This window comes from Anopheles arabiensis, chromosome 2 (assembly GCF_016920715.1).
Source record: "Anopheles arabiensis isolate DONGOLA chromosome 2, AaraD3, whole genome shotgun sequence".
NCBI lineage: Eukaryota > Metazoa > Arthropoda > Insecta > Diptera > Culicidae > Anopheles > Anopheles arabiensis.
In genome coordinates, this window is record NC_053517.1 from 49,855,163 (window position 1) to 49,972,467 (window position 117,305).

The 117,305-nt window shown below is 43.0% G+C and overlaps 6 protein-coding genes, 1 long non-coding RNA gene and 1 pseudogene across 16 annotated transcripts; 4 read left to right on the forward strand and 4 right to left on the reverse strand.

Annotated features, from left to right (window-relative positions):
- Positions 1-2,304: 2,304 nt before the first annotated feature.
- Positions 2,305-20,837, forward strand: LOC120898756 (ankyrin repeat domain-containing protein 50-like). Its single transcript, XM_040305038.1, is given in 10 exon segments — positions 2,305-3,307; positions 10,112-11,723; positions 11,725-14,974; positions 15,086-16,439; positions 16,521-16,604; positions 16,607-16,825; positions 16,902-17,209; positions 17,297-17,489; positions 17,573-17,885; positions 17,971-20,837. Coding segments are annotated over 9 exon segments (6,762 nt in total). The 5' UTR covers positions 2,305-3,307; positions 10,112-10,872; the 3' UTR covers positions 18,161-20,837.
- A 301-nt stretch (positions 20,838-21,138) lies between these two features.
- LOC120898757 lies at positions 21,139-25,695 on the reverse strand. The gene is made up of 4 exons (XM_040305039.1): positions 25,160-25,695; positions 21,842-25,083; positions 21,524-21,751; positions 21,139-21,445 (listed from the first exon to the last, which is right to left on the reverse strand). Exons 1-4 carry the CDS (start codon positions 25,431-25,433, stop codon positions 21,365-21,367), a joined length of 3,825 nt encoding a protein of 1,274 aa, XP_040160973.1. The 5' UTR covers positions 25,434-25,695; the 3' UTR covers positions 21,139-21,364.
- A 472-nt stretch (positions 25,696-26,167) lies between these two features.
- On the reverse strand, positions 26,168-39,969 carry LOC120896043 (fibroblast growth factor receptor-like 1). 3 transcript variants are annotated; one of them, XM_040299858.1, is made up of 5 exons: positions 39,784-39,969; positions 27,604-27,813; positions 27,373-27,482; positions 27,060-27,291; positions 26,168-26,959 (listed from the first exon to the last, which is right to left on the reverse strand). In XM_040299858.1, exons 2-5 carry the CDS (start codon positions 27,725-27,727, stop codon positions 26,295-26,297), a joined length of 1,131 nt encoding a protein of 376 aa, XP_040155792.1. In that variant the 5' UTR covers positions 27,728-27,813; positions 39,784-39,969; the 3' UTR covers positions 26,168-26,294. The 3 variants fall into 3 exon arrangements, with proteins under 3 accessions (XP_040155792.1, XP_040155791.1, XP_040155790.1); XM_040299857.1 differs by having other exon boundaries at positions 39,073-39,969; XM_040299856.1 differs by having other exon boundaries at positions 39,064-39,969.
- A 7,243-nt stretch (positions 39,970-47,212) lies between these two features.
- LOC120897229 (protein chibby homolog 1) lies at positions 47,213-47,835 on the reverse strand. 3 transcript variants are annotated; one of them, XM_040301924.1, is made up of 2 exons: positions 47,692-47,835; positions 47,213-47,626 (listed from the first exon to the last, which is right to left on the reverse strand). In XM_040301924.1, the coding sequence occupies exon 2, from the start codon at positions 47,584-47,586 to the stop codon at positions 47,230-47,232; it is 357 nt and encodes a 118-aa protein (XP_040157858.1). In that variant the 5' UTR covers positions 47,587-47,626; positions 47,692-47,835; the 3' UTR covers positions 47,213-47,229. The 3 variants fall into 3 exon arrangements, with proteins under 3 accessions (XP_040157858.1, XP_040157857.1, XP_040157856.1); XM_040301923.1 differs by having other exon boundaries at positions 47,213-47,615; positions 47,679-47,835; XM_040301922.1 differs by having other exon boundaries at positions 47,679-47,835.
- Positions 47,836-47,914: 79 nt separating this feature from the next.
- Positions 47,915-52,311, forward strand: LOC120897228 (sodium channel and clathrin linker 1-like). 2 transcript variants are annotated; one of them, XM_040301919.1, is made up of 5 exons: positions 47,915-48,356; positions 48,540-48,810; positions 49,144-49,679; positions 50,005-50,069; positions 51,241-52,311. In XM_040301919.1, the coding sequence occupies exons 1-5, from the start codon at positions 48,096-48,098 to the stop codon at positions 51,536-51,538; spliced, it is 1,431 nt and encodes a 476-aa protein (XP_040157853.1). In that variant the 5' UTR covers positions 47,915-48,095; the 3' UTR covers positions 51,539-52,311. The 2 variants fall into 2 exon arrangements, with proteins under 2 accessions (XP_040157853.1, XP_040157854.1); XM_040301920.1 differs by lacking the exon at positions 51,241-52,311 and adding an exon at positions 50,250-50,676 and having other exon boundaries at positions 47,918-48,356.
- A 12,149-nt stretch (positions 52,312-64,460) lies between these two features.
- LOC120895195 (5-hydroxytryptamine receptor 1-like) lies at positions 64,461-112,612 on the forward strand. Of its 5 annotated transcripts, none has more exons than XR_005738296.1 (3): positions 64,461-64,628; positions 65,587-65,868; positions 86,273-86,355. XR_005738296.1 is itself a non-coding variant. In XM_040298311.1 (3 exons), exon 3 carries the CDS (start codon positions 110,003-110,005, stop codon positions 111,332-111,334), a length of 1,332 nt encoding a protein of 443 aa, XP_040154245.1. In that variant the 5' UTR covers positions 64,461-64,628; positions 65,587-65,868; positions 108,760-110,002; the 3' UTR covers positions 111,335-112,612. The 5 variants fall into 5 exon arrangements, 3 of the variants coding, with proteins under 3 accessions (XP_040154245.1, XP_040154246.1, XP_040154248.1); XR_005738295.1 differs by lacking the exon at positions 86,273-86,355 and adding an exon at positions 82,994-83,058; XM_040298311.1 differs by lacking the exon at positions 86,273-86,355 and adding an exon at positions 108,760-112,612.
- LOC120895194 lies at positions 104,581-106,749 on the forward strand (annotated as a pseudogene).
- A 2,254-nt stretch (positions 112,613-114,866) lies between the features above and the next one.
- On the reverse strand, positions 114,867-115,894 carry LOC120895724. Its single transcript, XR_005738374.1, has 3 exons — positions 115,824-115,894; positions 115,452-115,751; positions 114,867-114,941 (listed from the first exon to the last, which is right to left on the reverse strand). It is a non-coding gene; the product is annotated as an uncharacterized LOC120895724 (long non-coding RNA).
- Positions 115,895-117,305: the final 1,411 nt, after the last annotated feature.

Below are 117,305 nucleotides of genomic sequence, written 5' to 3' on the forward strand. Positions count from 1 at the left end.
TTGACGAGTCACCCAACAGTCCCGGGACACGGCCATTACAACTTAATCCATGTCACAGAACGCACCAGAGATGAAAAGAAAATGGAGATGCGAGCTCCACCCGCCACACCCGTGGAAAACTGGACAATACTAATGCAATCAATCCCAATCACTGCCACCGTAAATTATTACCTTACCTATCAAAATTATGAATGACCAACTTTTCGATAGGAGTCTTTTTGGCGGCACACACTATCGTTGAACCGAAGCGCGAGAATAGCAGACGACGAAAACCAACGGAGATGCCTTCACTACGCAAGAAAATGCGAACGAAAGCAAGAAAAGAGCGGACTGCAAGAATGAATTGACCGGCGTTACACCAACACTGTGACGGAAACGTACGCTCGCGCACTCACACATCCGAGGGAAGCGGTTTGGAAACGCGCCGAAATCCACGGCTTTTGTATTGAATTGCACACTGGGCGGTCGTAGATGCCGTCTTTTTGACAGTTGCAGCCAAAATTTGTCGTGTATTTTTACAGGGTTGGCTTCTCTCTGTAGCAATGCTCACCGAATCCGCGTTCTGCATTTGCATTTGTTACCGTGCAACAAGGCATATATAGACAATTTCACGTGAATCTTATTCGTAATCGTTATCGTAACAATATTTAGCCCCATATATTTAGGACCGTATGCATGTTGATTTTGGCTATTTGTTCACGCTTCACGGCGTGTAATTGTCTCTATTGGTGCTATTAGATTTGCGGCCCGTGTCTGTGCTCCATCGGAAGCGATTTTATCGGAAGGCCTGTCAAAATTTTATATTAGATGTGTGGTGTTTTGTAGGAACAATCTCAACTTAATTTTTCATAATCGTTATATTATTAAAATCATCCAAATAATCGCAATATGATACGAAAAGGCGTTTGACAGCACGTGCGATAAAATCGCATGCGATGAAGCACAGACACGGGCCTGATAGATTGAATTGAATTTCGAATTCTTGTCTGTGGTGTAATACCACGCAAACCATCTATGCAGAAACGCGTATAAATATTCAGCTATATAAATGAAATGTCATTCGAACGCGCTACCTCGGAAACGCAGAGATGCTCGTGCTGAATATCTGTCAGGAACTGTTAAGGCCTTATTAGACGGAGGAAAATACTGTCATTGGATAGATTTTGGAATCTATCCTTCAAACAGGGTTGGACAGAAAGATGCCAGTCAGAAATTCGGATTTTGGCATGCTCAATTCCGATTTGCTCGAGGGTAGATTTTTACTGTCAATGTCGGTAGAGCGTATTTAATTTCATGTTAATGTTGAAGAAAAACAACAAAAATGGGAAACAACGAATGATTCTTTCGGATAAAGCCAAAAAAATCAATAAATTAAATAATAAAATATAAATATAAATATACAGGCGGTCCCCGAGATACACGGTTAATGGGGACCTAAAATGGCCACAAAATACCGCGTATCTCGAATTTCCGCGTAAGTCGAATCTCGTGATTTCCAGCAAAAATATCACTAATTTTCGTGTAATTTTGGAAGTAGGTGGCGGTTTTAGTCACTTCATGAATTATTTGATATGATTCTCGCTGAATTTAACAGTTTTAAACGCTTTGAAATGGTTTTAAACATTCTATCAAAAGGAAAATTATTTGGCATTTGACAATTGATGAGTCAAATTAGTACAATTTGCTCAAAGATCTGTCAAATTTAGAAAACCGCGTAGAAAACTTATCTCCGAATCCGCGTATAAGAGGTACCGTGTATCTCGGGGACCGCCAGTAAATATAATACAATAGAACGTCGATTATCCGGGCACGGATTAATCGGCGGGCGGCTTAACCGTGCGCATGAATTTGACAGTTGGTGTAAGTTGGTGAACATTTTCTGAGATAGTTGGGTTTTCAAACATTTTTGTGCAGCTCTGTAGTGTCTGGTGTTTTTCAACTTTATTTTTGATTGAAGATAATTAATAAACCTATTTTATTGATTTAAATAATATTATACTAACGATTTATTGATTGATTAAGATGAATTAATAATAAAACTAGTGAATTTGATATTTTTATATGCGTTTGACATTTGTTGGACCATTATCCGTAGAAATCGATTAACCGGCGTCCGCCCGGTCCCGAGGTGCCCGGATAATCGACGTTCTACTGTATTTCCTTTTGCTGCTTCGCAAATGTCAAACACTGTTCATCACACGGCTGCGACATTTTAGATCACTTTCGCCAGAAAAGGTGCACGAGAGAGAGCGAGTAAACATAGTTTTGTTTGCCTCGCTAGCACGCACACCACCGGAGAGCGTTAGCGCGTGCGCTGTCGTGCGCACGTATGGTTGTGTGCGTAAAAACGAGGCGTTCGTTTTCTGCCGAGGAAGATTTGTTTTCTTCCAGCATTTGGCGTTTGGGATCACGAGAAAAAAAGAGTGAAGCAAAAGCAAAATGTGTCACCGCGGCAGCAGTAGCCAGGCCGGACTGGTGCCGTAATTAAACGCGCAGGGAGCGAAAGCAAAATCGGGGGGCCATTTCGGGTGTCGGTCTCCCGGAAAGGTTAACTCTTTCTGTTTTAGTTTCGGCGCCTGGCACATATGGTGCGTTTCGGTAGTGCAGCAGGGCGCGTTCAGTAGAGGAGGGCCAATCTCTCGGTGCGAGTGTTCTCGGGCAGCGGCGACAGTGCTTTGGGACACAGAATGGTTAGCGTTTGTGGGGTTTTTGATATCTTGGCAAATTAAAACGCACGGCGGTGCAGATGCGTCTAGACCGCACGGGGGATAGTGTTCTTTGCCGTTCGTTTGTGCTAATGCTTGACGTACTGGAAAGTGAAAAGTGTGAAACGTGTTTTGAAGCAATCTATTTCATCGATTTTTCTCACCCTGCTTGGTCGGTGCTGCACGGGGAGAGCTTTCAGCGTGTGTCATACGAATGCGAATCAAAGCAAGGCAGAAATGGAAGAGCCCTGCTCTGTAGAAGCGATCAGCGCTCGTTTGTGTGATTAATTGGGCATAGCTCAAAATAACATTGACCACGAAGGAAAGAAAGAAGTGCGCGAATGAATTGAACGAAGCAGTATCGTCCATCGAGTCTCGAATCCCCAGTTACGGAACCCAAAGTGTGCACAACCGATAACTTCATCCGATTGGCCGTGAAGCGGAACATAAAAGCAAAAGAGTAAAAGGGGAGACCCACAATAGAAGGACACACACATACACACACGCACGCTTCCAGAAAGAAAGAAAGAAAGGAAAAGCAGTAAGCGAGAGACTAAAACAGAAAACCAACCAACTCTACCACCCAACTGTACTTTTTCGGGGTAAGTCGATATGTGCGAATGCAAATTTAGTAACACCTTTTTTTTTTTTAAAAGTGGTGCAGTGTATGCACCAGCCTGTTAGGAGGATAGGGGGGGTGGCGGCGGTACGAGGCGTTGATCAAGAGGGACGTGAACAACCCCTACTCCCCAGTGACAGGCGAAGCTGGCTGGCCCTGCCCGGCCCAGTCCGACCCGCATCATCAATGCGTGTGCACTTGGCGAGCAAAGCAGGCGCTTCATATGCAAGGAGAACGGTTCTTCCTGCCCTTAACCACTTGCGCACTGGGGTGGTTGGTGGTGGTGTGCATTATTACTTTTTTTCCTTCTCTCCTCTTGCGTTTGCGTTTCCTTCCGCGAGGGGTGGGTTATGCATGGCGGCGTGCATCTTTGCCACAAAAGGAGAGGGTTTCTTTTTGGTGTTTGAGGTATGGTGAAACCATGCCCGTAGTGGTGCCGACTTTTTCGTTTATTATGGATACGGCAAACGAATGGGACCGTGTCACGACCGGACGTACTCTCCCTTCTTCGGATTGTGCAGATTGTAATACGAACGAGATAAAGCAATCGATTGAAATGTATGCCGGAATGAGTCGCCAGTGTTTGCTTTAGATACCGAAGAAGATTGTGTATTAGTAGAAAAGAAAAAAATGATACACACTTACAACAAAACGTCGTGGCTAAGGTTAACGCACTAGTAGGCGCTATTGTCAATGCAAGATAAACGCTCCGACCACAATCTTTCATTGGTCAACTGTCCATCTTACGGTCTCATCATCGTGCAAGCGCATACACGCAAAGCATCTGTATGAAGCTGTTTCCATGGTGATAGGTCCAATGGTCCTTGCGGTCGTGATGGGTATGAGATACGGTGGAACCGATCAATTGAAAAGAGTTAATCGAATGAAAAAGGCACTGGAAGATGTACACCAATTCAAAACAGAGTTTTAAACAAACATTTTCCAATATATTTTATTTTCTTAATATGTTTCACATCGAACACGTGTACAGGAAGTGTGGAAGATGCCTCATGCCCGCTGAAATCCAGACACACGAGTATATTTGTGTGGTTGATATAATCAAGTGTGTGTTTCTGAATCCGGCGGAAGTTTAACACCCCCTTCCCCTTCCCAGTGGAAACACAATGCGCCAGCATGAGGATGACGTTGTGATGGTGGTGGGTGGTTATGTATGTGACGCACCACAAAGGCTGACAGCTGCGAAGATGGCTCGATCCCCGGCGTGTTGTCAGGATATGGTCGGAAAATCTCCACGCGAGAGAATTTTCCATTGCCGCCGCGTGTTCTGCCCAGACTCTCACCGCACTCTCTCTCTCTCACCACCACCATTTTCCCTATTTTCTTTGCTCCTTTTTTCACTCTTGCTTTCAGTGGAGGAAAGAGCGCTGCTGCAAACTGTTCTGGAGGGCAGGCGTCACCGGAAGAACGCGGCAGGATATACACTTGTCCGCCGAAGTAATCTCCTTCAAACGAAACAATTGTCCTCTCTCGCAGGATTTTCCCTGTGCATTCTCTCTCTTTCTCTTGCTCTCTCGTGCAACATCCAAAGTGTGTGAGTGTGTGTGTGTTAATGCTTTGTTTGTTCTCGCAAACATCCTTTGCGAAATTTGGAAAACCCGTGGGCGAACCATGCCTTTCCGGAGAGGTCGAACGAATCTCGAGTAGCCTGGCTGGCAGAGGCAGTATCAGGGAGCACGTCACCCAGAACGGATATGCTGCTAAAAAACGATCCGCACAAAAGGTGAGCAGAAGAGGAAGGAAGAGGTGCTGAGGAACGGCGGTGCAATCGGTGCGGGCAAAGGTTGAAGTTCATCATCCGCCGGACGCTGGATAGCTGGAAGTTCGTACCTTAATTTCATTACGTGTTCGGCAAAGGGCATGAGATCCTGTGGTTTTTTGAGTGGAGATTTTTATTTTGTGGTGATGTTGCGCCTTCCCGCGAGTTCATCGATTTTTCCTACGGTGGGGATTTCGCGAGATAATGGTGGTATTCTTCCGGCGATGTGATACAGTGCTCGACAACGATAATGTGTGTGTGTGCGTGGGCAAGTGGGCAATTCCTTGAAAAGACAAAACCTTGGCGTCACACCTATTTAACCCTGGTGGCTAGGTGTGAAGTTTGTGAAGGGTACGCTTGTGTGTAGGCCCACTTAAATGCCGAAGAGGATTGACTGAAGTAGAAGAAGAAGAAGGGCAGACAGGATGTTGCAAAAAACGATGCACCATTAAGGGATAGTGAGTAGGTTGGCGAAGGCTGGCTGGTAAAGTTTTTGGTCGCAGTTTTTTGGGTGTTCCTCGTTCGACGGAACACCGAACACACACCCCGTTCGCCACATACAGCTTGGTTGCGGCATCCCCAGTAGGCCGGTGTGGTTCATCGGCTAGAATCGATTTTGTGCCGGAGCTTCGAATAGAGCACAGTCTGCTCTCGCTGTACTGGCAGCTGATGTCATCGTCGTGCGTGGACTACTTGGATGCGGGGACACTCAAGGCTCGGTCGGCCATGTACGAAACGGGGAAGAAATGTGCCGCAATAAGTATTCTGTGGATTGCAGTGTGCTCATACGTCACGTCAGTCACTGGACCCAGTGCACTGGGTTTAGAGCCTATAGCAAGGGTAGCATAATAAAGATGGTGTCGCGCTGTGTATAGCTAGAACCTTTGTCGAAAGTGGAAAACAATCGTAGTGCCGTGTGTGTGTGTGTGTGGGTTGCCTGCCTCGCACAGTGACCACGTTGTATCGTACATTCCGTTGGAGGGCGCGATGGGCGGTCCCCGTCCCTTTTTTCTGCCTGTGGCCCAGCAAAACGTGGTGCAAAGTGCTACTAATTGAACTGGTTCTGCTTGCGCTGCTGGTGATGGATGGTTGGTGCTGGTTGGCTCCCGATGCGTACAACGTAACCGTAAATCGACTCCTAAAGCGTCCGATATAATAATGAAAAGCCCATCCATCCGGTTTGCAGCATAAGGAGAGAGAGAGAGAGTCATGAGAGGTGCCCTTTAGCGGACTCCCGGTATATCCAAACGTGACGTGGTGTTACGAAACTGCGCTGGAAAAAGGTGGAGCTGTTTATAAACACCTCTACCCTGAAGCCATGAACCTGGTAGAACGGTGAAATGGGTTTGCTCGTGCTTCACAAATTTACAGGGCAAGGGCAACAATTTTAACATTGTGCTATGTTCCGCACCAATGGATAATTGTTTTCCCCGTGCTGATGATATGTCTTTTGATGTTTTAATTATTTAGTTCGGGTGTGGACACATGCTGTACGCGGTGTTTTTTCTTCCTCTTCCTCGTTCTAATCTCTCTACAGAGCGCGGGGCCGTGTGTTGTGTTTTTGTCGCGTTTCGCTGTATGCAGCGTCGCGAAAAACGGGGCGTAGTACCAGCCCTATCAATTTTTCACATTCTCTGGATCGTGGACTGCGCCATACAGCCGAGTTCAAAAAAAGAAAAATATTCTGTTCAAAGCGAAACACGAGCTGATTATAATTGATTGCTTCTAATAAAAAAAACTCATCAGATTATGCTCCGAAAAACGTCCAAATGAGATCATGTGAAAAAAAAGTAACATGTAGCTCCATGGAATGCGAAAATAGCACTTTGTGACATCACCAATTTGAGTTGCTGGTGCTTTGCTCATGCTAAGTAAAAGATAACGCGAAATTTGGGACTTAAGAACTATAGCAAGTGTATCCCACCGCCAACTGCCTTTTAATCTTCATGATGCAAAACTCTGTTTCCTTTCAGCTTGGATGGAATGTCCGTCTTCGGTGGGCGCCGCGAGCTACACGTTCGCATCAATATAGCAATGAGCTTCTGTGTATCGATGAAAATTGGGTCAAATTAGCGGGACACAGGAAGTGTGTGTGTGTGTGTGTATCGAATAACTAGCACCATGCGAGATGAGTGATGCATAAAGGCGGAATTTTCTATCAGTTCTGTTTCATCATTTGGCGCCTAGCAGCATCGTTTTTCTTTCCCGCGCACAGCTCTCAGCGTAAGGTTAAATGCTTGCTCCCTGCATGGGGCGGCATGCTAAATAGACGGAGCGAAAAATAAAAAAAATAAATAAATATGCTTGTTGTTTGTTACGGCAACACGCAGTCGGTGCGAGTGCAGGAAGGCAGCAAACAAGAGGTTTTGATCTCTGGGTTCGTCGCGTGGTGGTTGCTATATAGGTGCTACCGGACGGCATGTTTTGGTTAAACCTCTAGAGTTTGTTATGAGACACACACACATACGGTGGGACAGCGAGGTTGAATCGAAACCGGTGGGTGATTATTAATTTGTTCTAATAGATGTTTTACTAAACATTACAGTTACCCTGCATAGAGCGAAACGAGCGAAACATAAACAACGGGGATGAAACGCACACACTCTGTTTTGGCGCACGCGAATGCTAAACAATCCCGCTGGATAGCGATTGCGTGCTTGAGAGCCAGAAATTGGTTGTGGAGAGGGTAGAAAGGCAAACGATGAACGTAACGATGTGACAGCTGGACAGACGACATTTGTTGGAGATTTGACGGCACTGCAAGCATGGCACACTTTGGTAAATGCTAGGCGAAAGTGAAGAAAAAAAGGTTCCTCCGTGTTGTTTAAACCTTTGGTGGGATTAAGAATGCCCACTGGGCCGTAGTGAGCGATGGTGGTGGATCTTTGCCATATGTTTCTATGTGTTGTACATGTTTATTCTTTTTCTTCTTGTTGTGCTCCACGGGAACTCTGGCGACCCAACCGTGCGTAGTGGTAGGGACTGGAGATGTGTTTTCCTAAGCCATGCAAACCATCTTCACTATGCTCTAGCAATCGGGGTGGAAAGTGCGGGAAGATATGTTTGGGGGGCTACATCTAAATTTACTTTCCAGCTGACGGGCGACATCGTCGGCGATCCCCGCGTCCAACGGGAGAGAACGCCAAGAACAACCACTCATCGGCGGTTTTTGTGTTTGCTCTTGGTTATGGCCCTGCACTGGCCAGCATCAGCCGCAAAACACCCGGATGGGGTACGGTTTTCAACGCGCACGTTAATAATATTTCGTTTTTCTAGACCACTCTTCTCTCATTGTGCCCCCCCCCCCTTTCATTGCCTACCCGTGTTCTGATGGTTTCGTAATGAGTTGATTATTGCTGGCAATAGGGGGCCCAGTCGAACCACACGCGGTTCTAAAGAGACTCACCACAAAACAGACAGCACGAGGGAGTTCGGTGAAGGGGGGAGGGGGGACTCTAGGGCCTGTTACAACATTTAGGTTAGTGGCGTTTAAATTCTTCCTCCAACCGATGGGAGGGGGGAGTGGTATCGATAGGGAGTCGATGCTAAAATGACTCAAATAAACAAGAATAAATTGTTGATACGATGTTGCGCCTTGTTCGTGAGTTAGCTCACTTTGTATCACAGATCGTCTTGTAGGCATGTGTAATGAGATTGTCAAACTATTTTGTTTTATACGGTACTATCGATCGCTACTTTATTTAAATTAAGTTAGATAATGCTGCTCTCGTACTTTTTAGTATAAAACCATTTTAATCATGCTTTTGATTAGATAAGGCAAAGAAGACTATTCCTTTGCAAAAAGGGTGGCCCTAGCAGATGAGATTACAAATGATTTTTTTTTACTAATCCTCTACTATAAACCTTAACATGCTCGTGTGGTTATTATGATTCAACGTCAATGCTATTGACGACAGTTTGCTTCTCTACGCAAATTTTACAACGCCAGTCACAGCAACGCTCTTCCTTTTGCCAGCTACTAAACCCACACAGCACGTTCTAAGCAGCAGTATGTCGTCATGTCCAAAATCGGTCCAATTGAACGAGGGAATCGGCATCATCCTAATCGGCAAATGTGCGGAGAGGATGATCTCACCGTGGTCGTCACTTTGGCCCAAAATCCCTTCGGAGTTCGGCGAAAGTGATGAGGACTGTGTGGTCCTTCCTGCTCTCGTTTGCCTCGTAAAATCGACAATCGATGTACGTTGTCCAGTAGTGCGAAGGGTTTATGATGCAGAGTGCTACTTTCCCCTGCTAAAGTTAGTACTACATGCCTAGCCGCCATTACCAGTTATTTGTGAAGATTGCCCATGTTTTAAAATAATACAATATATTGGTCTCTACTTAAAATTGGTTGATCGATAGTGGGGTCAGAGTGGGAGATTGCGGCGTCTTGCGTGTTGCTACCCTGTTTTTCTTATTCCCCCCAACCAGGCTAAAACCAGTAACGAGCGTGTTAGTATCGATTGCGGTCTAGTGATGTGATTACGAGCGGAATAGAAGGCGTTCTATTTTCCTCTGGCTGCCGCCTGGCTGATGGCGTAATGTTGTTATTGATGCGTGTGGAGCTTTCCGCAATTTCCGACGTTAAATATGATTGCATTCGATTTGGGGTCGATGTCAGAAAGGGGATCAGGAGTGGCACGAGCTATGCGATTGGGAGTGCTCTCGTCTGTCTTGTCTGCTGTCTGCAATAGGGTTTCTCGGCATTTGCCCATCCCTGCGTTAGCGTCGGAGCCGTACAGAACATAAATTTTCGACATGATGGTGCACTGTGGCCAGTTGCTTGTATGTGGATGATGATGATGATACTGGGCTCAGGGACCGTTTCCTACGCACGCTTTCCCGCCATCCGATTAGTCGATGAACGCCCCCTCCTCTAGCGTGTCTAGCGTGTCCTCCTTAAAACTGTCTGAAACTGCTGCAAAAACCATATTAGAACCGCTACTAATTTCGTTGGTGACTGTTTCTGTATTTGTTGTGTGTGTGTGCCTCTCTCTCTATTTTTAGACTGTCCCCTCATCATTAAGACGCGCTGGGAGCGCAGCAGTACGCATTCGGAACGCATCGTGCAAACCGTGTCAACGGATCGGAACCATCGTCGAGCGCGGCCGCGTCAGGCTAGTGCGGTGTGTCTCGTCCAACGGATAATCGCCGTCGTCGCGGTTCGTCGTGTCAAACGCGCCAACATTGCTGCAATAATTGGGATACTAGAGCCGTGTTTGCGTAACAAGGAGGGAGGAGCAGCAATCGGGGTCCGATCACGCTTTGACACCAGTCAGCGTAGTGCTACGGGGCGCAGGCTGCAATCACCCAGCAAAAGGTGAACGATTGGTGGATGATGCTTGTGTATTTTTATAAGATTGACGAATGCAACACTAGCCATCCGTTGGCCGTTGAGGCGCGCACGTGAAAGCAATACAATGAAACAATGCACCGAGAATGCACTCGCTTGTACGCGACAATTTCCGACACAACAAACCGATCGCGAGCCTAATTAATTACGCACGAAACTGAAGACTGAGAAGGAGGGTAGTAGGCAAAAGGAGTGGCGCGCAGTGAAGTTGCAAAGACGACGACACCATTGATCGCGTGCTACTACGTCACTTCATTACAACCCCATAGCAACCACCGACCGGAGCAATTGAGAGAGATCCGGTTTGAGTGATCAAAAAGATGCTACAGCTTGCATAATATTCGGAAGGAAATTCTTCACCATAAAGGCCCGGAGACGGTGAACGGTCAGGAACAGGGGAAAAGAATGAATTCTGATGATATTTACGAAAAAAATCATTGTCACACCGATGAGGCATTGCGGAACGGAAACGGAACGTCAACTCAACAGATTGTCGTCTGTGATGATGGAGGGAGGAGGAGGAGGAGTAGCAGGAGGTCGGAATCGACCCACTGCCGAGGGTGACGAACACGGCGAAGGCAAGGTGCAAAATAATCTCGCCCTCAACAGCAAGGACATGTTGTATGCGACGCCGTTGAAAAAATCCGAACGACCGGTAAAGGTGCTAAACAATGCACCAGCGATGCAGAATGGGAATGGTGGTGGCGGTGGTGGCCGGCAGAACACGACCACGGCCAACACTGGCACCTTCAGCGGCGAAGCGGAGCGCGACACGAAGATCATCAATGCCGAGCTGGAGGATCGACGGATACGGGACTTTCTGAAGGATACGTCCCAAATGCACAAGAAAATCGAGCTTCACAAAACGTACCAAAGTTCGAACTTTTCCTACCTCGCGCGAAAGGAACACTTTGCCGATCTGGTGCAGCGCAACGTGAACAGCAGCAATGGGGCGGCGGCTGACCATCACTACCCAGAGCCGGCTGGTGATGGTGGGGATGCTACCGGGGACGAACCCGACTCGTCGGCGGCACTAGCGGTGGCGGCCGCTGGTGGGTACAAGACGCTGGCCGGCGAGGAAGAGGACAAAAACTTAGATCTCGACATCAATGAATCGCTGAACGAGTTGGAGGCGCGCTGCAATGAAAAGCTCGAGATGCTGGCCAAGCTAAACCGCACACGGTCGAGCACTGCGACCGAGCAACGATCCCAGGAGGACAACGAACAGCAGGCCGATCTGCTGGGTGCGCAGTTGATGGTGGGCGGCGGTCGTTCCCAAACCGTCGGCACCACCGCTTTCCGCACTTACCACGGAACGGGGATCGAAGGCCGGTGGTGGCAGCAACAACAACCGATCCGAATGCATGCTAATTAGCGCTCATCTGAACCGCGAGTGGGTGCTGAAGAAGATTGCCATGTGTTTGGAGCAACGGATCTCGAAGAAACCGGTGCCTCCGGTACCAACGGTCGGGGCAGGAGTTACCCAGTCCACGGAAGGGGCACCCACACCTTCCGCTTCGTCTGTACCTCCAGCCGGACCGGGAGGATATTTTGCCCGGAGCGGCCAAGCGGCGGCAGCTAGTGGAGTGCCACCGACGGATGGAGGGGGGCACCATCGGGGTGGAGAGAATGGGCTACCTTCGCTCGGTTACCTTGTGCTGGGCTCAAACGGATCGGGTAAAACGTCGATTTGTAACGACATCATCGAGGGAACGTCGGGCACGAAAGGAATGCTCAACAGGCGGCTGCTGGCATGCTACTTTGTCAACTCACAGAATCCCGAGTGCCACAGCTTGAGTATGTTCATTCGGAGCGTGATTTTGCAAATTTTAAGCCATTCAAGCTACGTGAACAGCACAGGCAGCTGTGGCGTTGGTCCACCGGAGCTAATCAACCTGTCGGAAGTATCCGTGGAAGCGAACGAACTGCAGCCGGTTAATACTAGCAACGATTGTCTGCCGGAAGCGGATCAGCAACAGCTTAAAGCGGAGCCGGTGCTACCCCAACCGGCAGGTGAAAGCCACGGCTCTAATCAACCTGCGACAACGGACGCGACGGACGGTTCGAACGAAGGCGTCGATAAGGAGTTGGAGGATGCGATTAGAACGGAAATGAAAATTAACGAGCGAGTGGCCGAATTCTGCTCCAATCGCAAGAAAGTATCGCGCCAGCAATCGGAACCGGTAGAAAGCTTAAGCCGTGACCGGGAACAACCGAACTATCCGTACAAAACGCATCCGCCTGCAGTGGCGAAAGCGGGGTCTGGCAATGCAGGAGCGGAAGAGTCGAACGACGATGAAAAGCTGGACAAAGCGACGATGAGTCCGGGCAGGCCGGCGAAGGTGTCCAAGATTCCAATCGCTATTGGCAGTACGATTCGGAGTCCAAAAAAGATGTCACCAACGAAGGAAGACGGCAGTGGTAGGCAGGAACAGCTGGAGCACCATTCGGGTACGAAACTGACCCCGGAGGAGGAGGAGCAGGATGACACTATCCTCGAGGGTGGTGGAGAAGCGATTGCCGAAGGCGATATGAGTGATATTAAGCTGGTGGAGGATGAAGAAGAGGACGCGGTTGTAAAATCGGACGAAAGCGAGAAAGCGAAACAGTCAGAACCGATGGTTACGCCAGAACAACCGGCGGCGCAGAACGATTCGGAGGAGAAGAAGCAGCACACGATGCGTACTACGAAGCCGATGGAGACGAGCATACCGCCTCCGCTGCCAAAGTCGAAAAACTGTCGCCAGGTAATAGCGGACGGGTACTACGAGATGCTGCTCAGCAATCCGGACATTTTCGAATCGCTCACGGTAGATAGCATCGAGAAGAATCCGGACGATTGCTTCAAGAAGGCGATACTGTTTCCACTGCTGGAGCTGTGTCCGCCGAAAAACGCGCTGCTGCTGCTGATTGACTCGATCGACGAGAACTACATCCAGGACGGCAATCTCATATCGACGCTGAAGGGCAAGCAGGTGACGAAGAGCCGGAACATAGCGGAACTGCTCTCGAACCACATCCACCTAATGCCGAAATGGCTGTTCATGGTGTGTACGGCTAAAAAGCAGAACAAAAACATCACCAAACTGTTCACCGGGTTCAAGAAGCTAACGCTGGACGATCTGCGCAAGTCGCACGTGGTGAAGGACGTGCAGCAGTACATAATCAACCGGCTGAACACGGACTTCCGGGGCATCAATCTTACCAAAGACATCATCGAGAGCCTCAACCAGCTGTACATCAAGTCGAACGGGTGTCTGCTGTATCTATACAAAGTGCTGAACGGGATAAGGGAAAACTTTTTCACCTTCCGCGAGATAAAGCTGATACCGTGCACGCTGAACGGTTTGTACCTGTACATATGCCAGAAGTCCTTCAACAAGAAGCAGTACAGCAAGATCCGCCCGATCCTGAACGTGCTGCTCGTGTGCAACAGCTACGTGGACAAGTACTTCATCTACAACTGTCTCCGCACGCACAACTACACGCTGGAGATGGAGGACTTTGAGCGGCGGCTCGAGCTGATGCGCAACATCGTGGAGTACAGCCCGCTCAACCCGTGTGCCGTGCGGATCTTCCACAACTCGTTCTGCGACTGGCTGATCGATGTGAAGTTTAGCACGAAAAAGTTTCTGTGCGATCTGAACGAGGGGCACGTGATGGTGTCGATGTACTACACGGTCGTGGCGGACGAGATCTGTCCGAACAAGCTGCGGCTGTATTTGTACCATCTGATCAAGACGGGCGAGTATCTGACGAGCAAAAATGTGGATCTCGATCTGCTGCTGATCCTGCTCGAGACGAAATCGAACCTGAGCGACTGCTTCTACACCAACCTGCTCAACTGCTGCGCGATGTGCGAGGACGAGTGCCGGAACGACATCAATCTATCCGCACGCACCAAGTACATGCTGGATCGTTTCCTCAACGGTCAGCTGGGCGATGACTTTATGATCTTTTTGAACGATTTCTTCAAGCCCAACCTGCCGACGGACTGTAAGGTGCTGAAGCTGCTGATCGAGACGGGCATCAACAATGCAGACACCGCGCTGTCGTGCGAGTCATCCGCGATCAATTCGCCCGTGCTGTCGGATCGCTCGCAGAACATCGATTCGGAGCTGGCGGAACTGTTGATCTCGAGTGAGAAGAGCTGCCAGCAGGAGCTGCAAAAGTCCATCAATCTGGAGCTGCTGGACTGTACCGGTGCTGTCGGTGGTGGTGGTGGTGGTGGCATGTTGGACGGCGCACTGCTAGCCAGGGACGGTGGGGCGGGTCGTGTTTCGGCAGAACTTGCGCGCCATCGATACAGTGCAGGACCATCCATTACCAGTGGCGGTGTCGGTGGTGGTGATGGTGGCAGTAGTGCACTGGGCGATTCAAAATCGGACATCCAGAACGATCGCGTCGGTAGCGGTGTGCAGTGCGACATGTTTGAGGGCGAGATGCACAAGGGCAAAGCGCTGATTCACATTCTGGCGAACGAAGGAAACCATACGCTGCTGGAACGAGCGTTGAATGTAGGTTAAAAGCGAGAAAATGTCAGGCGGTGGCAAACATGGGCTTGTGAGTGTGTACGTGTGTTAATATTTGTTTTGCTTTTCTTCTTTATCTTCTCCCCTGGACTGCAGGCCTGCAAAGATCCAATCGATCTGGAAATTGAAGATCTCAACGGACAGACGGCACTCAACATAGCGGCAAGGAACGGTCATCAGGAGATTGTAAAGCTGCTGCTTACCTACAAACAACCGCTGCGCGACGGCACCGGTCGGTATCGAATGATTGACGTGAACCATGCGGACCGTGACGGCTGGACACCGTTACGGTCCGCTTCCTGGGGTGGTCACACCGAGGTGGTGAAGCTGCTCATCGAAACGGGTGTGTGTGCAATTGATCGGGCGGACAAGGAAGGCCGTACGGCGCTGCGGGCGGCGGCCTGGAGCGGCAACGAGGACATCGTTAAGATACTGATAGAAGCCGGCGCAAACGTGAACTCGATCGATAAGCAGGGACGTACGTCACTGATCGCTGCTTCGTACATGGGCCACTATGACATCGTGGAGATACTGCTGGAGAACGGGGCGGACGTGAATCACACGGATCTGGACGGCAGGAATGCGCTGTGTGTGGCTGCACTGTGTGGCAGCTCGGGGTACAGTCGGGTAATCTCGACGCTGCTAGAGTACGGCGCGAATACGGACCAGACGGACAACGAAGGCATGTCACCGCTGTTGGTGAGCTCGTTCGAAGGCAATGCCGAGATCTGTGAGCTGCTGCTGGAGAACGGAGCCGATCCGGACATGGCCGACAACATGGGCAGGACACCGCTGTGGGCTGCGTGTACCTCGGGCCACGCGAATGTGGTCAAGCTGCTGCTGTTCTGGGGCTGCGGCATTGATTGTATGGATTCGGAGGGCCGTACGGTGCTGAGCGTAGCGGCGGCGCAGGGCAATCTGGAGACGGTGCGACAGCTGCTGGATCGAGGCTTGGACGAGACGCATCGTGACAATGCAGGCTGGACGCCGTTGCACTATGCGGCCTTCGAAGGGTACGCCGATATCTGCGTGCAACTGCTCGAATCAGGCGCCAAGATCGATGAGTGTGACAATGAGGGCAAGGCGGCGCTTCATCTCGCTGCCCAGGAAGGCCACAATGCCGTGATGGAGGCAATCCTGAACATTCATCGACCGTGCATCGACCAGCGCGCGCACGATGGCAAGACGGCGTTCCGTTTAGCGTGCTTGGAGGAACACTTTGAGTGTATTCAAACGCTGCTGAAGTTTGGTTGTGATATCAACTCGAAGGATGCCGATTCGCGTACCACACTGTACATTCTGGCACTGGAGAACAAGCTGAAGGCGGTCAAGTTCTTGCTGGAATATTCGAACGCGGACGTAAACATTCCGGATAGCGAGGGACGAACGGCACTGCACGTGTCCGCTTGGCAAGGTCACGCCGAGATGGTGAAGCTGCTGATAACACTCGGTAAGGATGGCTGGGGGGGGGGGATTTGACGATCTGATGTGGGACTACTTCATACAAATATTTGCGCTTCTTTCGCCGTAGGTAACGCTGATGTTAATGCGATGGATTTGGAATCTAGAACACCGTTGCATTCCTGTGCGTGGCAAGGCAATCACGAAGTGATGCAGCTTTGCTGTACTACGGTGCCGTTCCGGATCATGCCTGCAAACAGGGCGCAACGGCGCTGGGCATTTCTGCACAGGAAGGACACGAAAAGTGCGTCAGCTACTTGCTGAAGTACGGTGCCAATCCGTACAAGTCGGATCACTGCGGACGAACGCCGATCAAGCTGGCGGCTAAGTCGAACCGTAACAATGTGCTACGCATTCTCGAAAACTTCACCAAAAGTAAGTTTGATAGGGTTTTACCTAAACATAGAATCTTATACCCGGAAATTTGTTTGCTTGTATCTGTTTTTGTCAGATGATTTGGATTGTGGCAAGATGATGCATCCCCATCTGAACTTGAAATCGCCGGATGAATTACCTCCGTGCAGTTCCATACACAATCCTTCGCCGTCGTCGGGCTATCCGAACAATCCGAACCTGCTGATGCCGGCCGGTGGCGGTGGTGGTCCGGCGATGCTCAACGTATCGTCGACCAATTCCAACACCACCAGCTCTACGACACAGAACAACAATTTCTACGAAAACACGATGCACTCGGACACGAGCAGTCTGCAGAAGCGTAAAAGTGTCATCTCTAGTCAATCCACCGGTAGCAGTAATGAGGTTAGTAACTAACTGTCCTTGATTGTCATTAGCAACCGCCTACGGCAGCTTGATTCACATCGTGTTTTGCTTGTGTGTCACTTCCAGCAAGCGCCGATGTCGTTTACGCAGCAACTTCAGAAACATTCGCGCCATCACAACTCGAAATCGCATCACATCGTACAGCAACAGCACCAACCGCACCATCAGCAGCAAACGTCTTCATCCTCGGTGGCGAAGTTTTCGAACAAAAAACATTCCCAGGTACTGCCGAATGTCGAGGAGTACCAAGCAAATATAGGTAAGTGACGAAGAATGGATATTTTTTTACCATTTTGCGAGCCGGTGTGTGATGGATCTTTTGCCACATTCTCTTCCCGATAGCGTCTAACATTCGCATCAATCCGAACGATGCCGATCTGTTCGATCTGGGATGTATGTCGCCACTGTACGCGACGCCACCGCATTCGCCGAGCAGTGAAATTAGCTCGCCGGGACAAAATCAGCCACCGTCCTCGCTGGCCCTGCTCGGCAAGCAGTTTGAAGAGATGAACATCAGCCTTTCGAACAACAGTACGATTATGAACCCGCACGATAACCACTTTGCCCGAGATACGCACATGCGTATCATTCTCGGCAACAATCAGAAGGAGAGCGGTCAACTACAGGGAGCGAGCGGTGGTGCTGGAGGTGGAGGGTAGGTATCGGCACCCATGCCAAGACGCGCGTGTATTGGACGCAATTTAGTGAAATATGTTTTTTTTTTTTTATATTTTTTGCAGCAAATCATCCAAACGCAGCGGAATTGCAACCAATCCGGCGATGCGTTTGATACGCAATCGTATAGATTCCGCGGCACAGCTTATTCGCCGCACAAACAACATGCTATCGAGTAGTGGAAATAACCAAGGTTCATCCAGTATTGGGGTGAAATCGGGCACGTTCCAGTGGCGCAAAGAGAGCCAGATGTAATTGGCTGAACTGGCGCAAGTCAAACAGGGATGTAAAATTGACCTACCTACCTAACAGCGTGTGCTGGGGAAGTGTGCAACAGGTGGGCAGCAGTGGGTAGCAGCTACATTCAGATCGGACCCCTCGAAAACGTGGTAAAAACAAAGCAATGTGTGTTATAGCATGTGGTCCACACGTGGCGGTGGAATGGAAACGGTGTTGTTGCGCGGCGTTGGAATGTTTATACATATGATACTCTTTCTTCCTACTCCCCCCCCCCCCCCCCCTGGCACGTAGTATTTAAGAGTGCGCACCGAAAGTTCAGTGAAATTTTTAATTATTATAACGATTCAGACGACCGATCATGCATCTGTGGCTAAGGATCGTGGCATGAGCGAGATGAACTGTATCCAATGTGTGGTGGAGTGTGTGACTGGCGGCAGCCTAAGTAGTAGATTGGATCAGTATGTGATGATAGTGTGGCATTTATTATTAAACAAAGAGTGTGTTCTGCATTTACGTACACCCGTAGCAATGGAGAGCACGCGACACTTAATGTAAGAGTTTATCACCGGTTGTAGTAGAGCGGCGAACGCGGGGCGGGAACATAGCAAGTAGCATAGGGAAGCAATGAACAACCCGCATCAAAGATTTCGTACTGTGTCGGTCTGACTTGACCGAACTATTTACTAAACATCACACGTAGATGTTAGTCCAGTTGCTCAGCGGGGAATATATTAAAAGTAATATCATAAATCATAAATTATGAACCGGGCGAAAACGTACACACATACACACAAACAAACACACATTGAGCATCGTTTGAAAACTTTACGACACTGTGTCTTATCGCTTCTCGGGATGATGGGAATATGGACAGAACTTTTCCTGGTTTTCTAAGTTAGTTTCTCGCTTCGCAGAGTGCGATATTCTTGTACCAGTATTTTGACTTTTCTTACATGAGATCTATTTTTATACCAATTTAATAAGCCATGGCAAACAGTAATGGGTGGTGTGCGTATTGCGTTTTGGACTGATTACATTTGGGTAGTAGTTAAAAAGTATGTACAATGTACGCTCGTTTTAAGTAGCATACTATTTTCATACCAATTTTTGTGTCGCGCTTATCGGTTTAGCTTAGCCCCAAGCCATAGTAGGAAATTATTTAGTACCAGCCGCCATGACAATCTATTTTTGTACCTTTTATACACCTATTGTCCAATTTAGTGGGTTGTGTTTTGCCATTTCCAGCTTTTTCGTTTAACTTTAACTGAACGCGTCAGGGAAGCTAACAATACAATGGCCTTTGTAAAGTGCGATAGGATGGAATTATTTAAATGTTTCTCTTATTGGTTGGCATTATTTGAAATCACAAATTAAATTAGCACTTTAGCTGGGAAAGGAAATCGGTAGAATGACATATTTTCGTGACACTCACACAACAAACATATTACTTACTAGGGTTGTTGAGCAACTGCATGATATAAGAAGAGATATAAAAAAAACAAAAACAAACTTGTGAAACAAAGAAATATATGAAATCTGGATGAAATGAAATGGAAAATGCCGATCAATGCAAGATTCCTTCGTCGTTCAATATTTTACACGTCGCAAAAGGAACCTCTTAGTTTTGGCGTTGTCGCGCATGAGGCAGACCCGTTTTGTGTGGAAAGATCACTACTCACAAATCAATTAACCTGAAATTCAACCAGTTGATAAACAGCACTCACCTCTAACTTAGACTGTAAGAAAAGAAAAGAAGCATTAACAAGAGATACGCGTTTATTTTGGGTACCGTGACGTGTAGCACAACCATACTTCCTACCATATATTATCCTTCCCCATCGCCAGCCCATTTGCAGCAAAATGTTTAAGAAACAATCGGCAATGAGTCGGTTGAATCGATTCATTTAAGCATTTTTGTACAATATGCTGTCTCAACAAAACCACTTGGAAAATGGCCATAATTCTAGACAGAAAGCATTGTAAACGGGAGAACAATAGGAGGAGAATGCTACTTGTTTTGTTGAGGAAATGAAATGTTTGTGTTCAATATTATTTTATGTGTGTGTGTGTGTGTGTGTGTGTTCGTGTGTCATCAGCTTAGGCATAGTCCTGGAGGAACATGCGTAAACTTATGGATTCTAGTCGATTTTTAATTTGTAATCTAATGTAAACTGAGTTGCATCTCCGCCCGTTCGACATATTCATAATTAACCTCTTTTCCCTCTAATGACTCTGAAAAATTGCGTTCGATGATGATGGCCCCCTCTCCTCGTTGCCACTCAAGGATGCAAGGATACGTTAGTTTACGGGCTTTCTGATGGCGGCGTGAACGAATTGATCCCACGGAACAATGAAAATGTGTGATTTTGTTTCTCTTTTGTAACAGTTTAACTCATCTCTCAACAGTTCGGATAGAATTGATAGTATTTCCGTTTCGTTTATTAGTTCATATCTGTAGCATGTATTATTATTTATTGGTTTCGATGTGTCTCCGTTGCAGATAGTGAAATCAGTTACGAAAAAGACAATTACAAGCACGAAAAACTTCCCCCGAAAGCAACACTAGATATAGGAGTGAAGAAAATCCCGTGAGAAAAATTCCTTTTCATTTCAATATGATTGACAGTGACCAGCCTCTAACACAGAGAGAACGTAGTGCAAAAGAAATAAAGAAACAAAATTAAAGTAGAAATATTGCGTAAGGCATGTTTTGGGATGATGAATCCGAACCGCCTGTTCCGAACCGGTAGCCCAGCTGTTCGCGGTAAGTAGCAGTGTTTGTATGTCTCGCTAATATTGTTCACTTTGCATTGATGTTTTACACTCCAAAAGAATATTAAAAAAAGAATTTCATTGTTGATTTCAAAACGTGAATGAATATAGTTCGTGTCATGGAAAAGATGCGTAAAACTAGAACAAACTATAGAAATCGTTTAAATTGATGGTACGACCAAACCATATTCTTCGAGGACATACAAGACAAGTAAATGACGTTAACTTGTGAATAGAATTAAATAAGGATTTATAAATATAACTTCCTTCCACGAATTAATGCAAACTAAAGTACGAAAAACAAAACTAAAATTGAAACATAATCGCTTAGCAAAATAGAAGTGGCAAACAAAACATTTTCTTCTTTACGGTGTGCGCGTGAGGCCGTTTCCAGCAGCTTGTGTCGTCGTTGAGTTGTTTTCGGCTCCGATACGATTAGATCGATCGCTACTCAACAATCAGCTCGTACCGTTCGACCTCTTCGCACATGCTGTTAAAGTTGTTGACAAACTCTTTGAAATCCTTTGTCTGTTGAAAAAAAACATACAGATTTAGTATGTTGCCATAGGTCTCTTTTTTCGTTTTTTTACTAATTAAATATATTACCTGTTCTACTGGGACTGGTTTTCGTTTAGCTTTGCGCTGTTTTTTGTTCTTCTTTCGTTTCGCTACGTCCGCTTCCGAATCTGAGCTGAGCTCTTGGGCATCATCCGAGCCGGCCGGGTCTTCCTCCTCTTCCTCATCGTCGTCATCATCGAGCCCCAGATTGGCTAGATAGATGTTTTTCTTCTTCTTTCGAAGTTTTGGTACCCGCGCATATGTTTTTTGATGAGCCTTGAGGAAGTAGATAAAAAGAAAAGGAACAATAATGAAGCCAAATGTATGTACCACACCCACTGCTGACCAGCGTTTGTTCACACTTACCGAATTGTTTAGCCATGCCGGTCGGTCCGGTGTGTCGAAAAGCACCACATCGGGATCCACGTTTCGCTCCACGTTCTCGCAGTTCGGTTCGATCACTGATACATCCGGCGCATCGATGAGAAACGGCTTCGTAGCTGCTGATGGTCCTGCCGCCTGTTCCGTTGATGTAACACCACCACCAGGGCGTGGTGTAGAGGCAACAAACTCGCGCAGTGTATGGGGCCGTTTCGTGGGACTGCTGAACACGCGTAGGTTTTTCGTCGGAAACCGGGTAGGACCGCTGGAGCGGGTTTGCAGCTGTTTTGGCTGCCGTCGGAAAATGGGTCGCTTGGGAAGCAACTGTTTCACATTGTGCAGTCGATGGTGAAGCGTTTCATTCGAGATGTTCAGGGGCATCGGCAGCGTAACCTGGGTAACCGAGTTTTCCACCACCTCATCGTCCTCCTCGTTGAATCCGAAGTAATCCCGCGTACCGTTTTCCGCATGCGGAACACGCTCGTCGTTTTCGTTGCTGTGGGCGTCATTGTCCGGGTTGACGGAAGCATTATCCGTCGTTTCGTCGAATATCTCTACCACACTGCCGACGGACGGAACAAGGGATTTGGTTTGCGGGACATCGTTAGAGTGTCGTTGATTCGATTGTGTCTCAGTGAATGCAACGGATCCATCGTTCTCCTTGTCATACTGAAGCTCGCGCCGGATGAGATTTGGGGTTGTCGCTTCCCCCTCGGCGGCGGCAGGTAGCTTCTTGGCTAGCGGAGACATTAAGGGACTATCACGCTGTGGTAGTGGCAATACATTCAACGGCATCAGCGGATTCCGATTAGCTGTAGTGCCTCGTTCGGGCAACACGATCACATCTTTGGGACATTTTGACTGTAAAACTCCGATCGAACCTTTAGCTTCGGCCAGAGCAGCTGCTACTTTCGTCACACCACTCGAGGAGGTGGAGGAGGGGAGAGATGCAGGTGGAGGACGGTTTTCGATGTCGGAATCATTCATAGCCAACTGTAGGTCCTCTATCATGGAGCGGAACTGACCGGTGCTGAGGTTGAAATTTTCCACCGTTCGTTGCTGCTCCTGGGTCAACACCGGAGACGGACACGCTGTCGGCCGCTGTTCCGTGACGCCGTTATTCATGCGCTGAATACTGCCAATGATGCGCATCGAATGGTTGAATGCTTGCATCGAACGCTCGTACCATTTTTTCAACTTCGTGCAAGCTTGCCGCATATTTTGATCCTGCTGCGGCGTGGCTCCCTTCGTCTTGCACCTTCGCATAGCTGTGATCAATTTAGCGCTCATCTCGCTCGTCGCCTTCAGCTCTTTGTACATTTGTTCGATCTCGCGAATGTCCTTATCGCTGATCGCTGATGGTTCGGGCAGATTTGCTTCTGTCGGAAATTCCGCGACAGTTTGCACCGTCGTTTCTGCGCATGGAGATTTACGGCGCTCGGTGATGAAATGCTTTGCAGGACCAACGGGAACGTTGTTGTTTTCGCTGGCAATACTTTCGTACGATGGAAGCATCTCCTTCGTCCTGTGCATGTAGCTGGTTCGGGGAACGATCATATCCTCCTGCAAGCGCCAGGGTGATGCCGGATTGCACGAGATTGATGCTACGCTGGGGCTATTGGCGGGGCCTGATTTTTGTGCGGGCGTAGACGTGAGGGGCCCTTGTGATCGGACCGGTTTTAGGCGTTGCACCGCAGGATTAAGGATTCGCGAAGCTTCTAGCGGTGGATGGTCGTCAAAATGAAGCTCCAAATTGTCTGACAGCGTATGTACTGTCGGCGGTCCCGGCGGAGGGGGAGCTACGACGGGTGGTGTTTTGGGAATTTCCATGTTAATCTTATAATCAGTCTTGGCTGGCTGCTTCACCGGTCCACCGCCTATGTTTTTGATCACCTTCGTTAGGGCTTTTTTATCGAAGCCAAAAACATTGCCTGATTTTTGCGTCTTTGCCTTAGGTTTTGTCGTTGCAGTTTTCAGGTTCTTCTTCGCCGTTTGGCCAGCTCGTTTTTTCTCCTTCTTTTGTTTCGCTTTTCGAGCGGGTTTACTCAATGTGCTAGAATCGCTCTGTTGGGAGGACGACAGAAATTCGTACACATCTTCGTTCTCCTCCTCTATCAAAAGTGGCAATGGTGGAAGTTTAGCTGGATGTGGGTTTTTAATTGCATTGGATTGTGGTTTTGCTGCAGGTGGAATTTTGGCTGAATGTGGCTTTTTAAAAGTATCTGCTTGTGGTTTTGCCGTGTTTGGTGGAGCGAGATTCGAAACATTCAGCAATTTGCTCTCCGGAGCGGGAGTTGGTGATTCTGGCACTTCAATAATTGGAGATGTGACAACAATTTGAGGTTTATCTACACTTGATTTTTGCCACTCTAAGGTTCGTCGTTTTTCCGTCACACCGTTGCCTTGCAGTTCAGTTCGGTCCGCTCTGCTGGAGGAAGAGTGTTGTGAAACTGTTGTTTCTTGCGTCGAGTCAGGCTCGGGATACTTGAGTCGTTTCAATTCTGCCTCTGACAGTACCGGCGCAATGCGTTTGATAGAAATGATTAGAGATTTAAATACATGTTTGTCTATTTTATCCAGCAGTCCTCCCATTCCAGTGCAGACACTGTCCTTAACATCCCCGGTAAGAACCTCTTTCTCATTGGTCACGGAAGATACTGCCTGAGACGAATGTTCTAAAATCGAGGGTTGAGTATCGGGAGCTCGTTTTGGTGGAGAAACACCGGATTCGTGTGAAGGTATAATGCTGCCAGGTTTCCGCTTCGATGGTAAGCGGGAAGTTACGTTACTTTTGCCATTGTCCGCAATCGTTTGAAACGATACGCGTCGTGCAGTGCGTCGTTTCTCTGGGACGGCAGTGTCTTGTAGCGCTTGTACGATGACATCATCGTTGGAGTCTGTTTGTATTTGTTTTCGCGTTTCTTTTAGATCCGGTATTTCGGCAATACTTTGTGTGTTGCGCTTATTTCTCGAGCGTTTCGTGCTGACGCTGGATTCGTCAAGATGTATGATCGAAGAATGATCGTCCGGAACGACGCTGATGGTGTGACGCTGCTTTTCGACTGAGTTGTTCGGGTTTTCATTTGTCTTCGTTCGTCGTGGTTTAGTTCGCCGAGTAACGTTGCTTATTCGTTCTGCGGCAATTTTCTGCTGCTCTTGTACTGGGTCTGTGGTGCTTTCATCTTCGTTGTTTGCTGAAATGTCGATATGGATGACACTGCTGCTATCTAAAATGGGAAAGCGTAAGTGGCAAATATGTGTTGGCAATACGGCTATGAGAGCTCATGCGGTAAACTAACTAACCTTTCTCATTTTGGGAAATTTCTTTCGACGAGACATTTTGTGCAAATATATTTTGTAAAACCACTTGGCAGTCAATTAGCTTATGCCGAAGATCGTTTGTAGTCTTACGATCATTGTTAGCAGCATTCTTTTGGATCAAATTTTTCTGCGATCGACGTGTTGTTATCGTTGCTGCTAACGTACCAGCATCAGCTGCTGACGACGACCGCCGTATTGCACAGGTCGAATTGTCACGATTAACGATGGAGCTGTTGGTGGCCACAGTTGGTGGCATTTTGAATACGAGTTAACTGAACAAAAAAACAACAACACACACACACACACGCACAACTTCTCCTACCAAGCCGAGGCTTGGGTAAGCGTTTCCTAATTTTACGGTACCACAGGCGAAAAAAAAAAACGCGTATAACACACCACGCGTAACTGTTGGAAGTTGTTTAAAGTTGTATAAATAAAATATATCAAAAATAAAGCGCAATTTCACGTTAAACTGCTATTCTTTCGGTAACTCCGCGTATGACGCCGCTGCGCTGCATTTGTGAACTGTGACGTTTTTTAATGGCACATATTTGACAGCTTACTGGTATAGACACTGGGCGAAACGTGTCGGTTTGTGGTTAAAATTTTAAACTAAAGTGACGGATGATGCGAATGTCTGCGGAGTTTATTAATTATTCTTGTTTAATTTTTTTTTATTGAAGCATTTTCAAAATATTTTTGCGCTCCTTCTATTGAGTTTATGTGATGTTAGCATCAAATACTATAATCAAACAAAGAGCTGTAAAATTGCATAAATTCAGGATATCACATGTACGGCGGATTGTATATGCTGTGGATGACACCTCCAAAGCGACATCTAGGTGTGAAAAACGGTACATTCCGGATGTCGACAAAATATTTGATTTAACGTTTATTTTACTGATTTAATTGATAACGTATTTGAACTACAAGTTTTTAAAACATTTGTTATAAGGAATTATCATTTTTTAAATGAAAACTTATTTAATCTATTTCTCCAATAATGATTTATCTATATTGTGGCCATTCACAATGATTTACTTAGTATTGCTTAGTTTAACACATTTATACGAACAGTTATAATAACTATGTACATGCGAATGGCACTGATAACTACTTATACAATGTCAACTTTCTCATAAAAGTGTTCCGTGTTCTTTAGTCTAACGACGTTTCTTCCCTGTTGTATCCGCTGCACAGCCGAGCCGCCGTGTACGTTCGGCTCATACACCAGTGAATCGTGCAGCTGCACTAGCGATTTTTCCTCCGCCTGGTGCTTGGCACGTAGCAAATTCAACACTATCCATCCGAGCAGCGGAATGAGCGCCAATGCAACCGGTATTAGAAATAGCACCATAAGCTCTACGTATGCACCGGCCGCCCCTTCCTCCACCGGTGTGCCGTTGGGATTCAGCAGATTGACGTACGCATCGGCCATGCTGACACCGACATAATTAATGCCAACGCACACGTATATCCCGATGTCGCGCTCGGACGCATTGTACAGGATCAGTTTGCTCAGATAGACGTCGTGCGACAGGAGCTTCTCACCCGCCGACGGCAGCAGCTCGTAGAAGTTCTCCAAGTAGCGGATCGATTTGTTCTGATTGAAGTTGTGCTCCCCGAGCCGTTTGTTGATACGCCGGAACCACTTAATGGTGGGCGGCACCTTGCTGTGCACGCGACACTGCAGCACAATTTGCGCCTCAGCCAGGGCCGTCGTGTTAGCGGGCAGATTGTCCAGCAGCTCCGGCGCCGGTATGGACTCATCCAGCGGCCATTCTGCGGAGGGAGAAGAGGCACGGGTTGCATTATTTGAAACAGATTCCATGACGCGTGCCGAGGCGTCAATTTGGTCCCGTTCCCTTGCCTGTCAACCTACTTGTCACGACGAGCTCGAACGTGCGGACGAGCTGAATGTCCAGCTGCGTTCGATTGTCCGTCCGGTAGGGGTGTATCGTGCAGCGGTACAGGCCGGCATCCGTCTCTGAGGCGTTCTGTATCGTCAGCGTTACTCGGCACGGTTTATTATCGCAATCGAGCGGCTGCCAGTCGAGTGCATCCAGCAGGGCCCGGTTACTGCAGGCCGTTTGCTGAAAGCCGCCACCACAAGACTGGCAGGTGAAATGAAAATCAAATAGATTATCACGACCATCGGTCGACAGCGGGGCAAAAAAGAGGAGCAAATAACGTACCTTAAAGTACCACCGCACGTCGGAGGAGTTCATGTGGTCCGCGTGCTGCTCCTTGATGCCGCACTTGAGCTGAGTATCTGCCCCGGTGGAACACTGTTGCAATTTGGGTACTACCGTAGGGGAGTGGGGGTTGCAATGCAGCCAAAAGAAGGAGAGAGAGTAAGGGAGAAAAAAAGGGAAGCTAGAGTTAACAGCACGGGAAAACAAAAACTGATTTATTGATTTTCCTACTTTCAGTATCAGACGAAGATCGGCTTTCAATGGCGAATGGCGAACAAGGCAGCATACAGGTCAGTTGAAGCACAAAAAACACTGCACTAGGATGCAGTTTGGCGTACTTGGGCATCCCACTCATGACCGCACTCGATGAAACGTTTCCATTCGCAGGTTGTACATCTTTCAGCGGACGAGGAAGTAGCTGAGTAGCTGAGGTGCGACTTACTAAACCACCCAAAGAAAGAATGTGAATGTGAGAGGGAGAAATTGTGTGTGAGATAGAAAGAAAGAGAAGGATAGATAAAGAAAGCATACAGAATTAACCAAGATCGAGCGGCGAGCAATCGTAGCAACCACGGACTTGGTTAGCACAGGGTACGGTTGCGATGTGAGCAAGTTTTAAATTCCCCAATCTGCCTTACTTGGCGTGCGATTGCTTGAGTTTGAAACGTTCTTTACATTTAACTATTCTATTCAACCTTGGTACGTTCGAGGCAAAGGTTTTCTTTTCGCAAGCATCAATGCCGGGTGAGTGCTATGTGTGTAATCAGAAAATGCAAAAAAAACATCCATCACTCAATCATCATCGTTGGTGGGTGAAAGTAAACAGACAGCAATGTTTTTGTTTGCTTCAACGCTGTACCGTTTAGCGTGTTCAACAATTTTACACCTTCATGCAGGGAAGCTAGTGCCAGGTGGTTCCATACATTTTTGAGTTTATTTACTGCATGTACAGTCTGTTACCGAATTACGCGTTTTATGCATTTCAGAGGAATCTCTCGAACATCGGCGTATGTCGAATATAACGTTTTACAGCCAACATAATTTGATAGATAGGTATTTTTGATTAAATTTTGTACTTATATACTCTATACTGTTTATATAATACAATTTATGTAGAAAAAAGGAATATTTGTGATTTCTATGCGATTTAACAAATTTCAACAAAATAGCAATTTATTTTGCAACTGACAAATATTTTAGCAAATTGTATTGATTTGATACATGAGCTGTCCAATTTAGTGCACCACGTGTCTCCTAATACGTGTATGTTGTGATCCGCATAGCATGGAAACAGACTGTTTTCAGAAACGTTGTTGTGCCAAATCATGTTTACTTAATTATACAACGATAGTGCAGCTCTAAACAAGAAGAAATGGCAAAAGACATGCATCACCAACCTACAGTATCAGCATAATATAATGCTCACTTTTTACAGTTATACATTTTCGTCGTTCTATATTTGTTTGAAAAAAGAAGAGAGGGGTTTTCAAGTCACTTTCGAATTTACACATAATTATTCATCCTCTCCAAGATGTTTTTCAACAGCTGTCAAATGACGTATTAACTGTCAAATGACGAGGAATAAAATTTCAGTTCTTATACTTGATTTTCAACACATCACATAGATCTATCAAACTCAATACAGCTTGAGACGTGTGGAAAATCACCTCCAAGATGTTTTTTCAATAGCTTTCATATGGTTTATTTGCTTCATAATGAAATTTAATTTCTTACATATGATTTTCAACAAATCACAAAGTCAAACTCAATCTAGTTCGAGACTTGTTGAAAATAATCTATCATATGCTAAATATAAAATCATATGCTCTTTCTCGATCCTATCCATCTATTAATGCGTAGGATTAAACACACATTTAGCTCAGGATGTGACTTTTTTCTGTGATGTGAGTAAAGTTTCTGATCTCGCATGCGGAAAAATGAACGCTGTTGCTTTCAGAGCATTGCAGAGATTGTAGCGAAAAAAACTTGGATTAATTTCAGATTTTCAACCAGGCATTCACGGCTATATCATTCACAGGCTGATGCATGATCTTTGCATCAGAAGTTGGTTTAATTTGCTGCAGTAATAACTGAGTGAATGGATAGTGTAAACCACCCACAGCATAACGATAATGCTGCCTATAAGCCACCGCTTTGTATCTACTTTTTTGTAATGCAATAAAGGTGGGGATGTAACTGCTTTGGCTAGGATGTGTACTCGACGCTTCCCATAATGTTACGATATTGCACATGGACAAGCCCATATCTTATTCATTTAATTTTTTAAACAAATATTCGAGTTTCATAATTAGGATAAAGAGCAAAAAAAAAAAAAAAAAACTTCATAGTCTCTGCCAGTGTCAACATAAGACAGAACGCAGAAGATCGTTAATTGTCTAGGTGTGCTGGGTCGTGTTAATTTGGCTTCATTAACATCATTAAAATGACACAAATTCATATTCTACCTTCTACTAAAAGGTCCTTGGCCACGCTTAGAGCTGATGCAAACATAGATGTGATTTACTATCGCAGCTTGCATTTGTCAAGTAGCAATTTGTATTAATGAATGTTTGCGCCAACATCAATTCAATTTAAATACAGCATTGCATCGGATTTTTAATTTTAAAAAATGAACATGTTAACATAATTGCAAGTACTCAAAAATTTATACATCTTTTTTTTAGCAACTAGTTTAAGCAACATCATAACGATTAGCATAACCTTTTAAATAAGCATAAAGAGTAATAAAATCGTTTTTTTCTTCTTTTAAATCATGATTAGCGATAGTGGAAATATCATCACAAAGCAGAAGAGATATAAACATTACAAGAGGGCCCTGCATCGGGGCCTACCCCAACGAGCTCTAGGACGTCCGCAGACCGAGTGCTGGTCGAGAAGAAGAGAACGACCAAAACCCCGGCTAAGTCGGTACTCCAAGGAAATCATTCCTTAAGATGCCTTCCCGTACCGTCGTCCCAGAGGGAACGCAGGTAGAAGGGGGCTACAGTAAGTAATCCAACCGTCTCTATAAGCACCATTATTTCTCATTCAAATAATGCGAGTAAATTCATTTGAAACGACATTTTCCGGTTGGCAGTGTTACTGGTGGGAGGGTTTTGCAAGATGGACAAGGTGAACCAAAGCACACAGCACCGTCCTGGGCCGGCTGGATAGCTGGAAACAAAAAAAAACGGAAGATATGGCGCGGAGAAGTGTTCTTGGGGCGAGTTATGTTTTGCCGCAGCATCCTTCTTTGCATCCGGACATTGCGAGACACGGAAATGGTAGAGCGAGGAAGCATAAAGACATCTCTCGCAGCACGGAACGCGGTGCGCGAGATGATGGCGCAACAAGAAGGGGTTGTTTTGCTTGCACTTGAACTAGTTGGACTCGTTCGCCCATAAATCAAACACTTGTTTGCTACCGCCGGCACCTCCGCCGTTCGGTCGGGCAATCACACCCGCCCGCTGCTTCTCCCGAAGCCGCGAAGGAAAGTCCTTCGGTAAATCATTATTTATACGCGATTCGCAAGCTTTTCGCGCGCGCACGTTTTCAGTGGGATTGTGCGCCCGTGTCTCTCCCCCCCCCTCCCCACTTCACTGCAAAACGCACCGAGGTCAGTCGCGCGGAAAAGCGTAACTTAAGGCACCATTAGCGCAAGAAGGCGCGCGAATGAAGACACCAGCAAGACAAATGATAAAACGCGAAAGCGAACTACTTTCCTGCACATTATCTTGCAGTACTTGGTACTTGGGTTGGTTTTTTCGTTCATCCCAGGTCGCTTCTACTCCGACTTTACTAATACTGTGTAGGTGAGGTTGGTTGAGCATAAATTTAAAGTACTAGAGTGGCTAGTGATGGACGCGTCTTAACGTACGCGGTAGGTTCAGGTGCAGTGAACGTTTAAGCAGGGCCTTGGGTAGGACTTACCAAGCATATTTCTTATTCCTTGCAGAACCTTTCTTTAAGTAATGTTTTTCGTATTAAAAATATGTGTTCTCTATTCAGATTGTCTAAGCTTTCCACTTGTATTGAGGAAATATATTTTGTAGACTTAGTTCTCTAAGCTGTTTGATAAAATGTGTTAAAATTCAAATTGTAATATGTGTAGGTTTCTACGGCCTACTCCGTCTCGTGGACTGTATTAAGAAAGGGGAGCAGTACTCCCGAGCAAAAGCCTTGAAAAAGGCTGGCACCCCGATGCAAACTTCCGCCTATCTAACAACGGAATTTACCAAAGAGGTCTTGCCACTCTTAATGAGAATCGAATTTCGCAAGAAGAGCAATGCTCACAAAAAACTTGGAGGAAGAACTAGTTAATTACACTGGAATTCTAACTCGATTTATTTGTGATATCTGGGGTGTTCTTATCAGGAGCCTGATAAGATGGATACAACTGGATTCTGTTTGAACTGGTTTAAATGGGATTTCTGTCTAATGGGAAAATACATGTAATGCGTGTTGCCTATGCATGGGCGTTGTTATTTCATTGCCTAACTTACGGGTGTGTTCTGCCTATCTCAAAATCCAACAATATGTAATAAGTTTTTCTTAAAAAAAGAACAATTCATTTGCGGTCCACGTCTGTTTACGGATCACAGGTTGGAGACCGAATAAAGGTAGCGTGAAAGTGAATATACTAAGATGATTATTTGGTCAAATGAATTGTAAACAGGCGGAAATATTAAGCTGTATGTATCCAATGTCAAATAATATGTTAAAACAAATCCCCGAAGGGTTAAATTTAATTTCCGGTTAAAGTATCGCGCTCTCTCTTTCTGTCTCCCTATCTTTTTACCAAAATCTGATCTGATAAACTTGACTCAAATCTGACTGGAGTTGAACATATCAGAGGGGAAAAACGCTCTTTTTCTTCATCTCTTCTTTAGAGCTTCCGTGACTTATTGATTAACTATAACAGGATAATCAGTTCTGGGGGTATGGGAGCACGATCCATTCGAGACTTGCCCAGTGTTAATAAATAGTAACGATCGATTTGACCACATAGCTCCAATGTATATCTGCCGAGGGCGCCATAGACGATTGTACCTGGGGTTTCGCTAAACCCGGAGACCAGCAAGTAGTTTCATAGCATCTGTCAATAGAAATATATAAAACGTTTGTTTTTATTTTACGTCTAATTAACTATGGATGAAAGAATGAGCCTATTGCAGTGTTAGTAGCTCATGTACAACAAAATAATTCAATCTTAAGTGATCCATATCATGTAAATTGAAACATAAAACTGCAGAAAGAATCAACAAAAAACATACATTTGGTACTGTTTATTTTATCAATTATCTATTTAATGTACCGTTTTATGTTTCCTACTTATTTAATTGGGGAACGCAGCAAACTCATTGCTTCTATTAAATATTGTTTTTTATTTTTCCTTTTGGCTTCTATGTGTCGTCACGCAAATGCACCTCTGGTTTAAGCTCCGACTTCTATTTCTTTAAATTCTATTAAATACTGCACTTATCAACCAGTTTCTTAGGCGAAATCCTCTTAAAGCTCTACGTAAGTGGAGTATAGCGTGAGAAAGGCAGCCTTTTTTGCTCTTCTTACTTAACAAACTATATATCTAACACATCTTACACTGAAACGAACATGATGTGTTCGACACAAAGGCAAAGGGTAGCAAAAGGGTGGGTGAAAGCTGCTGTACCAAATGCTTCATAAAACATACCCCGAAGAATCTTTGCCATAGATAAGAAACGAAACGGTACGACAAAATAGGGGGCAAATTTATTGCAACCTAAACTATTCATCCAAGAAATATACTTACACCGTACATTTCTTTCGAAACGCGGTGGAATATTGTTTTCTGAGATGCCCGTTGTCTGGTCGTGGCCATCTTCTTGGTCAATGTTGTACCATTCCTGCCCGGGAATCGGGGTACTGTGGACCAAGAGTTTTGCTTTCTTTGAGTTATCGTATGACTCACAAAGCACACCCATAAATCAGCAACTTCGACGTTTCAATTGACGGGAAGCAGCTGGAGCTGAAATTTCTCCCCATATACGACGTAAGCATGTAAATACTTTTCCTTCCCACGAGGTTTGGGGTCTCTTTTTCTGTGGGCGATTGTTTTCTTTTTATGTTATGCCCGTTTGCCTCTAGCATGAGTGCTGAGGAAATGCATCAAAAGAGCTGATGGAACTGGAATAGTGGAAGTTTCTTAAAGGTTAGGTGCTGTGAAATGTTTATGAAGGAACCATTTAGCAGCACCGTGGAACAAACAGTCTCGTGGAAGAAGGACTGTGGTCACTGTTGAGCATTATTTGCATTGATTCATTGCCATTCCAAGTTTAGGGAGAAAAGGGCTAAAAAGGACGATGATCGGAAGAAACTTTTCTGGTCCAAAAATCCGTTGCTAGTGTGGGTGAGTGGTTGCTCTCCACCTCCTCCGCTTTATTGTGGTTCAGTGAGTTTGAGAAGATTCGAATTAGCTAATTTAACCAAACCGATTCAATGGCATCTCCAAAAAGTGGAATACCAAAGTCGGACGGTTGAGTAAACATTGGCTTGGCGAAAAAAAGTTTCTTGGCTCAGGGACAAGGCATCTTTTAAAGTAGAGAGCAAATCCAGCAAAAAATGCCCGCAAATGATAACACTTTGAGGCACGAAATTTGAATATTTCCTCAGCCATTCATCGGTCATACGCGTGGAGCAAGGGCGCGGAAATTAGACGGATTTCTAATCTGTCGCACTGGTTCAAAGCTCATCAGCAGGGACACCGCTGATTGCCGCGTTTTGGTTTGAGCTGCTGTGTTTTCCTGCCTTAGGCGTACACTAAAAGTGCTTCTTCTCCTGAAGCCGGTTTCATCGTAAGCTGCTTATCGAGGAAGGTAGTGACGTGGTTTACCGTGGCAACATTTTTGGGGCGATACAAAGGTCGCGAGAGAGAAAGAGGTGCAACGAGAGTAACAGATTACCGACAACATCTCCAAATCGGTGTTGGTGGAAGATGGCTTCTCTTATATAGCCATCGGGAGGCAAAGTGTTGCTGCATTCTACTAGAATGATAAAGCTGAGTGATTTATTTTTAGCAGACGAATAAGCTTCTAAATGTCTTAGCTGGAAATGGTATTTTGATGTGCGGTTAAAAATAAAACTCAAACCTAATTTTTGTTGTTGATTTTTGTGTTATTCTTTGAATTAAGGCCAATGTTAATGGCAAATGGTTCCGTTGAAGGAGCAGTCCAAGCCGTAACCAATGTTTGATAATACTTGTTGGTGTAGAAATGGATGGTAAAACGATTTGATTTTCTTGAAAACATAAACGCATGCAGTAGAAGATGCACAGCCCCTTCTATGAATCAATATTGAATGTACAAAGATCACTTGTGAAAGACTTTCAAAATTGTTACTTGATGTGACAGCACTCAATTATTCGTTATTGTTTGTTTGTACATATATGATTAAAATAGACAACATATGTATTTGTACAACATGAACATGTATTTGTACATCATGAATTTGTACATCATTTTACATATAAGTGTTGTACAATTTCATTGCAAACCAAACAAACTTTCGGGATACCTTCACCAACTGTATGGAAGCTGAGTTGTGCGCAAGGATGTTGGCTATAGCCGGTCATTCGGACTATATCAACCGGTCATTCTATAGCCCGTTAATGCAGTTCAACTCAAAGAATGAAGCTGTCCACAAGTTCCACAAGGGGATGTGACAGGCCCAATTTAAGGTGGCAAAATGGCGTGATGGCGTCCACAAAGCAAAGATTTGGTAAAAGTGTTTAATTCAATACCGATTTTATACAAGTAGTTTGGCTTTATAATTATTTTTGACAGAACTGGTCAATACTTTTGCTCAAACAGGCTTTCTGGTACTTGACCAATACACAAATCACTCTTAAAATCTTCATTCAGCAGCAGAAGCGATAGAGATCAACCTTCTAAATACATACACCTTGGGATAATCCCACTTGTATATCATCTTCTTCTTCTTTGGCACAACAACCGCTGTCGGTCAAGGCCTATCTATATCACTAGTGGGCTCGGTTTTCAGTGACTTATTTATTACTATAGCAGGATAGTCAGTTTTACGTATATAGGCATGTTCCATTCGAGGTTTCAACCCATGACGGGCATGTTGTTAAGTTGTACAAGTTGACGAATGTACCACCAGACCGGCCCACTTGTATATTATACCCATGTTTATAGCTGCTCGAAAACTGCTATACAATGCAAACAGCTTATAGGCTGAAATTTCAGCCTACGATCTTAAAAGGGAAAAGGGCCCATACATAGATAACTTAAATTCCGTATTCTGTATTCCACCGGCTAGGTTTGACCAGAAACATCAATGCGGATTGGTTTGGTAACTTAAACAGTGATGAACTTAGAGTACCGGAGTGCTTGAGAAACTTAAATGAGTGCTTGATAATGTTTTCTCAGCATGAGAAAGCCTCGTGCCCTCGTGGCCTTTCACTGAACTGACAGTTTGTTTAATTGAAATTTTTAACAAACGCATTCAATTTACCAACAATTGAACATTCACACATTTTAAAGAAATATCAACAACGATTTCTACCCAAGGAGCTCTCGTTTCCCATCGAATTGACTGAAAACGTTAAAAACTTACTGCAAAATATCTCAATGTTGGAAGGAAAATAGTTTCCCATTCTGCCGCGCTGATTGTTTCCCGGAGCTAGATTGTAAGGAACGCTAAATGGAGCAATTTACTATGCAAACAAACCAAAAGTCACCCGGCAATGCGCGTTCCGTTTCATTATTTACCGTTTACATACCGGATGGTGGTGCTACGTTTTTACACATTGTAATAATGTTGGCATTACAGTCGGCATTTCAGCTACAGTCGGTAGGATCGACTCAAGAAGAAGTAATTAATAATTGATATTAAGAAACTTTCCGTGTGCACTGAATGAACGAACGAACGAACGAAGTGGTACAGTGAGGCGGGTGAAGTGCCCATCAAGTGCCCCGGCCGAGAAATGTCAGCTGCATAATGGAGGAAGTTAAATAGTTGCTAATATTTTTCTCACTTCCCTCCCGGTCGTTGCTGTAACGTGCAGAAAGTGGTTAGCTTTCCATTCCCACTGAAGAATCGGAAGTTGCATACCGATCGGATGCAGAAGAATGAAGCCCTCTAGCAAAAAAAAAAATGCATTATGCACCATAGGACACAGTACATTGGGCTCAGACTCTGTCTGGCTGTGCTGCTGCAGGGATGTGGCAACGATACAGTTTTTCTTAGCAAAGCACTACCCCGCCCGCAATCATCCCAACCAATTCCTTCCGTCCGTCCGACCAACCGGCGTGTGTGCGGCGTGATGCCTTTGCTCAAACTTTAATTTATTTAATTATGTGCATTTATTGTTCGCATTGCCTTCGCTAGCCGGAAGTAGTACCAGGCCTCGGGAGCCTGAGCCAGTTGTAACGATCAAGACAATGGAAGGTTAAGTGTTGTCAGCGGCAGAAGATATCCTTTTTGCCAATCCGGATCAGACATTCCAGTTAGATTATTTTCTTCAGTGGCGTTCCGTTTTTCGCTCCATCATTTCCACATAACGCTGTGCAGCCTTTTGCTGTGAACGACTGAATCAGAATGCAATTGGAAGCTGAAAGTTTTGTTCAAACAGCGTCTGAGCGGTGAAACAATCCTTCTGTCGCTGCTGAAAGTGTTGTTTTAGTAGATTTCATCGCAGAGAGGAAACGTTTTTCTTAGAAGGCATTTTAATATGAGATTTATGAACAAAAGGAGAAGGTGTTTGATTCAGCCGTTGAATAAAGCACTCGAAAGAAAAGGATCCGACAGGATTGGAGATTGTATTAAAGCAACAATGGTTATTGATGTGAATGTGAAATGTATAGGATATATCTTAAATATTGTTGAATTATTTATTTATTGTGTGAATTGTTAGTTGAACCGAAGATTTAGCATTCTTCCAAGAAAAGCAACGGTCAAATAGGACATGACTTGTACAGAAATTATGCATGACTTTCTTTCGACTTACTTAATAGTTTGAAGAAAATCATATTTTGTGTCAAATCATACGACCTACGCGGGTAGGCTGGCTTATAAAGGCTTTCGAAACTTATTGAGTATCGCGTAGCCAGATAGTCAGTTCCTGCTACGTGAGGACGGCTCATATGAGATTTACAATACATTTACAGGTGAGTACCACAGGACGAAAAAAGTATTTTTGTTTTTTTTTTTATCTCAATAGGGAATGTATGCTTCTATTGCAAAAACTCATTAATATTGCAGTTTTGAATTATTTGGTTTTAAATTGCTATTTCTAAATTACCAAGCAAGCCTATAATGTAGGGGAAAGCGGGGCAAAATGGAAAGCGGGGCCAATATTCAGTGAAACGTCAAAACACTGGAACAATATGGGCCACAACAACTGCGCTTAGTTAATGGTCTATGCTTTTGCGCACGTTTCGTGAAATGTATTTTTCGTTCTATTTTTTTATTTACTGGTCAGAAAAGCCCTTAAAATTCTTCCAAAATTACGTTATCAAAATTAAAACAGTTTCTAAACGTTTAAATCTACAAAATCGAATCTTTTGAAGCTGTGCCTGTTATCATCTTTGAGGCGACAAATACAACACCATAGCCTCACCAAGCGCCGTATGTCAAAAGCATCTGCTCATTTTGCCCCAAGCGTAACTGCCCATTTTGCCCCACGTGAAGAATTTTTGTATTTTTTGTTATATTAGTAAAAAACGCATTCAATCGCCTTGCTTCCTTCAAACAAATTGTAAAGAAATATCATATCTTTAAAAATATATCTTGAAAAACTTTAACGCATCCCTGTGACACTCGTTTAAGCTTATTTTCGAAGTGGCAAAAATTACATCAATATGCTGCTAAACCTTATTTTGCATTTTTCTTAGTTATTTGTTATGTAAGGGTTATGAAACATACATGGTGTTCATAGAACACTTTAATGAAAACATTTTGAGCATTGGAAAGTATCTTTGCAATCAAATAATGCTTAAATAGAGGGTGCCCATTTTGCCCCACATGCCCATTTTGCCCCGCTTTCCCCTATACATTAGCTGATGATTGGCTTAAGAGTCGGTGCGTTAATTAGTAGATGACTGTGATAGTGCAATGCACCAGTAGCTTCTTTAGAAATAACATAAAAACACGTTATTCTCGGTAAGGAAATGAGTTGCAATGGGTTCATAATTAATTATGAAATTCAGACACTGCAAATCCATCTTCAAATCAAAACAGAAAAACTGTCCCCATGTGGCGTCCCGATATCAACCCCCTCTCAGCCGGATATCGATCGACTTACGGGGCAATAAATAAAAACGCGCAATCGTAACCGTTCTACAACCGTTCGAGCACCGTTGAATCGATTTCGATTTTATTTGCCCTCCATACAAGCTGTAAGCTCCGTACAGGAGGGCTTATTGCAGGGGTTCATTAAATTTTATTGCGCCTAGCTTAGCTGAACGCGACGGGGGCTGGACAACTACAGCAAGGGCTTGAAAACAAACGTACCCTTGGTGTATCAACGGCACAAGCTGCACATTTCGCATTGGTAATCGTGCCCGCCCTTTCACACACAATCACACATCTCACACACAGACACTCTCCAGTGCTGATAAGTAAAATTGAAAAACTAGCTCGTATCAAAAAATCAACACGGCTTGTACTGATAGGGTCACCCTTCCGTACACTTACCGCGCTTACCGAAAGATACCGAGACCTCAATCGAGCCGGCAAGCACCGAGGATGGAGGAACGTTTCGCGAGTTTCACCTCCTCGCTTTGGCTGTGCTCCAGGTCCGTTGAGATAAGAGCGTTTTCGGTCGGCCGTGCGGTTCCGTGTTTGGTGCTGCTCGGTTGCAGGATCGAATGAAGATACGTTCCGTTTGCACTAATTGCTACACCGAGCAATTCGTTGCACTATGTTTCCGGTCTACATTGTCCAGTGCTTGTAAAAGGCTTCCGTACGGTTGTCGATCTTGCGTCGCTTCTGTTCCTGTTTCTGTTATCGGTGGCATTTGACGAATGTGTTTGAGCAAACTACGTTACACACTGCAGCAAAAACGTGCATTTGGTTGCTGAATTAGAATTGAGGAAATTGCTTTTTTGCTGCAGTTTGATTGTATTTTGTATGGTAACTGCTGTTTCGAATTTGCACTACACAGTGGTTGTTCGAAGCACATCATAACTTTTAACCAACACAATCAAATAAGTTGTTTACTATGACATTTTATAATCTAGTTGCACTTCATTCAACACCATCAATTCCAGTATTCCCATCCACTGCCACACTAAAACTGCTAAACTTAAAGTACCATAATGCTGTACTATAAATTCGGTGCGATACTAGCGATGTCAAGGAAGTAAACGTTCACATAACACTACACACTCCATGGGTATTGCAGTATCGACTCACCCTTTTGCAAAAGGTTCAATAAACCGATCCCCGATCGAGAGACAGAAACAGAGAGAGAGAGAGAGAGAGAGAGAGAGAGAGAGAAACAGAGACAGAGGGAGACTCGGGCTGTTGTGACGGTGGTCCGGAGCCGTCCGCACGGATCGACGGTTAAAATTAGACTGGAAAATGTGTAAACACACCGTATCGCGCACTTTATTGTTATTGACTGGAAATCACCCGTGTCACCGTGGGTGCTGGGCCCGCACACTAAACCATCCCGCTAGTAGTGGTGAGGCGTAAACTCACCCACCTGTAGGCAAAGTGTGTTCGATGTTTGAACGACCGACGTGGACGCGGAGGAAAGCAACCAAGTGGAGCGTGCGTGGTTTGGCGTGGTTTGGTTTGGTTGAGATAAATAATAAACCCACTCCATCAGGAGGGGGGTTGGGAGGGGGAGAGGGAGAAGAGGGGGGGAGGTGATAGCAGAATGATAGAAGGTGAACACACATATGAACAAACATATACACACAGTACACACGATGAGAGAAAGCGTTGTAAGGGAACGGAATGCGTCATCTTCGGGGTGGAAAACGTAAACAATGTGCGATCGCGCATACTAACATCACCAAACCGTTGGCACATGTATGAGCGCGTGTTCCTACTCAAACTCAAGGTTTTTGACCGTTGTTGTATGGTGAGGAGTGGGGTCACAATGTGCGTTTTGTTGGGATGTGGGATGCGTTTTTTTAAGTTTAGCGCGTAAATTCTTGTCGAGATTTTCAACGGCTAGGACGATGGGGTTTCATCATGTTTTACCAACGGTTAGGCGTGAAGGACGAGAGTGAGATTGTAATGTTTTGTTGTATGACGAAAACTTTAAGATAACTTGGGATATATGCATTTGCTGCATGGATAAGTTATGTTTTTGATGATTACACAACGCTAAGATTGTCATGGTTAACCATTGGCTGGTATCGTGGTACAGTCGTTAAGTCGCAGAGTAGCTAACAACGTGTCCGTCGCGGGTTAAAACTGGTAGAATTGTTGCGCCTAATAAAGCACAATGATTGCGTTCAGATAGTTCTTAATTATAACTCGTTTTATTTTATCAAGTAAATAAATAAAATGCTCAAATACAACGTTATGTTCTGTTCGGAAATCTATGCAACAATGAAGTTTTCAACATCAGAGCAAGACATCAGAGCTCATCTCGCCCGTGTGAGGTCACAGAAGATTCCAGAACACTCTAGTCAATTGAAAATATATTGAAATTATTTAAGACACACAATACGCATTTTAGAACATTATTTTATTGTTTCATTGTTAATGAGCTTATGTGTTTTACGAAACATGGCACTTTTTGAATGGGATGGTATGCAAAAACGTCCTATTGCTTTCCAATAAAAGCTTTTACACGATTCAGTTAATGTCACTCATTTTACGTTCATCTATTCACTTCCCCCAAGGCTCATAAACATTCCAAATGAACCATAAACCAAACAGTTCGTGCTTGAAGCGGTACGCATCGCCGCATACCACTGACTTTCCATCTGTGTCTGGACGCGGTTTTTTGCTGACTGAGCCACTGCTGTCACGCTGCCATGCGACTGACAATAATTCTCGCCCGAATGGCGTACAATAAAAAGATTAATACTTAAGCACAGCATCGTTATCTTTAAATGGCGCCCGAACACCGACTGGATAGTGGCAGAGCAGCAGAAGGATGCGCACGTAGAATCGGTTGGGCGAAGCTGTCTATCACTGTTTCGGTCGATAGATAAAGGAATGTGGCCCTGATTATCGGACGCTTTAAGGGGTGGGGAGTAAGCCGGCAGTTGGAACATTTGCTGCCCTCCCTGTTGACACCCTGAGTGTGTCTCTCTCTCTTTCTCTCTCTCTATCTCTCTCTCTCTCTCTCTCTCTCTCTCTCTCTCTCTCTCCCATAACCCCTGAGGGAGCGACGGCGCCAACAATCGGAATGATTATGGGGTTTGGAATGTTGACCGCAACAAAACGTTGAGTGCCCGGGAGAAACGTTGCTCCTTTGACGATCCTCACAATGATTCTGGTTACCAGTGTGTTTGGATTGGCATTGGGAGCGTTTTGTAGCGTAGCTTTCTCTTGAAGCGCCTTCAAAAACTGCATGCAAGATTTGTTGTTCAACTCTTATTAGAGTTAATGGAACGAAGAAAATGAAAGAAAGTTTTCTTGAAATACATGTTTTCCACATTTTCCACATACATGTTACTATACATATCACCCTTATACGCAATTATTCGTTGAGAAAACTATACTTGTTCAAGTTTGTAGACCATCCAATGTGTTATCAGACCATCAGACAGCCTATCTCAACATAGTCAAATGATACGGCGAAAAGGCGAATACTAATCGGCACAAATTACTTTCTCATCATCTTTATTATACTTCTTCTTCTTCTTCTTTGGCTCAACAACCGATGTCGGTCAAGGCCTGCCTGTAGCCACTTTTGGGCTTGGCTTTCAGTGACTAATTGATTCCCCACCATAGCAGGATAGTCAATCCTACGTATGGCGGCACGGTCTGTTTGGGGATTGAACCCATGACGGGCATGTTGTTAAGTCGTACGAGTTGACGACTGTACTACGAGACCGGCATCATTTTCTCAATGATGAAAGAATTACCGTTTGAACGTCATGAAACAATTTCATCGGCTGCTAAAACTCTTTATTATACTATGCACTGGAAATGGAAATGATTGAAACGTTGGGTCAGATTGAAAATCTTGGCTGGCCAGTTTCTGACCAAAAGTGTTTTCATAGTTTTTTTTTAAGATACAGGGTTTCCCACGATTTATTGGTCGGTTCCCATAATTTTTTGGGCTCGACTCACTATTTATTCATCGTATCGCATAGATATTTGGTTCATTCCTTTAATTTATTGGTATAGTCCGATTGGATATCAATACAATTGAACCAAAAAAATCTGGGAAACATACCAAAAAATATGGAAATCAACCAAAAAATTATGGGAACCAACCAATAAATCGTAGAAAACTCTGTATTTGATCACAATTTTCTCATATTTTTATTTTTGACCCATTTATCATAGAAGAAGTTAAAGGTTGAAAGGTTAAATTTTGCGCAAACACTATCCCTAAAAATAAACGTTAACTTGGTAATTGGAAATACATATTGTAATTCCTAAAACAACCATTGCAAAAATCTTACAAAAGTCAATGTAACTCTTATCGTAATATTCAAAAAAAAAATCATTCTGGATTCATTTTGGTTGCGTAATAAACCAGAATTTGAGATGAAAAGCCAAAAAGTTCAATTAATCGATAAACTTTTCGTTAGACTCTTGAAGTGCTTAATTGTGATTTTGGCCACATTTAGTCATTTCGATTTTCAGTAGTTTTTTCACCATTTTTTATGCGAAAATGGATGCAATGCGTGCAGAACATATACATCTATCTTTTATAAAACTTTTCACGTCCTATTTAAGTAAAAAACATGGAAAAATAATATATTTTCTGAAACCGCTTCAAACTGTTCTACCAAAATGCTACCACCAGCCGCCGCTAAATGAGCAAGTGCGAATGAAGAAATAATTTGAAATACTAGTGAAACCACTAAATTAAAATATAATTTTGTATTTAAATTGCATATATAATTTACATTTAAACATGAGGAATGATGCAATGATGAATGCAAAAAAAATTAGTTATTTTGAAGCTAAAACTTATTCAATTTGGTTTTTTTTTTGTTTTATAGAAGGTTTGGGCATAATGGCTACCACTGGCCTCTTTGCTTTTAAATGCTAGTACAATTATTCTTTATGCCTATTTCCACATTAATATTTTAAATGATGTCGTAAGTATTTATCGCTTTTATGAACTCAAATAACATTTTTCCTTTTCCTTGATTACCTGCTAATATATCATCAATATGGTTTTCAATTTTATACACTTCTCCTTCTTTTACAAAGACTAAACACACTGCTAGAATAAGTCTTATTGTTATGAAATTTTCAAAGTAATTGCAATTTATCAAATTATAAGCAATATCAAATTAGATCTGAAGCAAGCTACATTTGGCCTGTTGACCGGAAATTACCAACCGTATCATGTTTTGTACATCACATAATTTTTGCGTTGTATTGAACACCGTCTAATAGTTTTGAAAATATAAGCAGAATATTTGAAGTTTATATGTATTGAATTGATTTTAGACAATTTATGTGATGTACTACATATAGCCTGTAGAGTTGTGCATCAAGAACCAGAATTGTACGATTCATTCAGTTCATCCCAAAGAACGAACGACCTCCGTTCATCGATACTTTATAAATAAAAATGTACTGAATTTGTCATGAAAACGTGTTACCCGTCAAAATAAAGAAAGTATTAGTATTTCAGATCGTTCATTCCCCCTATACAAATACGAACGTGTACCGTGTGACCAGGACGTTCACGAAAAGAACTACTTATCCGTGGAAATATAGATGGTCATGGTTTGCCAAACAATTTTGAAGATGTAATAAAGTAATTCTTCTTGCGAAATGAAACTATTTACCATATTTTTATAAGCTGAAATGAAGGAATGAATCGCGATTCACGCTCAGTTCATGTAAATGAAAGAACTAGTACGTTCACGTTCAAAGAAAAGAAACGAATTTCCCAAGCCTACAACTCTACAGCCTGAATACTGAAGGGGGCGTAGCTGTAATTATATTCTTGCTTTTAAATGTTTGCTGGCGTAGCATTAGGTTTATCTAAAATTGCTTGAAACCTTTAAATAGTAACAATTGACGACGGCAAGACAGCAGATGACGTGAGATGCTTGTCAATTTTCCGGAAATTTGTTCGATTGAACAGCAAACCGAAATCGATCGATATCAGCAATTTGTGACAACTGCCAAACGATGCGATTTGCTGATAACAGATGTAGGGACGATGTAACATTAAAATAGTAGCAGCAAACGAGTTCATGATTCTCGCCCAAACCATTGATGCACTGGCTTTCCCTATCAATCTACTACCCACACATGTTAAATTTTGCACTGAAAGCATACAATGAGAAGAAGAAAGAAAAAAGCTACGCTTAAACCTGACTATCGTCTATGTAGCAACCATCCATCGCAAGCAGCAGTCTCGTTTGATACGTAATTGCTTTCCCGGTTGTAATTTACTACGACCAACAAATCGGTGCCATGGTGGAATTGGGGCTTTGCGTACATATGTACACTAAACCAGAAAATGAATTTGTTCTTGGAAATTGCAATTTATCGTAGGGAAATCGAACAAATCTTCCCAATATCCTTACGCTGTAGATGTGCGTTTTCCTATTTGTATCCTCGTTGCTGCGCTGAAGCGTTCGCCGTACCGGGCAACGGGTTTGCTTCTGTAGCGCCGCAACAGAGAGCATTAGAAATCTTTTAGCAAGCCGGCTAATCAAATCATTCCCACCGGACCTGAACACCGGTACGGCTAGAACCGGTGGTCAGCCGGAATTACATCATCGCCATCGACCGGCCATGATCGTCATCATCATCATCATCATCATCATCATGATTGGCTGAAGCACGTGGGAGTAGCGCAAGTCTTGGTCGGTGCCAAATGGAAGGAAACATATCACAATCGATTCGATACGCGTGGGATTTGTTTTGATTTATTTTCCATTTAACAGACACTTTATCGAACAAAAATATACGATAACATCCGGATAGTCAGGCTAGCTTGTGTCAGGATGTTGTCCATTTAGCGTTGGCAGAGAACTTCCATCGTAACAACGCTTTAAGGCTTTAGGTAGGATAGTTTTTACTTACCCATAGGCAACAGGGGAAATTCGCGACGGTTAGATTCGGGGGATCAGAATTTTAAATTTAAATTCTCGGACTTTTCTCGAAACTGTTGCATACAGAGAGCGAACACAATAAAAACCATAAAAGCGAGCAACGCGACCAAAAAAAGGATACGCGCGTGAAGTGACCGTATGATGTTCGAAAGTTTTGGCCCCGGTTCCCATCCGTTGGGGGCCGCAGCAGGAAGCGACGGTTTTGACCTGTGATGAACATTTTTGACTCCCTCCGAGAACGGTTGCGTCCGGTTGCAGGTATTTTGTTTTGTTTCCGGCACCGCTGTTACGCTGCCTGCGTGGCGTGGTGAACGTTTTGTGAAAATGCCGTACCTTCACATCGGAAGCACCTGCTTTCGGGGTTGTGCTGTAGGTTTGGATATCCATTTGCGAAGGTCGTTTGGGTACCATTTTGGGCACAAGGCATGGGGTTTGGTGTGGGGATTGTTTTTTTATTCGTCTAGCTACTATCGTACCGTGCACCATTCGTATGCCTGTACGTACACGCATTCGCTGGACGGTTGGACGGTTGGATGGAAATGATGGTCTCGGTGAGTTTTACTCTTTACATTTTCTTGCTCCACGTTCACGTTGTTGATCCGTTCGTTTTGGTTCGTAGTGGTAGTGAAGCAGGGACGGAGTAAAATAAGCCCGGGCAAAGATGATGAGAAAGTAATGGATACTATGTGGTGGACACATGTAGGTGTTCCATGTTATATCTCAGGTAAAAGGGGAATATTAATCCACTCATGATCAAAGAGATTATGGTTCCGGTTGGCTTTTTTGATTATATGGATCTTCTTCCAGTGCAGTCGGTAGGACGTTTCATTGCGTGGCCAAAGTTTCATCATTGAATAAATATAACGTGGAAAAAATGAGCTCTAGTGATTAATTGATGTTTGTTAAATACATAAGGTTAATTACTCGCATAATGATAACTGTTATTGTTGTTCGAATGGCTATGTAAGCGATTGCTATTGCTAAGTCATTTACCATACAATAGTGGAAAAAAGATCGCAGTGACTCAATAAAGTGATGGTACGCTCAAAATTGGCAATTTTTTTTTTTTGCAAATATCGTGTTCGAGTTCTTATGATGAATTTAAAATGTTGATACCAGTTTATTGGCAGAAATGAAAAAAAGTACCACTTTGTAGGTTATATTTTAGATTTTATAAGAAATAAAGTATATCTTAGGCTGAGCTATTTTTTAATAATAAAAAAATGCTATTTTGTATTCAAAACTCAGTTTTCTTTTTTAATAATGAAACCAAAGCGTCATTTACTTGGCCCTTTGTGGTTCTGAGACATGGTTTGTTCGAATAGATTTGAGTATAGTTTGTGATTTATACAGTGTTTGGTAAATTGTATGCTAACATCCTTGCTATGAGAGTAAATTAGATTGATGATGATTTGAATTGAAATATAATGCTTTTACTGTAGCTTCAATGCATTACACAGTATTTTGTTGCTCTCGTTGTTGTATTTTGTACAAAAAAATATATTGGCTATAGGTAACATTAACGTGAACATAAATATCAATGAATTATTTTATTTTCTAAAAAAATCAATATTGCGGACGGTTTTCCCGACAACAAAAAACACTATTGTTAATCAATTAGTCTTGATATCTATTGATTTTTAATTTCATTTAGCTCAATCACATTTTCTGTCAGCAGATCAACTAGCACGTCCAGCTTAACCTGCAGCATGTTGTTTTCCTGCTCAAGCGCTTTCATTCGCCGCTTCATGCGCAGCAAATCGTCCGTCACGTTGACGCCGGAACCGGATGCTACAGAGCCACCCGGGCCCGGCTTCAGCCCGTTCAGCCAGACACCATCAATGAAGCAGAGCTGCTTATCGACCAGATTGAGTGTGATGGTGCGAAAGTCGTCCAAATCTTCGGCCGGCGGTGGGCAGCCAATGTTGAGACGCTGGGTACGCGGTGGCGCCACTTTGGGTGCGAATTTCTTCTGAAAAATGGGCATCGCCGCTCGGTTGCTGGTGGTTTCAGGCTCTAGAAAATAGCTGACACAAAGGTTTTACCTTATTTGTAGTTGCAATGTAACATTTCACTTACCGGGATGTCAAACCTTTGCCAATCTGTTGAGCGCTTTGCTTTTGGCAGGTGTCGTTGATAGGACGGAAGCGTACTGTTCTGCCCTAGGACAAAAGGCTCGTTTTTCCACCGCGCTGTCAAATGTGTTGTTCGTTTATAGTGAGGGATTGTGTTGGTGTTTGCGACCGTCCCTTAACTACCAATGTTTTCCTGCACTTAGCAACGGCTTTACGGACACATTTCCGTTACCATGGTAACGGCGGTAGGTATACAAATTAGAAGCGATGCATGACGCCGTTTCAGCCCTACTGTGACGGGAAGTTTGTGTCTTTTTGGAGCTTTGAACATCAAACATCAATCGAAATTAGGCACAACAATATCTGTATAGAAAAGGTCGGTGTGTAAAGTTTTGAATATTTTTTGTTTGTTCCTGCTGTAATGTCGGTTGCCGCAGCAGCGCGTGAACAAAGTGATGTACTGACGCAATTGAACGAACTTTGGCGCAGCATAGAGCAGGAGATACGGACCCACCGTTACGAACAGGAACGCACCCGGACGGTACTGCAGGAGCAGCTTGAACGTGTGCAAAGCCAGGCACCCGACAAGCTCGCCGCGGAAACGGTTCCTGAGCCGGATTACAAACGTGTCAGCGATGAAGTGATCCGGAACCAGCAGAATCAAATTCAGCTGATCAAAGAGGTTCGTTTCGGTGGCTTACTGGCTTCACCCCTACCCGGCAGGAATATAAATGCATACACCAAGCTTCGGGTTTTAAAATCTCGTTTTCCATTTTTTCTTACCGTCCCCTCTCCCCTGCCCACTCCTTCTGTACCCACAATCTCTCACCTGCGGAAAATATGCAAAAAACTAAATAAACCCCAGGAAAAAGATACGTTTGAGAAGCTGTGGCAAAGCTCTCAGCGAACCATTCGCATTTTGGAGCTCGAAATTCATGAGTACCGGCGGCAATTGAAGCAGCCTAAAGGTATACTCGAAGTACGGCAACAGTACGTGGCAGCCGTGCAGCTGCTCGAACAAAACCTGACGGGCGTGCGGGCATCGCTGGATGAAAAAATAGCCGAAAACCGACACCTGCAGAACGAGGAGCGGACGGCAAAGGAGCGTATGCAGGAGCTGGAGGAAGAACTGAAAGGTAAACAGCAGCAGCAACAGCATCCGGAAAGCGTAACCAGTATGTAAATGATGTTCGACGGTAACCCGGTCGAAGGAAGGATTAGAGTTTCGATCCGGTTACCGCCTCACGCGCCTTGGAAACCACTCACCACTAAAAGAGCTCACTGTCATTCCCGGGGATTTGCAACCACCGGCACCGTTTCGTTTGTGCTAACGCTTCCGTTTCTTTCTTCCTTTCTCACGTGGTCTTCCTTTATTTTGGCTTCACTGTTTATCCCATCACTGCTGGACGCGGGGATTGAATTTTCACACCACCTTGCACGGGCGGGCATTTATCGGGTCGGAACGGTAGAGCAAAGGCGCGAGACGGAAGCACTAACGAAGGCAATCGACGAGCTGCGGACAGGCGAGTGTCAGCTGCGCACCGAGCTCGAACGTACGATGCGGGACAAGTCGGAGCTGGAGACGCTGCTCGATACGGCTGCCGCACTGGCCCGGCAGCACATGAGCCGGGAAAATCTCGCCCTTGCCAAGGTGCAGGAAGCGCTCCAGATAGCGGACAGTGCGATCGAGGAGAAGAACTGTGTGGTGCGCCGCGAACAGGATGCCCGGGAGGAGTGTGACTTTCTAGCGTCCACCATCGGGCAGGTGATGGAGGAGGCCGCTCGCAAGGTGGAGCACGAGCTCGGCGGACTGCGCAGTGGGTACGAGCGGCGGATTGGGGAGCTGGAGCGAGCTCTTGACCAGACGCGGTCCACACTGGAGACGCAGGTCCAGCGCACGAGCCAGGCCGAGACGCGGGCCCGCACGGTGGAGGAGAAGTTTCGCGCGCTGCTCAAAACCAACCAAAACCTCGACACCGATCTGCGGGCAGCGTCAAAGATGATTGTAAGAGCAACACACTTTTTTTCTTGCGCATTTTGTGCTTTCCTTTTTATAGGTGGAGCATGTGTGGCTGTGGATAGGGTAGGAGTGCGAGCGTGGCCCCCTGGAACATTTGCGGTGATATCGAGCACGATTCACTGATCAGCATGATAATACTGGGAGAGGTTGATTTTGCATCCTAATTCCACTATTTCCGATTTGGAGCAGTAAAACGCGGGGCAAAGGAAAGCAATTGGAATTTTCACGATTGTCGTTCTTTTTAGAGTGGAGTAGGTTTCCCAGCAAAAATAAAAAAAAACTATTTTCCACTTTCTTTCTCTTGGCACAGATTGAAATGGAACTCAAGATGGAAGCACTTCAGAAAACGATGGCGAAGGAAAAAGAAACCAACCGGTGAGTGCTATGTATGTATGTGTACAAACGGAGGAAAATTGCTTCCGCTTTCCATCCTACCTTTCCTCCGCTGCCGTGCCGTTTGCTCTAGCGTTTTACGGAAATTTCGTGGTTTTTGCTTTCACCTTTGGTTCGGATGCTTCATATTTTCCATTATCGTTTATTAATGAACAAATTCAGAGTGAACGGAGTGTTCTCGAAATGGAATGTGGATTTTTGCGCTACTCGAAACGATTGCAGATCGAATCGGACTAGGAATACTCGTGGTGGAAACGGATGACAGGCACGCTAGTGAAAAGAGTTCATTCTTTCTGAGTTAAGCGAAAAGCAACGGTGATTGGTTGGCTCAGGCACATGTACCTTTTAGACATCGATATTTTTTGAAATAGTATTTTTTTCTTATTTCTTACGTATTTATTTAAGTTTTTTTTTGCGAATGTAGTGATGATTAACAATAATTACAAAAAACAACAAGTGTGTCGAGTTTTTTCCTTGACCATTAACACAGACCGACCCAATTAATTACGATCTTCAAGTATGATTAACTCAGATGAGTTTAATCTACAGAATCACTACACATGGCGTAGAAGGATTGAAAATTAAAAGCAAATAAAGCTTACTTGCAAGATTCGTTTATCTCTCGCAGCGCATTGTATGGCATCCATAAAAAAAAAACCCCCTAGCCAGTAAATAGGGAACATACAAAATTATCACTGCAGATAGCACTGCATTCTCTTCACAGTCATCGAGATTGTGGCGAACGATTCCATCGTACTGCTAGAGCATGAATGACGCATCCTTTTCCACTGTGTACCTTTCCGAAGCAGCTACTTTCTATCGCAAAGTGCAGAATTATTCGGATGCATCCCTGTGGTCTGCATGGAGCTTGCATCGCACTTATCTTGTTTACTGTTTTCTTTTCCCTTTTTTTTCTGTCCACTTCCACTAAGTCTTTCCGCACCACGATCTGACTGTTCACGTCCTAGCAGCACGAGGAAGGAAGCATTTGGGGATTGGGAAACGTGCATCCTTTAAAGCGTTGCACCGCTCCGACGGTCCCTTTATCGGTCCACCGTGTAGTACCCTTGGCCCATGGATTGTAACAAATTATCCTTATCTTTGTTTTATTTCTAATTACCCGGCGTCTCCGTCCCCGTCCCGTCGTCGCCAGAGCGTGCAGTGCACGCGAGGAAGACCTGCAGCGCCTGTTGGCCAACAGCGAACAGCTGAAGGAGCGCTGGAAGCGCGAGATGCTTTCGGTAACCGACGAGCTGCGGCGAAAGATGGAAACGATGCAGCGAGAGAATTGCAAGCTGACAGCGGAAAACAATCAATTAAAGGATCAGCTATTAATGGCATCGTCACCGTCGGTGGCGATGGTGTCGGCGGTTGGCAGCGATGGATGCGCCCGCTTGTCGTTGGTCACGGTCGGTGCCGCTGAGGGCGAGTCGCCAAACGTTCAACCCTGAGAGAAAGGGGTTGTGCTCACCATGGTACTGCTGCCAGCACAAATTTCCTACCCACAGCCACAACCGACGGTACTTCGCGGCAGCACCAGAGGATGAATTCCATTAGCGAGAGATGGGACTGGCCATCGGGATCGGTGAAACTAGGGCAAACAAAAGGAAACCCTCATGGGGGTTGTAATGATGCCAAGTTTACTGGGCCACGGACTATGTGGGTCCGCAATACAATCGATCGACAAAAGAAAGCGTAATTGATCGGCTCAACGTTAAGCACTGGACGGAGTACTCACTTACGACCCCATCCGGAAGATAAGGACGGTTTCCATCAATAGCAAAACTGGGGGGAAGTTAGTGTTTGTGGCAAAACTTTTCCCGTATCTATTTCAGCGCTATTGAAACGCATCGTGGCTATCGACAACGCGCACCCTTTTACCGAATGGCTACGAATGGCCATAATTAGCCGTAATCAGCATCGTAATGAGCATTTTTCCACCCCTTCTCAAACGGTCTAAGTTCAACAACTGTATTGTGCTAGGTTTCGGGAAAACTTGCCGCTTCCGTTGGCGTCGTTTAGTTGGCTGGAAATAAGTACCAAGTCATAGATATTAAATAACGTTTTGTTTCCATCATCGAGTGGCCATTGTTGGGGTGATGCTCATTAAGGGAAGTATTGTGCGTTATTATGCGAACGAGTGAAGAGGCTGGGCACTTGACTGATTGTTTGCGTGCAGAGATTGGAAGTATTTTAATATGCATTCACTTTTTCTTACAAATAAAGGAGCTTTGATAAGATTCTTACAATATTGAACTTTTTTTTTACCTTTTATTTACAAGCCCTTTTGTGCTTTGCAACCGCCGTTGAGTAAACTGAATGCTACATTTAAATGATATATAATTATGCACATTGCATTTGAAGTTCTTATGATGCATACACAAACTCACACATCTATTACAGAATAAATCAAATCTTTCTATGTGGCAGAGTGTTTGTATTTCAATCAGCATTCCCTTTCTTTCATTTAGCATTCAGCAACGTTTTCATTTACTTCGAGCATATTTGTTCGGGGCTGGTTTAGTCATATAATTTCAGCAACTGTAATGCGCAACAGTCATTGTAGATTGTAATACTACATTGTAAATTACCATGGTAGAAACATGCTCAACAATCCAGTACAGGAACAATCCTTTAACTTACTTTGTAATGATCAAGCAAACAATCCGTATGAATTGGTTGAGTGACACATACATAATTGACTAATGCAGAAATAATGGTTGTACGATTGTAAAACATTTCATAGGTAAGATTAAGGCTAACTTACGTCTGAAACAAAGACCAGTCTCATCCCAGCTGTATTTACCATCTCTCATAATACATGTTCGATTTTTTTCAAACCACTTGGCAAGCTTTCAAAGTGATGCTACTTTAACTATTTACTTCGTCGCGATTATAACGGCACATTAAGCTTCCTCCCGAAACTTTGCTACCGTGGCATCAGAACGTAGGATTTATGAGATCGCTTAATCTTAACCGATTTCACCGCCAGTTAAGGTAGTGAATAATAATGCTAGCTGCTTCAGCAAGAAACTACTCCCTCACTTCTTCAACCCAGCTAGAGAACAACTAGAACGCTAGAGATTATGGTTACGCTTGCGGTAGTGCAACATTGCAGCTAAAGACAGTGGCGAAAACTTTCACTCCTTTCCTTTCGTCCCGTTAATGCCCCGGTTCCCGCCCGCGCACTGCCACCATCGTGCATGGAACGTGTTTGACTTTAGCGTCACATTCATCTTGACGGCGAAAATGGGCGAGATGCGTTGTGGTGCGCAACCCCTCTTGCGAGAAAGCTATACACACTCGTAGATAGATGGAGAAAGTGCACACAACAGAGAAAGGGAGATCGATGCAGGTCCTCAGAGAGTTGCTCGTATGCAGTCCACCAGGCACACTAACTACCGCAGCCCAGCGCTCGGTAGCAGGCAGTCAATTTAATTGTTTCCAAGACGTTCTGTAATGTGCGATGTGAGTGTGGTGGGCGTGAGTTTGGGAAGTGTGACACTTTGAGCGTCACCGTTAGTTTATGCGAAGGCAGCTTCTGTCTGCACGTTCGGTGCTGATGGGCTGTGGGAATAAAGGTTGAGAATAATCTTATTTGTAATCTTGCTATCTTCGTGAAGGGCGGTTTATGTGCTACGATGGCAGGTTTATCGCTCTGGTTTGCAGTTGCAGTGGTGTGTGTGTGTATGTGCTGAAATGCAATTCTTAGGGAGCATCTTTTTTGAGAGCGTAAAAGTTATGTACGAAGAATTTGGCAAAAATAGGGGAGAATTTATGCAATGGAAACTGAAAGAAAAGATATTCAATTTTAGCTCTTATAATGTTCTCTGATTAAATGAATTTTTTATACTTTAAGAAGGTTGTATTACAATGGTATACGACATATAAACAAAGCCCTAACTCAGCTCTTTAAAATACTACTTTGGTAGAATCTCTGAACCAATTGAAATGAACTTAAAGTTAGTGCATGAGGCTTTGAACAAATTTTGAGAGCCACTTTGTAAGCTTGCTTCTTCTTGGATATTTGGAAAACTTCACAACCATAAGAAGGGTCCTTATGTGAAGTGGTTCAACCAGACATGGCAGGGTTGCTTCACCGTTTTGTACCGAAACCTGTGTAACGACCGTGCTCGTGTCCGTACCGTTACGTGCCATTTTATCAATTTATATCCATGTTGGCTCATCCATGTGTGTCTGTGTGTGTGCGTGCCAGTGTGTGTATTCTCAATTTACTCTAAAGTACAATGCTGTCCACAGAGCACAATCGAATTGAAGAATGTTTAAAACGCTGTTGTAAAACAATGCTTTACGGAGCAGTAGAAATAGGAGCATCACTTGAGGAGGTGCAGGTTGGCTATCCATTTTCGGGTTGTTGTATTTTTCTCCATTTGCCCAGAAAACGGACTGTGAGTGACAGAAACGAAAGAAAGAAAAGAATGGCATACTTTGGTGCACAGCATTTTTGGACAGGGAAAAAAACTGTACGACACATTCATCGCATTCGGACAATCCTTGGCAATGGCGCACGTATTCGGTACATTCGTTTTGTTTTATTGCAAGCTTTTTTCGGAAGCAGAAACGAGTACAAAGCAGAAAACTGAACTGAATTGAACTTAACAGACACGGTTTGGGTTTGTGGCTGTTTTTACAAACGTAGAATAAAAGCATGTTTGTATGATGTTTGAAAGACAATAATTGACTACGAATATGATTCAATAAATGTGGACTAAAACTGAAGTTGTTTAGGCAATTAAGGCCAAGAGTAGTTTGGAGGATGATGGGATGCTCATTTTGGGCTCACATGTTAACCTCATACGCGAAGATAATTCATTCTTAGTTATGCATTTTCAAAGATACACGAGACATTCAAACTAAACACTGAATTATTTATTGTTACGGACACATTATACCTCTTTTTCATAGAATATAATGCAAACAATATACATTAAATTAGTCATATAGCTTGATATCCCGTTTAAATCGAGAAAAAACTTTTTAAATTGAGAAATAAAAGAAAATTTCAAACAAAAAAAAAATACAAAATTACTAGATTAAATTAAGAAATTAATCAAATTACCGCGTTATCTTTACTTAAATTTTTTACATTTTCGAACTCTGAATCTCTTTTCGAGATTTCTTTTATTGGACATTTTTGGTTGAAAATACGGATGAAATTTTATCATTATCTATTGCTCCGTTTATGAGAAAATCTTCTTTTGGCTCAACAACCTTTGCCGGTCAAGGCCTGCCACTATTTGTTTGCTTGACTTTCAGTGACTTTATTGATTCCCCCATAGCAGGATAGTCGAGTTGACGAGACTGGATTATCAGGGCATACATGAGAAAATCAGCGCATAAAAAATTAAAACTATTGTTAACACGTTGGTAACTACCTATTAGTAGTGGGACATACAATTCATTTCACGACCCGACCCGGAGTCGGGTGCGAGCCAATTGGAATCGATTCCGAACCGTGGGTGCTGCGGGTGCGCTAGGTCGGAGTCGGAATCAAATCTGACCCGCGGGTACAACGAGTTCGAACCGACCCGAACTCGCTGCTTCAACGAGTCGGAGTCGCTTATGCTTTCTTGCACCTACCAGAGTCGTTGCACCTACTGATCCTACTTGTACCTGTGGGTTCGACCCGAACGACTCCGGGTTGCTTACGGAAGACTCCGACCCGATAGGTTCGGGTCGACCCGCCCATCACTATAGGTATAGAGTTACCCATTCAATTAATGTCAATGCACTTTAATGCATCTGGTTCAGATGGATGTGAATTATCTACGAAATTGCGCTGGAGACGGTTTGAAGTAAACTATTAAGTATGCTACCGGGGCAGTATTGATCGGTACAAATATTTATTTATTGAGGTTTGACGTTTGAAGGAGTTGATGCTGTCCGTAAAATAATCAGAACAGTCCGAGCTATACAAAAGAATCGTGATCAATTGAATCATAATCAATACAGCACTTTGATGACAAATCAGTACACAACTAAGAGACACCCTTTTTGTAATGATATCTCGTAAAATTAGACGTACAGAAGTTTTTAGAGCGAGATTTAACTTCATTCCATTATACGAAGTTAAGAGCAGTAGCACTTTGGGGCACCAATTTCATGCCAATAAATTATAGATTGCATTGAGATCTATTGCAAAACATGTGCTCTATCGTTACAGATCAATCATGTCCCGCCACTGCCTGTGCGTTGTTTAGGAGGCAGGCCATTAGCTGCCAACTTCCAAGACCAAGAGTCATAAACAGAATCTGAAAACTAATTAAAACTTTAAACACCGCTCCGCCCAACACTGTGACCAGGCAGAACCGGTGGCCTAGCACGGTATGACCCAAAGTGCCCGAGCGGTAACCGGCTGGAACGGATTGCCTGGGTGTGGATAGATTATTCGGTCGAGCTGACGAAATATTTGCCCTTTTGCCCGTTTGGAGATTTTGTGGTGGTTGACTCCCCTCGAACAGCTAATCTACCATCCATCTACCATCTGTCGTACCAACTGATGCACAGAAGCAATTCGTAGGTATCGTTGCAAAATGAATTCCACCCCCAACACGGCGACACTCGCTCCCTTACACGACGCCGACGACCGACGACAGGCGACGGGTTAAGCGAGATGCTTTTGTGCAGCTGGTAGCGCTTTGCCATTCGGTGTACGAAAAACATTTCCCACAGCTCACACCACACCGTTGGGAGCAGCATTATAAAGCTTCCAAGCGAAGGCAGACCTCCTCCCAGCCCAAGGAGTAAGTTCCACAAAGTGCTACGTTGTCGTAGACAGACACACACACACACACACGGGGGACTTGCATCGATGCGTTTTGCTTCCGAGCGCAAAAAGATCGAACGCATCGGGAAGCGGTAACGGTAGTAGAATGTTGCACAAAAGCAGTGACAGTAAAAAGGGTTGGAGGAAGTTACGTGCAAGCAGGTGAGGAAGATGCTTTCTTTTTCTGCAAAGAAGGCGCCTTCCTTCGATGGAAACCAGCACCGCAGTGATATTGCGGTCGATAAATTTTGTCTAGTGCACTTTTAATGCACGCCCTCTGCGGTGGTCCTATAAATTCGATCGATTTTTATTTTTCCTCATTCATTGTCGTTTCCGTTCGCTTTGTTTGCGCGGCAGCATGGATGCTTCCTTTTCGGTATGGATGAGTTGGTCCAGGAATGCTTGTGCACGATGATCGGTGAAACCGGCCATGATGCGCTGTACCAATGATCAATGATGCTGCCCTGCCGGTGTCAGAAAGGAAATGAATTTTATTTGAGTCTTATAACAATGTTTACACCTCCTTGATTATATTTTGATGAGTGTTTTTTTTTTAAGATTAATGTTAGGCCAACACATAACGTAGGGCCATGATCGTCATGACTTTGTAATGGTTTAGGTTTAGCGAAACCCCGTTTAATTTATCATGTACGTGTCTGGAGCGTCAAAACGTAGATGCAAGGGAATAACCTTTTTAACCACTTTTTACTTACAAATAGATTAGTAGCTATCAATCATTTCAAGTAAGATCACCAAATTGGCTACTCAATTCCTGAACTGCTGTAAAAGGTTCCGAAGGCCTTGCTACCCTTTAAAACAATGATTGTAATAGTATTGAACGTCATCGGCTGGATCCACGATACTAGTTGATGGTGAAAACATTCCCACAAAACACAAAGCTCCATAATGATACATCGATGAAATGCGCTGAAACGATGAAGATCCTTCAGGGGCGTTGAGAATTTTAAGTTCCCCTGACAAAACGAAATCTTCAACATTGTACGTGAGACACGTGTGTGTGTATGTTTGTGCTTCCTCCCGGGGTGGGAGTGTAGATAAAATTGCCATCTTTACTAGGTCACACATCCTGCTCAGGCCTGGCACATCTTCTGTGCAGTACAGTGCACAAATATTCCACCCGATACGGGCGCGTGTTCCCCCGGGGAGTAGTCAACCCAGGAAGCCTGATGGGAGCGAAAGTAAAATGAATTGCACTCGAAGGTAATCTATGTTTGTTTGGTGCTTCGGGGCGGGGAAACTTCCCAATCGCCCAGTCCGTATGCGCCTTGCCGCAGGCTGGCTACAGATTGTTGAATCGCTCACTTGTTGGCTTTCCTACGCGAATCCCATGGACAGGGGAAGCTCTGCGAAACTTTCAGTGTAATGTTACACGTGCCACAGTGGGAATGGGCTTTGGGTGGTCGGAGCGGTAAACATCGGGGATGAATGGATAGAGTGATGTGTGTATGTGTGTGTGTGATCTTCGCTGCTAACACTCCGCTCCCGCTTTTTAGTCATCACCCTTCCACAGAGTTACCGTTACGTGAGGGAATCAACTAGTATCTATAAGGTTTCATCAGTCCCTTCCCTGGACTGGTTACCGGGCTATCCCTCAAAATATGGGGTAACCCAATTGCCGGGCGAAGTAAGTGATCGAAGCTTCCGGGATGCTGGGAGAAAACATTCTTCCTGTAAGTCGCAAACTTTCGAACTACGCTGTTGAATCTACAATCAGGTCGTGCTGGGTCGTACCAAAGCGATCTTTTTTCTCTTTCTCTCTCTATCACTCTCTTTAGAGTGGCTCTTTGGTTCTGTGTTAGCGGAAGGGAGGGTGGGGAGATTTGGAATGAAGGAAACTATTACTTTCTCCTCCGCCCCGCTAGTTCGTTCGGTAGGTTTGCTGTAGGCGAATGGTACGAAGACGTGCCGATCAACGTACTCTGGAGCTGGTGCTGGAAAGTTTACAGATTATGTGCATTGAATTAACAATCATTGGAAGGACGTTTTGAAATGGGAAAAGTGAAGAAGCAACTATTGGAGGAAAAAAAAAACAGGTAAATTCCAATATACTGGTAAGAAGGTAAGTTCCAATATATTATACCATCGGGCCATGTGTTGTGTAAACCTGCAACCATCGTATAGTAGTGAGACGGGAGGAACGTTTGCTCTAAACCACTTCACTATATCGGCTTGACCGTGCAGCTGGGACTACTACTGCTATGCGATCAGTCTATTCGTTCATGGAAGAAAAAAAAAACAACTTAAACTTCAGCGTAATTGATCGCTGTACAGGGTGAATGTACAGGGTCAGAGCTATCTGAGAGGAGCACCAAGTATGTGTGCCAAATTGGCTATTAGATTTTAATGATGGCCCGGTGGACGGCTAGAGTGCTGGGGTAGATATAGCTTCGAATCAAATTACTTTTAGAAACATTTTAATTGGAAAGCATCCTTTTGATAGACGCCCAGCATTACGTGCCAGGAATAGGTGCACACCCCGTGGCTTATTAGTGCAGGGTTACATATAGAATCACAATTTGTGTTTATAGGCTGTGACAGCAAAAAATTAATCATGCAATGAAAAGTGATGCAGTGTGGTTCGGTACAATGATATGATTGTAATAAATGCATTTTGGCTAACAAACTGCCCAGAAAAAGAAGCTATCGTTTACAAACCTGCACGACTTGGGGGTGAAATCATAACACGATTGTAAATTCCACTAAAAGCATTGTAACAACTGGGGCACAATGAATAATACTGGTTACATACGAGCACATGTACACTGACGCTCAGTTTTTTTTTGTGGCATCCCTGCAAAGTGCATTCGCTATCAGTGCAGTTGGCTCGCGCGGCTTGCCTCACAGCGCAACGTTTCTTTCATGAATTTTAAAACCGGTGCCCCACCGTCAGTTGCTTTTGATAAACGACGCATCGTCTTCCGGTGGCGTGCGTTTGGAAGGCTTGGCAGAAGCGAAACTACCACGAAATTGATAAACTTTTTGCAACAACGTGTTACTACTACTGGTGGTAGTTTCGTGGGAATGGTTTTTTTATTTTTCTCCTCCATTGTTTCATAGTTCTGGGAAATGAAGATCAGAAGAGGAAACGATAACGGTGGATCTTGTTTCATAGCTTGCGGTTGAAACAAGCAAAAGAGGAGGAGGGTTGGAACGGAAAATAACTGATGAAAAACTATGCCACAAGTTTGCTGCTACTTGGGCTGATACTTCTAGTTAGGGAAGCTGTTGCACCACAGTGAAGAGGTAATGATGGGAAAACGTGCGCCACACTTTGTTCGAAAATATCAAATCTTTTTACTTCTACGCTGATGAAATGAATAGTTGGTTGAGCGGTTTAAGGTGTGCCATTAGTTGTTGCAGGCATGCATTGTGCGATGGTATTCTTTTCTGATAGTAGCATTATGTTTTGCTTCGGCAGTAGAATTTTGGTCATATCTTTTAGTTTTGTTTTTTTTAATAAACCAAGATTTTAATCCGTCGCAACATGTACAAGGCGTCTCCATTTCGACTAAAGCGTGAAATATATTGTTTAATTTTTGAACTCATTGGAAAATATTTACAGTTTGTGAGGCTTATCGTTCAAAAGTAACCATTTTTTCGATAAAAAGTATCAAACTTTCATCATTTAATATATTTTGCTTTAACTTAACTGTTTGTTGTCATGCATCAATATCCAATGCACTAATATCAAAGTAAACTCTCGGTCACACAGGGTTGCCTACATTTAGGCGCTTACACTGTCGAATCGCACCGCAGAGCGCTACGCTTGTCAAACAAAGCGCTTCTGTCGTCAGTGTTATTTTTACACAAAAAATAAAAAGCGATAAAAGTATTATTTTGAATCACAAGAGTTCACTTTACAGCAGACGCTCGATCCACCTCCCGTACGAGCTTTGCTAAGCTAAAAACGGTCCCGAGCGGACCGTCGCCTTGAAGGACCTTTTGGCGCTGCGTTAAAGAGTTCGCCAACAGGGCGGTGCTGGTGCTGATAAAAAATGAAACAACACACGTCAATGGCAGCGAAAGTGATCCATCCATCAATCATAATCAACCGATGCTATCAAACGATAACAACGTTCTTCGCCTAGAGCGTTGGTTTTGTGTGCGCGGCACCGTAAAGCTTTGCTGCTGCGGTTAGGAAGACACTGCGGAGGCCAGAAGTGTACGTCATCGTCACCATGATGGTTTTCCCAGCGTCGCACACAAAACAACTCCGGAGGCCATTTCGGTTCAAACCCACACAGATGAAAAATCTGCTACCAAAATATATGCCTATAAGTATTTGCGTGGATGTGTTTGTGGCAAACGACAAAAAGGCCGTAATAAAATATGAAAGCAATCAGTTGGCGAAGCAACAGAGAGAACCGCAAGCAGGCAGCCAGCTTCACATTAGACCGCGAAGAGATTAAATGCATTATTGATGAGATTGTTCTTTTTTGCTCTTGCCTCTTTTCTTCTTGTTCATCTCATACATTATAACATATCGTTTCTTTCGTATCTTGTCTGTGCGTTTGGGTGAGTGAAAGGCGGTGCTTATGATGCGATTTTTGTTGACACACACGTCTATACATTTTGACCGTCGCGTTCGGGTTAAGCAGCATTCATCATTGCCGTCAAAATTAGATTATTCGCTAGCGCAATCCAGATCGTGCGGTATGTGTAATGAAATTGGAAGGAGATTGAAGGAAGGTTGAAACGGTTCCCAAGTGAAGAATTTGTAAACCAACCTGCTTTCGAGTTAATCATGTCATTTGTTACAAAAATGACTAAATCAAAGTAAATATAAAATAACTGCAAACACAAATCATGTGAGTCAAGGAGCTTGAGACGAAATTTTGTCGTTTAGCAAAATTACTGACGTAATTAACGTAATGCTGTTGTTGTACCGAGGTACGAGTTTACTGTGGCAATAAATCGAACCACTTTTCCGACCCATATGCATGCAGACCCAAGCCACAAACAAGGAGTGCGTATCAAGTAAATTAATTAATATTTTTGCCCTTCAAGCAACCGAAACACGCTTTTCGTGTCTACTTATCTTTTATTGTTCCAGGCCGGTTTCTGGCCCTGGACGAAATGAGTAAACTTTCCGCTGACAACATGTGAGTTTGTGAGATTTGTATGCCTGTTTGTGGTTTTACTAATTTTTTTTTTTTGCATATTTTGGTCCAATTTACGAAAGAAATATAAGTACAGTTCTTAGTAAGTTTGTTATAACGTTCCTGCCGTCAAATAAAACGATAGTAAACAGGTCTGGAGCTAGTTACACCAGGAAGTATACAGTACAATCATCAAGCTAAACATAATTCATGGAAAATAAATCACAGATTCAGGCAATGAGAAGGTGCAATGCTACGGAGGTACAAAACGATCAAATCAAAGTTCATTGGAATGGACAGAGGTTGGTTGGTGCGTACTATGTCGAAAACGTCGAGCACGACAAGGTCAGAATCATGCCCGGGGCCAACGGGAGGAAGGTAAGTGGAACAATAATTAAACCAACTTCAACCACAACCAAACACACAAATTGGCTAACATGTTTCGTGATGGACAGCAAGCAACACTCGAGCTGATGTTTATCGATCGTATTGGTTCTTCTATCTTATTTTGGGAGCGCGTAAAGTACACGGCACGAAGAGTAAATAGAATGGTGTAAGAAAAATTGGCAACAAGCGACAAATTGGCAGACCACATCGTCGGTCACAGGTAAGACGGATCGTTAAGTTCGAACACGGGCGGACAAATTGCTCTTGCAGTGAATCGATAAACAAACTAAAACTGAAAGCGGTTTACATGATTGGTGGGCGTGTGTTTGTGACTGGTGGAGAGGTGGAAATGAATACTTTAAATGTTTATTAAAATTATAATATATTTAACAATGATATCACATTGAATAGAAGGACAATCGTTTGCTGGGGAATTGGTTGAATGGTTAAGAATTTTCTTGAAGAACGAATGCGTTTTGAAGTTGATTTCGTTATTGGTTGTTTTGATAGAAAAATCACAGAGAGATAGTACATCAAACGGTGGCCTATTGAATATTGACCAATACGGTTTTCATTTTAGTTGTGGGTAACTCACCATGTAACAATTCGTATGTACCACAGCCTCAACGATGGTTTTGGTTAGGTATAAAAATAACCACTTCAACTTTCTCTTATTCCAGTGCAACAAATTATGGTCTTCCGGAGCCGGTTCAGTGTGTTCTGCAATGCGTTCTTTTAGGCAAATGGATATTTCACTTTGAAGCTGAACTACGTACCTTGGTCGAGTGTTTAGTTCCCGCCGGTCAGCTTTACACGTTCACGATGGACGATGGGTAAAGCAGCGAACGGATGCTTCGAAAAAGTATCTTGTGTTTGGGAAATAAAGACGCTATCGGATGGGATAGAATCGAACCGCATTTAACCTAGTGTGGTCGAATTAAATGCGTAGTTTACGGAAGGTAAGCGATGATCGTGGTATTGAAATAGTGGAAATAAATCGATGTACGTTTCGGAAAAGGAGCGGTGGTGAAGAAACGAGTGGACTCGGTGAACGATAGCGCTTCAGTAATGGGGCTGCCTAAGATATTTTCTCAGTTCATTCGTTTATTTTCTTTAATACCTCACCGGCAAACCTGGTAAAATCCAGTGAAAACGGTAGCGAGACTGTCTTCGGTGCGTTATTGTGTTGGTCAGCATAACCGGGCTAGATGGATGAAACGAATGTGGAACGGGGTCGGGCCCTCGAGAACATAGTACATGTTGTGGATTCTCCAAGAGGTTTAGCAAAGAGAGGTAGAAGCATCTGGTTTTTGTAAAGGGTTCGACACTGTTTCTCAGTGGCGCCGGTTCAGTGGGAAGGGAAATAATAGATCGGGGCATGTAAGAAACGCATGTATGCGTGTGTTTGCATTCCACCGCAGTAGGGAACTGGAACGTCAGGGTTAACTATAAATCAAATGAAAATATGCATGTGCTATCTTAAGGATAATGGGTTGGAGACTTGAACCGTAACGGTGGTATTGGTTTGCTTATTTATAGCCTGATATTCAACGTCCGATGCAAGATTGATAACAATTATTCAGAACATAAAATTAACCTTAGAATCGTGGGTGAATGCCCGATCGATTAAAGGAAAACAAAAACGACCTGATGTAAGTAATGAAAAATTCAGAATAATTTTATATGTTTATCTTCATGGAGTCAACTTTACTTCTTTGTTTTTGTTATTTCATCATCGTATCTGGTTGATAGGGACTCATTTTCACGATCTCATCTGGCAACTGACACTGGCAAAAAATTGTTTTGCTCCCGCTCATGCAGCTCGCGGGAAAATGAGTGAGTGTGAGCAGCGACAGCGGCATGAGCGCCGACACAGTTCCATCTCACTATACCGTAGCTCGCCCCGCTTAAGATGCGTTGGTGAGTGTCTGGGTGAGTGGTATTTTTTTTCTACACCCTCCGGAGGGGAAGCGAACTCATCGCTGATTGCGGAAACAAGCTTCCGTGTGTTTCGGATTCGGTCTCGGTGAAACGAGTTTTCCCATTGCGTTTTCATCTCAGTTATCGTTTGCTCTCGTTGGTAGACGAAAGTCATAGCCCATTCGCAGCAGACAGGCGACATGCGTGCGTGACCAGCATTGCTGTCGGAAAAAAGGGAGAGGAAGAAAAAAAAGCGTGCAGGTGGTAATAAGAAGGGGTGCTCAGTAGCAGGGTGACACACGCTTCTCGGTGGAGACGTTCTTCAACGTAAGTGCAACACGCGTAAATAGGCGCCTGGTGATTTCAAATCAACAACCACATCCACACATACATATACACTCAACAAACACACACCCACACCAACACACACACACACACACACGCATTTATATGCATCTTAATCATACCCGAGGCCAACGCAAAGGTGTGAGAATGCGAGTGTGTGGAGCAATTTAGTAGAAAGTGCAAACCCATCAAAGGATGCCATATGTGAACAGATCGAGGAGCCGAGAGAGCGTGATATATGAGTGAATGATGAATGGATTTTCTGTGTGTACATGTGTGTGTACATGTTTGTGTGTAAAAATGGGCGATAGTCCAAGGTAGTGAGCAAAGCATAGTGTGAAATTGTGTACAGCATACAGGACGAGATGGCAAAGAATTCAACCAAACGATAGATAGGATTAAAGGGCGGCTGAAAACGCGTAAAGATTTTTTTCCCCAAGTCTTTCTTTTCTGTTGCTCATCTCGTTACGTCCGGAAGCAAAAAAAAAAAAAATGAAAGAAATATGCGTACAGGGGGATGCTTTGAGTGAAAGAATTTAAGAAAACCTCAGCACCATCTCACCGCAGCAGCATTTAGTGGTATGGTGGTGATTTCCTTAAACACTTTTCCTTCCGCTCTACCGGAATGTGTTTTTTGCTGGTTTTTTCTTTACAATTCTGTGTGAAAAGTGAAATTGTGGAAAGTGTATAAAGCTACGAGGAAATAGAATGGAGTGTATTGATTGAAAAAAAGGGAAGTGAAGCCAGGATTCCAGACCAAGGGGTCGAACAGGCCGTGCTGTGGTTGGTTTGAGATTTTTTAAATTGTTTCGTACGTGAAATCTCGCCCTGGAGGAACGTTCCATTCGTTCGCTTATGCCTGGCGTGGTTTGTGGCTCACTGGCTGTGTATTGATTTGTGTATTGAATTGATTTTTACTTTTGTTTCTTTCTGCTCAAAGGCTTTAGCAACTGCAACTGTTGTGCAAAATGTGTATGAATTAATAAGTGTATCTTTGTTGAATCAATGTAGAAATTGGCAGTGTGAAATCTGCCTAGTGACTTTTTGCGTGGAAATTGTGTAAAACCTTTGCGGGGCTTCAGTGAAAATGGCTTTGAAAAAACAGTGTGAAAGTGTGTCACGTTTAACGAAGCACATCGATCGAGGGATGATTATGGAATCCAGTTTTTAAAAGTTATCATTATAAAGGAACTCCTAAAGGAATCCACAATACAAAAGCCAGGTAAGTGTAAAAGCGAAAGATTGTCTTAAAAGGGGGTTACAGTATGAAGTGCCGTATTTTCGGCATGTGAAATCAAGGGGTTTGTAAATGTCAGAACGACCTTTCTGGCTACCGTTCTGTTTTAACGTACGGGATCGCTAACCCTACGGCATTCACTAATGATACTGTTATGGATTGGTGTAGTAGCTCGTGATTTTACTCTACTGTAGTATGTAGTGTTTTCCGGGTTTTCCGAACCAGCAGCTGCTTGCCAGTCAGTTGGTTCAGCTGCCAGCGTTCCCAAACTTCGTACTGGTAGCGAGATAATAGTTTGTGTCACGATCATGCCGCTTATAAATTGCATCCATTTTGGAACCGTGTTTCGTACGACCGCGTACTACCGATACGTGCAGACATTATTCAGCATGTTTGTATGGTGGATGCAGGCCGCTGATTTGACCGTAGACGAAGGCCATGCGGAGGGAGGGAAAATAACTAGGACAAAAAATAATACATCATTCTAAATGAACCTGCACGCTACCTCGTGGAAGAGAAGAAGGCCAGAGGGAGGACGAAGGGTTACAAATAATGCAAGGCGTTATGGTGCCAGACGTGTGTAGTGTTCAGTGGTTATTTATGCCGCTTGGAACGGTTAAAACATGCTGCGAGATCTTGCAAGTGTACGTGCGGTAAAACTCATAATTCATCTAAATTACTTCAGATTGTTTACATTGCTTTATTGCACTATATGATTTGTATATAGTTTATGTGTGGGAAATATTGATTACGTTGAAAGTAGGAATAAAACTCAATCGTTTGAAACTGCCGTGAGGTCAACCATTCTGAAGAACCCATTAGCTTATATAGCTTTGAATGTATTTAAGGGTTAATTTTTTTAATTAGTTCATGCGTATTGCTTCGCACGCATACTGTTAAAAAAATTTAAATGTCAAATGAACAATCATCCCTCGCCAATCATCATCTTTGCACAGTTCCTTCCGGTAGATGATTCTTGAAGCATGCCATGCGAGGCAAAACTTGGAAATGTTCTCTGGTAGAAGTTTTAGCCAGTTTTACACAACAACTAACTGGTTGGTGCATCACGAACCGTCAAGCTGTCAGCTCACTACAGTATAAACGCAGTGCCATTGAAAAAGTTGCACCGAGTGCCGAACGTTGATTGCTGAGTTGTCTGACTGACTCTTGAGCGTTCACAGGAACTTAAGGGGCAGAAAAGTTTTCAATGCTTTTAGTGCCAGTTTATTTCATTTAGTGAGAGAAAAAGCTAATGGGATTTTAGTTTTTCCTTTCCCGAGCGCATTCTACACGGAGCTAGAAGGTCTAGAAACTTTAATACACTTTGTTTGAACAGTTTTTGTACGTTTTGAAGGTTTAATAAATACTGTAAGATTTCATTCGACTTCTGAAATAATTAATCGAAAACTGTGCTTTGGACCAACTGTGCACCCTGTGTAATTATGGGCAGGCTTTTAACCAACGCGTTCAGGAAGGAAATATCATGATTACATGGTAATATTTAAGCTGCGACAATTTTATCTTCTCTCACCATGCCACCAAACGCTAATTAGATGCGGGCCGGCATTTGAGAACAAAGGTAGCAAAGCACAAGCATGGCACGAGCGTGTGTTATCCTTTCATTTTGAATTGTAGTGACAACAGCATATATAACAGCGCACACCGGCCGGTCGCACTTCCGCCGGGAAATGATTTTCGTGCTCAGCCCAGAACCGGAAGCATTCCCGGATTTGGGACACCAGGCAGCATACCTGAAACCGGGCGATTCGGGCAATCGATTTCTCAACAAGTGCGCATGTGTTCTGCCAGTGTCTGTCGTTCTGTTGGTTGGTGGTAGTTTTGAGATCATCCCGGGGACCAGACCAGCTGAATAGTTGATAAATAAATGATCGAATTTCATTATAATTAATATTCACCGGAGCACATACTACTGGTACTAGGTCAGCGACCGGCGCGGGAAGCATCGTTGATTAAGTGTGGCGTTGAGTCGGGATGCAAGTGCCACATTTCGGCTGCGACATACTTTCCCAAGCGAGTTGACCAGCCTGCAATGCAAATGATCGATTTTCCAACGCAAATGCACCATTCCGGTGAGAGGGTGACGAAATGGAAATTGTTTGATCATATTGAGCTGGTGATGATTGTTCAGGCGAGTCTGTAATTATGTTGTCGCTCCGCCAGTTGCAGCCGAACCGGGCCGGAGCCGGCACTTTGCTGATGAATGTCACGGTGTAGTTTAATAATGAAGTTGTTAATATGTGTGTTTGTGTACGTTTGGTATGAAGAGAACCGTGCTAGAGGATGGTATGCGGTACCATTTTCGATTTGGGAACTGTATGCCTGCATAATCGGAGGTAAATATGCAGTGAGCTGTGATTTTACAATGATAAATTATTAAATGCTCAGTGTTTGAGGCCCTGCTTGAGGTCAATCTCAAAGGTTCTGTAAGCTAGATACATGAATGAATGATTGATGGCTAGGACAAAAAGTCATACAGCACTAAAGTATATCTCTTTATATTTCATTGTGTTGTTTGGGTTGTATCTTTGTGAGAGAGGAGAGAGAGAGAGAGAGAGAGAGAGAGAGAGAGAGTAATTCTTTTGAGGTTAATGAACAAGGAATAAAGTATGAGTTTTAAAAACGAATTTTATTGTTATGAATTTTAGAACAAATGTTTCTAAATAAATACCAGCTTTAAGCATTTTTTGTTATTGCAGTTGATCAACGTGACTCCCAATATGGTTCAATACGTGTTGCTTCCAACTAAAAATGGTTTTACTCGACTATTCGGATCAATTGAAAAATAATTTCGTGACACTCAATTTACGTCAGGATTAAAACAACAAAAATCCTAATGTCACCAGTTCATGCTCTCCGGTATGTGGACCTAGGCAGGAGTAGAGACATATAGCCAAGGGCACCGACAAACGATAGGAACGAGCGTGGTAAAGGATGAGATTTCAGCACATAGATAATGATGATGAAAGCATGGATTATGATAAGCGAAGAATGGCAAGGCATGAGAAGAAATGAGGCAGAGGGGTGTTGGTAATGGTGATTGCGCTAACCTCCACCGCCGGCACTGTCGTGGTGCTGTCATGATGTGGGTTTTTGGCAGCCTCAGCGGTTCATCATCAGCCATCAGAATATTCGGACAGGACGCCATCGTTGACAGCTTTCGGGGTTGGTTTGATCGTGGTACCGGCGTGAATAATCACTTGGCCGCCCCAAAACGGAAGGATCATATTTTTCTACCCATCTCCCTTTCCTGCCTCGCATTACACACACACACACCACCACCACCATTCCGGGGGCTGATGAATGTTGAAGTTTCCCGAAAGGCTCAGCCCAACACGGAAGGGGCCATTGGGGTAAATGCAAAATGGAGCAACACTTTACAAAGCTCGACCCACTCGGAGCTCATTTTATCACCGGACGTGATTTGTCACGTCTGGGAGCGCGGGGGAATGAGTGCGGAAGAGTTAGGATTGGTCAAAAGATTGGCCGTAGTTGATAAATGGCAAAAAGGGGCTGGCCGTTTTGGCCGGCTGTAGGCCGGCTTTCTTTGTGGTAGTTTTCTGAACGGGGTGTATGGCAAAGTGCTCATTCAAAGCATTCGCGGGAAAAAGGCTTTCGCTAATGGGAGTAATTATCGTCGCGTTACTGTCCATTAACTGGTTGGCCCCGTGATGGTTGGGCATTCTAATGCTAGCAAGGCTATCTTGCAGTGGACTTGAAATTGCGTCACACAGAAAACCGGGTGCCAAATGCAGTGCTAATGGTTTGCAGGATTTGCTGTTGAGGGGGAGGGGGGGCATGAGTCATGGGTAAGTGTTTCTGTAAAGGGCTGAAAAAATAATGATATGAATAAGTAAAATAAATGTGCTTTTTGATTCTGGTGAGCAGGACTAATTTGCTTTTGATGGTATCTAATGGTATCTTTTGCCATTGCGTTAGGCTTTCATAGTGGATTTCTTAACGTTACTCAAGTCGCAAATTGTTCCAAAATGGTTGCCATTATATATCACATTACCTTGTGGTTTTCTTTGTAATCTGTCATGCACAATGGTGTTGCGGTTCGGCAATAAATGATGATTTTGTGGTTTTGCGGATCCGTTTGTGGTACGGTATACTTACAATGAGATGTATCAGAGATAGTTATTTCTACGAAAAATATGAAAGCTTCTGTGGCTTGGTTAAAAGCCACATACGATACTCAGAAGATGAAAGTTAAAAGTTGATTGTTACCTAACGAAGATTTCGTGAAGGAAATGTCATTCACATGGTTTGTTTTTCACCAACGCAAGTATTTTTATGAACGCTTTGCTGCAAGTTCAAGTACGCTACGGATTGTTCATTTCTTACGCCATCCTGTACACCGGGCTCAGGGTTCGGTACCATTCGCCAGTCTATATTTAGATATGGCTTCATTATTATTTAATATTCCAGTTTCCAGGGGTTTCATGGGCTGAGCCGTTCCGCACCGGTCGTCGGTGATAATCGATTTAACCTCATCAACATTCAGCACTTTCTCGTTTTTCGGTGGAATGGATGTGATTTAAATAATTAATCTTGCTCTTGATGGAATTATCAAAATTTCCATCGCAGATGTAGCTGCTGTGTTTCTGGTTGGCTGTATTATTTGTATTTTCTTTAGAAAATGAAGCGCCATGCTATTGCGACGGATTCGGTAAACGGCACGATTGTGTCACAACGGATATCGGTGTTGGTGGCAGCAAGCTGAAATGGAGTATTGAAAACTGCTAGAAAATAAAAACGAGTAAAAAGTATTAGCAATAATTTCAACTACACTACTAAGCCAGCTTTGCAATACAGTATTTCTAATATTTGTATAAATCCGAATTAAATGAATAGAATTCTAATTCGCAGATGCAAAATGACCGGACCCAGTTCATCAAAAATGTTCTTTATCAAATTTTGATGAATGCTGCCTTAGCAAATAAAAAAGGTGTTAATTTCAAGCCTTGTAAATGACAGTTAGTTTTCTATAGACATTAAATCCGAAATGTCTAGGTTGAGACAAGACTATTATAAGCACATTGCGTTAATTTTTATGTATCGTGTTCAAAATGAGTACTTTCTCGCCCCAATGGCTAAAAAGCCTTCGCGAGAAGTAAGAAACAATCAAACTAGCGGCCAAACAACCAATCTACTCGGCAGCCAAAATTCGGTCTGACGCAGCCGCAGATCCTTAAATTGAATTAACGATGAATTGAATGTTTCCACGAATCGATGAAATTGGAATTGGGTAGGCGAGACCGATTTCATATCGCTCCGTTACGCACAGCTTGAGTGGCAAGGTTACCTTTGTCGTGTCGTTTTATTTCTTTTTTGTCCCTCGAAATACCCACCCACCTGACATTCGCTTATGCGCCAGCTTATGTCTTTGACGGTTCGCCCCTACACACCCACACATATTCTCCTGCCACAACCTGCCTTATGATTTCGCGTTCACGACCACTTAACGAGGGCTTAGCGATTGCTGGCCGGGGTAGGGGGTGATGGGAATAATTTGCCTTTTGTCAGGCAGGTGTCACTTTCACTGGTGAGGACTTAGCGGCACTGACGCTTTCCATTGCGGGTTGGTGGCCACATCCTTAGCAGGGAGCCTTCGGTTGATTGGAAATTGATTTGCGGTTCCTCTCGCCTTCACCCTCCCTTCCCTTCCTACCCGATACGGAGAGAAGTTGGTGAAGTGGTGCGTGAGGTGAGCTTTACGTGCGACACTTTATTGATTAGCGGAAATGGGGATCTACATTTACTGTACTGGAGATAAATTATTTTGTTGCGAATGAGATGGAAGTTTAACATGAACTTATCTGGAATTGAAGCGCTTGAAGAGAAATTAATTTTTATTTATGACTTTTTCTGTATATGGCATATCATCCATATGCCGAACCGAAAACGGATGAGAAAATATCATTAACGATATGCGTCACTGGAACCATTTCATGCGGAGGTAGACGAATGATAATGGATAAAATGATTGAAAGCTTTATTCATAATGCATCAGCCGCTCGCTGTCGTCATGATATGTTCTCTTGTTTTATATGCTGATACAGTATAAAATCGTTTTATACGCGCTACAATTCGCTACTCATTCGCTGTTGATGGGAAAACACAATGTGTTTCGCGAAAATTCAAATTGCATCGAGATTCGCAGCTCTGAATGTTATTTTGATCTTTTTCTGGTTAATCTGAAAATATGGGTTGATATCAAAGGTAGCAAATATTTTTTGCACTTCACCTAATGGAATATGTTATATTTACACTGCAAGTATGGTGTTGCACTGGTACTCATTTAATTGATGCACCATACGTGTCATTTTGATCGGAAATTTCATTGCATCCATTAGAATCGTACACACATGAAACCACTGATAGAAGGTTGCAAAATGTTGTCACAATGCCTGCGGGATGAGTGGATTATTGTTTTGTTTATGTTGGCCAGTAACCTGTTTTTTGATTTTTTCATTTATGTTCCACTGTGTAGGGTTTCAATTGAAGTGTTGTTTGTGTCATTTGTCATCATAAATTTGAAGTTTATTGATATGTTAATTTATTTTTGTTTAAAGCGATGAAAAAGAGCAATAATGAAAATACCATCTGTGATGATATTATTTATAAAATACGAAGAAAAAGTAAATGTGCATGTACAAGTAAATGTCGTGTTTTGTTAGCCATGACAAAAAAATGACAAATATAAATAATGAACAATGCTTAAAAAAAAATTATGTACGAAAAAAAAGCAAAAGCTGTGTTGAACTGTGAACTGTGTTGGTACAATATTTATAACCTAAGCTCATACGTAAAAAAAATAATGATATTATTATAGGATTTCGTGCGTTCCTTCGTATGGACCGTCCCCTCGTAATAATTTCATAATTGTTATATATAAATGTTATGTGTTTTGAAAAATTTAATAAAAGTTCATCCAAAATAATTCGAATGATTGTCTTACTCTCCGGATTAAATGTTTGACAAATATGCAAGAGTTTTGATCAAACTATGCACGTATTTGTTGGTGGCATATGTTTGTTATGGTTGGAATGCTCATTTTCGAATAATATATTTATTCTTCCTGGTATCTTTACAAACGTTCTGGTTGGCTTGCTGGAATTTAGAATATAAATTTCAGAGCCAAGTAGAAAGCACAATGCACATGTGACGGGTGGTTTGCATATGCAAAATTCAATCCCTAACCTTAATCGGACGGATAATAATTGCATTGAATTGTGGAGCGTTTGGCGCTACCTCCAAATGATGCAGCTTATGGAGAAGTAAAAATAGAGAAAAAAAGAAGAATGGAATGGCACTTCAAGAGCATCAACCGGAATGCGGCTGTTCGTTTGCAAGGTGAAATGGTGTTTTCATGGTCACTGAAACTGTTGGGAGATTTGTACGTTTCATACGATTAGAGGAAGCACACCCAGAACCAACAGAATAGCGACCGCACCGTCTGTCTTTCAGCAGTACTCAATTGCATTCGCGTTGAGTGGTGGGGATAGGCGGGGATGATTTTGCTATGGCAAACAACTGCATTCGAATGGATTGCTCTTATTCCATAGAATTAATGTACTATTGTGTGTGAGTGTCAAGGTTTTCAACTAGGAATGGAACTAGGTTGGAGAGAAGAGAGGTGTGGATGGAAGTGGTTCAATCACAGTAGTGACACGGTTCGCTGATCAGTAAAATGGAGCATTTTTCTATCTTCTTTTCGGGTCGGGTGATCTGTATAGGAATGATGTAGCTTGGATGTGTTTCTTAATGCGTAAATTCCATCCACCTTTTAACTCTGTCTTGGTGCCGGATATTATCACCATATTATCACCAGACCAATTGGAATATTCGATATTGGTACTGGTGCAGTTGGTCTATAATAATTTGTGCGCGAATAAAATCTCAAGTATTTTAAAAGTTAGAAGCAATCTTCTTCTTGTAATGTATTTTCTTAAAAATGAATGCTTGAAAGTGTGTTAAATTCGTGCATCCATTGAGAAGCCATGCGCTTCAGTCCTATACTGAGTGGTAGTCAACATATAACAACAGATAATTGAGAAATAATAGCCAACAAGGGATGAACACCACGTCGTACATCAGCACAGCAATAAAGTTGAACTGTTTCGCTCAAACCGGGCTGTATGATTAACCGATTACGATCTAAACCTCCCGAAGTCAACAATTATCCGATCATGCATTTTAATATACCACACTGCGCAGCATGGAACGTATCGATCATGTGAACGAAAGCGATGAAATTGCAGGAAAGCGGTCGTTGCATTGCAGCAGATCAAAAGCAATCAACGTTAGCGATTTGCTGTAACCGGAATCACTCTACTGATGCGTTTTTGATAAGAATACAGCAAAAGAGCATGGCCTCTTCCATTCTATAAACTAGCTATTTGCGTATCTGTAGGGGAGCCGATCCGCTGAGTAAACAGATTCGGATGGTGAAAACATTGCGGTACAGGGAGGGCCATGTAATTGCATAGTAATTGATGGTCATGACACCTGCACGCCAATCATTGCTGTAGCGTGTTCGTGGGGTAAGATGGTACATGATTTCAATGTGTAGTAACTAGTAAATGTTTGAAGTTTGTTGTATACTTTTTACACTCAAAGTATTCGAAGCAGTTTTCAAAATGATGGTTTATTACAAATCGGATAAATCTTTATTTACCCAAGTCACGTGATTAAGATTTAGGTTTAGTCTGCCGAATACGGCTAAGTCAAACAAAAAACAAAGAAAATGTTGAAAAAGGTGGATTTTATGGAACAAGTAAGCACGATGGAATACATGAAATAAAGCCAACACACAGCGTTTTTAACGTTTTTAATTTAATACAAGTACAGTCTCGTAGTACAGTCGTCAACTCGTACGACTTAACAACATGCCCGTCATGGGTTCGATCCCCAAATAGACCGTGCCGCCATACGTAGGATTGACTATCCTGCTATAGGGGGAAATCAATTAGTCACTGAAAGCCAAAGCCCACTAGTGGTACAGGCAGACCTTGACCGACAACGGTTGTTGAGCCAAAGAAGAAGAAGAAGAATTTAATACAAGCGTAAATATACTACCGTAAGCTTAAAATTAAAAATTAAATAAAAAAAAATGTCATCCCATGCTGTACCTCACAATGAGGAACGTAAAATGCCCTTAAGTGTGAAGGTTTTACATTGCTACCGCATGTAGTTTACCTTCGATTTCAATCGTCATTCTTTACGTTTACTATGCTCCCGTTTTCAGTGAATTCGGTTCATACCTGCATACTGCAGTCAATAGAGGATTGTGTACTGGTGGCTTAATGCCAGTTGGGTTAATTTCTGCAAACCAGCGAACTACGCCTCCGCTACGTGTTATTGAATTTTCGCACGCAAAAATGGATGTGTTTCGTCTGGAACTCGTACTGGTCGATGTTTCTCCTTTGCAACATGGGCCACTATAGCCGCATGAATGGTATTGTTCGGTTGATGCCAATGGTGTACCGTGCGGCTGTCAAACCGTAATTGTTAGCTTTCTATCGTCTATCGCACTGCCGGCGATGATAAAACGTTACTTCATGCTCTTTTCTATCGTTGCTTGAACACCTAACTGTTTTGTGTATGTGTCTAGTGGCAGCTCACCTACGTTGGGTATGGTTCGTTGTTTTCTAACAGCCGTTCTGGAAGCCGTTCCATCAAACGGGAGCACATTTCCGTACAATCTTCCGTAGGTACATCCTTTCCGGTGTAAAGATCGGAAATCATACTTGCATCTCTGTCGAAGGTTCAACGACCAACTGGACCGGTGTGCAGTGTTTGGTGTACGGTTGAAAAACTAACAGCAACTCCACATATTCGGTAATTTCCAGAAACCGCAAACTTCCCACCGAATTGGGTCACCGTTTCTGCTGCTGGTAGAGGATGGGTACTTGTAGTGTACGGTGTGGAGTGTACATACGGATATTGACATCGTACTTGCTCTGCAATAGCTGTGCTTGGAAGAGTGCATTTTAGTGCACGCGGTGCAATTAAGGATACATTAAAGTGCTCCCGCATGCACTCGAAACAGGGGAAAGTTTTATCTTTCCGTTAGATTCAGCCTCATCGTTACCTGGAAAACTGAGCGGGAAAACGTTTGCACCCTGTTGGTAGAGCCCCATTGTTGCAACGTACATGAGGTGAAGCATGCACAATAATGGATTTGCTAGGCATAGTTATGGTAGTGATTAGAACAGAAAACTAACAGACGTAGCTGTACTGAAGGTAAGGACGTATCTGATTATGATCGAGTGTTTAGAATGTGGCAATTAGTAGCTGGAAAGTAGTTACCAACGGGAAGGCAGATTTGCTAGTAAGAAAAAGTTTTCAATAACGTGCTGTTGTGTTTTCGTCCAATTGATTTAAGGAGGAATGAAGTTAATGATAAATAGCAGAAGTTTTTGAAGCACTTTAAGATCCAACATGTTGTGTCATAACGTGATTTGTTGAGTATCTGATTAAACCTAGAAAAGTAGAATGCGGGTATTGGGCACTATAGTTGTAACTAAAATGTTAAAAGGACCTGTTAAGGATTTTGGTCTATATCATATTGGTTAAAACACTGTACACTGTCACTTTAACGGCAATCGATACTAAAATACGCATTTACGCATTGATAACAAATATATACGTTTAAAATGAATTTCAAAAATCAACGTCAAAAGTCATGAAAATGTATTTTGGGGTGTAAAATGGCCTTGTTATGGGGCAAAGTGCTCTTATACGAAATGTCAAAACACATCAAAACAAAGGGACAAAATGGACCACAACATTGAACTTTAGGCTAAGGTTTAAACTCTTGCATCTTGATAGAATTGTTAGACTAAAGACTTAAGCTTAGCATTAAAGTGTTTTGTAGAATGATTTAGTAAAATGCTGGAATATTTCAATATTTCATGTGTTGTCAGTAATTTGTCTTGTCGACAGAGTCTTCATACAGCACAGTTTTTTTCTGTAGAGCTATTGTTGATTATTGATATTGTTGCGACCATTTTGCCCCGAGTGAAACATTTCACATGTTTCTTCTTCTTCGTCTTTGGCACAACAACTGTTGTCTGTCAAGGCCTGCCTGTACCCACTAGTGAAGTGAGCTTGACTTTCAGTGACTTATTGTTACCATAGAAGGATAGTCAGTCATACGTATGGGCACACGGTCTATTCGGGACTTGAACCCATGGCGGGCTGTTGTTACGTCGTACGACTTGATGATTGTACCATCAGACCGGCCCATGTGAAATTCTTACAAAAGTTTAATTTCATGACGGTGAAAATTACATCGTTTTGAGCAAACATTTTATTTGCTAATTGATTTACTTATTTTGAAATCTGAGGTTATGAAACATTCATGGTGGGCTTTAAACATTGAATTTGATAAGTTTCAATCATGTTAAGTCATAATAAACGTGTTAATTTGCCAATAATGCAGATGTCCATTCCGCCCCACCTAACCATTTTGCCCCAGGTTCCCCTATAACTTTTACCATCAACGTCTATGATAGTTAGTTACTGAGCTAGATATGGGCTCCTTTGTACTGCATTTGGAGGTTAATCACGATACACCAGAGGTTTGTCTTTCCACATATAGTTTTTAATGGTGTTGTATCGAACATAGCAAACATTCGAAAATATGTTCCGGTAATGTCTGTAGTGTGTGCTTCTTATAAGCGATTAGCTATGAGTGGAAACTTTTAAAAAGAAATAATATTCAAGTTGAACGGATAAATGAATTTTCGCGCCTAACATGGACAGTCGCCTCGTAGCAAGGAATGACTATCCGGCTGCGTGGTACTGAATAAAGTCTCGAAAGCCTGTACAGGACGGCTTGTCCGTGTAGGACATTTACGCCAAATATACGAAAAGATTAGCTTTCGTTTGTTTTTTGTAGCATCAACCCATCCAAAAAGGTGCAAATGTATGATAAAGGGTACATTGCCCTTACTTATCACAAATGTCACTTTGTTTATGCTCCGTCTTACAAGTGAAGCTTAAAATAACAAAAAAAAAAATTTAATCCAAGGTGATATATGATATCATTGGTAAAAAAGCTAGTTTGAAATACTTCCTAAAAAACCTCTTGTGAATTGAATTAGACAGGATAGGTGGAGGGTGGGCTATGAGTGGAACGAATTTCTGCGAGTAAAACTCGAAAGTCCGTTTCGAAGGTTTTTTCTACGCTTGTCATTTGCTGTAAGGATGGTGGGAATGTAACGAAAGAAAGAGTGAAGAAAGACACCGTCCCCAAGCGTTGGCAAAAGTGTTCATTTTTCCAACTTTCTATCTCCCCGAACGCATCGAGAGATTCGTTGACAGGAATCGAAGGTATTTGCGCATTTGTTAGAGAAAATATTAAAAGTGGATGTCCTACCGACGCCACCATCGAGTTGCGCATCTATTCTCGAAAGTTGGAACTCTTTCGGTTCCGGCAAACGATAGCCAATTGAAGCCGTTTGCCGGCCAAAAAGCGAAAAGGAAAAGATCGATACGAATGAAAAAGGTACTTTTGCTTTCTTTCGGTTGGGCTTTACTGTTTTGTTCGTCCTCCTAGAAAGGTAGGTAGGTAAAATGACACAACGGTTGGACGCAGCAAGAGGTAGAGGATTGCTGTGAAATTTCCGTACAGCTTATGGGTGAGTATTTGCAAATGATTGCTTCGAAGGCGGTATGCTTCGGTGTCCGTAATGACTGTTGGAAGGATCAGTGATGGAATGAATTTCGAACAAGTATTTTTTTTTTTTTCGAATCAGAAAAAGAACCCAAGGAAGACAGCTCTTTGTGAGGATGTGCTTTCCTTTTTTAGTTGTTGGGTTGAGATAAGAAATTGGAACACAATTTGTCAATAGGAGCAGAAAATGCCATTCAATAAACCTGTCGTTGGTTGCAAGAATCCCATTGGAGATTATTTTTGTACACTATCACGTTCGGGAGACCCAGCACCATAAAAGGACAGTAAAAATCAGTCTGCTAGGTTTTTTTTAAACCCAAATCGATGGCTAGCACAGGACTAATGCAAGTCGTTTGGATGTCGGTTCTAGTTAAAGAATGTATGGTGTAAAAAAGGGCTTTAAATAGACATTGACGCAATGGAAATTCTTGTTCCAGGAAGGGCTTTGGAAATCGTTTGTCAGCAAAACATTTAAAATTTTCAGCGTTCGTAAGTTGTTAATGTTTTTTGTTGTACACTCTGACACAATATGATTAAATGGAACATAAAATTATGGCGCGTCTCCAAGAATATATCATTGCCAGTAATTAATTATGAACGTGTCGCTTTTATTCACTTCATTTTTACTCCCAAATGTTGGTGCTTTATCATTCCTTCCACCTGTTTTATGAATTGTTCTAAAGAAATTAAACCCTGGCCAGAACCGCACGAAGGACAGTGCAATAGAGCTTTTTGCTCTGTTTGCTTGTCTTTATACACAATACGAAAGACATTGCGAAAACAAACGGAGCAAAAAGGGGAAATTAATAGCTTTTACGATTAATTCGAGTAAAGTCCGTCCCAGTGCCCACTGAACGGTTCGGTGACTGTTTTCGTACTCTTTACGCATTCAGCGTAATACGCGTGGCTGTCATTAATTTTCGGGTTATGGAAAAATCCAGTATTCTTTCGTTTGGTTTGGGATTGGTATTCGCATTTCGTTTTTTTCTCATTCAAAATAAATGGTTCGCCATTTCGAACCATGAAACAAAGACTCAATTGCTATGTGAATAAAATTACTTTTTCTTCTTTATTTTATACAATGTTTTTGTTTTGCTTTAAAAAGGGTACTTCACATATTTCTTGACAGTTGTCGATTGCATGTTTCGTGTTGTTTTTTATTATTATTATTTAATTTGTTCAAATAAGACCAAATCATTTATTTGAAGAAGAAGTAAACATGACGAAGTATTGGAATTATCGATTATTTTCTCACACGACGTTGCCAGTTTATGATGTCTTCTCTTCCGGCGCCTTTCAGTTGGCTTATTCTCTCGGACTTAAAAAAGGGCCAGCTCTGCCCAATGCAATGGAACGACGGAAAAATTGAATGATGAATACAGCTGGCACCGTTTCCTTGCCATAGTAATTTGCACATTTTTATAGCGTGGTAGAAGTCGCTCGGCCAGACTATACGGTTTGTATTGTCAGTGACAATGGAAGTGCTTTATTGCCAAGTGGCGAGAGAGTAAAATTTAATATCATTATTTATATCGTGCTGTTTTGCTTCAAAGTTGATTGTTGATTTGAATGAGCGATGATCATTAATTTTACTAATGACATGCGCAATCAGCAATACATAAAATATAACAATAACAATGCATTTATAGTGAAGCTGAAGCCCAGTTGTTTTAGTGAAAGATTAATAAACCTATATTGTTGAATGCATGAATATCAAAAGAAAGCTTACACAATTTTTTAAAGCATTTACAAGCCTTACATGGAAACTAAAGATCTCATAACGATGCTCTGGTTACATTACTGCTTTGAAATAAACGTGACCCATATCGATTCTATGTTATTATTATAATTAAGTCAAACATATCTGGTGCATATGCAGACTATTCTATTATTATTTTAATATATTCTCCTATAGTGTGAGGTACGAGGGAAACGCAGTAAAGACACAATACAGATATGAGAATTTACTTGTTTTGTCTTCAATTTACATTTAATGTACAGTTGATGAAGTTTGAATATCACACATCTATTTTCAAAATAATTTTGTGTCGTTACCTTTGTAAGACTTTGTACAAAAGAACACACAAAACAAACTCTTGATGCATTGTTTTTTTGTGGTGATACACTAAGTGCAAAAGCTCGTGGCATTTGGCGTGTGTAGCATTTTCAAAATGCTGTATAAATTTTACTACGCACTTAAGGAGTATGAATCTTTCTCGACGGTTTTTAGTCTACTGTAACTCTTTGAAATAATCCTTAATAATAGGAGAAAATCATCGCTTTCCACGGCATATACCACAATTAGAAAACCAAAACAGCTCAAGAAGGAAAATTATATAAAGAACGCGAAAATAGAAAATAGTATAGCTCATACTTAACCCTCCACCATACTCTGCAGACGATATTCATAAATATTCATCGTCTACATAGCGTATTTATGAAGACGCTCGTTCAACTGTCAATCCCTTTATGCGAAGGGCCCAGCGAATGGCATGCGATATACCCCTTTTTTACAAGACGTGAAATAATAAGAAGACCAACAGAAGTGGACACTCTCCGCTGTGAACAAGGATGCTGTGTTTGTGTGCAAAATCCTTCCGGTATGTTCGTTTTGGCCTTGGCTTTGGGCAGGTGTACACGGCCATTCCAGCGTACAGGCCGCGTAGGCACAATGCAACGGTGCTGGTCGATGTCAGCAAGAGAGAAAAAGAAAGCGATTAGCTTTCGCTGCACGTACTTGCTCTTACCGCAGGAAGTTGGTCCGTTGGGGGACAAAGTTTTTCAATTTATTACCGGAAGGCATTCCTTGAGTTGCCTTTTGTCTCTGTGTAAGCTTCGTCCGTCTTTTACCAGTGCCACCATCCAAGGTACACGAGCTTTTTTTCTTGATATTCTGCTCTGCTCATCCCGCATCATCGTTAACTCGTGTCTATTTCATATTTTTACGACGCTCCCCTTCTTATGTCACTGGATCGAGTTCCTAACGAAGCTTTCTGGCTTACATTTTTTGCTCGTTTGGTTTGGGTACGCTTGCGAGTTTACTCCGATTATTAATTTTTATAATCGTGCTCAACATCAACACCGGTTGCTGGTGGTATAGTCATCGGGAAGGGAAGAAGATTTTTTTACCTTGTTTTATATTTTTACCATAGCCGGAAGGTGCTGTATCGTGTGTCATTCCTTTTTGGTAGCTATTTGCAGTATGCTTCAGGATTGGGATGAAATTGCTCAAGTAGCGTGCGGATGCCGATGAGATGGTGATGAATTCACTGTTGACACATCCTAGTCATAATGCAGTTCGGCTCGGTGGAATGCAAAGAAGGACTAGGTTGGTGGTAATACCTAGCATAACTTTGTGCGCGAAGCAATAGGCCACTTTTTGTGGATATTTAAAATAAAACTTTTTTTTAATAAAGCTGTAACTTTGCGCTATTAACTCACGACGGTATTAAGAATCGCTGACCATACCAGAGACTCGTGATTGATGTTATAATGCCATGCCTTGGTAAAGATAGGATGCATATTTGTTTTTTACTCCCTATTACGTTGGTTATTAATCCGACTTGAACGGATTGGGTTTGATTTAATTTTAATGAGACCGATTGAAAGCGAACGATGCTGTAAATTTGTTGTGGAAAGTTGTTTTTTTTTTACCGTATGTCTTGCCATGGTGGGTTGGTTTGCGGGTGGACGAGATATTATGGATCATAAAAAACCGGACAATGTTGTCGTAAAGTTTAAAGCGCTTATGGTGACCGCCGTAACGTGGTGCTAAACCGAAGTGCGAACTAAACTTGATGAAAATGTGGGGATGGGATTTCCTACTAACTATCACTCGTTTATGAGCTATGAATGAAACGGTAAAAGCGGTTATGCTATTTATTGTTATTAATGAGTAGAAAACGATCATTTATGAACGATTTTTAAATATGAGTTAGACCGAAATATTTGATTCTTTGTTATAATTTTATTTATTCATATTAAGCATATGTAGAAATGGGTGCAAACTTTAAATAGAGATTTGCAGCTTTGAACAAACAGATTGAAAATTTAAAACAATTTGAAAAATATACTTAGTATGATCTGTGTTTCTACTATTTAAATTGAGAGACAAACAATAAGTTGATGTAATTGATTGAAAATGAAATCAAAATCGATTTGGTTTATCAGTCGAGATGATCAGCAATCAACTGAGCTGTGTGATTAATGCAATTTTTTTGCCAAACTTTATAAATTGCAGCATTGATAATTTATACAGATTTTATGATACTATAATGTATACTGTATATATATAATTATAACAATATAACTGTATGACTAATCTTAAGTCTTGAAATCCTGTATAGGCGTACATGCCACAAAATAGAAGTACTTCTTTTATTTTTATTTTAATATTCATTTCAGTGTGTTACATACAACTCATTTTTGTCAAGTCAGTTTTTTGGAAAAAATTGTTAAAAATGTACTACTCGGCAATATTTGTTGGCAAATATAGTATTAACGTAGTTTTTTCTTGTTTACAAATTGTTGGGTTGTTTGGTTGTATTTGAGTGTTTCATAGTTTATTATTTTATAAAGTAAGGTGAACCAGAAACGCTAAGAAATTTCCATAGCAAAACGTGCGTGTGTCCCAGAATACGTGGAAATTCAACCAATATGGGCAGTACGGTGTTATTTAAAAATACAGTTCGATCCATAGTTGAGCCCTATAAATCCCTGTACCGTTTCAGTATACATCAGCAAAAACACCGATGAAAGGGTTCGTGTGAGCGCTTTACAACCCGTCTTCATCCCAGTTTCGATCGCAGTCGCACTGGAGTCGTGTGTAGAATATCACGCCACCTGGGACAGAAAGTGATCGGCACGGCATTGGCGGCACTTTGGCTCATGTTCATATTTTCCGTACGTCTCACTGTGGAGTAAAATGAAGGTGGGAAATGAAGCGTCAGGGTTCGTATTGCCATTGGCACCGAGCTAATGTATTCAAACTCTGATTTGCATGACATTACAAGGTGGTAAAATTCTCATAAACCAACAAATTGCCTATTCATCGACTCGCCGTATATCTGGTACACGCATCGCTACCGTATCGTGTGTTCTCCGAAGACGCCTTAGACAGTGGTGTGCGAAATGGGTGCGTAGTTTATGAGACATGCTGGTTGGGATGCCATGGGTAAATGTGCTTAATTGTAGGGATTTTTATAAATTTTCCGCAACAGTGTATAAAAATATCTTTCGAAAGCCTATGGTCATTTGGTAGCAATACACAGTACAATAGTTGCTAAGAGCATGTTGTATCACAGCTCGATCAGCACTGTAGCCAGCTTTGGGTGGCTTAGGCTATGTATCGTGTCGTTTGCTTTCTGCAGCCCGGCTATAAATGGATGATGTACATTTGCATAAAGCGTTTATGGGGCCACCATCGCTTTGCTTCAGCGAACAAACATCCATACGCCGTATATTGAAGTGAAGCGAGAAAAGGGGGAAGGGAAGAAAAAATATTCGGAAAACATCATGAAAACAAGTTCATAATTGAATTTTTCTTTTGTGGCTCGCAAACAAAGAGGCATACCTTTCATGCTGTCGTGATTTGATTCGGGTGCGATTTGGGTTTTATTTCTCATGTATTCTTCTTCTTGTCGCTCATTTCTCTCCTTCGCTTCTCTCACCTTCCCAATCGGGAAAGAATTGCACTGGCAAAGGATTCATCTGTGAAAAAAATGAACAAACTTTCCTTTCTGAAAAGGATGTAACGATCGCGAAACGATTGAATTGTAGGCGAGTTTCTTTGCCGGCTCATCATTGATTGGTGATTGATCGATGATGGATCATGCTGTTGGTGGCCGTGGGTTAAAAAGCATCGCAGAGTCGGCGTCCGGGACCAAGCCGGGAGCAATGTGACAAATCGGTTCAATAGCAAGTTAGACCATACTTATCGATTGAAAACATCGTTCACCGTACCGGCAGCAGCCATCCTCTGCTTTTCTGTATTGTACAGTTTTATCAGTGTAAGCACATGCTGTAGGCTGTAGACTGTAGCGCTGGTTGCGAGCCAGTAATTGAATTCGCATAAATTATGTCCCAAACATGTCCCAGGATCGATTTTTCGTTCCACGGGTTTGCGCTGGAAAAATATAACAACCGGATTGTGGCACCGGTGTAGCAGAGGAGAGAGACGAAAACAAACTGCACAGTACGCGATAATCCACCAGAAGCCGGAAAGGCCCACATGAACGATGAACAGGCGGGTGAGTGTATTTTGTTTTTATCGTCAAACGCGAAACAGACATTTTGGGTGATAAATTCAATTAGTATCGCTTGCCACGTGATCGAACGTGATCATTATTGAAGGGGTGTGAGGTGCGCATTGGCAAAGCTGGCAGCGAAGATGGAACGCACACTCTCGTAAACGTTAAGGCAATGGGAAAATAATTGAGATAAACGGCTTATGATGTTTATGAACGGCTGATCGGGCGTGTCAATGATGGATTGATGAATTGTGTTGATCTAAAATCTGTCAGTAACAATAGAAAGTTGAATGAAATTTATATATTGAAACCGTTTTTGTGTGTGTTTCAATTAGTGTACTATTTAATCGATACTGTAATTTTTTCTTCATAACTATCAGTTTGTTAATTAAAAGATAATATATTTTCACCATAGCATCAGAATTACCAAATAGATTCTATCATTCAGAGAGGTGATAAATATGAAACCCATCAACAGTTTTGTTTTTTTTTGTTACAGAGGCTTTGGACCTTTTTTTGGCTGAAATTTGCCTCTATCGTATCATCGATCAAATAATTTCAGTGTTGGTGATTGAGGACACATTTACATACTAGCATTTGTATTATCTTATTTTTAATGTGTCATCATTCCTTTAAATTTTCTTGGCAAACATTGTTTAGGAAATTAAGGTGTCAACACAGTGTGTAAATTAAAAATAAAAGCATCTGCGCCAAAAAATTGGCTTAATAATGGCTTTTTGGCGTAACGATCTACGCAAGGTTACTCTAGAATATCAAAGTTTTTTCTATCATAAAACAAGATTACTATCATAAAACTTAAATAACAAATGTACAGCAAATTTGTTCATAAAACTGCTACTAAATACTGAAACATATTTAAGATGTAAATTTAATTGACAACTATGTCTTCGGGATTTTTAAAAGTATGTTTAGGTTTGAAATACATTTTATAAGTTATTATCATCCATTTTATTCTTGCAGCTTCCAATAACTTTTTTGACCAACTTTTATCAGCTAGATTTTAATTGCTATTTGCCCTACCTAAAACACACCTTTCAAAGCCATAGAAAAAGTCAATATACTGTGAGTTAGGATCGTAAATGGGCAGTAGACAAAATAAATCAAACCAGAATAACTCAACACTATCGCTGTTACCAACCATTCTCTATGTTTCGTTTTTCCAACGTACCATACTTCATTGTTTCCCGACAGCGATGCTTCATATTCGAGCACATTCATTTCAGTATAAACAAACACCGGTAATGTAAACTTGTGCACGGGGTGCGGCTGTCCAATCGCCAAACCCACCGTGTCACATAGGAACGACGGGGTGGGTAGGTTTGCAAAGCTACAAAATCATTGCACGAGCCGAGATTGCAATTGCACTGTGTATTTTTAATCGTCTTATTTCGTATTTCATTCACTCCCACGCCAGAATCTACGCCAATAATCGTTGGCCAATGAAAACATTAGTCAATCCGACCGGGCTCAATAGCGCCTGGTTCAGGATTTTCGCATGCGAGCTGTCATCTAGTGGCAGCACGAAGCGTTGGAATTGGAAACGGTGCAGCAGTGTGCAGAGGGTGCAATAAAATCGATAAATAAACAAGTACCAAGTTCATCCAGGATTCACCACCACCAACTGACCGAGCACCGACGACGGTAAGGTGTGATTTCGTGTGTTAGATTATTTATTTAATTCTGTTTCCGATGCTTGGTTTCGTTTGGTGGCACTCGGTTGGATCGGCAGCGCGGTTGATTGCTGTGGGCCACATTCCGGAGCGCGCAGGCATCGCCAACGGCAAGTGGCTGTGAAAACTGTGGACATGGGATAAAAACTGGAATAGAATTGTGTGGAAATGGCTCGTCGCACCGCAAGTGCAGTGGGTGATGAAAGTTTGATAAAACATGCCAATCCGTGCTGCCAAGAGGGTGGTGTGTAGAATCGGTGATGGAGAACTAGGTCAACGGATGGCAAGAAATAAAAGGAATACGTTCCAGCCGAATCAAAGGCAGGGTTCACTGCCGTTTCTAGATTTCGAGTAGAGTGTTGTCTTCTAATTTTAGAAACTCGCTGGTGAGCGGTAGATTAGATAGTGGAAAGAAATAATTGAAATAGAGATATTTTATGCACGTGAGGACTTTGAAGAAATTCGTATGAAGCTGGGATGTTACGAAATTGCTTTAAAACAGCCTCTTTTTTCTCTGTATGATGTTTGATGTTCGTTAGTTAGCTCTAGATTGGATTAGCATTAGATCACGTAGAAGTACAGGTGTATTGTAAGCTCGTTTGCATTGACAACTGTATGCTTCATATTTTTAAATCAGATATTTACCCCTTGATGCAATAGAATGTATGTGTATATACCGGAGAGCAAGCTGCAATGCTAACAATCTAAGCTATTCCCCCGAATTCCTACAATTCCACTGATACTCGTTTGCAATGCCGTGCCTTTGTCGTTTCATTCTCGTTCGAAACGGGGACAATGTTTCCTTAAAGGAATGCAAAACATGGCATGCACGGAAGGGCTTTCTTCGCTTTCGTCCTCTTAGCTGTATGCCGTGTGATTGGAACAAAACAGTACAAGAACGTGCAGCACTATCACACGCAAAGATCAACCGCTCGACAATCGGCTAGAATTGCTAAGCGAAAAGACAATGGCTGTTTTCTTGACACGCGGCGCGTAGACTTCCGTTTTAGGTCTGTCTTGCAACCGTACACGTTCGTTAACAGCACTTCGCTATCGATTAAACAGAGCTGTGCAGTTGGAATCTTTTAAAGCCTAACGTTCATAGCTTTAGTGCACCGTGGCTTTAAAAGCGGGTCTGCCAATACCGGAGAATGGTACCGGGATACCGATCGTAGGAAGGGGGTTTGGGGAGAAATGGCAAAAAAGAAAACTAATTATTCGCCGATAAATTGCCCCGGGGCAAATTAAGATGCAGTGCAGCAGTAGTTACCCGACGGGTTAATGAAATCAGTTCTCCGGAACGAGCCGGTGAAATGACTCAACTTCAGTTCGCGTTCTCCTCTCACCCTGATGTGTTGTACAAACCGGTGCAACCCGTGAGCGACGGCAACCTTCGCGTGTTGGCGTTCGCTTTCGTTGCGGCTAGAATAGATTCCCTACTTCCTCTTTCCGCCAACGTCTTCATCTCTTCGCATCTGGTTTCTGCTTACGGTTTCCCCGATACGGTCGTATGCAAATAGTGCCCCGGTCGGTGTGTGCATGCTAGCAATTTACAATTGCATTTACCGCACCACCTCGGGACTAAATAGGAATCGTTGGTGCAAGCCGAAGCACCTCGAACGGGGTGAGCACTGGGGAATTAGATTAGAATGTTGTTGTAACTTTCCATCTTCCGGACCAAATCGGGTCAAACACGGCCGGCCGGTCAAACACTCGGCTCGATTCGGTCGAATCGCGTGCCGTGGTTCTAGCTGAAGCAGGGGGGGGGTTAATTTCGCCTAATACGCTAGCCAGGATTACGTAATGGTCGTGACACTGGGATGAGGGAAACAGAACTGGGAATTAGTTGCGAACATACTGGGCAGTTTAATTGTGGCTACATTATTTTGGAGTGTCATTTTGGGGTCGAAGAGAGGCTGGAGTAAAGTAGCGTTTAATTTGTGGCAAGACTCATTAACAGTCATCGTTCTGGTTTGCTGCTGCGTAGCGGATAGTTTGTGTTTGAATTCATTGCAGTATCTGTGATGAAAACAAACAATCGGTGGAATCAAATAGTACGATTGGTATTTCCGGAACAATTTCGACCTTGCGCCCGCTAAAAACAAGCACGAAAACACATACCATTTACCCTTTAACACGAGGTTGAAATTGGGCGTTGAAATTGTTATAGAAAACCTCCGCCCATATTACTTGGCTCGGAGAGTAATTATTGCTAATAGCTACGACGGGTTTGATTTTTTCTTACCTTACCCACGTGCTAACCCACGCCACAACCACACCACCAACTGGGGTTCGCACTGACCACCGTCGGAAAGAAGAAAGGTCAGCTGTTCGGTTCAATTCAACCTAAAAGCCATAGCACGCTAAACGACTCGGTTAAGGGTACTTTAGCAGCGAAACAACGAAGGTCAGCACGCCATTCCGGTGGATTGGATGGCCATCGTGTGCCGTTTGAAAGTGCGAAGTAATTAACGAAAGAATTCCCGGCACGGTTGGGTTTATGCCGTGCGGCAAGAATCGTGGACACAACATCGCGTTTACAGCTATCGCATAATAGCCGTACCATCGCACAGCTTAGCAGCTTGATACTGATGTGGGAAAACAGTCTGTTGAAAGTGGTGTTTAGGTTGTGATTTTTTACCATGTTTTTGCGTAACATTTCTTTAGATACGGCACAAAGTGAAAATCCAGCAATCTGCTTCCGAAGTGCATGTGCAGATGCAGTAACGCATAAAAGTATTTTTAAATTAATTGCTTTCTTTAAAAGCTCGCGAGTTAGCCGTATTAACTTTTCAGGTTTCACTTTATTACTCGGAAGCCTTTTTATTTGGTTCTTCTCCCGTTTTAGAACCATTCGGTCCTAGCTTATTGGTTGGTGTTGTAAAAGTTCTGCACATTTTTAAATTACTGCCTACTACCAAGGAACCGCGATAATTTCTTGGGACAGGGAAGTAAGATTTTTTGTTGGGATATATTACATTATGCTATCTTTATAGTATTTCCAATATTTCAATACCATCCGGTACTCTATGCAATTAGCCTATATCAGGTGGTTCAGTTATTTGCTTAGTTTTCCTGTCCACGAGCAGTTAACAGAGCGATTCAAGAGGAGTAACAAGAAGCACCGTCGAATCGAAGAACAGTTGAGTATGATGAAGTCGTTGCTGAGATTCTCTAGTTTCGCTTGCGTACCTTCCTAGGTTAAAATAGCTCGGATGGCTTTCTCGGCGCTGGCCCGATTTCTGCACCGTTTAACACTCTTAATTAATTTCGTAAGAAAATTCATTACAAGTTATTAACGACTGTCCGAGAGAGGTAGACGAAACAGCTATCTTGTGGCGAACGGTTAGAAAGATTATCATAGAATCTGCCGGTGGTGAGACGCAATTGCTGGAACTTGATTGTGTCCTCACTCGGTTCCTTGCTGGATGGGTTTTAATAGTAGTGTTGACTCGCTTCCAAGAATTTTCAGGAAACTTACGGGAGAGACAAATTACGAAGTGAACACAGAAAATTCTCTTAATCCGCTGTTGATTATTTCATTAGCGTGCGGAGAATGGGAAAGGCGCTATCAGTTCGGGTTGCGTCCCCGGAGTAATTTTGTTTGTAGAATTTCATTCAATGGTTAACATTTGCTAGAAAGATTAGTCATCTGAAATTGTTTTTGTCTTTTAGTTAAAAAAATAGTCTTAGTTTAAACTACAATGTGAAGTTTCGCTGTCAAATTTACTAAACTTCCTCGATTACCACAGTACTGTCGTCCCCAGATTAGAGAGAGAAAGTTGACTGTAGAATCACTGTTTGAAATGTATAGGGAACAAATGAGTAAAAACAAATGGCAAAGTAGTTTCTAGCTGATATCAAATACATCAAGAAAGAATGCTTTATCCATGCATTAGTTTTGCTCATGCAGCTGAAAGATCAACTTTTATTAGCGACCAAACGTAAATCAACGTACGCTACTAACGATGATCATCATAACGATAACAATGATTGTATCACTTGTTCCATCTTTGTTTACGCTATCTGTTTGTACACACATTTAAAACAAGGATGGTCTACCTGTACCTTGTACCTTGACTGTAAATGAGACTACCATTGTTAGGTCCTCATGATTCATACGAATATAATCGTTTTCTTATATGTGTTTGATAAAGTGCCACGATAGCACATGTACATTCCTCATTGATTAAACTTATAAATCTTACATCCTGTGACATCAAGCCTTAGTCCAGTTGCTGGAGGAAAAGCAAACAATACGTCATCACTAACAAATCGATTCCAAAGAAATATAGGAAACAATTCCAAAGAATATCGTCTATAAATAAAAGGGCATATGCAACTGATATTGTTATTTATGTACTAGGGCGAGGCATTGCTTACGTTATTAGCAGTATATGTGAGATGTAAAAAGGTCGCAGGGCGAGAAAACATTCTGGTTGCTCGTGGGATAAATATTTTGAGGGTGATGTTCAGTTGTGTTATGACCAAATGAAAACATATTTATTTCCAGATAATGAAACTAGTCATGAAAGTAGCTTACCAAAAAACACAAAAATAATACAATAAAACAAAACTCACAAATATCAATAACAACTCATTGGACGGATCATATGCAATATATATGCAATTTACCCATAAAATGCCATATTGAAGAGAAGTTTTTAAGAAAAAGTGGGTTTGGAAAAATCAGTAGAAATTACTGCATACTTCGAAAAACGTTCAAGAAGTGAACTAGTCGCTAACTATATGTATATAAACTTTTATATAATTGTTGTTCTTTTTTTACTAATATATGATTGGTGGTAACAATTTTTATAGGATTTTCATGTTTTGTTTTTGTCTATAATAACCCAATCTAGGTGCCAATTCTTCGAAAAGCTGCAGAACAATGATACGGTGTAAAGAATCGAATATTATTGCCGGCAATAAATCTTTCACTTGCATCATACAACGAAATATCCTCAGCTGTCAGCAAAACATAACTGATGGAATAATACAATCGATTGCGAAGCGTTCTTTTTCGTACTCAGCTCTATCTGTTTGAGCTCTGTTCGTTCGCAGACGGGCATACTGTATGGTTGGTCTGTCTGTTCTCATCTTCTATCAACATTGTGCTGCATTTATGTTGTTGTCATCTTGTTAGCTTTTTACAGCTTTTCTTCAACAAACGCGCACATTCCCACGAAGAAATGTCATGCGGGAAACACGGCGCACAACCGACAAGCACGTTCGTTAGTCGGAACGGTAGTTGATTTTCTTTTTTTTATTATTTTCGAGCGAAACTGACCAAAACTGTGCTCGAGGGTTGGAAATTTAATTTCACAAAAACAACGATGTTGGGAAAATGTGTCCTGCCCTAAGGCAAGCTCAGCTACGCCAAAGTGTGCAGGTTTTCCGTAGTGGGAGCTGTGGTGGATGGTTTGATAACCGGAAAATATCACGATTGTGTCGTAGTGGCCCAACGGCCTACACGAGTTCGGCAGTGTGTGTTTTGTTGGGAGTAAGTGCAATGATATAACCGCAATTCTGAACAATCCCACGTAGTCAAGAAGGGCTGGCCTCAGGTGGCCAGTTCCGAGTGCTAGGACAGGGGATTTAATGAAATGAAAATTGAAAATGATTGATTTTTCTTTCGTACCTCCTCGAAGGTCTCGTTTGCTTGCCATGTTTCCGTTGAATCGTTCCATTTTCCGGCAATTGCGGTTCAGTACAGTACTGTACAAATTGGACTGTGGGACGTTCATCGATCGTTTACTATGCAGGTTGAAAAGTATGTGGTAGTTTTCCGTTGTTAAGAACGATGTTTGTGTACATTATGACGGCAAACTAGCAGTGGAACTATATAAAATTGCATTTGAATTAAATTGAAATATGAGGGCATGATTGGGCTGGGTAGTAAGAAGAACGACGATAACAAAGAGTGAGGAAATATTAACTTAAATATGAGGTACGAACACAAATCATCATCTTGTACCGGCATTTTTACTTTTAGTGGGGGGAAAGAGTTTATAATTTGTAAACAATTTGTCAACTCCAACTTCTAGCATACACAATGTTGGTTTATGTAATATAATTTCTTAGTATTATGCATATCACAAAGGATGGGACGTATACACATTGGGTAATGACTTTATTTACTCTTTGTTTGTAAACCTGTGGGCAGCTGAAGATATAATTAAATGTCTAATAAAAAAAACGACACCATCCAATGGTCTAGCACTTCATACAAATACTTTATCCTTACTGGTGGTTTTATATTATTTCACTCCGTTCAAACCATATCATCTAATCCAAGGCATCATTAATCAATGTTTTTTATGTTGTTACGATAAAGCAAATCGTACAAAAGACTGTTCTATCGATCTGGCTCGTAAATTACAATTTCGCTCGAAATCGTTTTCTTAAGCGATAAATTACATTTTCACCAAACAGGCCGCTCGTTCTGCGCTTCATTACCGAAAACCATTTTGTTTGGCGTGCGGCCGGATGTTTGGGTGGGAAGCACCTTTTTGCGGCGCGATACCTTGGCAGTACGCAAACGCATTCCCGGATCCATTTCCGGCGAAAATACGGTTTGATGACTTTCAAAATACGAAATAAAACTATACCTGAAGCGTGTTTGTAAATCCGTGACGAAAAGTTTCCTTGCAAGGAAGAAGTACCGAACCGCCGTCTGGTTGTTTGTGTGTGCTCGTTTTGTTATTGCCAATTTTGTTCATTACTTAACTTTTCCTAAATTACCTACCGCAAGGCCGGCAAGAGGGCAAACGATGGATAGCTTTTTGATAATGACTTTACACTGAGAATGGGAAGTGGCACAAATCGAAAAAGAAAACCATTAATGCCATCGGAATGGAATGGTATAAGGTTTAAAAAAAATATTTCGGATATTTTGAATACAGTTATTGTATCGACTATTTTTCATAAAGGTAGCTATTATCGTTTCATTTGTTCAGTAAACCAACATGTTTTTATGAGCGATTTGTGTCTTGCTTTCTAGATTCGATATAAATAAGATGCTCGCAGTAACAGAAGTATGGTCCCGGTGTATCCATAACATTACAAATGCAAACAAGCTTGCAGCTTCCCACGTGCATCCGGCGAGCAAATTTTATGGTAACGATTAATAAGTTTATGGCCCATTTCCAGTCCATTAAAAGTATGCCCTCCGAATTTCTTCGGCTCTTCTCAAGCATAGTTTGGCTGCATCTGAGCTAACCAATTTGTGACTAATTAAATTTGCACACCTGAATGCATCGCACGACTTGACGAATGATGCACCCGGCAGGGGTGATTTGCCGCAGTAGCGAGGTGTAAGGCACCTATTCGCCTTTGAATAGATTTATTTACACCGCCAACGATGCTCAGTTGAGTGCCTCCAAGTGGTTAGGGAGTCGGTACATTCATCGAATAAATGGTACGACAAAGGTCATTGCACTGTAACTGGTGTAATGCAACTGCGGCTGGTATGCACCATTTTCCACTTCAATCCTGCCGCAGGTATTTAAACCCAGTGTTGAAACGAGCTTGTAACAATTTAGTCGGTCAAATGCCAGGTGTGTATGGTTTAAATAGCTCACAAATGCGCGGCAAGGAGCAGGACGTTTCAGCATTCGCAAAATCATACATGAAAACATGTGAAAGGGTGCACTGGCAGTGCAGTTTTTGTGAATAAAAATAGAATGGTGATGCAGCAAATGCATTTCAGTGGCATTTGCATTTATACATGTTGTATTTTTTTTTTGCACAGTATTCGGTGTGCGCAAAGGAAGGATGCGTATGGGAACATTACCATTACCGCCCTTGCTTGCTTACTTGTGCTCATTACACAGGAAAGGCTATTTAAAGACAAGTGGTCAACTCGACGACTAAATGAGGAACAGTGTGCCGTTTTGATGACTTTTGGAATGTTGCATTGCACTGGGGCAGAGGGTTGATGATACAATTTAATTAAAATGTAACGAACAGTTGGCAATTTCCTTACCCGGCAGCTGTTTTTTATCATAAGATTAACTCGTGCCGGGCGGTGGTTGATTTCACGAGGATCCTGTTTATTTGTGGATGAAGCGAAACATACTATTTCCTGTTTGCCTTTTGAATTTCCGACGAATGTATCGTTTTTGAAGTAAATAATTATTTCTAATCAAATATTTTAAGCAACATGAATGATGTGTGGGTTATGCTGTTGAAAGTGACGATCAATCACCGTGATGAAAGGATTTAAAATAATCGATCGAACGTGAAGCGTAGAACACCACGGTGCTTGGTTTTTCTAACATAAAATAATATCATCCATACGAAAATATAAGGCATTTTTGCCTCACATCTATCTTTTCGCTCAAGTATACAGATTCGAGGTTATCTGACTTATCAATCTTCTGTTGCGGCTTGACGGCTGTTGCAACACGTTGCAGACTCGCATCGTATGTAAGCTTGTGTCTGCTATCGCTGTCCCGGCTAGCGACGTTGAGTATTTTTAGAAGTGCATTAATATATCAATGGGATACGATACCGTCGTTGGTGCGTTGAGTGTCGTGTCAACCTTCTACCGAGCCCGGGGGACCATTATTGAGTCTCAAAAGCATCAATATTCTGCCTCGATCTAGCTGCCCGATGCTGTCAAATGATTCCTCGAAGCAAGGAAGAGTTTCCTTTTTTTGGCTGCTTCCGAAAGCTAGAGTGAATGATATACTACTGGTGATGTCGGTGTGTGGCGTGCATTTTTGTTTATTATTTATGAGCGTTTCGAAATATGATCGATAGCTTGCTTACGCTGAACATGTGCAAAATAGTGCAGAGTGGGCGGATGAACAGCATCCATGCGATATTATTTGCATAACTAGATGTTCATGCAAACTGTAAAGCTGATCTTTTTTTTGGTTGTAAAATGATTTTGTTTTTCGTTTCTCCACGTGTATAACGTGGGACGTCCATTTGCCATCGATGCGTGAAAATAAGGAGACAGAACGATCGCGCGGGTTTCAAGTTCGAAATGGCAAACTGAGTGGATTATCGGGATACTAGTTCAATGAAAGGTTTAATGAGCGCAGACAGTAATTCAGTAGCTTGCCTTCACGGGGGTTACAAGGTTGACAGAATTTTTCTCAAGAAAATATACTATAAACATAAAATAAAATAAAATATCAAATCAAACAATATTACAAATGGTAATACATTCAAAAAGTTATTTTCATAACATTATGAAAAAGTCCAAAAATCCACTAACCTAATAAACTTTTAGTTAAAGTTGTGTGCATGCTCTGTGTGAACTGCCGCATCAGCTGCTGATTAATGTCACCGTAAATCTGATGACGCTTACTTGGCAAACGAATACGCGAATGCGCAAGTGTGCCATTTCAAAGACGGAAAAATAAACAAATCTTTCACTGAAATCACACAAGCCGGCATGGCGTGCATTTTTCGCCCGCCAGTAATGAGCATTTGCATTAATCAGACACGTCCTTAGACAGCCGTCACTGAGTGAGACGTGTGTGTGTGTGTGTGTGTGTGTGTACGTGGTTTCCACTAGCGATTGAAGATTGACACGCAAACCCAACCGCCCTTTCAAGACGCTACGCATTCTTCGCAGAGTTAAACGGGAAGAGGGTATGGTTGTGCTGGTCCGAGCTCGACGACGGTTCGGATGCCTTGCCGACGGATGGAATTTATTTTAATTTATTCATAATCTCTTTTAATTAAATTATGTCAGTTTAATTGGTCGAACCAAAATGAATTTCCTGTTGCGTGGTGCCCGTTGGACCGGGAGCAAGCAATGGAGGTGCAAGCTGACGATATATTTGTAAACTATTCATGTCTTCGTTCATGTTGCTGTCTCTGTGGATGGTTGTGTATGTGAGTGTGTGGGAGCGTATATGAGTGATGGCCCCGTCTAGGCGAGGCAACTGCACACGATTCGTTGCAGTTTTTGGCGCATTATCCGTAGCGTCTTGAAGTAAAACTATCGCTCCATTCCCATCACGGATTGCAGCAGGCGGCAACAGGCATGTTTACAAGTTAAGACATATTTCACGGTACGCCGAGCTTCGAGAGCAAAAGAAAGAGTACATTTTTCGGACGTGTCGTATCCGAGCGGCAGTACTTGGTTGGTTTGGACCGCGCGAACGGGTAGCTGTCGTTTGGTTTGGAGTGAAAATCGAAAAATTAATGACCCATCGTTTTGGTAGGTCGTTGCGCGTAATTAATCAGCGCCAGACGGACAGGCAGTCTGGGCTCCAGGTTATGCCTTTAGAGTGGTTTGCTAATCGCAGCACTGACGACCCGTCGATGACGGTAGTGGCGATGATAATGATGATGTCATCGAGGGGAGAGTGTCCAAATTATTGATGAGTATGCCATTTAAATATGGTATCATTGGCATTAAAAGCTGTTGGAGGATTAGTTTGCTTGTTGATTTAAAATTAGTTATTTTTTAAGCTACATGCTGCTGGTCGAGGAGGCTGATAATCCTTTGAAAAAAGACGATGTCATTGATAGATAAAAAACATGCCACTAGTATGTTGAGATTACAACCCAAACATATCACAAACGACATGAGCTAAACCGTAAAGCGTTTATCAAAATTGGGCACATTTAAGGTCTTATTAAGACGTGTTAACAAAGAACGGCTCAGATGAGCTGGTCTCACCTCGCAGATGTGTTTTCCGATTTTCGCTTTCTACAGTACAATGGACATTCTTGAGAGTTAATTTGAAGCAAGGATTTTTTTTTAAATAAAAGAACATGTCGTTTCGGGACTACTGCTCACGTACGTTACATGGTCTGTGAAGTTGGAAGCTTTACTCGATGTCAAAAGAAAAAAAAAACGCCTGTGTGCGTGTGTGTCTGTGAGCTGTAGAAGTCCTAATTTTTACTCCGCTGGATGTAAGAGGCGGCATAAATGGACTCAAGTATCCCTTCAAAATAAGAAGTTGGAAGGATGGTCACGTTGCTCGTTGCAAAAGTGCCTTTACGAAGCCGGAAATGTTCTCGGGATAGCTTCAGACTGTTTTCAACGATGCACGATGGAAACGTACAGATGCCATGGTGACTTATCGTTGCTGAAGCTAACGTCGGTGCGTATGTGATTGCAAAGTGTCTAAAGAATAAGCGCACGGTTTCTGCTGCTTGAGACGATCATACTTCACAATGGACGAATTTCACACATCAGCTAGCCTCGTAATGAACTTACCGGGAAAGAACCTTTTACCGGTTGAATGGGCGACCAAAATGCGTCTCTTCTCGTATCTCGTTTCCCGAACGGCAATGTTTATGATCGTACTGTTGCGCTGGGGGACAAGCTAGCTGGACCATGCTATCAATCGTTTGAACAACACTGCATTATACGGGTTGTATCCAATGCCGCTAGAAGCGACTGAAATATTCGTTGGCTTCATAGAAACCGGAATGGCTAATATGTATTGTTGGTACATTGAATTGATGGATGATAAATAGAATAATCGTATCGTTATCTTATAGATCGTTTGTGACGGATGTGTGTGTATACATATTATTTAATTTGAAATCTGTCATTTAAGATTGTACCGTCTCATGTTTTAGTGCTTGAGCTAAACAGGTAGTTTAAACACCGACAAATCGACGTGACACTTCGAACAAAATGAGCTTCAAAAGTTTTCTCCTTATTTCAAATGAAAGTACGTTAAACACTAGCGCCATCTCTATAATGATTCGCTTACTACACTGACACAGAGAAGAAACTGCTAAATCCCCTTTTTGTTTTTCTTCGCAAATTCCAATGCGTATTGTTTTATGTACTTCTCACATCTTTTGCATTAATTTGGAAACTTATAAAATGATTTTCCTGGGTGTTTTGTCCAATAATTCTCACAAAATCGTGTCTCACACTTCCTTCGCAATTTGTATTTAGAAAAGTTGTTTACATCGAAGCAGCAGTGAACAGAGCTTACTTTGACAGAAGTGATCGCCTCACTGGTAAATGACAGTACTTTTGTGTGGGACACTTTTGCAACGCCAGTGTCACGTCGGTTTGTCGGTGGTTTAAATATATTTGATTAAAGAATAATGAACATTCAGACGTTTCAAAACAAATTTGGTACAATCATTCTACTCATTTAGACCTCTTTAGACCAGTACTCTACAAACTTTTAACTCCAAACTGCGGCCCACATCCATTGAGGGCATACATTTTGTACACTTAATTCAAAGTTGCCTGTAGAAAATTTGATCTGAATTGTGGGAAAAAATTACACGATATGTATTGTTATAAGCTTTTCTTAAAAACTCATTTTTTTGCGAACCAATTCTGTTAACGCCACGGACCGCAGGTTGGAGACCACTGCTTTAGATCACCCTTTGAGGATATTGAACATTTTAGAATACTGCTCAACTTATTTTCTTTCAAGTAGTAATGTAGAGCATTAAAATGTCATGTTTTTTTGTTCCATTAACCATTGTACATTTCTATCAACAAAATGCAACTGACAAATGGTACCCATAAATCTAACTCGCAGTTATGCTTTGTGTTATATGTCACCTGTTTAACCTTGTCAACGGTCAATATTAATATTTCACAAACATATAAATTGTACAGAAGAACTTTTGGGTTGATGTCTGGTTTGAACATCAAGTATGGGAGAGCTAAAAAAAGCCGGTAAAACAAAAAGAAAAGCTTAACAAATTGTTTTCTTGTGAAAGGCTCGTAGAAGGTTGGGGAGCAATTTTATTTGACCGATATCAAATCATTCCGGTTCAACACGAACACTAGTGGAAACGTCAAGCGTTTTTATATCCCTACCTCATGCAATAAAACGTATACCGACCGTGCGCTCGGTGTAAGTGGATAATGCGCATTTTGACTTTCATTTCCCGATTCTCGGCTCTCGGCTCTCGTTTTCCGTGGCAGTCAATGTTTTTCCTTTTCAGTCGGACTCGAGGTAGACGGAAAGGGACTATGATGGCCATGAAAAAGCTAAGGCCATCGAAAGCAACGAACTACGAGCGTGGTGTTAGCGAGGCCAGAGATTGGGAGTAAAATAGAAAATCAATTGATTTTCGATAGCGTTGTGCCGGCAGTCCATCGTACGTTAGGGAAGATAATTGTATTTTCTTTCGCTTCGCTCACGATCCATCTGCTTCCATCAGTCCATCGCAGCCAATGAGGAGCTACTTTCCTGGCAAGGAGGATAAATGGGCACCACGTGCGTGGACTAGGACAAGGTAGCTAGAAACGGAAGCTCTAGCGTTACGGAGTTCGAATTTCGGCCGGTTGTCAAGCGGAAAAGTCGTCTTAGCCAACATGTCAATTTTGGTTTCTTCGATTACCTGTTTGGCCACGGGGATGGAAGCGCTTCCTTTCGGCGTATTGGATGGGTGAAGCGTATCGATGGCGAAACGGACCAGAACAATCTGATCCGGTTGCAACAGACTGTTTCAATATTTTTACGTCAGCAAAGCAAAAAAAGACCTTCGATATTTTTTCTTCAAATTAAAAGAAAATGTGTGATATTTCTTCTGCTCTTATCCGAAAGTCTTCCTTATGCAACTAGTAGCGAAAAAGCTTACTGTCCATGCCAGGTACGAACTATTGCACTTCAAAGGAGAGTAAATTTACATTTCCCAAGAAAAGAGATCGACTTTGATGTTCTGCTATATGGAGAAATGCATTTCTCAATGCCCTGGTGCTTCGTCTTATTAGGGGACACTGAAACATCAACTCTTTCTGCCCATTATGCGTGCTACGAGTTGTAGTAAGTTCTGTTGACTGCACATTCACAGGTTCTCTTTATCCTTGTGCTAACGGTACGTTCCGAACATAAAGAAAAGTGACCGAATGAAGAAAAGTATCTTCTATTCTAATGCATTTGACTCACTCCCATGTTTGTGTGTGTAAGTGTGTGAGTGCGATGTGGGTTATGTTCGATTCCTTTGAGCTTTTATTGTCATAACCGGTAGCAATATCAAAGTGTCTGGCTGTGTTGTGTGCTTACACAGAGTGGCAGTATCTTTTGCTTGAACTTTCCATTATTCGATTTCGCTTTTCCGTCTGCACTAACAAATCACTCTCCACGATGTGTTGCAAAAAAAAAGAAGCAAAACGCCGGAATAGAATTGACAAAGCGGGCGAAAAGATTGGTTCCGGGCGGGCCCGATTATCCGGAAGAAATGAACGGAAATGTCTGCCAAGCGGAAAACCGTTTCTTCCTCAGTTTGCTCTGTCTCATTTTTCAAGGCAGATAACCCCACACGTCCAAATGTAGGAAAGTATAGAAAGTCCCATAAACTAAGCGAAAGTCAAGTTTTACCGAAAGCTGGTCAGACATTGGAAAATGCCATTACGATACAAACAAATACTGACGATCACTCGGATATGCTTAAAATTGGTCGGTGAGGAAATTAATCCCGTTTCAGTGAGCTTTGCCTATCTGACAGGTTTATTTGGCGTGTGAACCGAATCGTAAGATCATCGCATAATAGAAGCAATAAACTATGGAAAGTGTCCTGTAAAGAATAATGAGTAGCAGAGGGACATTATTTTGTTCATGATGGATTCCGCACGAATGGAAGCAGAAGAACACATTGGGTGCTTTTTTAAAGCGCACAGAGATTGGTTGTAATGTAATTTTAGCTGTGAAATAGACTCATACTATAAACGTTGCGGGAAACGGGTTCTTGACGCTAGTAAATTTAACAATTTCGTCACGGTACGCTATCGTAGTGGATTGTTTTCCTTTCCTTTTTGCTTTTCTACCATCCAATATCAGCGAATGGTGTAGATCACGTCGTAAAAACTTCCACTGTATCATTTCGTTGACCTTGTGGGAAAGAATGCCACGTTCGGCTGCCGATATTTTAGCCAAAATAGTCGTAAAACTTTTCAAGGCCTTCGAACCTTGGCATTTCAGAACACGGGAAATGAATTGACTACATCCCGAACCCCGTCCCGAAAAGAAGAAAGCGCACTGAAGCTCTTGACCCAGATTTTTTGCACTCCAGCATCGATCGTTACCGTAGTGCGGTACTTGTTTTTGGTTTTAAGTGTGTTTGTGTGTGTGTGAGTAACCGTTGCCGGGAATCTGTGCCAAAAACTTTACGGTTGGTGGTGTTTTTTTTTATATTTTTTTCCTTTTTCTTTTAGCTTGTTCCTTCACCGAATGTCCGAGCCAGTATCAAGAATAGAATGTATGGGGCGTTGAAAGGGGTGTGGTTGAATCACAAGAAGAAAAAAAGAGCCATTACCCGCAGAAAGAGCTAGATTCGAAGTTCTGGCGAAAATAACTCAAGTGTCGACGTCGTGTCGACAGGCGGGCAGCATGCGATGTGTTTTATTTGCAGCGATTGATTGTAGATAATAATACAAAACTCTGAAGAGTGAACAAACACTGCAAAATAAAGAGCCGTGGGGTGAGAGAAGGTATAGATAGTACAGAAAATTGGGTTAGACGTTGATTGGCTGTACAACAGGCACTCGTTGTGTGAAATGATCAAGCGATCGAAACGATCGATTTGTTCCAAATGGAATGTTTGTAAAAATATGATAATAAAACATATGTTGTTTCGTGCCACAAATTGTTGAAGCAAGGTGACAGCTTTTATTATAACATTTAAAGAGAGTTTCGAAACGATATGTCCAATACAACAATTGAAAATGCTGGTTGCTTTTTATTTATTTATTTTAGCACCTTTGGCTGATGAGCTTCATTTGTACCGCTAAAGTAACATCTGTATTTTGAAAAAATAGCCTTTTTAGTCTAAGAAATTCGTAATAATTCATAGACTAGTTTAAACAAAAAACCACCTGATATTGTGCAACGATCAAGCATGATCGCATCACATGATTATTGACGGCTGCAACTAAGTAAGCATTTCTCGAAAGGAACTTGTTGCAACTAAGTAGTGTCTGACACGAAATGCAAATTGAAAATAAAAGTTTAAATTACATAAATACTTTAGGCAATCGTAGTAACGGTCGCAATCTCAGAAATAACAAAAAAACACAATTTGCAGATGAAGTATCGATTCTCGAAACATAGCGACATTTTAAGAAAGTAGTAACATATCCAAACACTAAGACGTATAGCATAAACACTAATACGATTACGAATATAAGGATATTTTAATGAATATCGCAAAAAATAAACCAATTGAAATTCAGCATTCACTTCAAACGGTAACGCTGTAACTCGTGTAGGATGGCTTCCTTCTTCGCTATCAAAGTACCTGTTAGCCTGTGCGAAGGCAATCGGACTTTGAAATTTATTTCGAAGTCCAGAAGGGCTTCTTTAATGTACCTGACAATAACACTAAACTCAGTAAACTAGCAAATGATACCTACTTATTTGCTTTCTACAGAGAAACTTAAATCATCAAGCATTGATTGATTCCCCAACGAAACAACCTTCCTCAGTGTCAGCTCATATTTCGCCCTATGTGACTGATAGAAAAAGAGATTGCTTTGAGAAGATTATCTAGATTCAAAGAATGATTATCAGCTCATTATGTGTAGTGGTAGACGCTAGACGCCTACCAGCGGCACTTTTGTGTCCTTTTCTGGCTTTGCGCACAACCAACCACCCATCCACTTATCCTGTCGTACCGAAGTAAGGAAAATAAGGTCTATTATCTGCCGGGTCGCATTGGACGCCCATCCGCGGATAATCACATTACTACTGCGGGCGATATTACGCCCACAGAGCTTAATTTCTCGGTTCCATCCTACCGTACAAACTGTGCGTTAGAGGCACACGGCGATAAGGGCCACCGTATACAGGATGAGGTGTATCCGAGCCACAGGTAATTCGTTTTTAATTGCACGGTGCGTTTACGGTGCGTAATGAAGGGCGTTCGTTCGTGCGTGCGTACTAGTGGGGTTGTACGACGGGCACGAACGCAAAAAAGTGCCCAACAACGTCCCAAGGCACAGCGGAAAGGGTCGGGACAACGAGTGTTGATACGGTCTGGTGATATAATTTGGATTCCATCGATAATCCGCTCATCATCGGCGCAACTTTAACATCATTAATTACACATCCACCATGATGTGTCTAGATGGTCTCACACCAAACAAATTCTCAAACCTAGGTGCTTGTTCGTTTCGTACGTGTTCATTTTACTGGTTGCTGTTGTTGGATGTTTGGGTGAGAAACATTTGTGTATCCGAAAGTGTGTTGTTTTCACATGCGTTGGGAACCATTCATTGACCCTGATACAGGGTGCGGTGCACGTGTTCGATCATCATCGAAACCATCGGCAATCGCATTTTAATGGCAACATCGATGATGGACTTCGATCAACCCCCGCAAATGCGGCACGCGAAAGTGCAATTTTCCATTGAAGTCTGCTGTGGGAGGTCAGCTTATCGATTGTCGTGACCTGTTCGTACACTACAGCGAAACAATCAATCCACCCAACTTGACTGGCGTTGAAATGCGCTTCTAAAGATTCGCGCAGTGCATTGTTTGCGATGTGGTGTCTTGTTTGCTCGTTCATCGTAGCGTTGCCTTAGTCTCTAATGTACTGGAAAAAAGAGGCAAAGCAATTTGTATCTAGATAGAGATTCGTACCAATGGAGCGAGGAATTGCTAAACAAGAACGTGCATCGGCTTCCATCAATACCTTTGGCTAAAGTACAGGGTTTGTGGTTTCCCGAGGCAATCAAGAAAGAGTGAATCTTTTGTTTAAACCGCGGTTGGGTCTCGGGGGTAGAAATGCGTTGAACTTTGTGCTTCGGCCAGAGAGTAGAAGGACAAAGAATGGTAAGAGAATGCAATCAGTGGGTTTATCGCTCTTTCAGTGCTGCAGAAATTCCTTCATTGCCCTCCGATAGCCGTTAGCATGCTAACGGGGTGAGAACTATTTAAAGGAATTTAAAGCGACATTCATTTTGCTGCAATAAAGCTGCTAAATCATTTCTTAACATAATTAAAATGTAGTGGATTTTCTTCCGCAAGAAAAGTGTTTAATTACTTTGCAGAAATATGTACTTCATCATGTTAAAGTTTAATACTCGTCTGAATTGCTGCTTCAGCAGAATTGCGACAATCGGCACGCTGAGTTTGCTGCAATATAGTAGGCTAGGCTCTTGAAATGTCAGTCATTCGTTACGGTTTGAAGTGCCCTCGCGTATAGAACCGAAAAGGCCAAAGAGGGTGAGCAAATTTGAACGAAAATGTCCGCTCCGGAGTTAGCGTGGCAAGTGGTCCGGGACATTGGTGTGCACCAGCTCCGGCACGGCAATGTGGGCGGTGCTATCGACAGCTTCACCGAAGCATCGACGAGAGTGTCTGAAGACGATGAGTCGATGGTGGTGTTGAAGACCCGGGCACAGTTGAAGTATTGCGAGGCTCTCCCGGCACTGGAAACCATTCGTAATGCTCGAAAATATCCGGGAAATTTGTTGCACTGCCGGGCGCTGTACGAAACGGGCGATCTGGAGGGGCATCTGCTTGCGTCGGCAAACGGACGACGCCAACAGCATCCGGCCGGTGGTCATCGTCAGCAGGACTTTACCGATGAGGTAGACCTCGCTCTATCCACCTTCGATTGTACGCTGGGCGACCGGGCCGGTGCCTCGCTGCTCGAGTATCAGCATCAGTTTCCAGCGATAGTGGCAGAGCAGCGGGAGCTCCGCCAGCGGTCGGCTGATCGTCCCCGTTGGAAGATTCTTGCCGAGGCGGGTGAGTGTGATGTGATCAGTTTGCTGGAAACGGTGCGCAAGGAGCCACCGTTGCGGGAGCAGGTGGCAGAAAAACAAGCAAATTCTTGGCCAAATTCATCTTGGCCGTGGATGGGAGGATTTGATGTTTATCGAAGAGTTGCTGCCATCGGGCCGACACGGGCCGGTTGTCCAGTTACCACAAACGCGACAAAGCTCCCGTGCGATGGCTCAGCTGGTGGACGAATGCTACACGAAAGTATCGGGCCGGGTTCGGCTTTCCCAGGCCTGTTTTCCAATGTACAGCCAGCGGCACGGTCGCTTTGGACCGCAGACGAACCATCGGCGGGAGGTGCATGAAATCGATGAGCAGCTCAAGTTCCGGTACCGTGCGTACCGTGCAGTGTACAACCAATTTGATCGCATGTACGAGCTACGCGAGCAAGGCAAGACAAAGGAGCTACTGCGGTACGGCGGAGATGTGTTGGACGGTTTCTACAAGACCACAACGGTGCGGGTACTCCCCGAGAAGGGTAAACTGGTGCGAGAGGTGTGCAATCTGATCGGTTTGACCATTCTGGACGGGTTGCGTATCCCTCCCAGGTTGATGGATGCTCCACCGGACCGTCGCTTGATGCTGTTGTTTGCCGTTCCGCCGGCAAAGGAAACGCTGGTGGTCGCCCCCGTGTTTGGCGACATTTCCACTTACCGAGACCCAACTGAGCCTGATCATGACTACTTAAGCTACAAGTAGGTGGGGACGGCTTGTTTTTGCTTTATAAAGCACGGGAAACGAGCCTTAAAAATCCATATGTTGATGTGTATTCTTGGGTTTGTTTTTTTATTCTATGTTTCCTCGCAGGAGTAAGGTTGCTGAGCTGGAACGGCGCTATCAGCGCGTTCAGTATCCCATCGAGCACTGCCTCATCGACTACCAGATGGCAAGGCAGCATCTGCTCAACGGATGGCTGGACGATGTGAAAGTGCTGGGTAATCGGATGATCGACGAAGCGATCGCTTGCGGGAGCCACTTGTGGCAGCTTATTGGACTGCTCACCATCGCCCAAGCCTTCTGTGCTCAGAATAATCTCGAGCAGCTGGCCGTGCAGTTGCGGGCGGCGGCCAAGCTCGTGCAAAGTCGTCTGCCCGACGAGCGGATTGCTTTTTTCGTCGAAGTATCGCAGAAGCTAAACCGGGATTTGCTAATGAAAAAGCTGGCCCATTCCCTCGAACTGGAAAGTACGCTGTTGGCTTAGTGTACGGAGGTGCTATGGTTGGAACCAACATTGCCGTGTTACTCCTATCCACCATGGGTGCTGCGCGGCTTTAGAGTTCCTTTCATGGGTCTTTATGTTCCAACAACAGCGATACGATCCTTTAAAATACTGAAAAACAAATCCACAAAAAAACAAAGCAAAAACAGCCACCCAACCATTACACGGCAGATGAACTGTTTTCGGAAGGTACGTTTGGTGCGGCCATTTATCATAGTTTAATGCAACGTTACGATTCTGCTTTTGAGTTTCTTTTGGTAGACTGAAAAAATTGGTGTATCGGTGAATAAATTTCATTATTTGTGGCTGTCAGGGATTCTGGTGTTTTTCTTTTCATTGTGATGGCACCTTGTTCTCCATTCAATGGGGAAAGTTTGAGGACAATACGGTGATGTGGGGGTTCCGTGTTGAAACATTTCTACAGTTGTTTGTCGCTATACCGTTTTGTGTCGCTGCTAGTGTAACCATTACTGCACCATGGTGAAAGTTTTGTTTCCCACATCCGAATTACAAACAGTTGAACGAACGAAGGGAGCTAGTGGGCCCTTATCGAAAAAAACGGTGAGAAATATTTACCACCAGGGACTCTCCAACTCGATGATTAGCAGTACCTGAGCGGCAAAACTGGGTACAGCAAAGCCGAAAAAAAAAGTAATTTAAAATTTTAACGAAACCAACATGCAGCAGGAAATGGGAGAAAAAATTACGCGGCGAGCGAGTTTATGATCCCTACCCGTGGAGTAAGAGTAAATTTTACTGCACTGGTTTCCGGACCGGAAAAGCGCACACGAAACGTTTCAAAACGTAGGGAGGCGAGACTTTAGGTTTCAAAATTGAAACGTGCATAGCGCCACAGGAAGGGCAGAGAGACGAAACAACGGAGGAAATTACAAAAAAGGTGGAACATAAAACCACCATAATGCTGCTTTGTGCTGCGCTTTACGCCAAATCCAGTTATGCAGCGGTTTTGCACAGTGTTCCTACACCTATTCTTTAGATTGTGGTAAAGGAACGTACATGTTAGCTTCCAGAACAGGTTAAACAACCAGTATGAATGTTATTTTTGTACGTTCAATCTATCAAAGTGTTAAATGTGTAAAATAAATCAGTTCTACTTGAAACTTTAACAATATCGTAAAAGGGCAATTGAACCAGTTTTGATTTATGACGTTATAGTCAGCAACATAATGGCACATTTTAAATGAAACTGGAGAACGCTAACGAGCACAGGTATGGGTTCCCTCATCATTGTGTGTGATGGAAGGATTTTGGGGGAGGATGTAATGAGCAACATTTGCATGCATTTCGATTTAAGCGAATGATTTATGTGGCACGGGTTTTGTGTGTTGTACCCTTTTCAACTGATTTATCGCCAGCGGTGGCAAGCAACTGGAAATGCATCGATATACATGTCGGCAATGAGCATTAGCAATAAAAAAACAACAGTTTCACTGTTTAAAATTGTTCAATGAAACAATCAGATTTTATGACTGCAGTTTGTTTGTTGGGTTTTAGGTAGTTTTCGCTACTTATGTATGTCTGAATTTAATTGGGTAAACCTGAAAGGAGTTTCGATGCCTTCTACTATTCCCTCACTCAATCATCAATAATTATCAATCAATAAGCTTGATTGCATTTCTATACCACTTACTTCGCACATTATGAAGTGAGTTTCAATTACTTCGACTTGATGCCTGTAACCAACAGCTTGCAAGCCGACCATGTTCTATGTGCAGTGCAACTCGTACAGTCATTAGTAAATGAAACTGGCAAAACTTTAAAATATGCTGAAACATAGCTGAATCACTTAATTGAATCTTCATTTTGATTGGGGAAAAGGGCTACCTTACACGCAACTTTGGTCGGTAGTTTACTGAAAACTGTACAGTTGACTGGTGCCGGGTGCAGGAATAAATCGGGAATCGGATTATACGTATCAAATGGGGAAAGTTTTCTGTTTACCCTTACACCAGATCGATGATGCTCAAGTGTGTAGCATTCCCCTGCATCAGCTTGTTTGTCCAGTTAACAACTCACATGAAGCGAAAGTTTAGGGAAAACTTTCCCCGAGTATGGTTGATCGTTGCCTGAAGGGTACTTAGAGCTACTTGTAGGTAAAGCCTTCTACCCACTCCGAAACTATTGATTGATAATTTACACCATGTTGTTCATTCGGTTGATTTAGGCTAGGGAGAAACGGGTTTGTTAAATGCTTTGAGTTTGTTTACTCCATACATCCATGCGTAGACGAGTGGGAAGCATTTACCGGAACCCCTGTGTGGAAATCGTGTTTTATCTTATTGCTTGTTTTTCCATTTCATTTCAGATGGCACCGATCAATCTAACGCAACAGCTCAGGACGCGCATCGGACGGACGACATGGACGCAGCGACCCATTTCAATCTGAAGTTGTCAGGTCACGCATAGTCAGCGCCCGTCCCGTCCCGTACGACATCCCGACACCTACATTCGAACAGGGCAATCAATCATTTTAAACCTGTGACCCAACACGCCGAAACCATTCGGATCCGGGGATGGACCGAGTCCGGGAGCGTGTGTAGCGCGGCGGATTAAATCATTTCTCGGTGTGGCGTCCCTTCAGTAATCAAGTTCTACAAACAGGGGTCGTAAAAATTCCCCACTCACACACACGCACATGCTCGATCTGGACTAAAGGGGTTCGGGTTGACTTGTACAAGCTCGAAGCTGAAACCGATTGACGGCAATAAATGTCCAGCCATGCCTGTCGGTGACAGAACCTGCGTCAAAGTTGTGGCTTCGCTCGTGACCCTGGTCGATGGATGTCATCGGTGGAGTGGTTTTTCCGTATCGTCCGGTACGTTCAGCGGTTTGTGGCTGGGACAGTAATTAGCTTAGAAAACTGTCTGCGTTAGAGTGCTCGAAAGAAAGGGGACGAGAAAGAGTGCACGTGTGGCTGTGTGTCAGTGTGCGTCTGTGAATATGTTTAAGAGAAAATGACTTATGAAGGGTTAGCTCGCAGAGTGGAAATAGAGTGGCATTGAAGGAAGTAAAAGAAGGTCTCCATACATATCAGCAGTAGAAACAGAAAGAGAGAAGAAAGAAAGTGAGTGTGTGTAAGGTTAATGAAACCGTGGGTAGAAGGAGTAGTTACGTACATTGTTGCGTATCCTAACGATTTTCTACGGGAAAAAGCCGTTGGAAAGATGAAACGATTGAGCGCTGAACTGAGCTGGAAGTGTAACTATTTGTTTGCATTGTGTAATGCGTGTGACGGTGTGAAACATAAAGCAGCACTCCTTACTATACATGTGTGTATATGGATACGCTAATTGGTTCCCTGCTGGTGGATGACATTGGTGTGGCCCGACAGCGACAGCAGGTGCGAATAGCTGAACAATCACACACAGTGTGGTCAGCCGGGATCGTTACCGAGCGTAGCGGGTTTGATCAACAAATACCGAGCACGACATCGTCAACGATTTTGGCCACGGTGGTAGGTGGCAGTGCAACGGTGGGCCTTGAGCCGGGGAGCAGCATTCCGACACCGTTCGCAGTGTTGCTGGCGCACAATCAGACAACCGGTGACCATGGCTTCGGCCACGGATTCACCGGGGATGGTGGGGACGCAGGGGCAGTGGCAGCGGCGAGGCCATCGTCGGTCCGGCGGCTTCGATCGGCATCGGTGGGTCGCTCGGTGTGCCACTCGCCGGCGGTACGACGGTAGCGACGATCGTGTCTCGACGCTAGCGAACGCGACCCTGTCCGAGCACGAGCTGGACCTGGACACGATCCGCAAGGTGATCATCTGCATCGTACTGTTAGCTGTGATATTTGGCACGATCGTCGGCAACATACTGGTGTGTGTGGCCGTGTGTCTGGTGCGGAAACTGAGACGTCCCTGCAACTATCTGCTCGTGTCCCTGGCCGTGTCGGACCTGTGCGTCGCTTGCCTAGTGATGCCACCGGCGTTGATGTACGAAGTGCTAGGCGAGTGGAACTTTGGGCGCGTGTTCTGTGATATTTGGGTGTCGTTTGATGTGCTGTCCTGTACCGCTTCCATCCTTAACCTGTGCGCCATTTCCGTCGATCGGTATTGGGCCATCACGAAACCGCTCGAGTACGGTGTGAAGCGTACGCCCCGGCGAATGATGCTCTGCGTGGCGCTGGTGTGGTTGGCCGCGGCCTGCATATCCCTGCCGCCATTGCTCATCCTCGGCAACAAGCACACGATCGGTGAAGGTCCCGACCAGCGGCCTTTCTGTGCTGTGTGTGAGGATGTCGGGTATCAGATTTACGCCACACTCGGATCTTTCTACATTCCGCTCGCCGTGATGCTGTTTGTTTACTATCAAATATTTCGTGCCGCCCGGCGAATAGTGAAGGACGAGAAGCGAGCACAGACACGGCTCGAGAACAGTTTAGCGGTCGATAAAACGAGCACTACCACCGCTACGACAACGACGACGACCACGTCCATGAGCTTGAAGCCACCGGACTCGATTGTTCCGGCGATGAGTGTTGGCGGCGGTTCCCCTCATCAGAAGAAGCTCCGGTTTCAGCTGGCCAAGGAGCGGAAGGCATCGACCACGCTCGGTATCATCATGTCGGCGTTCACGATTTGCTGGCTACCCTTCTTCATACTGGCGCTGGTGCGGCCGCTCATGGACGATGACTACCCGACACTGTCGTCGTTCTTTCTGTGGCTCGGGTATGCCAACTCGCTGCTCAATCCCATCATCTACGCCACGCTGAACCGCGACTTCCGGAAGCCGTTCCAGGAGATCCTGTACTTCCGCTGCTCCAACCTGAACATCCTGATGCGGGAAGACTTCTATCATAGCCAGTACGGTGAGCCAGGGTCGCAGCGGTTCGTGCTCGAGAACGAAGGGCAGCACACGGCGCGGGAAAGCTTTCTCTAACTCCGGTTTGTTTTTGTTTGTTTAACCGCGCGGGTCGATTGTTCCTCGTAAAAGTGCTATCATTCATACCAGGATGATGCTTTTGGCCTATCACTAATATTGTATTCTGGTACGAAGGAAGAAGTCTGATGCAGCCGGTTCTATGGAATTCGTACAGCCATAGTAGTATTAAATGTTTCACTAGCACCGATTGTCATATGTTTGAAGACGAATTAAAACAATTATCGCCTTCAGCAGTTCCCCGAGATAATCGAGTACTTACTAGGTTTCCGTGAGACAATTGGTTGGTTGCACTTGTTGGGAAATTATTAAATTAATAATTACTCACCGCCACATGCACAGATCCGATGAAAAATAGAGAGAGAGATGGAGAGAGAGAAAGTAAAAAGCACACGTTAAATATGCTACAAACATAATAAAAAAAGCACAAACCACACAAGCCGATACAATCACGCAGTCTACATAGATGGTATGGTAATCATAACAATCCAAAACATTCGTATTAGCCGTTCAACGCAAGCAATAGGCTTTGTCGTTGAGGTATAAACACAATGCATCTTTGTACTTTCAAGGGACTGCAAAAAGGTCACGTTAAGGGTGGAAGGCGGAAAGTAGGCGCCAAGTCAAAAATAAGTTACTAGAGGGCATGTAAACGTAGCAAAAACTGTTAGATTAGTTTTGTTAGTAGCAGATTCTCGAATCTATGGCTAATGTACTAGAAAGGCGATGTCGGGTGATTCTGTCATAAATCCAAGTATAATTATGCTAGATCTCAAAAGTACGAGCTTTAGTGTTTATAAAAACGAAACGTAATTAGTTGAATGGCGTGAGAAATACGGCTTAAAAAATCCCCGTTGAGTTTAGCAAATCTGGTTTTGGTTAATGTTTTTAGAGCCAATTCGTTTATTAATTTGTCTCTATGAGTCGGTTTTACAGTAGGAACGGAAATGAGCAGAGCATAAGACTTTAATGCGAACAATTACTATATCGTAAGAATTCTGACCGTATCTTAAGGGTTTAGAGAAGGATATTTGAAGAATTTACTCGTCAAACGAAATGAACTCTTTTAGCATGTAAACTATAGTGTCTAGGTGTGATCGTTTGTCGATGAGGAGGATATGCAAGGTCAAGGTGATACACCAAGGCATAATTTCCGTAGGCTTTAATTGAACGGTGTGCGTTATACTGACCGTCAAGGCGTACACCAACCGCTCATATGTCGCACATCCCTGCGATAGTCGTCGACACATCGGATAAATGTGTTTATTTTCGTTATTTGTGTATTACTATATGGGAAGGACATTGGACTGCATAACTGCAGACTCACACCGTCAAAAACACAGACACACAAATACATTCGTAAACCTACAGGAACAAAAATGCAGGTGTATCAAAACGAATCTTTCAATACACACAGAAATAAAAAATACCACATCACCTTAGACAGAGCGTAATGCTTCACTATTTGAACGGTAGGTGTAAAGATAACTCGATCGTGCGTGCGATGCGTATTACAACTATTTACAATTCAGCTCTCTAAACTACCAGCTAAGCATAGCAGCGGGCATGTGTCTATGCGTGCACAGAATCGATTATTTACAAGCAGAGCATGAGTTGTTGCGTTAGTTTTGGACTATTTTATTGTTTTATTTTTCTATCGATGATTGAATCTCTACTACAGATCGTATTTATAGCAAAGCAAAACAAAAATGGACACCGACTTTACTCTAAGATGAAGCGTGACTTGAACCGGAACGCTACTCGTATACCTTAACTGAGCTTTTGGGGAATCTGTTATCGAAACACTAGATTATACGAGAAAGATCGTGAAGCTCAAATGGAATCATTTCTCAAAATCAATTCTTGATAAATGTGCTTCAGTAGGGAAATAATGTTATGATATTAAAGGGGAGATGAAAAAAAAAAGAAAACCGAATACAATACTTCAACATGGTAAAACGGTGAAAGTATTCCAACCGACCCACTATCGGGTGGGTTGTCTATAGTAGCAAATGTATTTGAAACAAAAGTCTGGTTGATTTTATACTGAACTCTATAAACGCTCCTATTGCTACGACGATGTAATGAATGAAAAAGGTAAATAAATATCAACTAGAAGTCTAACTAAATGGATGAACGAAGAAAAGGAGCAAGCTGAAATGTGGAATCTTAAACAAAAAAAAAAACTACTAAAAACACTCCTGCCAAAAATGGGCACGAAAGGAGGGCACATAAAATAAAACTAAAACAAAATGATTTGTAGCTGACAAATGTGTTGGGAGTGGTGCATTTGATTTAAATATATTTTAAATAAATTGAACGAATTAGCCGACTATACAGGTAAGATATTTTTGATGATAAAGTTATACGAGATGATTGAGCTCCATGTCAATCCTGTAACTATCTGTGTGGAGTTCGGCAGTGTGTGCAAGTTGTAGCTTAAATTCATTTTGCATGAAGTTGTGCGAATGTTTCATACCACGTTATGATACCGTGATGCCGCACGGAACACTCTGGTCCGGGCTTGACTCTTAAGGATGGTATGAAATTGGATGCTTAAATGGAAATTAATATATCATAATAAAATGGGCCAAGCAGCCATTTTAGGCTCTTGAGTAGCAGCCAGCCGACATAGGCTATGCGAAAGTTGTTTAAAAACGCTGTCTACTGCTGCTGGCAGCGGGTGGACAAGTGCGTGAGAAAACAGTCAATTTGTGGTCCGTGGTGACCGAACCATCAGATGCTGATCGTTATCGATGAGCGTTCGTCACACTGAAGTGGAAGGAGATATTTTACTGCACAGTCTCTGAAAGACGTTATTGCTTGTTCGGCACCAACGTGCTTGTTTGAATCTAAGTCCGGCATCAGGTGGATATTTCGAGACGTTTCTAGTGCTCCATGTAGGAAGGACATTGTAGGTGAACGTGGTCCGACTAATCAATCATCGCAGACTGAATGGAAGGAACAAGGCAAACGGTGGCAAGACTGGATCGATGGCACGATCTGCACAATTACGAAAGAGGCTGGTACAAGAGAGGCAGGTACGGTAAGGCAGCTGAGTCACCATAAATCATAAGCATGATTATCAACTTTGCATTATACCTAATGAGCGGTGGACAAACACGGTCATGGACCGATGTTATTCGTACTACGGCTTTTTTCTTTCTTTTAAGCTTATGACTTTAAAAGAATTGAAAATCATGTATAGAAAGGTAAGGCTGTGGAAAAATTTACATAAAACTTTAGATTGTGGTATTTAAAAACGATTCCACTCGAATGTTATATCTGGCTACTCGTATGATAGTTAGGGCTCGTCAGGCTAATGGAGACGCATGGTAGTTTTTAGCTGAATGGGGTCGCCTGGTTTTTAAAGATGGTTAGATATCTCCTCTATCTCCTTTTTGCTTCGTTCGTAGCTAGTCTAAATGAAAAGAATTAAATAATTATGATAAAATTAAAGTAAGCAAAAGAACAAGATAAGAGAGCGGTGAGAACTTTCCTTTTGCTTTCATTGGTTCACATTATTGATGTCCTCTGAGTCAATACTAATTCTGCGATATATTTTCCCTGTCTTTTTTCACGTTGATAGCAGTTCTACAGAGAGTTGCTGAAACAAAGTATAGAAAAGAAGAATTGTTTGATGTTTTGATGCTAGTTTGGTATTAATTTAATATTAAAAAAATAACAATTTTGCGACTTTCAAAAGATGAAGCCCTTAAAGTCTTTTTAGGCCGTCCACAAGGACAGAGGAAGCGTGGTAGGCCCAGAGTGAGGTGGTAAGCGGACTGGCAGACGACGGTGCGAGACCGTGAACAGTTTCGGACACTTCTGAGGTAGGCCAAGACCGCAAAGCGGTTGTAGCGCCGGATGAGTAAGAAATGAGAAAAAGCCGAAAAAGAACCGAATGTTTATGTGTTTTTATGTAAATAAATATATATTATTTTCATGTTGTGTGCATGTTCTACCATGACATGATTCCTAAAGTTTTATCTATAGCCATTCAGTGAAACAAATAGTGAAAACCGAAACAACAAGTGATGTTGGAGTAGATAAAACATGTCTTTTACTGCAAGCAGATGCTTTTAATCTGGTACAATTGCAAGTAGTTGTTACCTACCCCAAAAACAGACGGATATGATGAATGAAGATCCATTTGAAGCAGAGACACTCGTCAACCGTAGGTTGAAATTCGACTCACCGGCCAGGTTGGCCGGCAGCACCGAAAAGGACGCACCAATTACGTTTACGCTCAAGGGTCATCTTGGGCTGAGCTCATCAGGTGAATGCTACGTTAGGCTCGAGTGATGATGGATTTGAGAGCATTCCCGAAATCCTAACGTGCACCGTTGACGAAGAATTGATGGTCTTGTGGGTGTCGTTGGGACGATGTGTACAACATGATTTCCATCTTCCGAAGCTATGTTATCGTAGCGGATCACATTAATGCACGCTCTGTATGATACCAATTCGTGGAAAGATTAGTACTTACCTGCAGAAGGAGGAGGGTCTACTTCGTTAGATGGGGGTGAACAATTTCTCTAGACTGTCGTTAGAGTGGTGGCATACTGTGGTGTGCTAAAATGTGCGGAAATTGATGTTTGCCTGTTTCGTTTGGTACACAAAAACCAACGTAAGCTGTGTACGAACTGCGGGCATTTATCATCATCAGGAATACCACTTGTATTGGATTAAAAAATTGGAAAAAATCAACTAAATTTTTTTTTTTACATGATATTAATGTTGCTTTTTGAACATACGCATGCAAAAAGTTTGAACTTTTCTGAGTTAATTGTGTGCCTAACAAATGAATAATTTTCTACACACATTGCTGAAAATCATCAATCAAAATGAACATAAAAATGATGCAAACCTTTTTTTGTGGCCAGGAAAGTTCCGAAAACCAAAAATGAACGGCATTAATTTCACCCATCAGCTTATGGTTTCTGACGGTTGTTTTGTTTTGGCATTAAGAGACATTTTGCTTTTATTTCTAAGAGAAGCCCAAATTGAAACAATAGCGAATGATATTACCGCCCCTCTAGTAACAAGGCTGATCACAGAAAGAGACCACAAAGAGGCAAAATAGCAGAAAGCATTAAAAAAGGCAAATGACTCATTTCCTAGAACGACATCGTGCAAGACAGACAGACTTTAAAATGAAAAAGGTTGAGTTTTAATGATGTTTCGGGTGATTTTTTTGTGTGTTTTTATTTGTTTGGTATCTACTACTTCCGTCGCTTGTGGTAGGGATTTAAGGGATGAGGTTTCGCTTTGTCGTCTGCTTGATTTTTACACACACACACAGGCTTGTTTACTGGGATGTTTGTGAGCATGATTAGACGAGTCAGTATATTTTATCCATACATTCAGCATTATCAACAACAATGAAGGTGATAGCACGGTCCGGGGGTTAGAATAATGACAGCACAGCTAGACAAAAAAACCCTTGCAATACAGTACTGCATTAGCTTCGCCAACCCTACCGTGGTAGACGGTTCTACTTTGTTCAGAAATTTGGAGACCTTTTTCCGCAATGAACAAAAGACCCAATGAATAGATGGATTGTTTTTCCTTCGTCAAAATATGTGTCGTTTGTTGGCTAAAATTTCACTGAGGATGTGAAACGGTTGGTAGCTACATGGCAACAAATCGGTGTTGAAAATCCGAAACAAGGCAGCCATCTTGCCTCAACCATCGTACGCTAAAGACAATGTAAAAATGGATAGGACCAAAAGCAGGCATCGATTGGACCCGTCGTACAACAACGAATCGATCGTTAAAAGTGCTATGTTTGTGAGAGTGTACGTGTTTGTAGAGGGTTTGCTGGCTGGTGTAACGAAACAGATTAAATGAGTTTTAGAGTCGCCACTTTTCCGTGAAGGAAAATGACATTTGGTGCAAAGCAGTCAATGGTGTGGATGAAGGGGCCGGGCAGTTTTCTCACCTACCAGCATTGTTCAAAAGAAGAATA

Bases quoted from the DNA above. Each gene is read 5' to 3' on its own strand.
- LOC120898757 (XM_040305039.1), bottom strand. From the start codon at position 25,433: ATGCCACCAACTGTGGCCACCAACAGCTCCATCGTTAATCGTGACAAT. The intron at 25,084-25,159 runs GTTAGTTAGTTT...TTCCCATTTTAG, and splicing joins AATTTCCCAAAATGAGAAAG to ATAGCAGCAGTGTCATCCAT. The intron at 21,446-21,523 runs GTAATATATTTA...TTTTTTCAACAG, and splicing joins AACCAGTCCCAGTAGAACAG to ACAAAGGATTTCAAAGAGTT.
- LOC120896043 (XM_040299858.1), bottom strand. From the start codon at position 27,727: ATGAGTGGGATGCCCAAGTACGCCAAACTGCATCCTAGTGCAGTGTTT. The intron at 27,483-27,603 runs GTAGGAAAATCA...CCCCTACGGTAG, and splicing joins ATCTTCGTCTGATACTGAAA to TACCCAAATTGCAACAGTGT. The intron at 26,960-27,059 runs GTAGGTTGACAG...CTCCCTCCGCAG, and splicing joins GTTCGAGCTCGTCGTGACAA to AATGGCCGCTGGATGAGTCC.
- LOC120897229 (XM_040301924.1), bottom strand. From the start codon at position 47,586: ATGCCCATTTTTCAGAAGAAATTCGCACCCAAAGTGGCGCCACCGCGT.
- LOC120897228 (XM_040301919.1), top strand. From the start codon at position 48,096: ATGTCGGTTGCCGCAGCAGCGCGTGAACAAAGTGATGTACTGACGCAA. The intron at 48,357-48,539 runs GTTCGTTTCGGT...AATAAACCCCAG, and splicing joins AAATTCAGCTGATCAAAGAG to GAAAAAGATACGTTTGAGAA. The intron at 48,811-49,143 runs GTAAACAGCAGC...TCGGAACGGTAG, and splicing joins GCTGGAGGAAGAACTGAAAG to AGCAAAGGCGCGAGACGGAA.
- LOC120895195 (XM_040298311.1), top strand. From the start codon at position 110,003: ATGGCTTCGGCCACGGATTCACCGGGGATGGTGGGGACGCAGGGGCAG.